Raw genomic sequence first — 144,179 nt, forward strand, 5'->3', positions numbered from 1 at the left:
ATGCAAAAAACATGGAAATCAATTTTGCAAGAGTATGTCTTTATTAACCGCATGCGTGCGGTCGGAATTCCGCTCGTACGCGGAGTTTTGCGAAAGCGCATTTTACGTGACGAGCTGGGCTCGTCATCAGCGTAGCAGGAGGCTACCTCACGACGAGCCCAGCTCGTCATCAGCGTGGAAGGGGTTAAAGCAAAAGAAGGAAAATATAGAAGGTGCAGAGTAGACTTTCAGCACTAATATTTACCTAGTATAGTGTGAAGACCAACCCTGGCCACGGGTCAGTTAAGGACGGGAAGGAACCCAAGGAAGGACAGTCGCCAGAAGGACAGCAAGGATGGAAAGGACACCCCAGGACAGGACAGGAAACCCAGATTAGGATCAGGACAGGACCACCAAGGCACGACCAGCACCCGCAGTTTGGAAGCAACGCCTGCGCTCCCCCCTCTCTGCAGCTATCAGTCAGAACCCCGATTGGGTTATCGAATTCCCCAGCAAAGTGCTCCGCCAGCACTTAAGGTTTTTCAACAAAACCCTTGAGTCTATGGAAATTTCGGACAGAGTGCTCCGCAGCCCTCTGTATCAAGTCACCTATTGAGTGCGTTGGGTCAGTGACAGGTCAGCTATTCGGACAAGTCGGACAATTTCTCTAGCTTAACCTAGGCTACTTATACTGTTTTCAGGTCAGTGTACCACCCTCCAAATGTTGCAAGTGTAAGAATCCCCAGTTTTGATTGGTCCCCAAGTAGGATAGGTCAACACACCAGTCATATTTCATTTCTACAAGCCTGCATTTACATGATCTGGGACCGCCTATTGAATTTGGGGTTCCCATGACCTAACATTCTTATTACAATAGTACATCTATGAATTATGATACATTGAAAGCAATTCAGCCTCTTCTGCTAGGCGAAGGTGCATCTTCCCAGGCACATCTTGGCTGGGACTTCGGGTTGGCAAGTTTTCAATGTCACCGGCAGAACACTGTCATGCGCAGAAAGGCTGTTCAATATGGAATCTTGAGTGTTCCTCGGGCCCCAAATCATACGATACATGAAAAGTAAGCGAAAACAATTTAGAAATACAGAAAAAAATGAATACACTCTATACCATGAATAGCTACTCTATACCCCTTACTTTATAATAACTATAGCATTAGTGTTAGGGGCACACAAATAGTAGCGCAAAAGCAGCAGCGCAAGCTTCGGCATGTGAGTACACAAAGCGGCCATCTTAATGCTAGTGCGCAAGTGCAAAAGATTCCCACCAGAACTGCGAGTACGTCACGTCACGTGATTGTGACCAACGCATGCGCAGAAGAAAACCCCGCTAAGCAGCGGCCATTTTAATGACAAGCGTTGTTAAGGTTAATACACACATAAGCAAGCGTCTCTGGGACACCCCAAAATGTCAGAATAAAGGGAAAATTAGTAAGACGAACAGGTGGCTGATGGCTGGGGAGGAGTGCACCTGGCTCCTAAATAGGGCTGGGCTTTCCCCACACAATGCTCGCTCCGCCCCCTGTGGTGCGTCCAATGACCCTAACCCTGCCAGTGAATAGAGTGAGGGGCTGAGCACATCAAGGGTGCTCCCAGACCAGCTGCAACTGGTTCTTCCCCCACCCTACCCACAGACAAAGGAATTTACAGTATAAGAAGGGGCTGTGTCCCCTTACAATTTGGTCTCTTCCAGGATCCTTTTGCTGAGGGGGGCTGTTGCTGTTGGGCGCCAGGAGGACCGCCACTTGGACTGCCTCCCTGCCTGGAGGCCCAGTGAGCTGGCTCTGGGCCCAGCCTTGCCCTCCTGCCTGCCTCCAAAACTTTGCTGGACTTGTGGGCCTCTAAGCGCCTGTGAGCGCTTTATTTGTACCCTAGCGCTTGGGAGCGCTTTATCCTTGCTGCTAGCACTTGGGAGCGCTTTAATTGCCTTCTGAGCGCCTGGGGGCGCTTTAATCACTTTGGCCGGTGCCATTAGACCCGTTTTTGCAGATTTCGTACCCCTGGCAGGTGCCCACCCCACCAGGGACCTGGTGCCGTTTTTGGGGCCCCGATCGAGTACCCACCTCTATTTAATATTTATGTAAACGGAGCCGGTGCCCACCCGACATTTGCCCCAGATCGTGCCACCAGCTGCTGTCCTCCCCGCTGGGCCGCCGCGCTGCCTGCGACGACCCGGAAGCCGAAGGGGCGACCCGGAAGTCCCGCCCCCGCAGCACGAGCAAAGGAGCAGGGCGGTGGGGAGAGCAGGCGGGGCTCCGGTGTCGCAGGAGAGCCCCGCGCCACCACAAAGAAGCTACCGGTGTTTTCCCCCCATTAGGGCTCCCGTGAAAGGAGAGAGAGCCCCGCAGCCCAGGAGCCGAGAGGAGACACCGCCGCAGGGAGACGCCGCCTACTACCGATGAGTGCGGGCGTCCCCGCGGGTCCCTCCTCAGCCCCGTGAAAGGCTCTTGGGCCTTATGGTATACAGAGCCCTTGTCAGAGTCCCCAGGAGGGGGACTCCAACGACGGCGCATTGGTGCTGAGAGCCACGAGAGGCTCACGGCGCCAAATTTGTATTTACGAGCCTGCGAGGCTCGATGCGGCATTTCTGTTGCCAACGACGGCCCATTTGTTTAGTTAGATCTTGAAGGGCTCTGGGGGCATTTGTTCAGAAGCCCACGAGGGCTCCGGGGGCCATTGTCGTTTTTGAGTCCCCAGGAGGGGGACTCCAGCCAAACAGGCAGCAGTTGTATTCAGAGCCCAGAGAGGCTCGGGGGCATTGCTTGTTTTTGAGCCCAGCAAGACTCCAACAACGGCCGCAGTTTGTGTTCGAGCCTGAAAGGCTCTTGGCGGCATTTCTTTACTTGGAGCCGAGAGAGGCTCCAGGCATTCCTTAAGTTGCAAGCCCAGAGAGGCTCGTGGGGGCATTTCGTTCTTCAGAGCCTGAGAGGCTCAGGGGGCATTGTATTTGTTTAGGGCCACAAGGCTCCAGCGTTGGCCCCAGTGTTTCCACAGATGCCCAGCACTTCGTGGGCAGCTGCTACGTTTAGACTCCCCCTGACTTTGGGACACAAGGTGTCCTAGCCCCCACAAGGGCAGTTGGCCTATGGACAGTCACAGGTGGTGACTTATGTGAGGTTGGCGCAATTGTTCTTTCCCTACACCTCTGAATGTGTTTTAATGCGTCATGTGCCATGTTCTTACACCGCTGAATGTATGTTATGTATCATGTGTTTTCCTTCCCTACACCTCTGAATGTGTTGTGATGCATCATGCGTAATGTGCCTATGCCCCTACAGGTATTGTGATACTTAGGTGGTTGATTTTCTCCTAGTGCAGGTGTTGCTAGTGAGGTCCTGGTTCCCTGCGCAATATTCTCCTAAGGTGGTTAGGGTTGCGTACGTGGTACTTACGTGTTACCAGTAGTTACTGGTTGTGTGCTACATTTTCTAATTTGTGCTACAGTGATTTTACATTCTATGTGCTATGTTCTAAGTGATATTCTAAGTGCTAGTTCTAAAAGTGCTGATTCCTGACAGTGGTCCAGGTGGCCCTGTCTTGTACATATCCCTGTAAATTCTGCCCGTGCCTGTTGGAACACTGTAAAGCGTGTGTTTTTATCTAATGTGTTTTGGTGTAATACAAAGGCTATTTTTACATATAACCTTGTGTGGAGTTTCCTTTGTGGTGGGCCTTGGGTGTTGTTGCTGGGGTGCGTGCGCAAACACTTAACTCACATTGCCTCCAAGTTTAGCCTTACTGCTCGTGCTACATTACCAAGGGGGTGAGCAGGGTTTATCTTGGCGTACAACATTGATGGAGCAAGAGTTCGCACATAAAGCGTCTTGCTTGTATTCAAGAACCTCGCATAACCCTAATAGAATTTAACGAACATGTTTGTCTTACTAATTTCCCCTTTTATTCTGACATTTTGGGTATCCTAGTGATGCTTGCCTATGTGTTTATTAACCGTAATACGCTTGCCACTAAAATGGCCGCTGCTTGGCGGGGTTTTCTTCTGCGCATGCTTTGGTCACAATCACGTGACGTGACGTTCTCGCAGTTCTGGTGGGAATCTTTGCGCTTGCGCATTTGACTTAAGATGGCCGCTATGTGTTCTCACATGCCGAAGCTTGCACCATCTCTTTCTGCAATCTTGTTCGTTTGCACTAATATTAATGCTATAAATTAGTATAAAGTAAGGGGAGTCCTATAGGGATTCCTGGTATAAAGTGTATTCATTTATTTTCTGTGTTGTAATTTGTTTTCGCTTACTTTTCATGTATCGAAATCCGTGGGCATGAGGGATGGGAATACTCCATATTTAACAGCCTTTCTGCGCGTGACAGTCTTCTGCCAGTGGATGAACTCTATGGCATTGAACACTTGCCAACCCGAGGTCCCAGCCAAGATGTGCCTGGGAAGATGCACCTTCGCCTAGCAGAAGAAGCTGACATGTACTAAATGTATCATAATTCATAGATGCGCTATTGTAATATTGAGACCCAAGTCATGGGAACCCCAAAGTCAATAGGCGGTCCCAAAAGATGTAAACTAGGACTTGTGAAAATGAATTCTGGTTGGTGTGTTGACCTGTCCTACTTGAGGACCAATCGAAATTGGGGATTCTTACACTTGCAACATTGGGGGGGTGTTACACTGACCCGAAAACAGTATAACTAGCCTAGGTTTAGCTAGAGAATTTGTCTGACTTGTCCGAATAGCTGACCTGTCACTGACCCAACGCACTCAATAGGTGACTGATACAGAGAGCTGCGGAGCACTCTGTCCGTAATTTCCACAGACCCAAGCGGGGGTTTTAAAACCTTAAGTGCTGGCGGAGCACTTTGCTGGAGAATTCGATAACCCAATCGGGGTTCTGACTGATAGCTGCAGAGAGGGTGTAGCGCAGGCGTTGCTATCCTAATCTGGTTTTCCTGTCCTGTCCTGGGGCGTCCATTCTGCACCTGCTGGCCTACTGGCGATTGTCCTTCCTTGGGGTTTCTCCTGTCCTTAACTGACCCGTGGCCAGGGTTGGTCTTCACACCGTTCTAGGTAAATATAGTGCTGTGAATCTATTCTGCATCCTTCATTCTTTTCTTTGCTTTAATAAAAATGTACTCTTGCATATTGATTTTCCATGCTTTCTTTGCACCGACAAATGAAAAGGTCATACATTATAGTTGTTATACTAGCCTGTTCCTATTTTTTCCTATTCCTTTAAGTACATTCCTACAGTTAATGATATATAGATATTCCTTTTTCTTTACCCTCCTTTAGCAAAATTAAGTAATCTGCTCTGAAATATTAGCGTGTTCCATTTTTACCCTCCCTACAGTCACATGTTGCTTTTTGAGTCTTTATAGACTAACTAAATTCTCGTATTTTTGCTCTCTTTTGCTATAGTATACGTTTTAGTATGTTCCTTATTTTTCCCCTGTCCCTTAGTCACTCCATGTCTAGTCTAAGTTCTTGAGAAGTCTTACTAGCATGTTCCCTGTTTTTACCTTCCGTTAGAATTCTAAATGGTTGGCCTAATTTAGTTTTCTATATGGATACGTGCTCGTTATAATCTTAGTCATTGACAGCTTATTGGTTGTAAATCTAATGCTAAATGAAACTGCTGAATTTTAGATAAAGGTTTTTTGAAACTTTCTGAGTTTGTGGTTATTATACGAGTGCAAATAGAGTAAATAGAGTATTTTGGTGACTGCCTTTCTTTTACAGCTAGCTCCCTGATCCATCGTGGTCATTAGGTACCCGTAACAGTGGAATGGTAAGTCGGGTACACTGGAAATAAAATAGGAAGGGACAAGGGTTACTGGTAGTAGAGTGCAAGGTTACCCGATTAATAAATATGGTGTATTGAAAATTTATGGACCCAATGTGCATATGGTAAAATTATAGTCGGGTGACCTGCGCGCTCTATCAGTAATTTTCTGGTAGCAGAGGTATGGTTAGGGACTAGTTAAAGTTAGGTAGGACTAGTTAGGTAGGTAGGTTATTTGCTGCTAATTGTGAAAATAATATTTTACTTTTAAGATCGATCGAATTTACAACTGATGTTTTATCGTTTTAAGAAATTATGAAATGTTTTAAACTGTTTTTCTTGCTGCTATATTGATATATGTACTAATCCACTCCTTAGTGATTGTTATATGTTTGTTTGGAACCCCCGGGGAAAGAATAGCGGGTGGTGAGGAGAATCCATCACGCAGTGAGGTCAGTGGCTTGAGGAAAATTGGTGCAGGTTAGGCAGAACTGGAAGCACTAATTAGGGTTTTTCTGTATAAATGTATGAATAAATGGTAGCGAACAGTTCGCTGGCAAAACTTCTATTGTGATATAACCTAGTAAGGGTCACACGGAAGGAGTAGCACGTTCGCTAAGCTTGATTGCTAGCAAAGGAGTTCACTAGTGAAACTTTTGGCTTAGTATATATCCCAAAGTGGATGAGTCGAAGGAGTAGCAGGTTCACTAATGCTTGTGTGAAGGGTAGGCAGAAGGGATCTACTCGTAATATTTGAAAAGTAAATAGAAGAAGTTTACTTGCAGTGAAACAAATCTTTTCTTTCTAGACACTCGAGTACAGTGGCGAATGTGTTTACGTTGTGAATTAAACAGAGCACTTGCACTTTAAAAGGTAGAAATCAAAGCCTTTTCTTACCTTGTGAAGGAGGGAGTCAGTTGCGGAGCTGCGCTGACATCACTCAGTGCGGCGCTGGTATTGGTTGAGACAGCGGGCGTGTAGCTGAGGCGGAATTGTAAGGGAGGGGTGAGCAGAGGAGCGTGAGAACTCGTTTACGAGAAACGCCGCGCACCCATTGGTTGAATTATTTTGAAATCGCGCAATTGATTGGTTTGTGAAAAATTGAAAGACGTGTTAACATTGGGAGAAAAATAGTAAACAGAAGAACGTATTCGCGCACGATCTAGGGTTGCAAAGTATATGTGGTATCCAGAATTTTTACCTGATCCGAAATACTTAGGGTTCGCTAAAGAACAGATGCTAAAAGGCAGACCTTATAATATGTACGGAAGCAAGAGAAAAATAACTTTAGTAGACAAAGTTAAAAATTGTTTCAAGAAGGATAAGCCCATCAAAACTAGAGAAGGAATAGTTATTCCACCTCCTAATACTCCCGCATCATTCATGTTATTTGACAAAGAGTATCACACCTGTGTATGGTTGGAAAATTGGGTGGAATATACTAAAATTGACGGAATTTTGGCATTTCCATTAGATGGTACTTTTAATAGCCGGATTCTGTTTAATTTGAGAACCCGAATGAATGATTTACATCCCCGACCCAGACTAACGCAATATGAGGCTTTAGAAGAAAGGGAGATAGAGGCTTTTGAACGAGATAGACCTAGAATTGACAAAGGAATAAGTGATTGGTACCCGAAAATGCATGGAGAAGCCAAAGAGAAAAAGATGAAGCAGTGGAGACAGAACATGATAACAGAAGGATTGTATCCTATGATGGCACTAGAAGAACCCATGGGAGGGAAAAAGACAGAAAAGACAAAGCATCTGATGACTGGTGGGGATTCAGATGATGATTATTTGGAGGAATTGTTAATGAAAAATCCGCCTCCTTATAATGTAGGACCCAGATCCTCAAGTGTAGGGGATGCTTGCCTAAGACCCCCTTACCAGGAGGGATCAAGATCAGTAAGTGCAAGAGACGGCTGTCTAATACCTCCTTATTCGGAGGAGCCAAGATCTTTAAGCACAGGGAATCCATTCCTGAAACCTAATTATGGTGCGGGACGAAGTATGACACATCCAACTGCCCCGACGTATGCCCCAACCCTAACTCCGCGAATAGTGCATGAAACAAGCCTGGAAAGAGTACTCCAGGAGAGAGAGCGAGAGGCTATAGCTAAACAGAGAACAGAATTAATTCAGAAAATCTCCCAACTTAATACAAGTCCTGAAGCCTTGACAATCCCAGTGACTATTGGACCAGTTGTTCCTTTGTACGGGGATCAACAGGGGTGTCCAAAGACTCCGAATATTACCCCAGATGTAGTGCAGCCGAGAAAAGAACCCCTAATTGTAGATGACCAGGCAAGTGAATGCGAGTCTGTAGTTTCTTTGATGGATTTACCAATAAGGGAACCAGAAAGGGGTTCACGAGGAAGAACACTCCTTTCAATTCAGGAGAGGTGCAGATTGAGTCAGCTTCTGGTACTAGAAGTGCCACAGTAGTGACTCCTGAAGAAATTGAAAGATGGAGTCGAGAATTAGAGAAACAGAATCCTCCGACAAAACCATTAGATATTAACAAATTGAGAATAGAATTGGAAGAACTGATGGCTGGAAATGTGGGGTTAGACAGACTAAATACTTATTCCGAGGAAGAATTGCTCTTTTTCTGTAAGAGTATCACCCGTAATACCAGAGTGTTCCATGAGAAATTAATGGACACTGCGGCTAGTATGGGAATAGATATTGGGAAATCTAAAGTGTTGCAAAAACCCTACAGAGCAGAGTTTTCAGACAATGATTTGGAAAACATGAATGTGTCGGGGAAAAAGGTACAGATCAGAGAATTGTTGAACTTGTTGCAAAAATGGGGAGAATTAGAAAAATGGAAAGCCAGGTGGGCTAAGAAAAAGGAGGAGATTAGATCAAAACTGATGGCTTCCGAGTATGTTTTAAAAGAAGCCGACAAGTCAGAAAAATGATATCCTATGCGAAAAGTGCCAGGTGGAAAGTATGTGCATGTTCCATGGTCCCGACAGGATATTGTGTCCTTTACCAATGACTTCCCGAAATTACGAGAAAAACCTGTAGATTGGTACAGACAGGTAGAAAGGTTTGTGAAGGTACAAAAATGTCTTTGGAAAGGTCTGGATGGTTTCTTCGATATTGTAGTTCCCGTAGATTTGTGGACAGAATGCAAAATTGCTATTGATTGGCCTAGTGAAGAATTCCCGAGAGACCCTAACACAGGGGCTCCTTCACCCGAGGTAATGAAAAAGTACAACCAGGTGATGTTGCATCTGAAGGGAAAAGTGCCTGCAAAGGAAACTGATTGGACCAGAATAGATAGAACTACCCAGAATAGAGACGAAACTGTGCATTCCTATTATGAATGACTGTTACAGGTGTTCAAAACGTACAGTGGTCTGGATAACATAGAAATGAAGTACATGACCCACTTCATCTATAGATTTGTGCTAGGGTTAAGGCCTGAGATTTCACAATGGATCAAACACAATAAAATCTGTTGGCAGTCTAAACCAATTGATGAGGTCCTGAAGTATGCCAAGTATTGTGAGGATGAGATGGCAGACAAACAAAAGGCATTGAAAGAAAAGGTCATGTAGGCACAGGTAAAATTGGCAGAACAGCAGGAACAACAGCTAAGTAAATTAACCAGTAATCAGAACAAAGGCCCCGGGGTTGGGGGAAAGCCCAGAGTAAAAATGAGCAGAGAAGAGGCTAAAAAGAAGTTCCCCTGTCACGGGTGCGGACAGATAGGGCACTGGAGAGACGAGTGTCCACATGTACAGAATGGTAATGTCCAAATCACTGATTTAAATCCACAGACGCAGAATGAGAAACCACGAAAGACCCAGCAACAGGTAAAACAAAATCAGTTGCCTCGTGCACCTAGACAACATTTTAGGAGCAAAGCACAGCAGGGTGAAGACACCGAAGTGTGGGAAGTAAGGGAAAATAAGAATGCGGCAACTTCACAATTTCTGTTAAATTACAAATTTCTCTGTGATGACACCTACTGACGGTGCCTGAGGGGGGAGGACGAGGAGTGCGTGCTTGGCGCCTCCTTGCCGGTGGACCAGTCAGGGCCATACATTGAAGGAAAGGTTGAAGGAAATGACGTCACCTTCCTGTTGGACACTGGTGCTACCCGTTCTACTGTGAGAACAGCGGACGTTCCTAACCTACCCCTCTCGGGAGAAGCGATCCAAGTAGTGAGCGTTTCTAATCAGCTAATTAGTACCCCAGTTACAAAACCCATGGAAATTTAAATTGGTAATTTTAAAGAGATGCATAGATTTGTGGTCTGTGACTCCAGTCCTGTAAACCTTTTGGGATGAGATTTGCTGTGCAAAATGAATTGCACTATCTTTTGCACACCAAATGGCGTCGAAATTCAAACCCCTGACGAAGATGGAATTTACAAATTAATGTTAGCAAGACCCGACTCTGAAATTAAAAGACTGACAATGCAAGACTTGCCTGAAGAGCTCCAAGGAACAGTGAAACCAGAAGTATGGGATTTTACTGGAAATAAAATAGGAAGGAACAAGGGTTACTGGTAGTAGAGTGCAAGGTTACCCGATTAATAAATATGGTGTATTGAAAATTTATGGGCCCAATGTGCATATGGTAAAATTATAGTCGGGTGACCTGCGCGCTTTATCACTCCCTTGCCCTGATGTGGAAGTGGTGTTCTCTGACTGACTTTGGCGCAAGCCCTGGCCATCTAGGGATCCCATTTCTAACATTGGCGGCAGCGGAAAGGATAAGGATTTGTGTTTGCGTTGTACCTCAGTGGCAACTGGCCGCACTACAAAACTCTGCATTTTAGATAAATCACATTTTGGGGATTATTGTTTCTAATTTGTTCTTAATGCATTTTTTTTGGAAATGTGTTTCTTGTGCACTGTGAGTTAGGTGTCACTAGCTCTGGGTGGTTTTCTATCCCCTAAGTGAAGTTTGTATTTTCTGGATTCACCAGAGGGTGGGATCCAGTGGTAGCAGCGTAATAGTGTCCAGTACATTTGTCCCCCGCCCTGCGCCCAGAGTCTGGGACCTGTGTCACATGTGGTCAGGTTGAGAAATCAGGGGTGGTAGAAACTGCCTTACTAGTCCGAGGGGGGTGTTGTGTGTGGATGAATGGTGTGTGGCACTGGACAAGTGAGTGTGAGTTCTCTGGGATAGGGAGCTCACTGAATTTTTTTGTAAATGTTGTACTCTTGCTTCAGCTCTGACAGTTAAGTCCCCTGTGTTGCACGTGTCTGTGAGCATCCTGCCAAGATGGAGTCTGCTTTTAATGTCTGGGGTCTGTTGATGCATGAGTTGAGAGAATTTTGCGAAGAGAGAGACATTGCAGTGAATGAGTCAGACACCCAGTCCCAACTTAGGGGTAACCTAATCCAATGGCAGAAGGATGACTGGGAGCGTGAGCACAGTGAAGAGATGGCCCGGGTCTCACACCATGAGGGTGGTGGGTCTGAGGGAAGCCCTGAAGAGTCTGAAGAGGAGGAAGAAAACGAGAGTGCAGGGACACCAGCAGATAGTGAGGACCCCATAGATAGGGAGTCCCTTGCTGGGTCCAGTGTAGGAGGCAGTGCCTCATCCCTTTCCCTATCCCCAGAGGAGTTGGAAGATAGGAGGAAAGAAAGGGAGCACCAGCTGGCTTTAGAAAAGCTCAGGTCAGAGCATGCCCAGGCTATGGCACAGCTGGGCATTAGAAAGCAACAGCTAGAGACTCAGAGGGTCTTAGCGCAGGAGAGGATAGAGGAGGCTGAGAGGGCCTTCACCAGAGAGAACTTACCTCTGGAGGGTAGACTATCCCCTGCGCGCAGTTTTAATTTTCTGGACTCCCCAGGGCGGGTTGAGTCCAGTGGTGGCAGCTATATAGAGCCCAGTGCGAGCAGTCCCATTCCCAGTTCCCAAAGTATTGTACCTGTTTCACAAGAGGAGGAGTTAAGGTTGAAGTTCAGGGACAGTAAGAAACTGTCTCACCAGTCTTGGGAAGATTTTGAGGATGAATTTTGTGGGACACTGTTTGATTGGGTACAGGTTCACACTGACTCTGATTTTGACAAACTGTTTGATGTGATTGTCAAAGAGCACCTGCTCAGTTGTTGTTCACCAGGGTTGCACCAACACCTGTTGGGGTGTGGATTGTCTGATGCCTGTGAGCTTGCAGATGAAGCAGACCGCTGGGAAAGTGCAAGAGGTTCTTTAGAGTCATTAGTGAGTGATTCCAAAAGTAGTGGTTCAGGTATTTTCCAGCCCAGCGTGGTGGAAGAGGCTCAGTGTAGCCCGCTAGGGCCCAGTATAGTGAGAGGGGTGGAGAGGCTTACTACCTGGCTCAGTGGAGCAGGAGTCAGTGGGTGGCTGAGAGTCCCCAGATGCCTGAAGCCCTATCTCAGAACCTGGGTGGTTTCATGAGGGAACACCAGGTTGGGGACCTAGGCTGTCCTGTTAGTCCACTTGAGGAGGATCTCCTAGTGTCTAGGGAACCTGGAGCATCTGTAACTAGAGCTCCAGGGGTTCCAGTGTGCGGCAGTGTCACTCCAGTTGGGAGGGCACAGAAGTCCGAAGTGAGGAGTGATTGGGGGATGAGTTTCCCAGTGGATGCACCAGTGGACCAGGGACTAGCCAGTTGGGCTAGATCTTCTTGGGGACACCCGGGTGGCGCCACCTCTGTTCTGGGGGATCTTCACGCACTGTCAGGCGGACAGGGGACGGGAGATCTGCGCCAGACAGACAGTCACACGACACATGGGTCATGTGTCATCCTCAGGGAAATGGCGTGTGAATACCCAGAAGTCCTGGAGTGCCAGGCAGTTATTCCTCCAAAGTTCTAGACCAGAGGTTGGAAGGCCAGGTTCAGGATCCGCCTGACCTGGAGGTAAGGACGACTGTAATCAGTGTCCTGACCGGTTCTTCTTCCAGAGGTACCGCCCCAGTTGGTAGGGAGCAGGACTCTGGAAGGGGGTGCAGAGGGTGGGAGAGCCCACCTCTGACCCCGGTGTAACCTGAGGGGTTAAACCCTGGGTTGGAATGGCGTTCTAGGTGTACCCCTCGTCGGAGGTGGAGGAACCCTAGAAGAAGAGGTAGGGGGAGGAGAGCCTTCCCTGAGACTCCTGGTCCGCCTAAGGGTGTAGACCCTAGGCTGGAGAACCAGTGGCAGTCTAGTCCTGTCTTGCAGACAGGAAGAGTGGAGAATGGCTACTATGTGCCAGGGGTTACTACCCCCCGCTCTGCGAATAGGCAAGGACCAGTGGCACCTGGGTGGCCCAGGGCCTGGTCCTGGCCACGGACAGCTTGGGAGTACCAGTGGGGTAGCCCAGTTGTTCCAGACAGTGGTTTTGGAAGGAATCCCATGGGTTCACCCTGGCGTAGAACAGGAGGGTGTCCCTGCAGTTGCGGGCCCACGTCCGTGTTCTATTGATAGAGCGCGCAGGTCACCGACCAACAATTTTACCACATATGTATCGGGCCCATAAACTTCAATTCACCATATTCATTAATCGGGCGACCATACACTCTACTACCAGTAACCCTTGTTTCTTCCTATTTTATTTCCAGTGTACCCGACTTACCATTCCACCGTTACGGGTACCTAAGATCACAATGGATCAGGGAGCTAGCTGTAAAAGAAAGGCAGACCTCAAAATACGTATACTTTATATATTCTATTTGTACTATAATAACCACGAACTCAAGAAGTTTTGAAAACCTTTATCTAAAATTCTTCGATCTCAGAAAGCATAAGGTTCACAATGAACAAACAGTCGATAACCAAGATCATAAAGAGCACATATCCATAAAGGAAATAAATGAAACCAACCATTTGTGAGTCTAAAGGAAGGTAAGAACAAGGAACATGCTAGGCAGCAGTTTCAGAATTTAGACTTAATATGGAGAGACTAAAGGACGGGGAAGAATGAAGAGCATACTAGAATTTCACAGGGAAATATTTCCCCATAAAGAGGAACTATAGGTAAAATGCAAATAGACCATACTAATAAACCGGTGCAATTACTTGAATTGGCTAAATAATGGGTAAAGACAAGGAACATCTATGTATCATGAACTGAAAAGGAATGAACTTAAAGGATGGGTAAGAAAATGGAACATGCTAGAATAACGACAATTTTATGTATGACTTGTTCATTCAGAGATGCAAAAAACATGGAAATCAATTTTGCAAGAGTATGTCTTTATTAACCGCATGCGTGCGGTCGGAATTCCGCTCGTACGCGGAGTTTTGCGAAAGCGCATTTTACGTGACGAGCTGGGCTCGTCATCAGCGTAGCAGGAGGCTACCTCACGACGAGCCCAGCTCGTCATCAGCGTGGAAGGGGTTAAAGCAAAAGAAGGAAAATATAGAAGGTGCAGAGTAGACTTTCAGCACTAATATTTACCTAGTATAGTGTGAAGACCAACCCTGGCCACGGGTCAGTTAAGGACGGGAAGGAACCCAAGGAAGGACAGTCGCCAGAAGGACAGCAAGGATGGAAAGGACACCCCAGGACAGGACAGGAAACCCAGATTAGGATCAGGACAGGACCACCAAGGCACGACCAGCACCCGCAGTTTGGAAGCAACGCCTGCGCTCCCCCCTCTCTGCAGCTATCAGTCAGAACCCCGATTGGGTTATCGAATTCCCCAGCAAAGTGCTCCGCCAGCACTTAAGGTTTTTCAACAAAACCCTTGAGTCTATGGAAATTTCGGACAGAGTGCTCCGCAGCCCTCTGTATCAAGTCACCTATTGAGTGCGTTGGGTCAGTGACAGGTCAGCTATTCGGACAAGTCGGACAATTTCTCTAGCTTAACCTAGGCTACTTATACTGTTTTCAGGTCAGTGTACCACCCTCCAAATGTTGCAAGTGTAAGAATCCCCAGTTTTGATTGGTCCCCAAGTAGGATAGGTCAACACACCAGTCATATTTCATTTCTACAAGCCTGCATTTACATGATCTGGGACCGCCTATTGAATTTGGGGTTCCCATGACCTAACATTCTTATTACAATAGTACATCTATGAATTATGATACATTGAAAGCAATTCAGCCTCTTCTGCTAGGCGAAGGTGCATCTTCCCAGGCACATCTTGGCTGGGACTTCGGGTTGGCAAGTTTTCAATGTCACCGGCAGAACACTGTCATGCGCAGAAAGGCTGTTCAATATGGAATCTTGAGTGTTCCTCGGGCCCCAAATCATACGATACATGAAAAGTAAGCGAAAACAATTTAGAAATACAGAAAAAAATGAATACACTCTATACCATGAATAGCTACTCTATACCCCTTACTTTATAATAACTATAGCATTAGTGTTAGGGGCACACAAATAGTAGCGCAAAAGCAGCAGCGCAAGCTTCGGCATGTGAGTACACAAAGCGGCCATCTTAATGCTAGTGCGCAAGTGCAAAAGATTCCCACCAGAACTGCGAGTACGTCACGTCACGTGATTGTGACCAACGCATGCGCAGAAGAAAACCCCGCTAAGCAGCGGCCATTTTAATGACAAGCGTTGTTAAGGTTAATACACACATAAGCAAGCGTCTCTGGGACACCCCAAAATGTCAGAATAAAGGGAAAATTAGTAAGACGAACAGGTTGAGTTAATTTATTATAGTTATTTGAGGTTCATGAGTACGAGCAAGTCGCGTAGCGTGCAAATCCTTGCTCCATCAATCCCCTCTTTGATGATATTTACTATCATCACAAAACAATAGAACCAGATGCCAACTTTCACAATTTGCCCAATTCAATCTCTTCCAACATTCGATTCAATTTTTCTTTCGTTTCTTTGTTAGGGTGAGAATTTTTCACCCTTTTATAAATCTGATTATTCAGTTCCTCTAATTCAAGTTCATCCACATTCCGTTTCACGCCTCTCTTATTCACAGTATATTTCTTTTGGTGTTTGCGACATTTGCAACAGACAAATATGAGGAATATGACAAAACCTATTCCTGCAATTGGCATCAGTACCTTAAATAATAAACCTTTACCTAAATTGGAAAACCAATGACCTACAGCGGAGAGACCATCAGTAAGTCTCTTCCAGGCACTATCAACCTCCAGTGGTTTGAGTTCTTTTTCCAAATTTGTAATGTTCCTTACATACCTTTTGAGTTCAACACTTTTGTCAGGTATGTAAGTGCAACAATGTTGCGCTTTCAACATTCTACAGACTCCGCCCTCTTTTGCTAATAATGTGTCCAGGGCAAGTCGGTTCTGCAAAACCATAGATCTGATCGCAACCATCTCGGTATTGATCATCAGAAATCCACTAGCAGTGTCAGTAGATAACCGATCCACTACTGTTGACAATTTACAAATTCTGTTTGTGTTCAGAACCACTCCCACTGCAGGTATCAATGCACTAAATATACTACCCATTATTTCCCCTATACTTTCTCTTTTACTACGTGCTAAACCGATAGTGCTTTCACTGCTTCCTGCAATTTCATTCACGTGGTATACTTTCGAGACGACAATTCCAAAATAGCAGCTTCCATACCAGTGATCCGGCAATTTGAAATAGGCCTTGTTTCCACATATGTAATAAATTCCGGAAAACACAGGTTCTGACCCATTTTTGAAACCCCAACCTCCAATTACCTTATAATTGTGTTCGCATTGACTGGAACCAATGAAAATGTTATTATAATAACTAGTCTTTTCTCGGTGAAGACAAAGTTTCCCTTTCCTTTCGAAATCCAGCAACAAAGCAGGATTAGCCCCACCTTTTGAGGTGCTTCCCATGTTTTCAGCCCATTTAGGAATTCTCTGCCTTTTATCATTCGCCTTTCTTTGGAAACTTTCCCTTCTTTTCTCTGCCATGTTCAGAAACATATTCTCTTGTTCATGTAATGAACAGGTCAAGTTATCTCTATGTGCTTCACCTAAATCTATGGTACCTATAGTCAGAAAATATTCTCCCATATAACGTGTGACATCACTTTTCGTATGTACAGGGTTCAGATTTCCACGAATAGGAAGTTCAGAAAATATCACGTCTGAGTTAGAGTAATAGTACTGTAACGGTCCTCTTTTATAGAATAAGCTAGCTAAAATACTACAAGAAATTCCATATGTTAATGGCAGGTGATGGTATGTCACTCCCTCAGCTACAGAAGTAGGTAGCTTCATGCAAACATAACAGTCTTCTATTTCCATAGCTTCTACATAATGCACTAAAAGGTTTGCGAATACGTTTAAATGAGTCCTGTTCTTGATTCCATGATAATGTAGTCCTTCCTCATCTGGTGCTTCTAAGTCCATTTTAGTTTGTCTAACGCAAAGTGCTTTCTCATGTCCATCTACACTTTGTGGTGTCAGTTCGTCAGTGTCTTTTGCCATACTCTTTGTAGAGTCAGATTTAGTGTCTTTACTCATCATATAAGGAATAATAATTGTTAATCCTATCCATAGTATTAGTACTAAAGCTACACTACATCCACATACTTTGCAGCATGTTTTACAACAATTGCGTCTAGGTCTTCCATTCACACTTGAATCAGACATTTTTGCTCAAAAGAAGCTTTCCAACCCCTCTTTGTAACTTTACAAAGGTTGCTTACACAGGGCGACTTCAGGTTGGTTCTTCTTCTTTGGCAGACTGGTCAGCAGTCAATTCTTCATCACTTTCGTCACTTATATCAAGATCCTCGAATTCCTCTAACACTAGGTAAGTCCATTCCGGATCCTGATACTTTTCGTTCAGTCTTTTTATTCGGGCACTTCTTCGCTTAATGCTTTCTCCAGGTGGCTCTGTTTTATAGGAAGCTTGTTTCCTTTGCTCAAGCTTCTCCTCTACTGTTTTCAGTCTCAGTCTCAGTCTTTTGATGTACCTTGGTTCTCTATTCTTTTTCTTGAATCTTTTAACTGGCACTGTTGTTGGGCTTTCTTCTAATGCTCTTTTGTTTTCGTTCTGATGTGGCACTTCTACTTCTTCTTCCCTTTCTGTCGGACTAGGTCCAGGTCTTATTTCAGTTTCTTCTGCCTGGTCGCTAAGCTGGCCTTGTTCAGGTGTATGCTGAATTTGAGGTTTGGACGTTTCAGTTTCTGTTTCCTGAACACATTCGTCTATTTCTATCTGATCCTGTTCAAGCACTTCGAACCTTTGATTTTCTTCCGCTTGAACTTCCGTCCTAATTTCTATCTGTTCCTTTTCAAGCTCAGGAGTTCTTGGAGGTGTGTCGATAACTTGTTCTGTCCCTATGTGACTTTCTTCCTAATCAGATTTGACATGAATTTCGATAATCTGATTGTCTCCTTCTATTCCTGTCTCTTCCTCACTATCCCACTCTCTGTCTGCATATGTCTGGCTTCTGGGATGCAAATCATTCATTCGGGTTCTCAAATTAAATAGAATTCTGCCATTAAATGTACCTTCTAACGGAAAAGCCAAAATCCCGTCATTTTTGGTGTATTCCACCCAATTTTCCAACCATACACACGAATGGTACCCTTTATCAAACATCATGAAAGATGCGGGAGTATTAGGTGGTGGAATGACAACTCCTTCTCTAGTTTTGATGGGCTTGTCTCTTTTGAAATAATTTTTCACTTTGCTTATTAAGGTAATTTTCCTCTTGTTTCCGTACATAATGTCGTATCTATTACTTTTCCACTTATCTTTTCCAAACCCTAGATATCTTGGATCAGGTCTAGTTCCGGAGTATACCTATGCCACATATACCTTTCCGCAAGCGACTCTGTTTACAAAATCACTTCCAATCCAAATGCGTCTTTTATTTTCGTGCAACCAATGCGCGATTTCAAATAACCTCGACCAATGGGTGCGTGGCCTTTTCACGAGACAGGTTCTCACGCTTCGGCACTCCTCCTTTACAATACTAGCTCCGCTACACACCCGCTGTCTCTACCAATCCCAGCGCGGTACAGAGTGACGTCAGAGCAGCTCCGCAACTGACTCCCTCCTTCACAAGGTAACGGAACTTTATTTCTTTCTTAAAGTGCAAGTGCTGTATTTAATTAACAACGTAAACACATTCGCCACTGTACTCGAGTGTCTAGAAAGGAAAGATTCTTTCACTGCAAGTAAACCTCTTTTTTGTCTACTTTTCATACACTACGGATAGATCTCTTCTGCCTACCCTTCACTCGAGCATTAGAGAAGCTGTTACTTTTTGACTCATCCACTTCTTTTCGGGATATATACTAAGTCTAAAGTTTCACTAGCGAACTCTTTTGCTAACAATCAAGCTTAGACGAACCTGCTACTCCTTCCGTGTGACCCTTACTAGGTTATATCACAATAGAAGTTTTGCCAGCGAACTCTTTGCTACCATTTATTCAATCATATATTCAGAAAACCCTAATTAGTGCTTCCAGTTCTGGCTAACCTGCACCAATTTTCCTTGAGCCAATGACCTCACCACGGCGTGGATTCTCCTCACCACCCATTATTCAATTCCCCGGGGATTCCAGACAACATATAACAATCACTAACGAGTTTTGTTAAAACATATATCAATATAGCAGCAAGAAAAACAATTTAAAATATTTCATAATTTTTAAAGCAAAAAAAATCACGTGATTGATCAATCTAGCAGCAAAAAAAATGTTCACAGTTTAGCAGCAAATAATCTTTTTAGCAGCATCCAACCTACCTATCTTAACTAGTCCTACCTAACTTTAACTAGTCCCTAACCATAGCTCTGCTACCAGAAAATTACTGATAGAGCGCGCAGGTCACCCGACCAACAATTTTACCACATATGTATCGGGCCCATAAACTTCAATTCACCATATTCATTAATCGGGCGACCATACACTCTACTACCAGTAACCCTTGTTTCTTCCTATTTTATTTCCAGTGTACCCGACTTACCATTCCACCGTTACGGGTACCTAAGATCACAATGGATCAGGGAGCTAGCTGTAAAAGAAAGGCAGACCTCAAAATACTTATACTTTATATATTCTATTTGTACTATAATAACCACAAACTCAAGAAGTTTTGAAAACCTTTATCTAAAATTCTTCGATCTCAGAAAGCATAAGGTTCACAATGAACAAACAGTCGATAACCAAGATCATAAAGAGCACATATCCATAAAGGAAATAAATGAAACCAACCATTTGTGAGTCTAAAGGAAGGTAAGAACAAGGAACATGCTAGGCAGCAGTTTCAGAATTTAGACTTAATATGGAGAGACTAAAGGACGGGGAAGAATAAAGAGCATACTAGAATTTCGCGGGGAAATATTTCCCCATAAAGAGGAACTATAGGTAAAATGCAAATAGACCATACTAATAAACCGGTGCAATTAATTGAATCGGCTAAATAATGGGTAAAGACAAGGAACATCTATGTATCATGAACTGAAAAGGAATGAACTTAAAGGATGGGTAAGAAAATGGAACATGCTAGAATAACGACAATTTTATGTATGACTTGTTCATTCAGAGATGCGAAAAGCATGGAAATCAATTTTGCAAGAGTATGACTTTATTAAAGCAAAAGAAGGAAAATATAGAAGGTGCAGAGTAGACTTTCAGCACTAATATTTACCTAGTATGGTGTGAAGACCAACCCTGGCCATGGGTCTGTTAAGGACGGGAAGGAACCCAAGGAAGGACAGTCGCCAGAAGGACAGCAAGGACGGAAAGGACACCCCAGGACAGGACAGGAAACCCAGATTAGGATCAGGACAGGACCACCAAGGCACGACCAGTACCCGCAGTTTGGAAGCAACGCCTGCGCTCCCCCCTCTCTGCAGCTATCAGTCAGAACCCCGATTGGGTTATCGAATTCCCCAGCAAAGTGCTCCGCCAGCACTTAAGGTTTTTCAACAAAACCCTTGAGTCTATGGAAATTTCGGACAGAGTGCTCCGCAGCCCTCTGTATCAAGTCACCTATTGAGTGCGTTGGGTCAGTGACAGGTCAGCTATTCGGACAAGTCGGACAATTTCTCTAGCTAAACCTAGGCTAGTTATACTGTTTTCAGGTCAGTGTACCACCCTCCAAATGTTGCAAGTGTAAGAATCCCCAGTTTCGATTGGTCCCCAAGTAGGATAGGTCAACACACCAATCATATTTCATTTCTACAAGCCTGCATTTACATGATCTGGGACCGCCTATTGAATTTGGGATTCCCATGACCTAACATTCTTATTACAATAGTACATCTATGAATTATGATACATTGAAAGCAATTCAGCTTCTTCTGCTAGGCGAAGGTGCATCTTCCCAGGCACATCTTGGCTGGGACTTCGGGTTGGCAAGTTTTCAATGTCACCGGCAGAAGACTGTCATGCGCAGAAAGGCTGTTCAATATGGAATCGCTAGTGTTCCTCGGGCCCCAAATAATACGATACATGAAAAGTAAGCGAAAACAATTTAGAAATGCAGAAAAAAATGAATACACTGTATACCATGAATAGCTACTCTATACCCCTTACTTTATAATAACTATAGCATTAGTGTTAGGGGCACGCGAACAGTAGCGCAAAAGCAGCAGCGCAAGCTTTGGCATGTGAGTACACAAAGCGGCCATCTTAATGCTAGTGCCCAAGTGCAAAAGATTCCCACCAGAACTGCGAGTACGTCACGTCACGTGATTGTGACCAACGCATGCGCAGAAGAAAACCCCGCTAAGCAGCGGCCATTTTAATGACAAGCGTTGTTAAGGTTAATACATACATAAGCAAGCGTCTCTGGGACACCCCAAAATGTCAGAATAAAGGGAAAATTAGTAAGACGAACAGGTTGAGTTAATTTATTATAGTTATTCGAGGTTCATGAGTACGAGCAAGTCGCGTAGTGTGCGAATCCTTGCTCCATCACTATCGCCCCAAGCAGGGAAGTCCATCACGGTGGTGATTGGTCTCCCCTGCGTTTTGGCTGGAAGGGGGTTGTGTCGGACTTGGCCCTTCTGGCAGGTTCACCCCTAAACTTTTTGCTTTTAATGGTGACCTGGTGATGGTGATTTTTGGGTTCTGCGCACTTTCACTGTGTCCCAGTGGAAAGTGCGTGCGCACTCTGAGTGTGTGGAGTAAGGTTGGCCTGCCCTCCCATAGGAATGCATGGGGAATGTCTGTGTCCCTGGTAGTTCCTGATGCATGGGCTGTACAGGCTCGAGTCTGGTATGTGTGGACTCATGTGATTGAATGCTGCGAAATGATGTATGTGGCGTGTATGTGTCTAGTGTGGAAGTGCCAATTCTAGACATAGTTGTGCGTGTGCTGTAAAGGTGCTGGCGTGTGATTGGCTGGGGCTGGCTGGTGAGCCTGGCTCCAGGAGTCTGGATGGGTCTGCCCGGTGGTGAGTGTGGAGATTAGCATGCTGATGGCTGGGGAGGAGTGCACCTGAGTCCTGAATAGGGCTGGGCTTTCCCCACACAATGCTGGCTCCGCTCCCTGTGGTGCGTCTAATGACCCTAACCCTGCCAGTGAATAGAGTGAGGGGCTGAGCACATCAAGGGTGCTCCCAGACCAGCTGCAACTGGTTCTTCCCCCACCCTACCCACAGACAAAAGAATTTACAGTATAAGAAGGGGCTGTGTCCCCTTACAATTTGTTCTCTTCCAGGATCCTTTTGCTGAGGGGGGCTGTTGCTGTTGGGTGCCAGGAGGACCGCCACTTGGACTGCCTCCCTGCCTGGAGGCCCAGTGAGCTGGCTCTGGGCCCAGCCTTGCCCCCCTGCCTGCCTCCAAAACTTTGCTGGACTTGTGGGCCTCTAAGCGCCTGTGAGCGCTTTATTTGTACCCTAGCGCTGGGGAGCGCTTTATCCTTGCTGCTAGCGCTTGGGAGCGCTTTAACCACTTGGATGCTATGTCAAGTCCAACGATTGCATGTAATTTCCATTGAAATGAATGGGAACTCCATGACGAGTTACCCTTGTCATTAGCATCCAAGTGGTTTGCCTTCTGAACGCCTGGGGCGCTTTATTCACTTTGGCCGGTGCCCACCCGGCATTGGACCCGTTTTTGCAGATTTCGTACCCCTGGCAAGTGCCCACCCCGCCAGGGACCTGGTGCCGTTTTTGGGGCCCCGATCAAGTGCCCACCTCGATTTATTATTTATGTAAAAGGAGCCGGTGCCCACCCGGCATTTGCCCCGGATCGTGAAACCAGCTGCTGTCCTCCCCGCCGGGCCGCCGCGCTGCCTGCAACGACCCGGAAGCCGAAGGGGCGACCCGGAAGTCCCGCCCCCGCTGCACAAGGAGAGGAGCAGGGCGGTGGAGAGAGCAGGCGGGGCTCCGGTGTCGCAGGAGAGCCCCGCGCCGCCACAAAGAAGCAACCCGTGTTTTCCCCCCATTGGGGCTCCCGTAAAAGGAGGGAGAGCCCCGCAGCCCAGGAACCGAGAGGAGACACCGCCGAGGGGAGACGCCGCCTACTACTGGTGAGTGCGGGCGTCCCCGCAGGTCCCTCCTCAGCCCCGTGAAAGGCTCTTGGGCCTTATGGTTTTCAGAGCCCTCGTCCAACGACGGCGCATTGGTGCTGAGAGCCACGAGAGGCTCACGGCTAAGCATGGGCGGATCTAGCGGATCTCGCGTACGCGAAATTGCGGATTTACGGATTCGCAATCCGCGAAGATACGCGAACTCTAGCGGATTTGCGGATTTTCCAGTTTTTTGTGTTGGCGCGCGTTCGCGCCGATTTTGGGACAAGTTCGCAATTGCGAACTTACTTTTCGGCTCGCAACGGCCGCGACTATGTTGTTTCTACGTCTGGTTTATCATCACAGGTTCACAGCACCCTCTGTTTCACCACTGCCACCCTCTGGGACACCCATGCCACCCTCTGGTACATCCTCACTGCCACCCATTAGGTTTATTTATCACTGTAGATTATGGTGGTTGAAAAAAGCAAGCACACCTGCCCTTCTTCAACTGCCATCAATTAATTTGTGGGTCATTAATGTGTCAGTAATTTTGAAACTTCCAGTCTGGCTGGCACCTGCTTCCTTCCTTATCTGTAATTTGCTTTTTGTTGCAGTGAAATTTTTTTTCACAGAACCTTTATGGTCTACTTGTATCTATTCTATGAGCCTGCTGTTTGGGTCATAGCAGGGTCATAGAATAGTTGCAAACTCTGGAGGGGCCCCTCAGGAAGCACTACCTTGAATGTTACTAATGTTAAGTTTGAACTTTTGCACCTGCTCATTGCTTTCAGTTTAGCTAAAATCGTTTTTTCTGCAATTTCGCGCGTTTTTTGGGGCTCGAATCCGTGCGAGATCGATTTCGGAAGCCGCGAATACGTGCGAATACAAAATTGTTTTTTGTGCGACGTGTATGTTCGCGTGATCTTGCGCGTGTTCGCGAGGCGCTTCTAGCTATACGTTTGCCAAGTTACCCTATCGGTCGTACACGGGCGCGGCCATCTTGTTTGCGTGACGTAATTCCGTTTCCGGCCGCTATGTGTAATCTCGCAAAGTGTGCTGCTCGCTAGTACAATTTTGCGCGTACTCGCAAGGAAAATCTCGCGCGAACTTACCCACGCGGTCGTGAACGGGCGCGGCCATCTTGTTTCTCATTCATTGCTATGGTTCTGGGCATGCTTCTCTATCCTCTCTCAATCTCTGCCATCCTTTGCTTGTTTGAAGTTTATTTGATCTAATTTTACTTATTATCTATCCCTCTATTTTTCTATCTCTATATTTTTGTGTTTTCTGCTGCTTTTAGTTACTTTTAAACTACTTTTTTAAACTCTTTTATTTTCTTCTTCACTATTCTATTTCTTGTTTATCATTTAACTGTATTTCTGCCCAGACCATGGTAAAGGGAGCCGGGAAGCACCCTGAGAAGGGGAAGGGTCCCGCACCCCGTGCCCGGCTCCCGTGTGGGCGTTTGAGGGGGGAGCAAGTGGTCCCGCGGGAGATCTTCAGCGCGGAGGAAGTGGCGGCACTCATCTTCCACGTCCAGCGCCGCCTCCCCAAGACGATCCTGGGAGGCGGCAAGATCGCGACTGGCTATGGCATCCGGGAGCGCTGCCAGCGGTGGGAGAAGGTGTGCCGGGCCATGTATAAGCTCTCTGGGGTCCGGCGCACATATAACCAGGCCACCCACCGCTGGACCAATGTCATGGACCGGGAGCGGGACTTGCTGGACGCGCTCGGCGTAGAGGTCCCCGGGCTTGGTGAGTAGTAGTAGCTATTCATTTACTACTCTGTTTTATCCGGCTCTGTTATTTGCAAATCTTTGTTCTTTACCAAGAGCAATAATGCTGCCGATTACATTGAGGTAAATTATATTTCAAAATCTTCTATGCATTTCAGGTGCACTGCTCTCCTTCTCAGTAGCCTTGCTTGCTACTATGCTTCTTTGTTTTGTATGTTGTGTTCAGAAGCATTTCATTGGCCTGAGAAATTATGTATGAGTGTAGTGTAAAGATAAGAACTGCGTAATGCTAGACACTAAGGGTCATATTTTCAATTACCGGCGCATCCCTGCAAAGTAGCAGGGATGCGGCAGTAATTGTGTGCCATGCCACCACCACCCATTGGCCCAAAATGTCACAGAAGCCTTACGCATCTGTGCCGTAAAGGCAGCGCATTGCTGGAGTTGCGTGCCAACGATGGCGCAGCTCCAGCAATGCTCTGGGGTACCCTATCTCCCCAATGCTGCATCAAGCCGTACGTCGGCTTCAAGCGCGCAGGGTTTGAGTCATGCATCATTGTCCTAAAAGTGACTGATTGACATCTTGTAGATTTCCCTCAGCCACTTTTAGGATTCGTTCCTGCGCAGGTACGCCCTCCCTTGCGCCGGAACGCCCCCTGATGGCGCAGGGCTTTACAACGTGATGCATCGCCCATATGTCCATATGTGTTTTTTTTTTAATATATACGCCGCACCAACACCATGGCGAGTCTTTTGTTCTGCCGCTGCGTCACAAAAGGCACGCAACAATGGAGGAAAATGAGCCGCAAGGGACTTCTAAATCAGCCCCAACAGACTGAAGTCCAGTCCTTCCTTTAGACACATGGCTATAAGAAGAAATAGTGGCGGTGGTGGGTGGATTGATAGTTTGAGTATTCACTGATCTGCAAGCAGGATGGACTTTGTCTGTCATGTCACTTCGCGTGCTGCGGACTGCTGCCTGCAGTGCCAGGCCTAGGCAAACCTCTTTAGTAGTCTGTTTATTGAGTTACATAGGAACTTTCTAAGTCAACGTTCCGCAAATCAGGCAATACGAATAACGTAGTATACCACATGAGATAGATCCCGTGGAATAGTTGTCTATCTATTTGCTATTTCTCCAAAATATTTTGTTATTGTTCTTTTGAAATGTTTGATTTGGTTGAAAAATCTCATCCATGTTTTCTGGTTTTTCTTTCTTTCATGTTGTACATCAGCTCCCCCCAAGGGCAAGAGGACACAGGAGGAGGGTGCTGAGGATGCAGGCCAGGATCGGGCAGGCGAGGGCTCCTTTGCTGGCCCCAGTAAGTTTACATTTTAATAAAGAGTACCTATTTTTTCCTAGCGTTCCTCATTCGATTTTTTCTAAATCGTCTTTGATCTTCTTGTAGACTGGATATAAATTCTTATCCTGCCTCGAATATGACTCCCTGTGGTATTACTAGACTATTCTTATTAGTCTGTCTGTGTAGCTCACTAAGATTGGACATTTGGCAATTCCATTGGACTCCCATTCTATTCAGCAATAGCTCTATGCACTGTCTCCTTACTGACTAGATAGTGTGGCAGAGTCATTCAGCTCCCGAAGTCACCGATTATTGATCCCCAATGATCTCTAGATCATCGTACGCAGGACAAGAGAGTACGAAGTCACAGCACAGTCAAGAAGTGTCAGAGGCACTCATGCTTGCAAAAATTCCAAAACCTTTAGCTCATCCACTCTAGTCTGGAGGAACAAACACCACAGAGTCTATTTAAGTTTAAAAGCTTTATTAAAACTAAACACATTTATTAAAATTTACTTTGTCATAAAACTATTTAACTGAAAACGGAAAAGTGGTTAGTGCTGACGATTAATTGGACACATTTCTTGTGGTCGAGCCGAGCTCTCACCTGGTTTGAACTTGATCCTGGTCGTGTTCTTAGGAGTCAAGCTTCTGTCTGTTAGGAGAAAAAGTGGTGCGTGTTAAAAATCAAAAGCAAGCATTCATCAGTTGTGCATACAAGTGCAGCAAGACAACAGCCTTCCCTGGAAAATGGGACATTTTTACTTTGGAGTAGACAGTCACAAATTATTACATTGTATTCAGTTTTTTTAACATTTCTCCTAGACCAAATATTATATAGTAGTGAGTGGTGTATTCTAACATTCTTAAATGTACTTTGTAGGTGTAACATCTGGTGACGGGGCCAGCGCGGAGGTGGCTGTGTTGGGCGAGGACTCGGCGGACTCTGGGGAGGAGGCGGTGCAAGAGCCGGCGGACGGTCCTGTGGGGGTTCAAACGGTGGTGGCGGAAACAGGTAAGCTATATATTCCTTACTTATTGAGATTGAAGACTGCATAGTGTGCTTTCTGCACGGGTGTATTACAAATCAACCAGGTAGTAGCCTCCTCGAAATGTACTTCGACTTAGCTGTGAAGTTTTTGGTGAGAAGAATCCCAATAAGTTCTTAGACGAACGTGATGGATGGGATGAACGAAAAGCGAAAGAAGGGTGTAAGTAAGTGGGACGCGAACTTGTATGATGGCTGCCAAAGAAGAACGATATGTGTTTGCTTGGCCCCCGAGGTGGCTGGGAAGGAAAGAATATGGTATGGTGCATGGCTGGGTCAATGATGAAGCAAGGATGGGTGGAAGGACAGCAGCCTGGGTGGGTGAAACAGAAACTGTATGTGTGCGTATACTTTGACTGAATGGATGCCTGGAGCATGGTATTCTCTGACTCTTAGATAGCACATGTGTATCTAGAGAGAGTAGATGGTCGCCAGATGAAGTAAGTGTTACCTTGAAGAGCATGTACCACCGCACCCGCACGTCCGTTCCAGTTCAGGGAAGGCAAGGAAAAGAAATTGTAAATGTGTCCAATACTACCATGAATAGTAGCATTACTTTGTATTGCGTCTGCAATCACAGCATATATCTGGTTATTACGGTGGACACTCCGTACCTCTCTTAATAACTTTAGTTTACTTGTAGTACGTCATTCATGTGTGGGTGTATCACTGTTCACTCAATATTAAGCAAAGCACCTAAAGTCATCCCATATGTCATCAAATACGTCCCATGTGAAGTGATAGATAATCAAATTAGTTAGCTTCTTCATTTTCCTTTTCTAGTACTCATTTGCACTGTAGGGTGAAAGGTAAATTAATTAAGCAGTAGCCCTTGTAACAGAGTATTCTCAGTGCCACCCGTAATAGAAAAGTAATAGCTTCACCACCTGCATGTACTGGACCGGTACAGTAACGCAAGTCTGTCTCACTCATCATGGTGTGCAACTTTTTTTCTCGGGTGCAAGTTCACTGTGCTGTCCATGTCATTCTGCCGGCTTGCATAAGATAACGTACCAATTTCCCTAAACAAGAGAGAAGAAGAAGAATAAGACTGGTGTACTGTCATAGTCGACTGTAATGGAAGTCCATAGTGGTCGTAGAATTTGTTCATTAAACTACCACTAATGTTAGAGCAAGGATGCAGAAGTAGGAGGTTACATAGATACTGTCCTCAATAGTTATGTACTGTGCTTTCAATTTGCTACTTGTACTGTGACCCAACTTTCGGCTCAATCACTTTGTGTTATTAATGCTAAGGAGCATTGGTTACAGACTATGTCTTTCTTTCTTCATATAGTTGCTCCTTCCAAATCAACAACACGGAGGGAGCAGGCTAGACTGGCCCGGCAACGGAGGCTGGAGGCCACTGTCGCCGAATATCGGCGGCTGGTGGCCCTGGAGGAGGAGGAGGACACGCAGTCGAGCGGGGCAACAACAACATCCTCGACTGTGACCACTGCATCCTCCTCCGTGACTAAGCCAGCGGGACCGAGCCGGGCTAAGAAAGACAACCGCCAAGCAACAGAAATACCAGCTGCCCCCCACAGGAGCTGCAAGGAACGCCAACGCCGCCTACGAGTCCGAATGTCCAACCTGGAGCAGGAGGTCCTGAAGTATAAGAACTTGGTTAAGGGCCTCCGCTCCGAGCTTGCCACCCTCCGCAAGGAGTATGATGCCCATGCCGCAAAATGCCCCAGCACCAGCACCCTCCAGTAGTGGAGTGTCCCTTGCCCTTTTTTTATAGACTTTTGGGGGGTGGGATTTGGGAGTTGGGATCGTTTTGGGACGTTTCAAAGACAATCGTTGGGGTTAGGGTGGGTGAGGGAGATTATTTTGTTAGGGCTACATAAATATATTTTTTAACTTTATCTGACCATACCTGTTTTTTACTGCTTTTCAGTCTGGTGGGTGGGGGGCGGGGGTGTAACAGTAACTTTGTTTTCCTGAACAGTCGTAGGACTTTAGTAGTACAACCGTCAATCTCTTGTCTACTCCGAAATAATACTCCATTATACTACCTCCCACCAAACGCTTATCTTACCTGTAATTTGTGTTAGAAATTAGGGCTAGGCCCAGGGCTGGCTCCACGTGAAATGGGGATTAACGTTGTCAATCCTGGGCGGGTGACATTTCCTCATTGCGGTGGTACTAGTGGTGTGACACAGTGGCAGTTGCATGCCTATGGAAAAAAAGAAAACGAAACCTTGTTTGTCCTTACTGTAGCATTACAACGGTTACGGTACGATCGAGAATATAGCAGGTGACAGACAGAACAGTGCCATAATGTAGCCTAACAAATGGTAAAGTATTTGCTTGCAAGTATAACTAGTACTTGCGTTGAATTTATTTGACATTGGCTACTACTACTAGAAGATATAGTACTGAAGCTGAGTAAGTCTAGAAGATATCCTCGTATTCCTTCACCAGCCTGTTGCTATGACCTTATCCTCCCCAGCAAGTGTGTGGAATTACTGATGTCATTTTAGTCAGACATCAAGCAAAACAACACAGCCCGGGGGAAGAGGGTTAGGGTTTGTAAAATGGATGGGAATGGGGGTTTCGTTTTGGGTAGGTTTTGTTGAGAGAAGAAAAAAAAAGCAGAGCATGGACAAACAATAATTGAAGATAAAGACAATCTTTGGTTACAAAGTAAAGCTAAGCACATGCAGTCACACTCATAGAATAATACAATGGATACTGTATCTGTATTGCGTATGTTTTTGGTGTTGTCCTTGAATTTGGTAAGTAAGTTGCATGCAGCAAACAATTCCTCTTATTGGCGGCACTCCTCCATTCCAGCTGACGCTTCGTCCATCAATGTTGGTGACCACTGACAGAAGACACCCTGTCCACTGCCTGCCTGGCGGATGTTGACTGAAACCCGGCCTGTAATTATTGAACGGAAAACAGGAAGTGCTATTACAATACCACTGATAAATAAATAAAAGGTATGTACGCTGTGTGGTTCAAAATGTGACACTTTGATTTCCCTAATAGACAGTACAATATTTTTGAAATTGCGTGCTCTGTCGGACTCACCTTTTTAAAGATAAATAAGTATGGCCAAAATATTATAGCGGATCTTTCCCCTCAATTAGGTGTACTATAAACTGTGTTTTAGAACAAAATTTGACCTTCCCAGCAATGCTCCCACCAAGACCCTTACTAAAGCCAGTCGCAAAAATGTAGAAGAACCCCAATCAGATCTCCAAAAACGATGCCTAGCAGAAAAATGGTTACAAAACGTACTTTGAAAGTAACAGTAGGCCCAAATACAGACCGTGGATTGTATTCCAACCACTTGCAAGCAAGCAAAAGTATCCATAGCCAGTGTTAGACCTGGCACCTTGGCGTGAGTTTCCCTTCCACTTTTTGCTGTTGTGCCTCAAATGTTTTGCTGGTGTCTGCTACTCAGGGCACTGCGCCACGGCCAACCCGTGCCGCAGTGCAAGTGCTCCCTACTGTAAAGTGTACCTGTGATTGATGTCCATGATTGGTTCATTGGATTTACTGTTAGTCCCTAGTAAAGTGCACCAGGAGTGCCAGGGCTTGTGAATGCCAACACTGCTAGTGGGCCTGCAGCGCTGGTTGCGCCACCCACAGAAGCAGCCTTAAAATGTGTCTAGGGTCTGCCATTGCAGAACCTACGTGCAGTCTGGTACTGTCACACTGGCTGGGCAAGTGCACACACTTGCCAGCCCCTAAAACCTTCCCTTAACTTCATATTAGTCACCCCTATGGTAGGCCTGAGGGCAGGGTGCATTGTAAGCATAAGGTAGAACATGCCCTGATGTGTGTGGCATGTTCTAATAGTGAATTACTGCCAAATTCGTTTTTCACTATTGTAAGGCTACCAGTTCCCTTCTAGGCCAGTTGGGCTGCTGGAATTATTACACTCTATAATCCCAGCCGGCTCAGGGAACATGGTAGAAATTAATGTTTAGTATGCCTGAACTCAGAATAATAAAATACTTCTTTTAGTAAAGTTTATTTTAATATCCTGTGTTTGCAAATGCTACTTTTAGAAAGTTAGCATTTGCTGGCCTAACCATTTCAGCCCGCCTCTGCTTGGATGTGGACCTGACTGTCTGGTGTGTGTGAGTGACAGGGCTGGGAGTTGACAGGTAGTGATTAGCAGGATGACCCCTTAGTGGGTGGTGGGAGCTTCCCCTGAATGATGTATCAGGCTGTGCCCCTGCCTCCACAATGCTGGCTCCGCCCTCCTGGGGAGCGACTGATGACTCAGCCTGCACCTGGCCCAGGAAGGACCGAAGCCTGTCGACAAGGTGCTCAGGCTGCCCCTGCCTTCACAATGCCGGCTCCGCCCCCCTGGGGAGCGGCTGATGTGCCTGCCCTCACACTGAATACAGAAGCCAGAAGTACCCACAACAAGTGCTCAGAGACTGGAGCAGTTATGCAGAGGCCCCCCTGGCTTGCTAGAACAAAAGAAACTGGGTATAAAAGAAGGAGCCCTGCTCCTTGTAAATTAGATCCTGTTTGTGCTACAAGAGAAACTCTGCCCGAAGAGAAGGACCTGGAAGGACTACAAGGAGGAGTGCTGACTCTGGCCTGTGTCTGGTGCCTTGCTGCCAAAGGAGAGGAAGAGAAAAGACTACAAAAGACTTTTGCTTTTATTTTGAACTTTGTGCCAAACTCTGCTGAAAGATCTCCAAGGGCTTGCTGTTGAACTTGCCCCCTGACCAGCGCTCCAGGAACAGTGAGCGCTACCCCCTGACAGAGGAACCGCTGTGGGGAGTTGCTTTCCCTCTGCCCGCCTCACCAGGAAAAGCGGAGCGCGCTGTGACCATCGCGCTCTTCAGCAACGCTCTGGGTGTTGCTATCTCTCCAAGCACCGCGACTGCTGCCTGCCTGGCCCAGAAGCACCGTGAAGGTCAGCCCAGCTGACCCAAACATCGTGACTGACCCCGAGCCGCAGCTCGCAACGCAAAGAGGAGGTGGTGCCCGTTGCCTGCTTGCACCCGCCGTGTCTGGTGCCCCTGAACGCGCCGCCGCTGTCCGAGAAACAGCTGTTGCGTGGGGTGCCTGAATGTCGCCTGGATCGAGAGAGGCGTGCTTTGCCGATCGCTACCCCTTTTTCGTGTGCCCCCCTGTGCCAGGAAACCTTGAGGCGCTTCCTCAGCCCGGCCCGCGCCGCAACGCCAACCCCCGAGCCAGAGCAGAGCCGCCGCTCGCTCCAACGTCGGAAGGAAGACACCGCGACGCGGATCACCGCGCTGAACTGTGCCCAGGCTGCTTCCACAAGAAAAGGTACTGTGTCCTGCCCCGCGGTGCGAGCATCTGTCTTGCTTCGCTCGCACCGCCCGCTGCCTCGCCTCGCCCCAGGAGCCGCGTGCTGAGCGCTCCCAGGGCCCCCGCCCTCTCCCCCGCCAGCCGCGCACAGCCGTGCAGCGCGCAGAGAGAGGCGGACTTTGATTCCCCGGCCGCCGGCCCCGCCAGAAGCGTGAGGGTGGGTAGACCGGGCCCGCTTTTCCAGCGCGGAGGAAACGAAGGGGCACAGAGAGGCCACGGACAGCTGGGGGAATCCTGGTTAACAATCAGAAAGGAGAAAAGTATCGTGAGGAGCCTGGAGTCCCCGTTTTTGGGGAAATAAGCTGAATAAGAACTGTGTGTAAGAAACCCTAAACAAAGATTGCTTATTGCTGAGAAAGAACTGTGGCAACTGAATCTAAAGTACACTGGAACCGTTTTTAAAGTGAACCAAGACTGTATTTACAAGCCTGCTTGAAATTTATATAAAGAACCTATATTTTTACAAATACAGTTTGGTGTCATTGTGTGGTGGGTTGGTTGTGATGGTGTAATATTGCAAATGTTTAACCCTATATGCCCCAGAGATTAGCCTAAGACTGCTTAAGCCACACTACCTAGAGGGTAAGCAGAGGTTGTCTTGAAGGTAACCCTCAGCCCTGACGGGGAAGAGAGAGTCCCTGCTTGTCGCCAGTGCTGCACTGCGCCAACTAGAGACTCCCCCTTCCTACATTGGTGGCAGCGGTGGGATTTCGCGAATTTACATTTGCAGTGTTTTACCTTAGCTACTGACCATTGCATAGTGATTACAGTCCAGTATCTTAGCCACAGACTTTTTGATTTTTAATTTTGCTAAAGAAGAAGATCCCTAGTGTTGCAAGCATGCCTGGCACAAACAGCATTGATGGAGGAGAGTCCATAGCCTCTGGTGCGCAGGAGCTAGAATGGGATGCATCAAAGCTGGATGACTACACAAAGAAGCAACTGAGTTTTTTTTGCAGGAAACTCAAAGTTCCACACACAGGGTGCAAAAACAAACCTGAGTTCTACAAAGCCCTGAAGGCCTGGATGGAATCTAGGAAGGCACCTGAGGATCAGGGTGCACCTGTGGATCCTGTGGGTCTGGAAAAACCAGACAGCGTCATTAGCTTTGGCAGAGGCCTGTCGCCAGAGGAGCTGGCAGACAGACAGGCAACCAGGGATCATGAGATAAAGCTGGCAGAATTGAATTTAAAGGGCCAAATGGAGCTTGAAAGCAAAAGGATGGCTCTGGAAGAGCGAAAACTCCAGTTGGAGTATGATGTGAAGATGAGGGAGATGAGTCTAAAAGAGAAAACCTTGGATCATCCTCCCTCTGGTGGCAGCGCAATGCCGGTGCAGGTAGAGTCAAGAGTGCACATCCCCAAAGATGTAGTTAAAGAGTTCTTTAAGGGGGATAACATAGGACAGTGGTTTAGGGCATATGAGGTAGCCATGCTTTCCCACCGGGTCCCTGAGAAGGATTGGGGAGCGGGGTTATGGGGAAGGTTCCTTAGCGAAGGGCGGGACACCCTGCTAGATTTGCCCACTGAAGACCAGAGATCCTATCCCCATATGAAAGAAGCTTTAATGACCAGGTATGGGCTTACCCCTGAAATGTATAGGCAGAAGTTTAGGGGGTGTAATAAGCGGCCTGGGAATACATATGTGGAGTTTGTGACTTTTTTTTGCAGAGCACTGGATGGTTGGGTGAAGGGTAACAAAGTGAATGATTTTCAGGGTCTCTTTGATTTAATTGCATGGGAGCACTTGTCTGAACAATGTTTTCCTGAGTTACGCCAGCACCTGATTGATAGCAAGTTGTCCAACCCGAGGAAGCTTGCTGAGGAGGCGGACCGCTGGCTCAGCACCAGGGTCCACAAGGGTCCAGTGGGAGACTCCGCCAAGGGTGGGCAGGGTCCCCAGCAGAAGAGTGGGGGGGACAAGGGAAAGCAGAAAGGGTTCCAAAAAGGCCCCCAAAGTAATCCCCAAGGGGACCAGCAGAAAGGTTCTCAGCCTCCCCCACCCCCAAAGCAGAATGGGGCCCCGACAGGTAGACCTGTTCCAAAGGGGCCCTTCAATTGTTACAAATGTGGTGACCCGGGGCACATAGCCAGTGACCCCAAGTGTCGCCTGTTTGGAAAACCAGCACCCACTGGTGCTCCGCCCCGACAAGTGACCAGTGTTCACTTAGGAGAAGAAGTGATGGTCCCGGGGGGTGGAGATCCTGTTCAGATGACCCTAGTCTCCCTAGGAGACAGTGAGATGGTCCCTACAAGCTACCTGCCCTCTAACACTAAAAAATACGGGCAGGTGGTTACCATCAATGGTAAGAAAGCTGAGGCTCTTAGAGACACAGGAGCCAGTGTGACTGCAGTAAGGCATCACCTGGTGTCTCAAGAGCAGGTTGTACCCCATGCCTACTGTAGGGTTGTCAACGCTGACAATTCAGAGAGTCAGTGTCCGATGGCTCAAGTTCCCTTCGAGTGGGGGGGGGTCTCTGGTACTCTGCAGGTCTGTGTGAGGAAAGCCATGCCTGTTGACTGTTTGCTAGGGAACGACTTGGAGGACTCCCCTTGGGAAAAGGTGGAGAAGACGACTCACCTGAAGATGGTGGGTCTACCTGACTGGGCGTGCGTGACCACCCGGTCAATGGCAGCCAGTAGGGGTGATCAAGAGGTCCTGGGGCCTGACGGAGAGGCCCAGGAACCGGCCTTAGGGAGAAGGCGCAGGGTGCGCGGGAAACCGGCCCCTGAAGTTCCCACGGTCCAGGAGGAAGCAGACCTTGAGGGGGATGCCCTGGAGCCTACTGGGGAACAGATTGCCGAACTGGGGGACCTGCCTGAGCTGACCCATTGGCAGCAAGAAGGAGGCCCCTCCAGGGAGGAATTCTGCAGGGAGCAGAAAGAATGCCCTTCTCTCGTGGGTATGCGGCAGCAGGCTGCAGACCAGGCCAATGGTGTTCAGGCCAAAACACATTATGTGTACTGGGAGAATGACCTCCTGTACTCAGAGCCTAAGGCTGCTGAACCTGGGTCAGCCCGTGTGCTGGTGGTACCCCAGAAGTTCAGAGCCTTCCTACTGGGACTGGCTCATGATGTGCCTTTAGCAGGACATTTGGGGATGGACAAGACCTATGACAGGCTTGTCACCCACTTCTACTGGCCCCAAATGCACAAGAGCTCAGATGCTCATTGTAGGACCTGTCCAACTTGCCAGGCAAGTGGGAAGAGCGGAGGGAAGATCAAGGCTCCCCTCCAACCCTTCCCTGTGGTCAGTACTCCATTCCAACGAGTGGGTATTGACATTGTTGGGCCTCTGGACCCCAAGACAGCCATGGGCAACAGGTTCATCCTGGTCTTGGTGGATCATGCCACCCGGTACCCTGAAGCCATCCCTCTGAGGACAGTGACGGCCCCCGTGGTGGGGCGTGCACTGATGGGAATTTTCTCCAGAGTGGGATTCCCTCTAGAGGTGGTGAGCGACAGGGGGACCAACTTCATATCCAAGTATATGAAGTCCCTTTGGCAAGAGTGTGGTGTAACCTACAAGTTCACCACACCTTACCATCCCCAAGGAAATGGGTTGGTTGAAAGATTTAACCGAACCCTGAAGGGCATGATCATGGGCCTGGAAGGTCCAATGAGGCGTAAGTGGGACGTCCTCTTGCCATGCCTGCTCTTTGCATACCGCGAGGTGCCACAGAAGTCTCTAGGGTTCAGCCCCTTTGAGCTGCTGTATGGTCACCCCATGAGAGGACCACTGAGTTTGGTAAAGGAAGGCTGGGAGCAATCTCCCAGGAAACCTCCCCAGAATGTATATAGCTACATGCTGGCCTTCAGAAACCAAACCAGGCGCTTCAGACAACTTGCCGAGGCAAATCTGGAAGCTAGCCAGGAGGAGATGAAGCGGTGGTACGACCAGAATGCCACTCTGGTAGAGCTTCAGCCTGGACAGGAGGTGTATGTCTTGGCCCCAGTGGAACCCTGTGCACTTCAGGATAAGTGGACAGGCCCATTTGAGGTTGTGGAGCGCAAGAGCTCAGTGACATACTTGGTGGACATGAAGACGCCCCGGAATCCTTTAAGGGTCTTACATGTCAACCGCCTCAAGCCCCACTTGAAAAGGTCCGAAGTGGGCATGCTGTTGGCCACTGATGATGGAATGGAAGAGGAGTCTGAGCCTCTTCCTGACCTCTTAGTGGCCTGTGAGAAAGATGGGTCAGTGGATGGAGTTAACCTCTCACCCACCCTGACCCCTGAGCAACAGGAAGACTGCCGCCAATTGCTGGGGCAGTTTCCAGATCTGTTCTCCCTGGTTCCTAGTGTCACAGATTGGTGCGTCCATGATGTGGACACAGGAGACAGCTTACCTGTAAGGCATAAGGCTTACAGGGTAACTGACAGGGTCAGGGCCTGCATCAAGGAGGAGGTCTCCAAGATGCTTGCTCTTAGGGTGGTTGAGTCTTCCAGCAGTCCTTGGTCCAGCCCCGTGGTCTTGGTCCCAAAGGCTGCTGCGCCGGGAGCCACGCCTGAACTCCGGTTCTGTGTGGACTACAGAGGACTCAATTCAGTCACCAAGACTGACGCGCACCCTATCCCCAGAGCTGATGAGCTCATTGATCGGCTAGGGGCTGCCCGGTTCCTCAGCACGTTTGATTTAACGTCTGGGTACTGGCAGATCGCCTTGACCGATGGGGCAAAAGAGAGGTCAGCCTTCTCCACACCAGATGGGCATTTCCAGTTCCGGGTTATGCCATTTGGGATGAAGAATGCCCCTGCCACCTTTCAGAGGTTGGTCAACCAGGTGTTGGTTGGGCTGGATGAGTTCAGTGCCGCCTACCTGGATGACATCGCAGTGTTCAGTGGCACCTGGCCAGAACACCTGCGACACCTCTGGGAAGTGTTGATGGCGCTGCGCAAGGCAGGCCTCACAATCAAGGCAAGCAAGTGCCAGATTGGGCAGGGTTCAGTGGTGTACTTAGGACACCAAGTGGGGAGTGGCAAGGTGGCACCCTTGCAACCCAAAATTGAGACCATCCTGGCTTGGGAACCCCCCAAGACCCAGACTGCAGTGAGAGCCTTCCTGGGGCTCACTGGGTATTACAGGAGGTTTGTCAAGGGCTATGGCACTATTGTGACCCCCTTGACAGAGCTGACTTCTAAGAAGCAGCCCAGGAATGTGATTTGGACTGACACCTGTCAGAAGGCTTTTGACACCCTGAAGACTGCCATGTGCACGGCGCCCGTGCTCCTGGCTCCTGATTTCTCCAAGGAATTCATAGTGCAAACAGACGCTTCAGAGCATGGTGTAGGGGCTGTTCTCTCACAGATGACTGAGGAGGGCTGGGACCAACCCGTAGCCTTCATCAGTAGGAGGTTACTTCCACGGGAAAGTAGGTGGAGTGCAATAGAGCGAGAAGCATTTGCTGTGGTCTGGGCACTGAAGAAGCTAAGACCCTACTTGTTTGGGTCTCACTTCCGGGTTCAGACAGACCACAGGCCCCTCAGATGGTTGATGCAAATGAGGGGTGAGAACCCAAAACTGTTGAGGTGGTCCATCTCCCTACAGGGTATGGACTTCACGGTGGAACACCGCCCTGGCACAGATCACGCCAACGCTGATGGTCTGTCCAGATTTTTCTGCCTTAGTGATGAGGAACTCCCTGGGGAAGGGTAGTTCCCCCCACATTTCAGCTGGAGGGGACACGTGTTAGACCTGGCACCTTGGCGTGAGTTTCCCTTCCACTTTTTGCTGTTGTGCCTCAAATGTTTTGCTGGTGTCTGCTACTCAGGGCACTGCGCCACGGCCAACCCGTGCCGCAGTGCAAGTGCTCCCTACTGTAAAGTGTACCTGTGATTGATGTCCATGATTGGTTCATTGGATTTACTGTTAGTCCCTAGTAAAGTGCACCAGGAGTGCCAGGGCTTGTGAATGCCAACACTGCTAGTGGGCCTGCAGCGCTGGTTGCGCCACCCACAGAAGCAGCCTTAAAATGTGTCTAGGGTCTGCCATTGCAGAACCTACGTGCAGTCTGGTACTGTCACACTGGCTGGGCAAGTGCACACACTTGCCAGCCCCTAAAACCTTCCCTTAACTTCATATTAGTCACCCCTATGGTAGGCCTGAGGGCAGGGTGCATTGTAAGCATAAGGTAGAACATGCCCTGATGTGTGTGGCATGTTCTAATAGTGAATTACTGCCAAATTCGTTTTTCACTATTGTAAGGCTACCAGTTCCCTTCTAGGCCAGTTGGGCTGCTGGAATTATTACACTCTATAATCCCAGCCGGCTCAGGGAACATGGTAGAAATTAATGTTTAGTATGCCTGAACTCAGAATAATAAAATACTTCTTTTAGTAAAGTTTATTTTAATATCCTGTGTTTGCAAATGCTACTTTTAGAAAGTTAGCATTTGCTGGCCTAACCATTTCAGCCCGCCTCTGCTTGGATGTGGACCTGACTGTCTGGTGTGTGTGAGTGACAGGGCTGGGAGTTGACAGGTAGTGATTAGCAGGATGACCCCTTAGTGGGTGGTGGGAGCTTCCCCTGAATGATGTATCAGGCTGTGCCCCTGCCTCCACAATGCTGGCTCCGCCCTCCTGGGGAGCGACTGATGACTCAGCCTGCACCTGGCCCAGGAAGGACCGAAGCCTGTCGACAAGGTGCTCAGGCTGCCCCTGCCTTCACAATGCCGGCTCCGCCCCCCTGGGGAGCGGCTGATGTGCCTGCCCTCACACTGAATACAGAAGCCAGAAGTACCCACAACAAGTGCTCAGAGACTGGAGCAGTTATGCAGAGGCCCCCCTGGCTTGCTAGAACAAAAGAAACTGGGTATAAAAGAAGGAGCCCTGCTCCTTGTAAATTAGATCCTGTTTGTGCTACAAGAGAAACTCTGCCCGAAGAGAAGGACCTGGAAGGACTACAAGGAGGAGTGCTGACTCTGGCCTGTGTCTGGTGCCTTGCTGCCAAAGGAGAGGAAGAGAAAAGACTACAAAAGACTTTTGCTTTTATTTTGAACTTTGTGCCAAACTCTGCTGAAAGATCTCCAAGGGCTTGCTGTTGAACTTGCCCCCTGACCAGCGCTCCAGGAACAGTGAGCGCTACCCCCTGACAGAGGAACCGCTGTGGGGAGTTGCTTTCCCTCTGCCCGCCTCACCAGGAAAAGCGGAGCGCGCTGTGACCATCGCGCTCTTCAGCAACGCTCTGGGTGTTGCTATCTCTCCAAGCACCGCGACTGCTGCCTGCCTGGCCCAGAAGCACCGTGAAGGTCAGCCCAGCTGACCCAAACATCGTGACTGACCCCGAGCCGCAGCTCGCAACGCAAAGAGGAGGTGGTGCCCGTTGCCTGCTTGCACCCGCCGTGTCTGGTGCCCCTGAACGCGCCGCCGCTGTCCGAGAAACAGCTGTTGCGTGGGGTGCCTGAACGTCGCCTGGATCGAGAGAGGCGTGCTTTGCCGATCGCTACCCCTTTTTCGTGTGCCCCCCTGTGCCAGGAAACCTTGAGGCGCTTCCTCAGCCCGGCCCGCGCCGCAACGCCAACCCCCGAGCCAGAGCCGAGCCGCCGCTCGCTCCAACGTCGGAAGGAAGACACCGCGACGCGGATCACCGCGCTGAACTGTGCCCAGGCTGCTTCCACAAGAAAAGGTACTGTGTCCTGCCCCGCGGTGCGAGCATCTGTCTTGCTTCGCTCGCACCGCCCGCTGCCTCGCCTCGTCCCAGGAGCCGCGTGCTGAGCGCTCCCAGGGCCCCCGCCCTCTCCCCCGCCAGCCGCGCACAGCCGTGCAGCGCGCAGAGAGAGGCGGACTTTGATTCCCCGGCCGCCGGCCCCGCCAGAAGCGTGAGGGTGGGTAGACCGGGCCCGCTTTTCCAGCGCGGAGGAAACGAAGGGGCACAGAGAGGCCACGGACAGCTGGGGGAATCCTGGTTAACAATCAGAAAGGAGAAAAGTATCGTGAGGAGCCTGGAGTCCCCGTTTTTGGGGAAATAAGCTGAATAAGAACTGTGTGTAAGAAACCCTAAACAAAGATTGCTTATTGCTGAGAAAGAACTGTGGCAACTGAATCTAAAGTACACTGGAACCGTTTTTAAAGTGAACCAAGACTGTATTTACAAGCCTGCTTGAAATTTATATAAAGAACCTATATTTTTACAAATACAGTTTGGTGTCATTGTGTGGTGGGTTGGTTGTGATGGTGTAATATTGCAAATGTTTAACCCTATATGCCCCAGAGATTAGCCTAAGACTGCTTAAGCCACACTACCTAGAGGGTAAGCAGAGGTTGTCTTGAAGGTAACCCTCAGCCCTGACGGGGAAGAGAGAGTCCCTGCTTGTCGCCAGTGCTGCACTGCGCCAACTAGAGACTCCCCCTTCCTACAGCCAGCATCGCTCCAACAGTGCTCTACAACACCAGAACTGCGTTGCAATAGAACCCCCCGAAACACATGCAATCGTGCTGGTAGGGCTAACCCTAACGAACCCTAACTTACAAAAAGTGCCAAAACTGGTGTTTCCTTCAGGATTTTGTCCAAAACACTTCTATCCGGTATTGGACCTTCCCAGGAATGCCCCAGGCAAGACCCGCCAACCCACCCGGAAAAAAACACCCGACAACACCCCCAAACAGCGAAAAAGCTAAATCTCATACTTACAATATCTCTCGGCCTTCGGTCCAAACGCGGCGCTGTGCAGCTAGGTCATCATCATCATCAATCATCATAACTCCTGTTTTCCACCACGGATTTCCTGAAAAGCAAATGCAATCAAGATTAGATTGTCGCAGCAGCGCTTCGACAGAGACCCCGGCCGCAACCCACCCACGAACAGCAGGAAGCCCCCCAAAACGCTACATTGAGCAAGATGACAGAAGAAATAGCAAAAAAAAGGCTGTTCCTTCAGGATTTTGTCCAAAACACTTCCATCCGGTATTAGACCTTCCCAGGAATGCCCCAGGCAAGACCCGCCAACCCACCCGGAAAAAACCACCCGACAACACCCCCAAACAGCGAAAAAGCTAAATCTCATACTTACAATATCTCTCGGCCTTCGGTCCAAACGCGGCGCTGTGCAGCTAGGTCATCATCATCATCAATCATCATAACTCCTGTTTTCCACCACGGATTTCCTGAAAAGCAAATGCAATCAAGATTAGACTGTCGCAACAGTGCTCCCAGACACCAAAAATTACCCACAAACACCCGGAACCCCGCCAAAGAGCACCTCAAAGGCAAGCAAGTCAGCAAAAACGGCAAGAAATTTCCACCTCATATTTGGTCCAAAACACTTTTGTCCATTATTAGAGCTTCACAGCAATGGGCCCAAATCCGTCAACTCACCCGCAAAGAAGTACAACACCCCCACAAGTGCTGAGTCTTTCTTCATTGGGCGTAATCCAGCACTCTGCTTTGAGGGAAATCGCAGTCTGGAGGAGGAGGATAGAGGAGCATGTTCTTCAGAACTTGTGAACCTGAGGAATGTAGACTGCGGCACCTTCAAATCAATAAGCAAACAAGTGAAGACAGTTCTGATGATGGTCTTGTTTTTGGGATTAGGTGATTAAAGTTTGAATTAAATTAACTGTGCAAAACAAAGAAAGAGAGACACAAAGCACACAGGAATAAAAGTGAATAAGGACGAAAAATAAAGTTCTTGATTGATTGTCTCATTTTCAGGGCTCGGTGTCAGGGAATAAGAACAAGATTTCGTCATCATACTCTGCGAATTCAGGCTGGATGAGGTCAGTGCCACCGAACAGAGAACAAATCCCCTCATCTACGTTGCCGTCCTCCTCGTCTTCATGCGGCGTGCTTTCTCGTACTTTGTAATCTGGTGGTATGAGGTGCTGATTCATCTTGATCATTGTCAGCCGCTCCACATTTTTGGGCGAGAGGCGGCTCCGTTTGGGAGTTACAATGCCACCAGCAGCACTGAAAACACGTTCAGAAGACACACTTGCGAGTGGGCAAGACAAATAGTTTATAGCCAGGTTGAAGAGCTGTGGCCACAATTGTTTTTTGCCATGCCAATACTGCAATGGCTCATCATTAAGAAAGACCTCTGTTGAGTCATTCAGATAGTCCTGCACCATCGACTCAAGGTCATCAACGGTTCCTCCACTTTGCTTACTTTTTGCTGTGGCTGTGACATTTTTTCGAGAACCATACCCAAGCAAACTTAGCCAATCCTCTACAACAGCCACTGTTTTTGTTGTGTGTGGTGCAGATGATCCAGTTGCCGGTGTCTTTAACGGCTGAGAGGTCACTTGTGCCCCAGCCACAGGTGCAGAAGTGGATTCTTGTGACTGGGGATGGCCTGCTGATGCTAATGCTGATGTACTGGCTTCTCCTTCAATAACCTGCCGTTCTTTTTCAAACCTCTTGGCTGACCAGGCTAACCAATGTTTGTACTTTTGAACATCTGCATCAGCAAAAGGAAAGAATGCTTCGCCTGCCAGCGCCTTTTTGTAGCGTGGATCCAGAATAGTAGCACAAATGTAATGCTGATCTGACTTGATCTTTTGAAGACGTTCATCACCACGTAGGCGCTCTAATAATTTCTCAGACAAAATAAAATGGTCTTTTTTTGGAACATCTTTTTCAAACTCAGAAGACACCGCCATCAGTTGGTGCTCCAGCATGCACAACAATGGGATAGCTTTTCCCAAATTACAGTCCTCCTGGCTGACTGCACGCGTGAAGAACTCAAAAGGACGAAGCATGTCTGTCAGGCTTTTAACTATGTCCCATTGCGCCGCACTCATCCGCAGGTCCTCCTTCTGAGATGTACCCTCTGTGAAGAAATAGTGATCGAGTACCGTATACTGCTCATACAGACGCTCAAGCATGTAGAAGGTTGAGTTCCAACGTGTTGCCACCTCCTGGATGAGTGCTTTCACTGGCATTCCACGTTGAAGTAGCAGTCTCCGCAGATGCTTCCGGGCCTTAAAAGAATGGCTGAAATGGTTGCACATTTTGCGGCAGGTGGCCATTACCTCGAACGCTGGACTCTGTTTATCAATCAAGAATTTTTGAACTACCAGGTTGATACAGTGCGCCAAACACGGCACTCTAACATGGTCACCCATCAACATGGCCTTAACTACATTGGCGCCATTATCCGTGGAAACATAACCAATCTTGCGTTTTAGGGGGGATAGCATTTTCAAGACCTTTTTGTCAAACTCTTCCAAAAGGTTTTCTGCTGTGTGACTTTTCTCCAAGCCAAACATGGCTAGTGTTGCATGTTTCCGAGCAGCTTTGAAAACTTTGTCCGGGTCAACACCTGCGTTTAGCTTTTCTTTAACACCTGAAAAAGAGACCCAGTGTGCAGTGATGCACATGTAATCAGCGCCTGCGCCACTGGTCCACATGTCTGTTGTCAGATGTATTGTGTGAACAGCACTCTTCTGCAAAGCTGCCCCAATCGCCTCCAGCACATCTTCATGTAGTGCTGGAACCGCAACTCTGGCAAAATAGAACCGGCTCGGAACCTTCCATTTAGGGCAGAGCGTTGCCACTAATTCAAGAAAACCTACCGCTTCTACAAAAGAAAAAGGTAGAAGGTCCACAGCTAGCATTTTAGCCAGCTTAGTGTTATACAGACGCGTCAGTGGGTGGTTGCGTTCATATGGCACGTCTGTAGTAAGCATTGTTCTAATGTTGCCCTGGACCAAGCATTTACGGGCTGATAATGACTTCGTTGACCCAATTTTGCTCGCTGGTGAACTTTTGTGCGTTGGTGTCTCACTCGCTCCAACACTCTTAGTGTGCCTCACATTGGGTGTGCTGCTGACAGGGGTACTGGGTGTAAGGGAAGTGTTTGACACGTCTTCTTCCTGCTCGTCATCATCAGATGAAACATCAACGTTTCCTTGAATTTGGCCTTTCTTGATCGCATCTAGGTGCGCAAACCATTTGACAGTGTGCTGTCTCCTAAGATGACCTCTCTGGCCTCCGGTACCATAGTTGGTACCTGGCTTACCACGACTAACTGCTTGCTTACAAATGGTACAAATGGCAAACTTTGGATTTTTTGGACAAACAGTAAAGAAGTCCCAAACTGGGGACTTGAAGTGTCTGTGGGACATGGAGGAGGCGGCGATACTGGTGGTGGTGGTCATGAAGCTAATGCCAGATGAAGTGGAGGATCTGGATTGCCCAACTTTTGTACGTTTTGCACTTTCACCGCCACTAATTAAGGTCGAGGTTGACGGAGGTCTCTTCTTGCCAGAAAGAAATATGGAAGCGGGACGAGTTGGTGTACTACTTAACTCCAATGATTGTGGTGTTTCCACTGCCTCCTCATCGACAACATCATCATCATCATCACACTCAGCAGCTCTTCGGGCTAGGGTCAAAATGTCTGTTTGCTGCATGCCCGCTGGGGCTGCAGTGACCTTTATGATGACTGGGTCGTCGTTGGCAGAGTCTTCATCAGCAGCAGTATCCGCCACTTCTTGTTGAGACTCATCACACTCCATAACTCTGAGACTTTGGACGAGCTTCCTTTTACGCTTAACTACCTTTGTCGGATCATGGTGTGCCTCACTCTCAGACGGCTGTGGTGCTGGTTCCCAAGTTTGATCCGTATCATCAGAAGGAGGTGTGCTTGAAGAAGATGTAGACACCACCCTTGATCTCTTCCTTGCTAGGGGTGTGGAAGACAATGAAGGATCATCAGGAGGAGTGGCTTCCTCAAATGATACCTCGCCTTGATTGTCGATTTCCTGATGTGCCCCTACTTCGGGAGGAACAACTATTGTGGGCACTTGTGACCCTCCATGCACCTCTGCTTGCGCATCTCCTTGCGCTGCCTCTCCTTCCACATGTACTTGGGCTTGTACTTGCACATGTGATTGTTGTTGCGGCTGTGGTTGTGCAACACTCGTCAGATGAGCTACAACAACCTGTGTTGATTGAGGGACATTGCTGCTGCTTTCTTGCGATAAGCCAACATCACTGGTCGATGGTGATTGAAGAACTATACTGGCTGCCTCTGCAGCACTCAAGGGCTTGGACTTAAGTTGGCGTGGTGGTGGTGGTGGCACTGAGCCCAATGGAGCGGGGGTGCTGCTGCCAGCTTGGTCCCCAGCAGATCCCGCTGCTGCTGCTGCAGGCATACTTTTTTTTTTACTCCCAAAAAAAGGGGCGGGCAGCACACCAGTGTCCTTGGTAACTTGCTTCTTCTGCTCCTTACTGGCACCTTTCTTGCTAGAGGAGCTACGGGTTACTTTTTTTGGGGCCATCTTCTTCAGAGCAGGTCAGCACGGCAGCAGTTGCACGAGTTGCAGAGGGTTCTGTGTCCAGACGTGACGTCGCGTGACGTTATGCTGCACACACACACACACCGCTGCAGGACGTCTTCCTGGCACTGGTGGTTCTCTTGAGTCTTTTTGTGCACCTAAAAGCAATGGAAGACAGAGGAACATCAGTTCAGTTATACACCCCAAAAAATCGACAAAGCACAGAAAAATGAGCACAATCCCATGCCATCCATGATGTTTACTTTGAAGACACCCCACAGAAAGACTAGGGAGTGGGACATGCAAGTATGCAACACTCAGTCACTACCCCTGTGCATAATGGATGAAAAGTAGGCAAAATAAGTGCAGGCCTCAGACACTGCCTCTCCTCAAAATGGCCCCTTACACCCCAAGCACATGTTGCCTGTACCAGCCAGCACTCAAGATGGCCACCACCACCACCCACATGGCCAGTCCACATCAACAGTACACCCCCCAAAAACAGAAAAACAGCCAGAAATCACCACAATCCAATGCCATCCATGATGTTTACATTAAAGAGAGTGAGACCACACCACAGGCACACTCAGTCCATGCACCACCACCCCTGGGCAAAAGGCCACACCAGCAGCCCCCCAAAAACGACAAAAAACAATAAAATAAGCACAATCCCAGCCCATCCATGGCCTCAATTATGTTTAAATTCAAGAAGACACCCCACAGAAAGACTAGGCCCATGCAACACTCACCACCCCTGGGCAAAGGGCCCCACCAGCAGGCCCAAAAAAACAACAAAAAACAATAAAATCAGCACAATCCCAGCCCATCCATGGCCTCAATGGTGTTTAAATTCAAGAAGACACCCCTCAGAAACACTAGGCCCATGCAACACTCACTACCCCTGGGCATAATGGATGAAAAGTAGGCAAAATAAGTGCAGGCCTCAGACACTGCCTCTCCTCAAAATGGCCCCTTACACCCCAAGCACATGTTGCCTTAAATTCAAGAAGACACCCCACAGAAAGACTAGGCCCATGCAACACTCACCACCCCTGGGCAAAGGGCCACACCAGCAGGCCCAAAAAAAGGACAAAAAACAGCACAATCCCAGCCCATCCATGGCCTCAATGGTGTTTAAATTCAACAAAACAGTTGTATCATGCACCCCTAACCAACCCTGGTCCTACTGGATACTGTGGCTACCCACAATATAATTTATTTAATGTTCTGAAAAAGTTCCAAAATTTTACTTGCAGCAACTGTAATGCCCCAAACAAACTTACTTGTGAAAGTTGATTTCTAATCCAAAAGTGATCCAAAGACAGTCAAAAAGGCCTCAAATCCAAATATCCAGCAGCACCCACAAAAAGTAATCCTTCCAGCTCCAGATCCAAATGAAAGTGACCAGGAGATGGACAAAGCACTGGGAGGAGCCTGCTGGACAGGAACAGGAAGTTGGAGACTGTGGGGCACTTCCTTCCTCCCCCCCCCCAAAATGGACTCCTTGCAAAAAAAAGGCCATGCAAATGTCAACCTGAGGAGTGATTCTGATAAAAATCATAATTTTCTGAAGGTTTATCCTGTTTGCTGGTGATTTTCTTGTGCGAAATTGCAAAATCTCTATTTCGCAAGTGCGAGATTGTTCCTTTCCGCCGCAACTACGTGTTCGCAATTGCGAACTCTCGCGAGGTGTGCTGTGCAAGGTGGCAAGTCGCGAGTACGTATTCGCGGGTGCCAAACTCCCGCGGGAACACGCAGCAAGATCTAAAATGGCGCGTCACTCGCAAAGAAAAACAACTCGGCAAACGCTAAATGACGGAAAGTGAACGCCGTGCACCACGCCGCGCGCCGCAACCAAGCAAAAAATCCGCCGCAAGCGGATTCACGGATTTTTGACAAATTCGCGAGAGTTCGCGGATTGCGAATTTGCCGAAAATCCGAAAAATCCGCGAGCGGAGCGGATTTTACGCCCATGCTTACTCACGGCGCCACATTTGTATTTACGAGACTGCGAGGCTCGAGGCGGCATTTCTCTTGTCTTAGAGTCCCCAGGAGGGGGACTCCAACGACGGCCTATTTGTTGAGTTAGAGCTTGAAGGGCTGTGGGGGCATTTGTCCAGAAGCCCACGAGGGCTCCGGGGGCCATTGTCGCTTTTGAGTCCCCAGAAGGGGGACTCCAGACAAACAGGCAGCAGTTGTTTTCAGAGCCCAGAGAGGCTCGGGGGCATTGCTTGTTTTTGAGCCGAGCAAGACTCCAACAACGGCCGCAGTTTATGTTCAAGCCTGAAAGGCTCTTGGCGGCATTTCTTTACTTGGAGCCCAGAGAGGCTCCAGGCATTCCTTAAGTTGCGAGCCCAGAGAGGCTCGTGGGGGCATTTCGTTCTTCAGAGCCTGAGAGGCTCAGGGGGCATTGTATTTGTTTAGGGCCACAAGGCTTCAGCGTTGGCCCCAGTGTCTCCACAGCTGCCCAGCATTTGTGGGCAGCTGCTACGTTTAGGCTCCCCCTGACTTTGGGACACAGGGTGTCCTAGCCCCCACAAGGCCAGTTGGCCTATGGACAGTCACAGGTGGTGACTTATGTGAGTTTGGAGCAATTTTTCTTTCCCTGCACCTCTGAATGTGTTTTAATGCATCATGTGCCATGTTCTTACATCGCTGAATGTATGTTATGCATCATGTGTTTTCCTTCCCTACACCTCTGAATGTGTTGTGATGCATCATGCGTAATGTGCCTATGCCCCTACAGGTATTGTGATACTTAGGTGGTTGTTTTTCTCCCAGTGCAGGTGTTGCTAGTGAGGTCCTGGTCCCTGCACAATATTCTCCTAAGGTGGTTAGGGTTGCGTAGGTGGTACTTACCTGTTACCAGTAGTTTCTGGTTGTGTGCTACATTTTCTAATTTGTGCTACAGTGATTTTACATTCTATGTGCTATGTTCTAAGTGATATTCTAAGTGCTAGTTCTAAAAGTGCTGATTCCTGACAGTGGTCCAGGTGGCCCTGTCTTGTACATATCCCCTGTAAATTCTGCCCGTGCCTGTTGGCACATTGTAAAGCGTGTGTTTTTATCTAATGTGTTTTGGTGTAATACAAAGGCTATTTTTATATATAACCTTGTGTGGAGTTTCCTTTGTGGTGGGCCTTGGGTGTTGTTGCTGGGGTGCGTGCGCAAACACTTAACTCACATTGCCTCCAAGTTTAGCCGTACTGCTCGTGCTACGTTACTAAGGGGGTGAGCAGGGGTTATCTTGGCGTGTAACTCTCTTGCCCTGATGTAGAAGTGGTGGTCTCTGACTGACTTTGGCGCAAGCCCTGGCCAGCCAGGGATCCCATTTCTAACATATATGAAGGCCAACAAGGCTCAAGTTCACTAGCAACTAGTACATCTGCAACCTGTGCCCACCCTCATCATATCTTAGCCTGCTACTCCCACTCAGCTCTCACACCAGCCCACAGCCTCAGATGCAGTGCTTCACCCTTAGCCTGTGCTGCTTGCTCCCCATCCAGCAGCTTTCGCCTGCTTTTCCCTGCCAGACTACATGACCACTCCCTGCTGGCTCACCCCCTCAGACTAAGACTGATCTCGCCTCACACCAGCCCCCACAGCCTCAGCCCAATCACTCTTCCCATTCCACCCCACAGTCTCTGTACACTCTTCTCTCTGGCACCACCCTGTGGTTACAGATGGAACTGAAAGGCAACGAGTACTATGGGAAGAGCAGATACTCTGTGGGTGCATTTGTAGATATATGTGCATGTTTACAAGTGTTGAGTAATTTAATGTGTGCTGTGTGCCCATGGGGTGACAGTGAGTGATGTGAATGCATGGTTAGCATTGTGAGTGCGTTGTGGAAGGTGTGCCTAAATGAGTGCAAGGTAAGTGGGGTGCCCATGTGGCAGCAGGGAGTCCAATATGTTCATGGAAAGGGAGGGTGAGCTGTGTGAGTGATGGGTGAACGGAGTGCCCTGTGAGTTAGATGAGTGGTGAACCTGTGTAAGGTGGGAAGTGGGATTTGTGTGAATTCAGGACAGTGTATCCCTGGACGCTCGAAATAACTCACCATGTCATTGACGATTGGCAAGTGAAGTGTCAGGTGTAATTTAAACTAGGATTATTGTGACATCAATAAGTAACTTGAGTGGAAAAAATAAATCATCAGTTGATAATGCAACAAAATGCCACCAAACATGAGACACCACCCCAACAAGCATAGGGTATCATCCCACTAAACATGGGGCATCATCCCACCAAAGATGAGGCACCATTCAACCAAAGAAGAGACGTCATCCCACCAAACATGGGACATCATCCCACCACATCTTGAAGTAGCTGTGGAAAGATAGATGGTGGCTGTGTGCCCCTCTACTCCAAAAGTATAGCCCAGATCACTTGGAAGCATCCAAAAGAGAAAAAAAATCAATCGAGTTTCAGATTGGAAAAGTGGTTGGATGTCAGAATATCAAAAATATTGTTTGCCATATTGTTGCTTAAACATCTTTAACAAAAATATATTGCTGCACTGGGTGGTGATTTTTTATTATTAACTCTAAAGGGGCAATAGTATTTAAACAATATTTAGAGCATAATATTTTTATCAGTCGATATTTAGGCCATGTTATCCTGGCACTATACATTATAAGGACAGAAGAAAAAAAACGAACATAAATTGACAACCTTGAAGCATTTGAGTGTAGATGGTTTCCCTGATAGAACAGGGAAACTAGTTTATGCCATAGCATTACTAGCGCACAGACAAAATAAAACAATATATGTTTCTTTTCTTGGCTTCTTGATGGATTGAATAAGGAATTACAGATGCCAACAGTGTGGACCAAAACCTTTTGTTTTAACAAGTTCATGTTTCCGTGTCAGAACAAAGGGTGCAATTGTGCTATAAACAGGATCTCTGGAATAATGCGATTGTGCTACTGCAGTGAATTTCGCATGATTTTAGATTTGCCGCATTTGCCACACAATCCATCATCTGCTGCATAATTTGCAGATTTTAACAACAACAAAAAAATATGTTCCAGCTCAAACCATTTGCGGCCCATGCAGATAAGCACGTTGCAGCGGTAATTGGTTTTATTTATTTATTTATTTTATTTTCCCTACTCCGTCATTTGTCACTTTCACTTCCGCCCACCCTGCACCACCCCACCATGCGTACCTGCATGGGCCGCGACTGGCTCAAATGGTTTAGAAGTTCATAAAAACGCAGCGACATGTGTTGCAGTGTAGTCGAAGGCTCATTTGAAATGTTGACTCGTCACGTTTCTGTAGCTTCTTTTTTTTGGGGGGTAGAGTGTTCAACTGGGGATGTACGTTGTTACAACGCATGCTTTTACCACGCATGCTTTTACAACGCAGGTTTTTCAACGCAAGTCGTTACAACGACTTGCGTTGGGGGGTGCTGGATAGTGAATAGTTTAATTTACTATTCCAACTCCAGTCCTCGTGGATAGTAGGGAAGTTGTTGGATAGTAAATTAAACTATTACCTATCCTAGAGCGCCCCCAGCGCAATTCGTTGTAATGACTTGCGTTGAAAAACCTGCGTTGTAAAGGCACTGCGTGGTAAAAGTTGCGTCGTAAAGGATGTTTCCCTTAAACTGGTACTAATGACTTGCAATTAATGCACAGAGAGTGATAATAAGTTTAAAAATGACAAAATAATGAAGTATTACTCTCCCAAAAGTTGCCGCATAATGCCTCATAATTTGTCTTTTCTCACCCAATTTACTCATCCCTGCTGCATAATTCGGCCCTCCCCTGCCTCATAATTCCAGTGGTTCTGGCTATAAGGGGACGCTTCTTCATTGGGTTGAATCTGATACTGACATGCTCTGTAGTTAAAATGCACCGTACATCACTAGCATGTTGAGACCACAAAGAGTAAGGGACTTGTACTAATACGCCAGGAGTATTTAGTAGTGATATTTATACATCATTATTGATAAATTCGCAGACTGATCGTTTTCGCCCAGGGTAGTCACTTTAATTTTCAATTGGCACATCTAGACAGGCACTGTTACTACTACATTATACATGATAGTTCAGTTTATGCCAAAGGTCTCTCCCCAGAAGATTTGTGGAGAAAGCGGGATTCAAAAGGAAAGCCGCAGGTGTGTAATTGAAACCAGGGAAAGATACATGGGATAAGTAAGAGGGTGAGGAACAAGTGCATTTGAAATGCCTACTCTATCACTAACTTTGCCTGAGAGTGGAGTAGAGGAAGACTCGGGAGTTTCTGTGTGTGTATATATATATATATATATATATATATATATATATATATTACCTACTGGCGGTCGCCAGTAGGTATATATAGTTAGGATTTTTTCTCTATGGGATTTTTGAAAATTCTATGTCAAATAACTTTGGCGTTTGTGGACGGAATTGGCTGAAATTTTCAGGAAAATGGCACATTTTGTTTCTGAGCAGCCCCTGAAAATTGGGGGGGGGGGTTCGTCCAGGGGGGGTCGAGAAAAAAGGGGGGTCCCAAAACGTGTTTTTAACATTGAGTTTTCCATAGGGCGGTTGGCCTCACTTTTAGCCCGAACGGCTGAATGGATTTGCACGAAACTTGGCAAAATTGTAGGGACTGGTAGCCCGATGTGCCTTTTGTAGGTCCCAATATATGTGCTACAGTGGATTTTGAAAAATTAACGTTTAAAAAAAGATATATATCTGTAACAGCGGACCGGGCAGCGCTCCAGTACGCGTACTTTTCGCGCAACGGAGCTTTGTGAAGCGAAGCTGATTGGTTCTCCGGCGTCTGTAAACATTCCAAACAGTCCGTAGCGGCCGCCATCTTGTCTCTCGGTAGGATCGAGAGACAAGAGGAGGCCAAAGCGAAGGGGCAAATGACCATAAGGGGGCATAGTAGATCCTCGCTGACCCCCTAGGTTTGATGTGGAGGTTTTAAAAGGGCCCCGCGGGGCAAAAAAAAATAATAATAATAATAATCGAACGGCTGAATGGATTTGCACGAAACTTGGTAAAATATTAGGGACTGGTAGCCCGATGTGCCTTTGCTAGGTCTCAATATGTGTGCTCCAGTGGATTTTGAGAAATTAACGTTCAAAAAAAGATATATATCTGTAACAGCGCTCCGCTTCGCGTACTTTTCGCGTTACGGAGCTTTGCGAAGCTGATTGGTTCTCCGGCGTCTGTCAACATTCCAAACAGTCCGTAGCGGCCGCCATCTTGTCTCTCGGTAGGATTGAGAGACAAGAGGAGGCCAAAGCGAAGGGGGAAATGACCATAAGGGGGCATAGTAGATCCTTCCTGACCTCTTAGGTTTGATGTACCATTTTGCCAAGTTTGGTGTAATTCCGTTCAGCCATTCAGGCTGTAGACGTATGTAAATGTCCTATGGAAAATTGCATGGGGAAAACACATTTGAAAGTGTTGAAATTTAGAACCAATTAAAATGTTACTTTGGTTTTGTATTTGTGTGTGATGAAAGTTAATTGGTTATGTATATATGTCAAATGAGAGGAAACCACAGCCATTTTGTGATACTACTGTCTGAGGTACATTTGTGAGGAATTTTTGGTGGTGAATTTCTGGTGTTTGATTTACACAGTACTAACACTTCTCCTACTTTTAAAAAGGTGAGTTGTTAATTTGTAAGGGGAACTATGTTGTACACTTGAAGATAATTTGAAAAATGTTTTCTGTTATTTATTTGCAGTCCTTCTGTTATACTAAATACTTGATAAAGTTAGTTTTATATTATGTATTACTAAAAACGATAAATGAAAGTGATTATTTTTTTCTGCAATTTACAGCAAGCAATTTCAAAATAAAATGGCTCACAATGAAGAGACCGTGGCAATTTCTTTTGAATTGTCCACTACATTGATTGAAATTGAGAGCACCAATAATGAAATATTGTCACAAGGAGGAGATGACTTGTATGATTCCATTAGATTGATTGAAATGGACAGCACCAATAATGAAATATTGTCACAAGGAGATGACTTGAATGATTCCACTACATTGATTGAAATTGAGAGCACCAATAATGAAATATTGTCACAAGGAGGAGATGGCTTGTATGATTCCATTAGATTGATTGAAATGGACAGCACCAATAATGAAATATTGTCACAAGGAGGAGATGACTTGAATGATTCCACTACATTGATTGAAATTGAGAGCACCAATAATGAAATATTGTCACGAGGAGATGACTTGAATGATTCCACTACATTGATTGAAATTGACAGCACCAATAATGAAATATTGTCACAAGGAGGAGATGACTTGAATGATTTTTTTGATCAATCTGTTGATGGCGAATTTATCGAATGTTTGGAGACCATAGAGTTACAAGAATCATCATTGCAGACTTTTCATGAGGAAATTGCTGATGAGGACATGTTACTAGTTCTTTCAAATTTAGAAAATTCTGAAGAATAAATTTATATTTAGAAATCAAAAATTGTTTGAGACATTATTCATTTTTATTTTTAATTTATGAGGTTGTAGCGAAGTGATTGTAGTATAAAATGAGACTTATAGTATAGAGTGCAACATTTTTATGTTACATGGTAAGTTTACTCATATTTACTTCCCTTCTGCCACTATATTATCTCCAATGTGTATTTGACATCTCTTCTTCATCTCCGGCCTCCTTTCTCTCACTGTGTGTCTCCGATGCATCTTATCGCTGCTATTTTGTGTAATTACAGAAGAGAGTAAAATAAAATAGTTCGGAACGTGAAAAGGGGGCAAAGTAGAGTACCCCTCACCCCCTAGGCCTTTTTAGGCGGTCCCAAAAGGATCAGTTTCTGCTTTCCTGAGAGATTATGGTATGAGTTCCATATACCACAATAATTTGCATTACAACATGCAAGATATCTATCTCCTATTACCAACTTTGAGATATTCGCGCTAAGCGCGAATATCTCCAAAAAGTAACACCTGCCCTGAGCAGTTCTTAGCCATGTTATCCAATGGGAGGTGGATAACATGGCTAAGAGCATTAGCTCGGTAATGCATGAATATCGCTGACTTTTTAGCGATATTCATGCATTGCGGCCGTTTATTATCGCATTTGCGATAAACCTTGATAATAGCAAGGTTTATCTTCGATAATTTCTGACGATGCTTAGCGGTAAAAAATTCGTTGGTAAGCATCGTTAGCGATAAATATCGCTTAACTTTGGTAATATGCACCAACGTCTGTTAACGTTCGATTCGAAGGAAATGAGGAAGTGTTGAAAAACATTGTCTGCGCCATCTTGCCTTTTTTGAAATGCCACACTTTTGTCGTGCACGGCAGCCATTTTAGATGCCTTGACCAGACCCACTCTCTGCACGCTGTCGATTCGTAGCATGGCTCCCCACCCTCGCAAGCATCTTCCCCAGGCACTGGTCACCCCCGCTCTCTGTCTTATGCATCGGCAATAAACCTCCCCCCATCTGCGCTGCACTTCCCTGAAAATCACACTCTGTGCCCGCCCGACACCTCCCTTTCGCCCTATTCACTACCGCACCCTCTGACACTCCTCTTCCTCTGTGTCCGATTGTCCAGGCTATCACCTAGCCCTGCAGATGTAGTTTATGGCCCCAGCTGTAAAGAATCACCCCTCTTCAAAGGAGTTATAGTAGATCAAGGCCCACACCCGATGAGATCCGTCACACCACACGTGTTCCTACTATCTGAAAACCATCCTGTATTGTGATTGGGGAGGGGACCGAGCCTGAAGCGGAAGATTCCAGGAATGACTCTTTGTACATCAAAGTTTTTACAATTATGTGTCACATTAAAAATATATAGCACTCCAACAAAGTAGTAGGAATATAAAACTTTAATAACATATAAATATATACAACAAAACAAAAACAGTAAAAACATTTAAACAACGAAGAGACCGTGGCAATTTCTTTTGAATTCCTGATGAGGACATGTTACTAGTTCTTTCAAATTATGAAAATTCAGAAGATGTTGCCTGGGGGTGGGTCGTCAGTAGCAGTCTGTTGTGCGAATAGTTCCAAGGCAGCAGAACGCGCTGAAATCTAGATGGCACGAAAGTGATGTCTAGTAAGTTGCCGCCCAGCAAATAATGGCGTGGGGCGCCGCGGGGGTGAGTGAGTCCAGTAGGCACCACAGCTATTCTTACCGGCATTGCAGAATTACTGCTGGGGACAATGCCTGTGCTGTAGCAGGGTCACAGCAGAAACAAAAAGGATTCTGTTGAAGATGTTGTTGGTTTTCAATTTGAATACAGTTCTGGTGTCAACTGCTATGCTAATGTAGTGGTTAATGTTTTGTTTTCTCTAGAAAATGTAAAAGAGGCGGAGGCAGTCCAAAGTTCCGTTAAAAGGGCAAAGGAAAGGATCGGTGGTTTGAACTATCAGTCAAAAAGGGGAGGGGGTGCAACAATTTTTCCTACCGGGTCACACTGTGCTTTCACCGGAACTGAGGTCTGCAGGATTCTAGTAATTCAAAGTGAGGCTGGCGCCAGCATGGGAGCGCCGACGTCCCGCGGATACAGTTTCGTCACTCCACGGGCGATCATGGCAGTCATTCCCCATCGGGGGTCGGAGACTCCCGCGGCTCCTCTAGAATCTTCAAGGTCGTGGAGGACTACGGTGGTGGAGTCAACCAGTGACCGGACCATTTCTTTATGCTGGGCCCGCTCTTGCCAGGTCGACCGCCATTTTGAGAGTTCGGTAGCTACTGGCGATCGCGGGGTCAAATGAGCGGACGGGCTCCACCCTGCCGGGCGAGACGTTGCAGCATGGCCACAGTGGAAGAACCCTTTTCCGGGCGCCTGGAGCGCTGAGGGTGCAGCTGGGAAGCCTCCACCTGGGGAGGCGGGAGAGGCCTGTTCGCACCGTCTCTCCCTCCCAGTGCACCCCACGGCGTCTCGCTTGAGATTTGTTATGGCCGGACCAGGCGATGAGGACGAGGGGGGGGGTCGGAGGCATGTGCAAGACATCCCCCCCCAGTGTTGTCGCAGCCATTATTCAAAAAAGAAGAAGTGTCCCGTCCGTCTTCGGGCTGGGCTTCCGGTAGATGTCGGCCGGACGCCCCTGGCTCTGGCCCCATGAACGGGTTTCTTGGTTTATCGGCTGCAGCCGGATCCCGTCGGCCTCGGCCCCCCGACCGTTGGTGGCCGGACCGGAAGAGCATGTGGCGGGACTACCTGAAACTGTCAAGGGCCACCGCGGCCGGACTGGGAGAGAGAGGGGAGGGTCGAGGAGACATTCCCCCCCCTGCAACTGTTCAGCGTTGTAAAGGCAATCCCCTGGCCGGGTCCCGCTGGCCTCGGCCTCTCCTCCGGCTACACCCTACGTTAGGATCTCCTGGCCGAGGCGTGGCAGCAGGACCCGCCTTATATGGGCTGCTCCCGGCTGGGCGTAGCCGCAACCCTGCCCCACCTTGGAAGTTTCCAGAGTGGGGGCGGATGTTCTACTGACTTGCATTTTCCCATGTCTATCGATTTTTTGGGCGTGGCAGGCGGTGGGACAGCGAGGGGTGATTTGGTTTCTCTTACTGTTTTTCTGGTCTCTCACCACTGGCATATTTTAACGTTTTCTTGTTTCTAGGACATTAATAGGTTTTATCATTACGTTATGTTATCGTTTCTTTGTTCGTTGTTTAAGAAAAGTTCATGTTCATCAGTGGCCTACTGATTTTCGTTTTCCTATTCTTTTCTTTCCAGGTTGTTTCATGCTAAAGTTTCTGTTAACAGGATACAGTGATCACTTCGTTATTATTGCATATGTCCTTTTCACTAGGGGTGCTCTCTGGTCGGGCCAGATGACGTATCTCTAGTAAATGGTCCGGGTGAAACAGGTGCATCAATCAGTGGGGAGTAGATAGGCATGACAGATTACAACGGGGGAGAAAGGTCCGCATTACGTACCCTTTCACTATTTGCAAAGATTTTCCTACGTATATTTGCAAACAGGGAATACCTCCAAAAAGAACCAATTCCCAAACAGTCAATGTTTGGGGAAACAATCAATCAATGAGGAACGAAATAGGCACGACGTGTTAAAGGTTTGCGTTACCTACCCTTCACTATCTGCAAAGGGAGAGAGAATATTCCTATTCTTCCTCGTTTGCAGGCAGAGAAGATTCTTAAGAGAATCAACTTCGAACAATTCAATGCTCGATTCAAACAATCAACAAGGGGTACTGTGAACACAAATGAACGCCGCTTATGTACATACACATTGGTATTATCAACAGGTTGTTCCTAATGTTTCTATTTTAGGGAGGTCAAAAAGAGATCCCATTAGTGGCCTACTGATTTTGCTCGATTCCTTTTGTTTTTTTACACGATTTTTCGCTATCTGCAAAGACTAAACAGAGTATTGCGACTCTGTGCTTGTTTGTAAATAGAGAATGAACCAAAGAGAACAATCAATCAAATGGAGAGAGAAGCAGGCACGACGGATTACAACGGGGGCAACGGGGGCAAAGGCCTGCGTTAACTACCCTTCACTATCTGCAAAGAGAGAGTACTCCTAATAGAAATGAGGGGTGGGGGGCAGCATTCAAAGCAGATCAGTGTGCATAAACACGAAAATGTTTTTACTTACCACGTACTTGACATTCGACAGCTTATGATATTTGCTATTAAAAAACCATTGAAATTCACTGAAAAAACCATAGGTTATAGACCATATATAGTTAGGAATTAGCATTTAAAAAACCTTATTTTACTCACACAAAACCATTGAAATTCCATATATAGTTAGTTGCACTAACTATATATCGCGCACCCGCAATCCACTGCTGATCATGTCACATATTACATTATTCATGACATGGTCAGTGACATCACTGATGACATCACTGATGACATCTCAAATGACATCACTGATGACATCACTGATGACATCTCATTTGACATCATTCTTGTGCTAATACGATAAACCTCTTCAGACTCTAATATAACCTTAGATACACTCAGTGTATACAGACACTCACACACTGCCACTCATCCATGGAGTTACTCACACACCCAGTCAGTCATGCAAAGAAACAATCTCACCTCCATTTCTTCAACTATACAGTTAAACACACCTTACTTATTGAAACATATACTAACACATATTTACTCTCTTATACAATCCCTGATACAAGTTCACAATGATCGATACAACCACTCACTCATTCAGTGGCTCTCATGCACAGTTATTTATATATGCCAACTCTCACATGTACTGTGTTTAACATATGTACTTACTATGACATGTAGCATTGAGATATCCATTCACTCATCAATACACTCATGCACACAGTCAACTGCCCATGTAGCTGTTTCCACATGCAGTCTTGAACTCATACACCTAGTGAATAAACTGCTCACACATCTATGCATAGAGTCACACACCTTCCAGCCACCCCCACACAAACTCAATCTCCCATAGAAATACTTGGGCAACCAATTAATAACACATATAGCCTCTCGTATAGCTAATGCTCAACACATGCAGCAGTTTACATCACAACAGACATAATGATGCACAAATTAAGACAGTTTAGTCACTAACCCATGCATTCAGTGAGACACATTTAATCACTCACTCATACAGTCAGTCACGCACCTACTAAATCCTTCATCCAGACACTTATACATCCACTCATTCTTCAATATGTAAGACATATTTTAACTTTACAGAAACATACAGTCACTGGATGTTGTCATCAGTGATGTCATCAGTGATGTCATTTGAGATGTCATCAGTGATGTCATCAGTGATGTCACTGACCATGTCATGAATGATGTAATATGTGACATGATCAGCAGTGGATTGCGGGTGCGCGATATATAGTTAGTGCAACTAACTATATATGGAATTTCAATGGTTTTGTGTGAGTAAAATAAGGTTTTTTAAATGCTAATTCCTAACTATATATGGTCTATAACCTATGGTTTTTTCAGTGAATATATATATATATATATATATATATATATATATTCCCCAAAAAAGCATCAGATGCGTTCCCCTGTTACCGGAGCTTCTGGCCCTTCAGGGTGGCCTCATAAACATGGGCACAGGGCAGTCCACCATCCCCTTCCTGGCAAAACAAACAAGGTGAGGCCCAATACAGTAGATACTGGCTTTATTTCCAAAGTCTCAAAAGTGCCTGCTTCCGTTCGTCTAACGTTTCGGCGTCATGCATTGCTCACAGACTGAATCACAAGGACCCAGGTGCGCTCGAGCCTGATTTAACATGGTGCACCACATGACTGTAATAATGAACTACTGCTCCCAAAGTGCATTGTGCATGATATATGTATTCGGAGCAGTGTAGGCAAGAAGTGACGCTGCACTCGCAGCGTGATTATAAACGTTCTGCCAAAGTGGGCGTGTCATGTAGTGCATTCTGGTATTTAAAGTTCCGTTATTTCAGTACCCTTCGTGGGTTACCTCCCATTGTGCTTCTGATACTTTCATCCTTTAGTAGGGTCACATAAATACTGGGTAAGGAAACTGCCTTCTGTTTCGCAACCAATAGTCCCACGTTGCTCTCCTGGCACTTACTTGGCTTGTCAGTGCCTGAGACTCACAGTTATCGGCGAGGGGGCTTTCCGTGACCCAGGCAGCCCACTGGGCCAGAGGATATTTCATGCGCTGCGAGTGCGGCGTAAGACTATTGCAGCTGTGCCTCATTTGATGCCAGAGATCAAGGGCATGATGGCCGAACATGTTTGGTGAACCTGGGGTGTGGAGGCAACGTCTGGTTCCCTGCTACTTACCGAATAAAGAAAGTGACAAACACGGCTGTGTGCGGCTTCTCAATTCAGGGTTCTTTGCGTTTGGATATTGTTGCGGCCCGGCCCGGGTCGCGTGAAGCCCCGCTACGGAAGAACGGCTCCATTAGTGCAATGAACTTTGAAGTGCTTAACGGAACAGCGTGAACCGGTTTTGGTGAGCGACACAAGCAGGGACCCAGCTGTGCTTTCTACATGCACAAACTACTTGAGTTTTCACACAATGAGAGACATTGCTGCATTTCATTATGGCTGATGAAGTTTTAGAACTACAGAGACCAGAATGCAAATGTGACACGCCCACTGGGCCGGAGGATATTTCATGTGCTGCGAGTGAGGGTAAGACTATTGCAGCGGTGACCCATTTGATGCCAGAGATCAAGGGCATGATGGCCCGAAACATGTTTGGTGAATCTGGGGTGTGGAGGCAACGTCTGGTTCCCTGCAACTTACCAAATAAAGAAGGTGACAAACACGGCTGTGTACGGCTTCTCAATTCAGGGTTCTTTGCGTTTGGATATATATATATATATATATATATATATATATATATATATATATATATATATATATATATATATATATATATATATATACATACATACATATATAACACAGTGACGGTAGCCACTCTGCAGTTATAGTTAGGATTCCCAGAGGTAGGAATTCGTCAGATTTTTGCTTGCTAATAACTGTCACGGTTTGATGAATCTCCACGAAACTTAGCAGACCTATTCTTTTTTCTACATTGGCAGCCAACACAACATTTTGTGATGATTAGTTAAGACGGTGCAAATAGAAAACGATGGGTCCCAAAACAGGTTTATCCACCTATGTTTTTTCCATAGACTTTTTAGACAGGGGTAGCGACAAAATGACTGAACAGTTGTACATGAAATCTGGCATGAATATAGATTATGGGGTGGGAAGGGTCTTTTTTGTTATGTGATCTGAATTTTTTCATTTGTTTTTCAGTAATAAGGCACAATAACTTAGTGAAATATTGGGCCGCGGTATACTGTGGTACCGTGGCGGTATACCACGGTACATGTGAATGAAGACACCCAGTTTTATTGGTTAATCTAACCCCTTGAAAAATAAAAAGGCAACTATATTGGTTAGACCACACTGTGTTTTTACTGTGTTTTAATGGGAAATCTACTTCATTATTCATTTCAAAAATGCTTTATTCGGTATGTATGAATACAACCATATAGCAACATGACAAAATAAAATAGCATATACATCATTAAATTACATCAAGCTCTAATTTCAGATACTAGCAAAACCATATAAAATAGTCATTCTACAGCACATGTGCAAATAAGCATGTTAAAGTGCATATTGGTACATTCACCTAATAATACATGTACAAACTGGCAATAATAAAGTGCATTTAGTATTTACTATTATATAGTGCAGTATGAAGTTCTCATTTTTCAGCACATGTGCAAATTGGCAGAGGTAAAGTGCATGATGATACAACATCTAATAATGCATGTGAAAACTAGCAATAATAAAGTGCATATAAGTCTAGGCCATATGTTGAGTTCATACAGTTATTGATTTCCATGCAAAGATACATTTTAAAATATATGTAGCCACATAAAAACATATATCTGGGCTCTCTAAGTTAAACATCAATTGCATCGCTGTTTTAGTGCTGCGCGTATTGTATTTTAAAAAGATGGGTTTCAGATAAATCTTTCTATAAAAGATATAAAATTTACAAAACAGCATAAAATGACAGCTACTCTGCTTGGATATACCGTCACAGGGGGGATGTATGACGTTACAACGCATACTTTTACAACGCCTACCTTTACAACGCAATTTTTACAACGCAGGATCCCTTACAACGAACTACCTTTACAACGCATGTTTTTACATCGCAGATGCCTTTACAACGCATGCCATTACAACGTAAGTATTGGTAAGTATATAATATTTTTTAAAATGTAATTAATTAAAATTAATATAATTTAATTTAATTTAAATTTTATTTTACTTTAATTTTCTTTTTTTATAAATATATATATATTTTATTTAATAATTTAGGTGTTTTAAATAAATGGGTGTAATAGTAGGGTAAGTGCAGGATAGTGTAGGGGTAAAAATTACTATTCTAACTCCAGGGGGGTGAAATATTAGGGTAAGTGCTGGATAGTGTAGGGGTAAAATTTACTATTCTATCTCCAGGGGGGTGAAATAGTAGGGTAAGTGCTGGTTTGTGTAGGGGTAAAACATACTATTCTAACTCCAGGGGGGTGAAATAGTAGGGTAAGTGCTGGATAGTGTAGGGGTAGCAATTACTATTCTAACTCTAGGGGGGTGAAATAGAAGGGTAAGTGCTGGATAGTGTAGGGGTAAAAATTACTATTCTAACTCCAGGGGGTGAAATAATAGGGTAAGTGTTGGATAGTGTAGGGGTAAAAATTACTATTCTAACTCCAGGGGGGTGAAATAGTAGGGTAAGTGATGGATAGTGTAGGGGTAAAAATTACTATTCTAAGTCCAGGGGGGTGAAATAGTAGGGTAAGTGCTGGATAGTGTAGGGGTAAAAATTACTATTCTAACTCCAGGGGGGTGAAATAGTAGGGTAAGTGTTGGATAGTGTAGGGGTAAAAATTACTATTCTAACTCCAGGGGGGTGAAATAGTAGGGTAAGTGCTGGATAGTGTAGGGGTAAAAATTACTATTCTAACTCCAGGGGGGTGAAATAGTAGGGTAAGTGCTGGATAGTGTAGGGGTAAAAATATTAATTAATAATAGAATTATTTAAATTATTTTTTTACATAAATAATATTTTATTTCTAAATATATTAATTATTTAATATTTATTTATTTTTATAAAAATTATTAAATAACATTTTTAATATAATTACATACTTACCAATACTTACGTTGTAATGGCATGCATTGTAAAGGCATCTGCGATGTAAAAACATGCGTTGTAAAGGTAGTTCGTTGTAATGGATCCTGCGTTGTAATAGTTGTGTTGTAAAAGTAGTCCGTTGTAATAGTTGCGTTGTAACGGTTGTTTCCCCACAGGGGCATAAGCATGTTCCTGGTTTCCTAATTAATGGGAATGCCACTAAGTGGTGCACAATTCCTAATCGTAAACGTGACAATACAAAAAGGTGAGAACTTCTAGTAACAGTAGTGAGGTATGATTGAAAACCTTCATTGGTGCTATGTTCTAGATAGGAAGTAAACGTGCTTTGTTTTGCATATTCGATCATTCTGGTACTTCTTGTATGTCTCAGGAAAGTGACTTTAAGTTCCTTTTTTGATGGTCCAAACCCCACTATAGGTTCACCAAAAATATCACATTCATAAAGTGTCTTATACCAAGATTGGATGTGACGTAACCATGGTATATTTGAGCGGTAGACAAGCTTTAGACAGTCAATAATCACATCCTGAGTAAATTTTGTTTCTTCTTTAGACCAGATTGATCGCCATAATGCCAGTGGGCGTAGGGCAATTAAGTCCTTAGTGTAATTTAAGCCCACTTCCCTGTGTATTAACTCATTTGAGGCCGCAGCCGGAGCACAAAGCAATCGTTTCAAGAAGGCATTCTCATCATGCTGAATTTGGTTGCCACTCTGGTTATGATATCCCCATATCCCTGCCCCATACAGGGCTGATGTTATGCACCTTGAGTTGTATATGGACACCATCTCTCGAATTCTTCGACCCCCTAATTTGGCTGCGAATCTAAAAACACCATTAATATTCCTTACCATTTTAAAACGGACACTCTCTTGTTCGTTAGGCCACCGTCCATCTCCTGAGAATGTGATACCCAGGTAACAAAATTTACTTATGGTTTCTAATTTCTCCCCGTCTAGGTAGGAGGTCCTGCTCTTTCTTGTCTTCCTACCACAAGACATAGTAAAGGTTGTTCCTTTATTGATAATTAACTTTCTGCTTTCAATGAAAGTATGAAACTTGTCAATTAGGCATTGCAGGCCATTTTGGGTCCGGGATAGGAGGACCGCGTCATCCGCATATAATAGGATTGGAATAGGGTTACCATTTATAGTAGGGGCATCTGCTTGGATTGTTCTTAGGGTTTGGTCTATCTGATTTATAAATAGAAAAAATAAAAGAGGGGCAAGAACACATCCTTGCCGAATGCCTCTGTTAACAATAAATAAGGGTGTACATTCTCCGGCAGGTCCAAATCTAACTTTGCTTGACAGGCTTTCATATAATCTGGCAAGGAAGTGGATTTTTTTCAGTCGGGGCACCCATTTCTAGCAGGACTGGCCATAGGAGCGAGTGTTCCACCAGATCAAATGCCGAACTTAAGTCAGCAAAACACAAGAACAAATTACCCTCTTTGGCTCTTGTGTATTTGCTGATAATAAGTTCCAGGTTCACGCACTGCTCCATTGTGCCAATCCCCTTTCTAAACCCGTACTGCACTGGGGATAAGATGTTCTTTTCCTCGACCCAGGCTTCCAATCTCTCTAAAAGGACTCGACTGAGGATTTTGATTGACGAGTCCAGAAGAGAGATGGGACGGTAGTTGCGTGCCTCTGACCTAGAACCTTTCTTGTAAAGGGGTACGATAATGGACTGACCCCATGTTTGTGGAAGCCTGTCTTCTATAGCAGCATTAAAGTATCGTGTCAATATTGGTGCCCATAGAGTCATTTCATATTTATAAAAATCCATAGTCACCCCTTCTGGACCTGGGGCTTTACCCCCTTTACTATTTTTTATTGCATCGGTAACCTCAGTTAAGGTCACAGATAGCTACATTTTTTGCCATTTAGAACTGGGCGCTATATCTACGATTAAAATTGACCCATCTAAATTTGATTCAGAGTTAAAAATCCCAGTAAAATGGGTAATCCAAGCCCGACTACTCACATGGGAGGTAATGTCGGGGATATTATCATTCTTTAGGAGTGGGCTATTTAGAGTTTCCCAGAATAACTTGTGATTTTTTTGTTTCCGCAGCCATATCCAAATTATACCAGGCCTCATTTTGGAGTTCTTTTTTTCTGATTGTGAGAGCAGTCTTATAGTTGTGACGCTCCTCTTTAATTTTGGCTATGTCTCTGGGCTTGGTCTCAAGAGCTAATTTTAGTTTATTTAGTGACTGGGCACAGTGTTTGTCAAACCACACCACTTGAATTTTCCTCAGGTTTCGACTCCTAACTGTAAGAGAGTCATCAATCGCTTAGGTTATTTTTATAAAGTTAACGAGGAAGTTACCTGGAGCCACTTTGGGTGCCAGACAGTAGTTTATTTCCCCTCTACATTTTGAGAGTACGTCCGTCATGAATTGGGCAGGGTTGATTCAAATCCACTTTATTCTCATGCCGTTTGATCTTTCGGCTGTGATCCCTTGGACCGGTCTCCCATATGCATTAGTTATTGGCCCCCAGCCAGACAATACCAGCAATATGCTGTTATGATCGCTCACTGGTTGCTCAACTACCCATACATTGGAGTAGGCAGTTCCATTGGACACCAGGATGTGGTCGATGTTAGAGTGGGCATCCCTCCCTCTAAATGACGGGCACTCTTCGTTGTCTTTGTTCTTTGTGCAGTCTAGCAGCTCGAGGTCTAATTTGGCTACCAGATTATTCAGGGTACTTCCATAATTAGTGTGCGGGAAATGATTGTAAACAGTGCTACCTCCGCTATGGTACTCCCCTCGATGACCACAAATCCCCTTCGGTGCATGACAGCACGCTTGGATGTTAAAGTCTCCTGCCCAAATTATTACTGGGGGATCACTTGATAATTCTAATACTCCCTCTATTGCCCGCTCTATATCTAGTACAATCATGCCCCGGTTGGCTCCAATGATGTTGTTATAGAAATTTACTATAACTAAGTCCCTACCCTTACCATGTACTAAACGCAGGATACATGCATACGGGGCCACCTCCACATAGCCACCAGGACTAAACTCAGTAAGAGTAGTTGATACCAGGGTCAGTAGTCCGCCTTTTGCTCTTCCTGCTAATGATGCCATTGCATCTACACTATATGTTGTGTATCCCTCAACTTGTAATTGGGCTCTATGCCACGTCTCCTGGAGACAAATTATATCATATCCAAGTGTAATAAAACTGTTCCAGAAGGGCGTGGTTATTTTAGCAGCAATTCCCGCTATGTTCCAAGTAATGACCATGAGGCCTTCAACAGTGTTATCAGATGTGATATCATAAGGTACAACCGGTTCAGGTCTCAGTAGGTTATCATCCAGAATTAAGTCTGGAACAGAGATTACATCCCGCTGGACTATTTTGTCAATTTTGTGCTGGTCATTAGTTACTGGTCTTGCTGTGGTCTCCCCTACTACCCTGTTTATACCCTGCAACCTTGATTAATTTCAAGCATTCCCTTAGATACAGTTACTTCGGGGTGAGGTGAAGTAGTTTGTTCCCTCAGCCAGTCATTCTCGTCTAATGAACCAAACGCTTGGAATCTGTTATAGGTCGGGATTGCAAAATCGGCCCATGGATTGTAAAGTGGGGTGGGGTCATGAACTGCGTTATAATGGTTAGGATGGGAAACTCTATGTTGGTCAACAACCCGAGCTGTGGCATATTTTCCTGACTGGCTCCTGTAGAAATAATGTAAAGGGAGCAGAGTTGTATTGTATTCCTGGTTAGACGGTACGGGTGCATTTAGAATGGAATCTCTGGCCCAGTCAGGGGTCCTAAACTTTATGACTATACAGTCCCCGTCTATCTCCTTTTTACTGGGTCCCAACCATCCTACTCTCTGTGTTGAGATGATCTGATTTGCTTCACGCATTGGAAACCCACAGTTTTGAGCTAGCCAATGCAGTGTTTTATTCTTGAGGGTTTGTTTGTTTTCGAACTGGGTGTGCTTAAGCTTTGGAACATTAGTGAGTATAGCTACGTACGCACTGCTTTCCGGTGGTAAATTTATCACAGCAGGTATTATGTTGTTGATGTTCCGGGCAGGTACTGCCCTGTCCATGCTATTGGATACTAAGCTCCCTTTGCCCCTTTGCCCTGCTACAGATTTCTGTCCCACTGTTATATTGGGAGTATTTATAGGTAATTTTGTCGGGGCAGTGGTTGTATTTGCAATGGTCGGGAGACTGGCTACTCTCAGTTCACTCCTGGTCAAGATGTTGGTGGGTTTATCCTTAGGGGCATTAGTTGTGGGCTGCTTAATCTGTGTGCTAAGTTTTTCTAGCAGATCTAAGTGTGCTATTCCCAGCTTTTCTAAATTGTCTACCTTATCCGTTAATGTCCTCAGTCTTTCTGCCAGTGGTGAAGTGTGGGATTTTACCAAGTGCTCTAGCTGTAATATGAGGTCCTCAAAGCTAATAGGGAGTGAGGCTTGTTGAGTAGTGGCATGAATTTCATTTGGTTGTAAATTTCTGCTCTGCTGTAATATGTTTTCCCTCCCCGCTTGTGTCAGGGTAGTTTGAACTAGTCTCTTCTTTTTTCTTCTATATATCCTCCCATGTTTGTTTACAGTTACCAATCTCCTGCCGGGTGCTAGTTTATATTTGGACCGACCAGATCCATGATCGCTCGCACTATGTGATGGACTCGTATTGACTATCTCATCTGTTAGGTTGGTGTCATTATTATCACATCCAACTCCACTCTAACATTTGACTCATTGATCACTGTAGGGGGAGAGGTCTCAATAGGCTGTAATTTAGGTGTTACTGACAGCCTACTTTCCCGGGCAGTAAACACAGTAGGTGGTGACTGTTGTAATACATCATCAAAATTCTGACCACTACCCGGTAAGTCCACATAGGAGTGCAGTAAGATAGAATCCTGTGACATAGCTGTTATTATAGATGTATTGTCAGGTGCATTAACTCCCTTTGTAGGATGAGATATCAAACACATACTAGGTGGTAATGATAGGCGTCTTTCGGTGTTTTCTATGGCAGTGACAATGACCCCAATAGTTTGTTGTAGCATCTTATCAATAGCAGTTAAGGTTGGAATTGGGGTTGTTGCCTGGGCTAATTTCCTTGTCGTGGAACGGGTAGACATTGGTGGCTTTTTGACCATGATTCCACCTGTGTACCTTAGTGGGGTATATATTGGGCTGTCAACAACTCACACACAGTTCAACAGGATTGTTGTATAGCTTTACCTTGCACAATGTCCTGCTATGGAATCAAGGAACGTGGCCCAGACCAGACTCCTCAGGCCTCTGAGGGCCTAAGAGGGCCCGCCCTTTGCCCGGCGCGTCCCACGCGCGTCCTCGCGGGACGAGGAAGCAAACGCTGATTTATGCGCCTCCTAGCGCTGGCTGATGACGGGGCGGCGGCGTCCCAGGTTCGAGGCTGCTGGGAGTTGGGAGTTGGAGTCCTGACCGGCGGAGCAAAGCCCGGCCAGTCAGGAAGTAGTTCGTTGTCACCGCTCGACGGAGCAAAGCCCGGCCGCCACCCACAAACAAGAGGTTGCTGGTACGCCTCAGCGGAGCACAAGTAAGCTCGGCCGGCGTAAATTTCCCTTTGGAGCTGTCACAGGGTCCTCGGATGCAAACGCTGATTTATGCGCCTCCTAGCGCTGGCTGATGACGGGGGGGCGGCGTCCCAGGTGCGACGCTGCTGGGAGTTGGGAGTTGGAGTCCTGACCGGCGGAGCAAAGCCCGGCCAGTCAGGAAGTAGTTCGTTGTCACCGCTCGGCAGAGCAAATCCCGGCCGCCACCCACAAACAAGAGGTTGCTGGTACGCCTCAGCGGAGCACAAGTAAGCTCGGCCGGCGTAAATTTCCCTTTGGAGCTGTAAGAAATACTTCATTATTCTTTTTGGAATGTATAGGAAAAAAAGATGAGTCAGTTTCAGGGGTGTGGACGTCTTGTAAAAATCTACTTGCCTAAAGGGCAAAATTATTCAGAAATCTGCTCGCCCCTCTAGAGAAATCCACTTGTCCTACTTAATAACTAAATCTTACATGAACCACAACAGACAAGTTCAAAACTTTTTATAGTAGCAAAAACATGTCAGTTCGGACAGATTGAGGTGATCTTGGGCGTGAAATGGTGCAATTTAGTATGTTTTAATATATTTGTTCAAGTTCTCTCATTTTAATCCCTATACCCTGATACAAAGCTCCTACTGCCAGTAAACTGCTGGAATGGAGCTACGTTTTCAGAATTGGAATTTTTGATACAAATGTAACACAGATATGTGCAGAATCTGAATGTACCCACTTTCATAAAGGAGGAGGATCAGAACCTGGGACAAATAAATTACAAAAAATCTCTGCATATGGTGCATTTACCCCCCCCCCCCTAAAAATCGCCACTCAACAGCAAGTTACACCTATAACTCTTGAAAGGTCACAATCACGAGACACCTAAACCACATTTTTAACACACACTTTTTGCAATTGATAAATAATGTTCCTTCTTTTCCCTTTCCTGCCCATATTCTCGAGTTCTGGCTCCCTCGCTTACATACTAATTTTTTTCATATTTTTGCTGATATCTTCTGTCTACTTTATCTACCTTTTCATTTTTATCTCAGTTTTTCGCTCCTCTGGTCTCTTCTTGCTTTTCCGGCTCTCTCAGCTTGTTCTCTCCTTCCCAAAGAAGTGAGCAGAATTTCTTCAAGAGATGCTACTTTTGAGCTACTGATCCTAACTATCTCTCCAGAGAGGAGAGTCCCAGAAGAGAGCATCTGACAACCCCTGGAACATCTGCAAAGACAGGCACTCTGCAAAGCGGTAGCCCCAAAAAACACTGCAAACACGCCTCATACAGACACACACACTGGATTCATTTTGGTCACTCCCTCTCTCCTGCTTTGCTTCTCTGATCCTACCTCCCATCACACAAGAACTTGATTTTTTGCAACTATACCCACTACACTACACCTTGCCAACTAGAGTAATTATCTTTATTTTCTCAAACACAAAAGATAGCTTCACTGACTGCACATGAGAACACCAAATGCATATCCATCAATCAATCAGACGGTATTTGTATAGCGCTGCTTATCACCCTGGGGGTAGCCTGGCGCTGTATACAGTTGGCAAAGTGCTGCCAGCTCTACAGCTCTACCCAAGTAACACATCAACATACGCCTTGTAGGCATTCAGATAATCTTAACCTAAATCTACTACACACATTGCATCAGTAACTTTTACCAGACTAGTGAAGCTGCCAGAAAACAATCTCCCTTGGCCGGGCCAATGGACAACTGACCACCCAGCTGAATAAAAAGCACAAAAGTGCTTCAGCACACCACAAACTCCGACCACTAAAAAGGCCTTTACTAGAATCAGCTCATGCTAGTTTCATGTTAAGTAACAATAAACTACTAAACAAGACCTTTAAGGAATTACTACTAACCATCCCAATCAAACACAACCACAAAATTAACAATTGATTGAAGGAAATCTGCCAATGTATGAAAGGGCACAAATGTGAAAGCACTACAATACCACAGCGGCGGCTCCTTTGCTATGGCTGAGAAGTGTCGACCCCCCCTAGCCCTCCACAGACCCCCTCACCATGCCGGCTGTCTCAAAATGACAGGAAAAGAATAGTGAAACGATAAAAAATACTTTTTATTATTGTTTTATTTTTCCTTTACTGACCAGTCTTTGGGGGCGGGCAGGGTGGGTTACAGGCACTGAGGGGTAGTGGTGGGCCCTGCCTTCAGTGAGCAAGACGGTTTGGCCGGCCAAACCCACATGCGCACTGAAGCAGTCTCTATCCCGATCTGCATTGCCGGGTTGGAGAAAGCAGGCACAGGCTCCCAGTCTCACTGGGAGCGTAAGTTCATGGCGCTCAGGACAATCCTGACACTTCTTTCATGCTGCAACCAGCAGCATGAGAGCAGTGTCCGGATTGGCCGCAGTGGAGTCTGGGAGCCTGTGCTTGGAGGAGAGGAGAGGAGAGGAGCAAAAGAGTGTGAAGCGGCAGGTTGAAGGTAAAAAAATGTTTCCATCTCCCCACCCGCCATTCTTGGTCAACACCAACCGCTATTGCAGTACCATACTAATGGTACAAGCCTAGCAGAACAGATAACATGACAACATAACATTAGAAAACAAGATACCTACACATTACACACATTAACCCTTTGCTGCCAAGTCTAATGCCCCTTGACATACACTACTAACTCAGCATGGCACATATTCGCCCATTTTCAGAACCCAATAGAAATGTACTCACTTGCCCCATTTCCACAATGTCACAACAATGCACATATTACCATAACATAGCACAATTCATTGACACACGGGCGGAGGAATGCACCCCATACCGAGAGGCTGGGGAATCAGCAGAAGGGTAGATAGATGTGGTGGACAGGCAGAGGTTGGCAGGAAAAAGTTTGAGAAAATCAGCTTTCTGCTATGCAACACACATTGGGAAAGGGCATGCCCACTCCACCTGGACGCTCCGAGTGTCAGGTACCCAGGACTGAATAATTTTTAAAGCTTTTGTTAGTTTCCATATTATTTGAATCCATTTTAGAAGCACTCCGTGCAGATTTACTTGCACTTTTATTTCATTGTAACGCTACCTGGAAGCACTTTGTGCAGATTACTTGCACTCATTTCTTCACTACCGATCTAATTATCTTTAAGACACTTACCCCACGCCGCCTTCCAAGATATCCTCTTCGTTCCACCGCGGGCTTGCTCGTTGCGTGGAGAGAGACAGATCTGACGGATTGCGATATGGGGCAGCTCCGGGCAGATAACACACTTCCGGTTTCACCGGAAACTAGGTTGGCGCTCTAGCTGGCCGAGCAGACGGGGCTACTTAAAATGGAGCTTGCCACGAGGCGCAGCGGGGGCGCCGATGGCACGCCGAAGGTGCGCCAAAGGTAAGCCCGTCTGCGCCCATCCGCGCCAGTCCATCGCCTCTCGCCAGGAACGCTGCCCCCACTAACCTGTATGGACTCATCTATACTAAAGATGCCCTGCTGAAGGTACGCCAGCAAGTCCATCAGTGTAACTGCTCCCCCCTCCATCCGCTGTGCGGCCCGTTCAAATGCCCTTGTGGGGATTTCTCACTTGGCCAATCCTCCCCTATCAATGCTCTTCTCGAGCCTCCAGTTGTACAACATCTTAAGATCCTACAACTTAACGTCAGATCACTCGTTAAACATCAGGCCGAGGTTCATGACCTCATTTCAGAGGTAAAACCTGATATCTTCTACATGACAGAAACCTGGCTTTATGATGAGGCGGCGGCTGAGCTCAATTTAGCTCTCCCACCAGAATACTCCATCTATACGAGTAACCGAAACACCAGGGGTGGCGGGATTGCAGCAGTTGTTAAATCCTGCTATCCGTGCACGTGGAAGAATATTGTGATAGAAGGCTGTGAAAATGCGCACTTTCGCATCTCAATCAATCACCATCTCACCCTCTCGGGCCTCCTGATTTACAGGCCCCCAGGGAATGATGCATCATTTAGGAAAGCCCTTCCAGAGACCATCAGTTCTCTCGCTTTGGGAGTGGCCAATTTTAATATTTTTTGTGACCTTAATCTGCATTTTGATCTAGTCCAGACTCCCATCATCAGCGGCCTGCTCGCCGACCTTGCGGCATTCCAGCTCCATCAGTTGGTCACTAATCCTACTCATGTGGGTGGGTATATTCTGGATCCTATATTTACCAACTTAACTATGGTGAATGTCCAGCTGCCTACTCCGGTGGCATGGTCTGATCATTTTCTTGTGGAGCTTTCCCTCCCAGTTTCGGACCCAGCATTCTTAAATACTGACAGAATCATTTTTAAACGCCCCTGGAGTAAGCTGAAATTGGCGGACTTCCACCGTCTCCTCACGGAATACCCCCTTGGCCCATTCCGCGAAGTAGAATCTGGCTATGACCTCTTCTGTGACTGGATCACTAGGGCCCTTGACGCCTTGATTCCAGTCACCCGGAGCAAATGCCGCACCCTAGAACCTAGTCCTTGGTATGACGATGCCTTGTTGTTTCTCAAAAAATCCTGTAAAAAGGCAGAAAGAGACTGGCGGAAAGATTATGACCCCGAGAAGAAAACATTATACCTAGCTACAGTAAAAACTTACCACAGAGCCATCTGCAGGGCCCGTGCGGCATATTATTCCAGTGAGATCAAACGCAGCTCCAATCCGACCAAGTTGGTTTTTAAAATTCTTAAAGATCTAACCACCAAAAGAGTCCCAGTGTCTGAGGTCTCGTCAGAGTCGCATTGCGAAGACCTCGCCTCCTTCTTTTTAGAAAAGGTCCACAACATCTACCGTTAATTCCCGAACACTGATCCCTCAAATGCTTGGCTGATGCCCAGCCCCTGTACCAACTCCGAACTTACCATTCTCCCCGAGGTATCAGAAGCCGAATTTGACAAACTAGCGGCTAAGGTCAAATCCGGCTCCCCCGCTGATCCGCTTAGGCCTGCACAGTTTAGAGACTCTGCCACGCTGTGCTTGCCTTCTCTGCGGCAGCTTATCAATGCCTCATTTGCCTCAGGTACAGTGGCCATTAGATGGAAGCAAGCCTCCATCACCCCGATTCTCAAGAAACCCACGCTGGATCCAAGTAACCCCGAGAACTACCGCCCAATCTCCCTTCTCCCTTGGGCGGCTAAAGTGGCCGAAGCTCATGCTAACAACGTACTTACCAAACATCTCCAGACTAACAACATCCTGGATATTTCCCAGAATGGGTTTCGGGCAGGCCATAGTACAGAGACCGACCTCCTTGCGATGACAGAACATCTGCGTTCCGTGCTCGACTCCGGTTAAACGGCGGCACTGGTTCTCCTTGATCTCAGTGCCGCGTTCGACACGGTCTCGCACACGGTTCTGCTTCATCGCTTGGAAGAGGCAGGGATCACCGGCCTGTCCCTGGATTGGTTTAGATCATTCCTCTCTGGTCGATCATTCCGGGTAGCCACCCCTCCGTTTCAATCCCAAGTCCATCCTATTGAGCAGGGAGTGCCTCAGGGGTCCTCACTGAGCCCCACGCTATTCAATCTGTACGTGCAGCCGCTAGCTGCTATCGCTAAGCAGTGGGGCATGGCTATGATATCATATGCCGACGATACGCAGCTGGCGGTGGCACTCTCTAGGGACTCAGTTTTTGAGGCCTCCAGGTTCAGGGAGGGATTGGCCGCAGTGGCCGGCTGGATGACAGCGAACTGCCTTCAGATGAACGCCAGTAAAACGGAGGTCCTGATCGTCGGTAAGAATGACGAGCTGTGGGGAGATCAGTGGTGGCCTACGGTTCTGGGTAAGACTCCCATACCGGTGACAGAGGTAAAGAATCTAGGGGTATGGCTAGACTCCACCCTCAGCTTCTCTAGCCACACCAAAAAAGTGGCAACCACGTGTTTTGGCATTTTACGTGCCATCAGACCTATTCTGAAATTCTTCGATGCACCTATCAGGCAACTCATAATTCAGGCTTCCATTGGGTCCCGGCTGGATTATGCCAGCTCCCTCCTATTGGGGGCAAATCAGGCGGAAATCACCCGGATGCAGCGCATACAGAATGCTGCAGCCAGAGCCTTGGTTGGCCTACCTAGGTTTTGTTCAGTGAAGGAAACCATACGGAAGATTCACTGGCTCCCAGTGGCCCAAAGGATACAGTTCAAGACATTATGTCTATCCTTCAAAATCCTTAAACAGTCCACCCCCAAAATCCTGGAGAATCTACTGACCCCTTATGTCCCTTCACGCTCCTTGAGGTCCAAAGGTCAAGGTCTGGTCACGGTCTGTTGGACTTTGGCCCTTAGGGCAGGTTCACCCCTAGACTTTTTGCTTGAAATGGTGACCTGGAGATGGTGATTTTTGGATTCTGCGCACTTTCACTGTGTCCCAGTGGAAAGTGCGTGCGCACTCTGAGTGCATGTGCTGAGCTAGGCCTGCCCGCCCATAGGAATGCATGGGGAATGTATGTGTCCCTGGTAGTTCCTGATGCGTGGGGTGTACAGGCTTGAGTCTGGTATGTGTGAACTCGTGAGAGTGAATGCTGCGAGATGGTGTATGCAGCATGTATGTGTCTAGTAGCGAAGCGCCATTTCTAGACATGGCTGTACGTGTGCTGTGAGGGTGCTGGCGTGTGATTGGCTGGAGCTGGCTGGCATGCCAGGCTCCAGGAAGTCTGGATGGGTCTGCCCGGTGGTGAGTGGGAGATTAGCATGAGTGATGTGTGGGAGGAGTGTACCTGTGTCCTGGATGGGCTGGGTTTTCCCCACACAATGCTGGCTCCGCCCCCCTGTGGTGTGTCTAATGACCCAAGCCCTGCCAGTGAATAGAGAGGGTGGTTGAGGTAAACAGAGTACTCACGAACCAGCTGCGACTGGTTCCGCCCCCACTCTGCACCCTTGAACAAAGGCATGCACTGTATAAAAATGGGGCTGTGTCCCCACTGAAGTTGTTCTCTTCCAGGATCCTGAGGGGGCTGTTGCTGCTGCTGGGCCAGAGGACCGCCACTTGGGCTGTCTCCCTGCCTGGAGACCCAGTGTGCTGGCTCTGGGCCCAGCCCTGCCCCCCTGCCTTGCTGAAGGACTCTGCTGGACCTTTATTTTACTTATAGCGCCTGGGAGCGCTCTATTTTGGTCCTCTAGCGCTTGAGAGCGCTGTATTTGGCATTTAGCGCAGGGAGCGCTGTAAATTGCCTTTTAGCGCTGAGGAGCGCTTTGCCTGCCTAGCGAGTGCCCACCTCGCTTATTTTGGTTAATTTGCCCCCTGGCAGGTGCCCACCCTGCCAGGGACCTTGCCGCTATATTTTAAGTTTACCTCGAGGGAGCCCACTCCTCGGTAAACTCATCCCCCGCCTTCGAGTGCCTGGAACGGGCCGCCGCGCTGCCCGCGACGACCCGGAAGTGGCTGGCCGGCCGGCCAATCCGAGTGCGGCCCGGACGGAAAAGCCCGCCCCCGCGACCCGGAAGTCAGGCGGGCCGGGGACAGGACATAGAGGCAAACCGGAAGCTGACGGGAGCCCACCCCGTGCTCCGGTGCAAGAAGGGAGAAGTGCCCAGACGCCAGCGCTGGTTCCAGCAGGGCTCTCCTGAGAAGGGGGAGAGCCCGCCTAAGCGTCTGGTGAGCGGAGCGGCGAGTGAGGAGAGCCCCGCGCTGCACACAGAGGAGTGCAGGAGAGAGAGGAGAGCTGCAGCGCCAGAACCCGGTGAGTGCAGCTCAGAGGGGAGAGGAGGGCTGTCGGGGCACATTGCCGGTGCCCGCGCCCCCCCTCCGGTGTGTAGAGCCTGCTGAGGCTCAGGGGGCGTATCTCTTGGTTTAAGTCCCGAGTGGGGCTCCGACGTTGCCGGCAGTTCCTGGGATCAGTGGGAGATAGAGTCCCCCGTGAAGGACTCCACTGACCGGCTGCATTTTCTTGCGAGCCCTGAGAGGCTCAAAGATGGCACAATTGTTTTATGAGCCCTGAGAGGCTCAGGGGGCACCAGTTGTTACAGAGCCCCGAGAGGTTCGAGCTGCCCCTTTGGTTTGTGTGGAGCCCAAGAGGCTCCTGGCCCACATCTGTTGCAAAGAGCCCAGAGAGGCTCAGGGGGACATTTTGTTTCTACAGAGCCTGTGAGGCTCCCCCATTGGCCCCATTGTTGTTCTTGAGCCCTGGCAGGCTCAAACATTGTTGCGCCAGTTGCCCAGCACTTTGTGGGCAACTGCTACGTTTAGGCCCCCCCTGACATTGGACACAGGGCGTCCTAGCCCCAGAGAGGCCAGTTGGCCTAGGGACAGTCACAAGTGGTGACTTACGTGGGTTTGGCGCAATTGTACTTTCTGCACCTCTGAATGTGTTTTTATGCGTCATGTGCCTTACACCTCTGAATGTATTGTGATGCATCATGTGTTTTCCTCTTTACACCTCTGAATGAATGTTATGCATTGCATCATGTGTTTTCCTCTTACACCCCTACAGGTATTGTAATACATAGGTGGTTGTTTTCTCCCTAGTACAGGTGGTGCTAGTGAGGTCCTGGTTACCAGTGATTACTGGTTGTGTGCTATTTTGTGCTATATTCTATGTACTAAGTGCTATTTCTGAAAGTGCTACTTCTGATTCCTGACAGTGGTCCAGGTGGCCCTGTCTTGTACATATCCCCTGTAAATTCTGCCCGTGCCTCTGGCACATTGTAAAGTGTGTGTTTTATCTAATGTGTTTTGGTGTAATACAAAGGCTATTTTTATATAACCTTGTGTGGAGTTTCCTTTGTGGTGGGCCTTTGGTTGTTGTTGCTGGGGTGCGTGCGCAAATACTTAGCCTACATCGCCTCCAAGTTTAGCCTTGCTGCTCGCGCCACGTTACCTAGAGGGTGAGTAAGGGTTATCTTGGCGTGTAACTCCCTTGCCCTGACTTGGGTGTGGTGGTCTCTGACTGACTTTGGCGAAAGCCCTGGCCAGCCAGGGATCCCATTTCCAACATTGGCGGCAAGCGGTGGGATAAGGATTTGTGTTTGCGTTGTACCTTAGTAGTAACTGGCCATACCACAAAACTCTGCATTTAGATGACCACATTTTAGGGGATTGTTTTTGAAATTCCATTATTTTCCTCTCCTGAAGAGTGTCATTTGATTGTGTTCAGTACATTTGTCCCCCGCCCTGCTTCCAGAGTTTGGTACCTGTGTCGCTTTTGGTCAGGTTGAGAAGTCAGGGGTGGTAGAAACTGCCTTACCGATCCGAGGGGAGGGTGTGTGTGGATGAATGGTGTGTTTTCCTGGACGCATGAGTATGAGTTCTCTTTGATAAGGAGATTGTTGAAGTTTTGGAATTGTGTCCTCTTACTTCAGATTGTTCAGTCCCCTGTGTTGCACGTGTCTGTGATCATCTTGCCAGGATGGAGTCTGCTTTTAATGTCTGGGGTCTGTTTTTGCATGAACTGAGAGAGTTTTGCGAAGAGAGAGACATTACAGTGAATGAGTCAGACACCCAGTCCCAACTTAGGGGTAACCTAATCCAATGGCAGAAGGAGGACTGGGAGCGTGAGCACAGTGAGGAGAGGGCCCTGGTCTCACACCATGAGGGTGGTGGGGCAGAGGGGAGCCCTGAAGAGTCTGAGGAGGAGGAAGAAGATGACAGCACAGGGACGCCAGCAGAGAGTGAGGACCCCATAGATAGGGAGTCCCTTGCTGGGTCCAGTTTAGGAGGCAGCGCCTCATCCCTTTCCCTGTCCCCAGAGGAGCTGGAAGATAGGAGGAGAGAAAGGGAGCACCAGCTGGCTTTAGAGAGGCTCAGGTTGGAGCATGCCCAGGCTATGGCACAGCTGGGCATTAGAAGGCAACAGCTGGAGGTTAAGAAGCAACAGCTGGAGACCGAGAGGGTCTTAGCGCAGGACAGGATAGAGGAGGCTGAGAGGGCCGCCACCAGAGGCAAAGTAGCTCTGGAGGGTAGACTATCCCCTGCGCGCAGTGTTGAGTTTCTGGATCCCCCAGGGAGGGTTGGGTCCAGTGGTGGCAGCTATTTAAATCTCAGTCTAGAAAGTCCCAGTTCCCAGAGTATGGTTCCTGTTTCCCCAGAGGAGGAGAATAGGTTGAGGTTTAGGAACCTTAGGAAACCGTCTCATCAGTCTTGGGAAGACTTTGAGGATGACTGTTGTAGAGCCCTGTGTGATTGGGTACGGGAGCCCACGAAATGTGATTGGGACCTATTGCTCGATATGTTTCTCAGAGAGCAGTTGCTCAGTTGTTGTTCACCAGGGTTGCGCCAACACCTGTTAGGGTGTGGATTGTCTGAACCATGTGAGCTGGCAGAGGAAGCAGACCGCTGGGAAGGGACCAGAGGTTCTGTAGAGTCATTGGTGAGTGACTCCAAAAGTAGTGGGTCAGGGATCTTCCAGCCCAGCGTGGTGGAAGAGGCTCAGTGTAGCCCAGCTAGGTCCCTGGTTAGTGAGAAGGGTGTAGGGGCTGACTGCCTGGCTCAGTGGAGCAGGAGTCAGTGGGTGGCTGAGAGCCCCCAGAGGCCCGAAGCCCTGTCTCAGAACCTGGGTGGTTTCTTGAGGGAACACCAGGTTGGGGACCTAGGCTGTCCTGTTAGTCCACTTGAGGAGGATCTCCTAGTGAGTAGAGGACCTGGAGTGTCTGTAACCAGAGCTCCTGTGGTTCTAGAGTCTGGCAGTACCGCTCCGGTAGGGAGGGTACAGGAGTCCAGAGTGAGGAGTGATTGGGGGAGTTCCCCAGTGGAAGGACCAGTGGGTCAGGGACTACCCAGTTGGGCTAGGTTCCCATGTAGTGACCATGGTAACAACACTTCTGGTCTGGGGGATCTTCACGCACTGTCAGGTGGACAGAGGGCGGGAGATCTGCGCCAGACAGACAGTCACACAACAGATGTGACATTTGTTAGCCTCAGGGGGATGGAGTGTAAGTCCCCAGAAGTCCGGGAGTGCCAGGCAATTGTTCCACCGAAGGTTTTAGACCAGAGGTTGGAAGGCCAGGTTCAGGATCAGCCTGACCTGAAGGGTAGGACGACTGTAACCAGTGTCCTGACCGGTTCTTCTTCCAGAGGAACTTCTCCAGGTGGGAGAGGGCAGACCTCTGGAAGGGGGTGCAGAGGGTGGGAGAGCCCACCTCTGACCCCGGTGCAACCTGAGTGGATAAGTCCTGGGTTGGAATGGCGTTCTAGGTGTACCCCTCGCCGGAGGAGGAGGAACCCTAGAAGAAGAGGTAAGGGGAGGAGAGCCTTCCCTGAGACTCCTGGTCCGCCTGAGGTTGTAGGCCTTAGGCTGGAGAACCAGTGGCAGTCTAGTCCTGCCTTGCAGACAGGAAGAGTGGAGAATGGCTCCTATTTGCCAGGGGTTACTACCCCCCGCTCTGCGAATTGGCATGGACCAGTGGCACCTGGGTGGCCCAGGGCCTGGTCCTGGCCGCGGACAACTTGGGAGTACCAGTGGGGTAGCCCAGTTGGTCCAGACAGTGTGTTTAGAGGGAATCCCATGGGTTCACCGTGGCGTAGAACAGGAGGGTGTCCCTGCAGTTGCGGGCCTGCGTCCGTGTTCTATCGCCCCAAGCAGGGAAGTCCATCACGGTGGTGATTGGTCTCCCCTGCGTTTTGGCTGGAAGGGGGTTATGTTGGACTTTGGCCCTTAGGGCAGGTTCACCCCTAGACTTTTTGCTTGAAATGGTGACCTGGAGATGGTGATTTTTGGATTCTGCGCACTTTCACTGTGTCCCAGTGGAAAGTGCGTGCGCACTCTGAGTGCATGTGCTGAGCTAGGCCTGCCCGCCCATAGGAATGCATGGGGAATGTATGTGTCCCTGGTAGTTCCTGATGCGTGGGGTGTACAGGCTTGAGTCTGGTATGTGTGAACTCGTGAGAGTGAATGCTGCGAGATGGTGTATGCAGCATGTATGTGTCTAGTAGCGAAGCGCCATTTCTAGACATGGCTGTACGTGTGCTGTGAGGGTGCTGGCGTGTGATTGGCTGGAGCTGGCTGGCATGCCAGGCTCCAGGAAGTCTGGATGGGTCTGCCCGGTGGTGAGTGGGAGATTAGCATGAGTGATGTGTGGGAGGAGTGTACCTGTGTCCTGGATGGGCTGGGTTTTCCCCACACAATGCTGGCTCCGCCCCCCTGTGGTGTGTCTAATGACCCAAGCCCTGCCAGTGAATAGAGAGGGTGGTTGAGGTAAACAGAGTACTCACGAACCAGCTGCGACTGGTTCCGCCCCCACTCTGCACCCTTGAACAAAGGCATGCACTGTATAAAAATGGGGCTGTGTCCCCACTGAAGTTGTTCTCTTCCAGGATCCTGAGGGGGCTGTTGCTGCTGCTGGGCCAGAGGACCGCCACTTGGGCTGTCTCCCTGCCTGGAGACCCAGTGTGCTGGCTCTGGGCCCAGCCCTGCCCCCCTGCCTTGCTGAAGGACTCTGCTGGACCTTTATTTTACTTATAGCGCCTGGGAGCGCTCTATTTTGGTCCTCTAGCGCTTGAGAGCGCTGTATTTGGCATTTAGCGCAGGGAGCGCTGTAAATTGCCTTTTAGCGCTGAGGAGCGCTTTGCCTGCCTAGCGAGTGCCCACCTCGCTTATTTTGGTTAATTTGCCCCCTGGCAGGTGCCCACCCTGCCAGGGACCTTGCCGCTATATTTTAAGTTTACCTCGAGGGAGCCCACTCCTCGGTAAACTCATCCCCCGCCTTCGAGTGCCTGGAACGGGCCGCCGCGCTGCCCGCGACGACCCGGAAGTGGCTGGCCGGCCGGCCAATCCGAGTGCGGCCCGGACGGAAAAGCCCGCCCCCGCGACCCGGAAGTCAGGCGGGCCGGGGACAGGACATAGAGGCAAACCGGAAGCTGACGGGAGCCCACCCCGTGCTCCGGTGCAAGAAGGGAGAAGTGCCCAGACGCCAGCGCTGGTTCCAGCAGGGCTCTCCTGAGAAGGGGGAGAGCCCGCCTAAGCGTCTGGTGAGCGGAGCGGCGAGTGAGGAGAGCCCCGCGCTGCACACAGAGGAGTGCAGGAGAGAGAGGAGAGCTGCAGCGCCAGAACCCGGTGAGTGCAGCTCAGAGGGGAGAGGAGGGCTGTCGGGGCACATTGCCGGTGCCCGCGCCCCCCCCTCCGGTGTGTAGAGCCTGCTGAGGCTCAGGGGGCGTATCTCTTGGTTTAAGTCCCGAGTGGGGCTCCGACGTTGCCGGCAGTTCCTGGGATCAGTGGGAGTTAGAGTCCCCCGTGAAGGACTCCACTGACCGGCTGCATTTTCTTGCGAGCCCTGAGAGGCTCAAAGATGGCACAATTGTTTTATGAGCCCTGAGAGGCTCAGGGGGCACCAGTTGTTACAGAGCCCCGAGAGGTTCGAGCTGCCCCTTTGGTTTGTGTGGAGCCCAAGAGGCTCCTGGCCCACATCTGTTGCAAAGAGCCCAGAGAGGCTCAGGGGGACATTTTGTTTCTACAGAGCCTGTGAGGCTCCCCCATTGGCCCCATTGTTGTTCTTGAGCCCTGGCAGGCTCAAACATTGTTGCGCCAGTTGCCCAGCACTTTGTGGGCAACTGCTACGTTTAGGCCCCCCCTGACATTGGACACAGGGCGTCCTAGCCCCAGAGAGGCCAGTTGGCCTAGGGACAGTCACAAGTGGTGACTTACGTGGGTTTGGCGCAATTGTACTTTCTGCACCTCTGAATGTGTTTTTATGCGTCATGTGCCTTACACCTCTGAATGTATTGTGATGCATCATGTGTTTTCCTCTTTACACCTCTGAATGAATGTTATGCATTGCATCATGTGTTTTCCTCTTACACCCCTACAGGTATTGTAATACATAGGTGGTTGTTTTCTCCCTAGTACAGGTGGTGCTAGTGAGGTCCTGGTTACCAGTGATTACTGGTTGTGTGCTATTTTGTGCTATATTCTATGTACTAAGTGCTATTTCTGAAAGTGCTACTTCTGATTCCTGACAGTGGTCCAGGTGGCCCTGTCTTGTACATATCCCCTGTAAATTCTGCCCGTGCCTCTGGCACATTGTAAAGTGTGTGTTTTATCTAATGTGTTTTGGTGTAATACAAAGGCTATTTTTATATAACCTTGTGTGGAGTTTCCTTTGTGGTGGGCCTTTGGTTGTTGTTGCTGGGGTGCGTGCGCAAATACTTAGCCTACATCGCCTCCAAGTTTAGCCTTGCTGCTCGCGCCACGTTACCTAGAGGGTGAGTAAGGGTTATCTTGGCGTGTAACTCCCTTGCCCTGACTTGGGTGTGGTGGTCTCTGACTGACTTTGGCGAAAGCCCTGGCCAGCCAGGGATCCCATTTCCAACATTGGCGGCAAGCGGTGGGATAAGGATTTGTGTTTGCGTTGTACCTTAGTAGTAACTGGCCATACCACAAAACTCTGCATTTAGATGACCACATTTTAGGGGATTGTTTTTGAAATTCCATTATTTTCCTCTCCTGAAGAGTGTCATTTGATTGTGTTCAGTACATTTGTCCCCCGCCCTGCTTCCAGAGTTTGGTACCTGTGTCGCTTTTGGTCAGGTTGAGAAGTCAGGGGTGGTAGAAACTGCCTTACCGATCCGAGGAGAGGGTGTGTGTGGATGAATGGTGTGTTTTCCTGGACGCATGAGTATGAGTTCTCTTTGATAAGGAGATTGTTGAAGTTTTGGAATTGTGTCCTCTTACTTCAGATTGTTCAGTCCCCTGTGTTGCACGTGTCTGTGATCATCTTGCCAGGATGGAGTCTGCTTTTAATGTCTGGGGTCTGTTTTTGCATGAACTGAGAGAGTTTTGCGAAGAGAGAGACATTACAGTGAATGAGTCAGACACCCAGTCCCAACTTAGGGGTAACCTAATCCAATGGCAGAAGGAGGACTGGGAGCGTGAGCACAGTGAGGAGAGGGCCCTGGTCTCACACCATGAGGGTGGTGGGGCAGAGGGGAGCCCTGAAGAGTCTGAGGAGGAGGAAGAAGATGACAGCACAGGGACGCCAGCAGAGAGTGAGGACCCCATAGATAGGGAGTCCCTTGCTGGGTCCAGTTTAGGAGGCAGCGCCTCATCCCTTTCCCTGTCCCCAGAGGAGCTGGAAGATAGGAGGAGAGAAAGGGAGCACCAGCTGGCTTTAGAGAGGCTCAGGTTGGAGCATGCCCAGGCTATGGCACAGCTGGGCATTAGAAGGCAACAGCTGGAGGTTAAGAAGCAACAGCTGGAGACCGAGAGGGTCTTAGCGCAGGACAGGATAGAGGAGGCTGAGAGGGCCGCCACCAGAGGCAAAGTAGCTCTGGAGGGTAGACTATCCCCTGCGCGCAGTGTTGAGTTTCTGGATCCCCCAGGGAGGGTTGGGTCCAGTGGTGGCAGCTATTTAAATCTCAGTCTAGAAAGTCCCAGTTCCCAGAGTATGGTTCCTGTTTCCCCAGAGGAGGAGAATAGGTTGAGGTTTAGGAACCTTAGGAAACCGTCTCATCAGTCTTGGGAAGACTTTGAGGATGACTGTTGTAGAGCCCTGTGTGATTGGGTACGGGAGCCCACGAAATGTGATTGGGACCTATTGCTCGATATGTTTCTCAGAGAGCAGTTGCTCAGTTGTTGTTCACCAGGGTTGCGCCAACACCTGTTAGGGTGTGGATTGTCTGAACCATGTGAGCTGGCAGAGGAAGCAGACCGCTGGGAAGGGACCAGAGGTTCTGTAGAGTCATTGGTGAGTGACTCCAAAAGTAGTGGGTCAGGGATCTTCCAGCCCAGCGTGGTGGAAGAGGCTCAGTGTAGCCCAGCTAGGTCCCTGGTTAGTGAGAAGGGTGTAGGGGCTGACTGCCTGGCTCAGTGGAGCAGGAGTCAGTGGGTGGCTGAGAGCCCCCAGAGGCCCGAAGCCCTGTCTCAGAACCTGGGTGGTTTCTTGAGGGAACACCAGGTTGGGGACCTAGGCTGTCCTGTTAGTCCACTTGAGGAGGATCTCCTAGTGAGTAGAGGACCTGGAGTGTCTGTAACCAGAGCTCCTGTGGTTCTAGAGTCTGGCAGTACCGCTCCGGTAGGGAGGGTACAGGAGTCCAGAGTGAGGAGTGATTGGGGGAGTTCCCCAGTGGAAGGACCAGTGGGTCAGGGACTACCCAGTTGGGCTAGGTTCCCATGTAGTGACCATGGTAACAACACTTCTGGTCTGGGGGATCTTCACGCACTGTCAGGTGGACAGAGGGCGGGAGATCTGCGCCAGACAGACAGTCACACAACAGATGTGACATTTGTTAGCCTCAGGGGGATGGAGTGTAAGTCCCCAGAAGTCCGGGAGTGCCAGGCAATTGTTCCACCGAAGGTTTTAGACCAGAGGTTGGAAGGCCAGGTTCAGGATCAGCCTGACCTGAAGGGTAGGACGACTGTAACCAGTGTCCTGACCGGTTCTTCTTCCAGAGGAACTTCTCCAGGTGGGAGAGGGCAGACCTCTGGAAGGGGGTGCAGAGGGTGGGAGAGCCCACCTCTGACCCCGGTGCAACCTGAGTGGATAAGTCCTGGGTTGGAATGGCGTTCTAGGTGTACCCCTCGCCGGAGGAGGAGGAACCCTAGAAGAAGAGGTAAGGGGAGGAGAGCCTTCCCTGAGACTCCTGGTCCGCCTGAGGTTGTAGGCCTTAGGCTGGAGAACCAGTGGCAGTCTAGTCCTGCCTTGCAGACAGGAAGAGTGGAGAATGGCTCCTATTTGCCAGGGGTTACTACCCCCCGCTCTGCGAATTGGCATGGACCAGTGGCACCTGGGTGGCCCAGGGCCTGGTCCTGGCCGCGGACAACTTGGGAGTACCAGTGGGGTAGCCCAGTTGGTCCAGACAGTGTGTTTAGAGGGAATCCCATGGGTTCACCGTGGCGTAGAACAGGAGGGTGTCCCTGCAGTTGCGGGCCTGCGTCCGTGTTCTATCGCCCCAAGCAGGGAAGTCCATCACGGTGGTGATTGGTCTCCCCTGCGTTTTGGCTGGAAGGGGGTTATGTTGGACTTTGGCCCTTAGGGCAGGTTCACCCCTAGACTTTTTGCTTGAAATGGTGACCTGGAGATGGTGATTTTTGGATTCTGCGCACTTTCACTGTGTCCCAGTGGAAAGTGCGTGCGCACTCTGAGTGCATGTGCTGAGCTAGGCCTGCCCGCCCATAGGAATGCATGGGGAATGTATGTGTCCCTGGTAGTTCCTGATGCGTGGGGTGTACAGGCTTGAGTCTGGTATGTGTGAACTCGTGAGAGTGAATGCTGCGAGATGGTGTATGCAGCATGTATGTGTCTAGTAGCGAAGCGCCATTTCTAGACATGGCTGTACGTGTGCTGTGAGGGTGCTGGCGTGTGATTGGCTGGAGCTGGCTGGCATGCCAGGCTCCAGGAAGTCTGGATGGGTCTGCCCGGTGGTGAGTGGGAGATTAGCATGAGTGATGTGTGGGAGGAGTGTACCTGTGTCCTGGATGGGCTGGGTTTTCCCCACACAATGCTGGCTCCGCCCCCCTGTGGTGTGTCTAATGACCCAAGCCCTGCCAGTGAATAGAGAGGGTGGTTGAGGTAAACAGAGTACTCACGAACCAGCTGCGACTGGTTCCGCCCCCACTCTGCACCCTTGAACAAAGGAATGCACTGTATAAAAATGGGGCTGTGTCCCCACTGAAGTTGTTCTCTTCCAGGATCCTGAGGGGGCTGTTGCTGCTGCTGGGCCAGAGGACCGCCACTTGGGCTGTCTCCCTGCCTGGAGACCCAGTGTGCTGGCTCTGGGCCCAGCCCTGCCCCCCTGCCTTGCTGAAGGACTCTGCTGGACCTTTATTTTACTTATAGCGCCTGGGAGCGCTCTATTTTGGTCCTCTAGCGCTTGAGAGCGCTGTATTTGGCATTTAGCGCAGGGAGCGCTGTAAATTGCCTTTTAGCGCTGAGGAGCGCTTTGCCTGCCTAGCGAGTGCCCACCTCGCTTATTTTGGTTAATTTGCCCCCTGGCAGGTGCCCACCCTGCCAGGGACCTTGCCGCTATATTTTAAGTTTACCTCGAGGGAGCCCACTCCTCGGTAAACTCATCCCCCGCCTTCGAGTGCCTGGAACGGGCCGCCGCGCTGCCCGCGACGACCCGGAAGTGGCTGGCCGGCCGGCCAATCCGAGTGCGGCCCGGACGGAAAAGCCCGCCCCCGCGACCCGGAAGTCAGGCGGGCCGGGGACAGGACATAGAGGCAAAACGGAAGCTGACGGGAGCCCACCCCGTGCTCCGGTGCAAGAAGGGAGAAGTGCCCAGACGCCAGCGCTGGTTCCAGCAGGGCTCTCCTGAGAAGGGGGAGAGCCCGCCTAAGCGTCTGGTGAGCGGAGCGGCGAGTGAGGAGAGCCCCGCGCTGCACACAGAGGAGTGCAGGAGAGAGAGGAGAGCTGCAGCGCCAGAACCCGGTGAGTGCAGCTCAGAGGGGAGAGGAGGGCTGTCGGGGCACATTGCCGGTGCCCGCGCCCCCCCCTCCGGTGTGTAGAGCCTGCTGAGGCTCAGGGGGCGTATCTCTTGGTTTAAGTCCCGAGTGGGGCTCCGACGTTGCCGGCAGTTCCTGGGATCAGTGGGAGATAGAGTCCCCCGTGAAGGACTCCACTGACCGGCTGCATTTTCTTGCGAGCCCTGAGAGGCTCAAAGATGGCACAATTGTTTTATGAGCCCTGAGAGGCTCAGGGGGCACCAGTTGTTACAGAGCCCCGAGAGGTTCGAGCTGCCCCTTTGGTTTGTGTGGAGCCCAAGAGGCTCCTGGCCCACATCTGTTGCAAAGAGCCCAGAGAGGCTCAGGGGGACATTTTGTTTCTACAGAGCCTGTGAGGCTCCCCCATTGGCCCCATTGTTGTTCTTGAGCCCTGGCAGGCTCAAACATTGTTGCGCCAGTTGCCCAGCACTTTGTGGGCAACTGCTACGTTTAGCCCCCCCCTGACATTGGACACAGGGCGTCCTAGCCCCAGAGAGGCCAGTTGGCCTAGGGACAGTCACAAGTGGTGACTTACGTGGGTTTGGCGCAATTGTACTTTCTGCACCTCTGAATGTGTTTTTATGCGTCATGTGCCTTACACCTCTGAATGTATTGTGATGCATCATGTGTTTTCCTCTTTACACCTCTGAATGAATGTTATGCATTGCATCATGTGTTTTCCTCTTACACCCCTACAGGTATTGTAATACATAGGTGGTTGTTTTCTCCCTAGTACAGGTGGTGCTAGTGAGGTCCTGGTTACCAGTGATTACTGGTTGTGTGCTATTTTGTGCTATATTCTATGTACTAAGTGCTATTTCTGAAAGTGCTACTTCTGATTCCTGACAGTGGTCCAGGTGGCCCTGTCTTGTACATATCCCCTGTAAATTCTGCCCGTGCCTCTGGCACATTGTAAAGTGTGTGTTTTATCTAATGTGTTTTGGTGTAATACAAAGGCTATTTTTATATAACCTTGTGTGGAGTTTCCTTTGTGGTGGGCCTTTGGTTGTTGTTGCTGGGGTGCGTGCGCAAATACTTAGCCTACATCGCCTCCAAGTTTAGCCTTGCTGCTCGCGCCACGTTACCTAGAGGGTGAGTAAGGGTTATCTTGGCGTGTAACTCCCTTGCCCTGACTTGGGTGTGGTGGTCTCTGACTGACTTTGGCGAAAGCCCTGGCCAGCCAGGGATCCCATTTCCAACACGGTCCCACGCTTTAAATGCTGCAGAGCCGGAGGGCGCTCCTTCTGCTACTTAGCGGCGAAGCTCTGGAATTCTTTACCAGTCCATATCCGGGCTATCGATGACCTTCTTTTGTTCAGAAGGACGCTCAAGACGTACCTTTTTCCACCTAGGATCTAACACGCCCTAATTTTCTGCCCTGTACCTGCTACTGCTACCCTCCACTCCATCTGGTAGCTGGCTTATTGGCTATCTTAGCGCCGGGACGCCCCTTTGCTGGGGCAGCTGTGCGCAGTATAAATTATATTAACATAACATAACATGTGCTGGTACTTGTATGTGGGGGGGCTTGAACCCGGTTCATCCCCGTGCTACTCCTTCATTTAGCACCAGACCCAACGACGACAACCAACAGTGGATAATGCAGTCAGTTAGAACTGGCCCACACTGGCTGTCAGTCTAGCACTGAGGGACAGCACTGACCCTCTACTCCAGCCTCCAATTATTCTGCCCTTGCACCACAGCCTCCATTTATTTTCACACTCGTCAAACTGATGACATCTTCTGACTTCACTACCTCTCTAATCCCCCCAAAGCTAATCCTCAACCCCAGTTAAACCCATGACCACATCGTCATCGTAGCAGCTCATCCTTTGCTTGATAAACATGCCACAACTCCCTCTCCCTAAACCCACAACTCCTTCCTCTGACTCACCAAGCCCTACCCATCCCTTAACTCTCCCCCGAGGTCTCCCTTTATCAGATTCCCCAGCCTCTACGCGCTCCTTGACTCTCCCCGAGGTCTCCCTTCATCTCACTCCCCAGCCTCTATCCACCCTTTGACTCTCCCCGAGGTCTCCCTTCATCTCACTCCCCAGCCTCTACCCATCCTTTGACTTTCCCCGAGGTCTCCCTTCATCTCATTCCCCAGCCTCTACCCATCCCTTGAGTCTCCCCGAGGTCTCCCTTCATCTCACTCCTCAGCCTCTACCCATTCCTCGACTCTCCCCGTGGTCTCCCTTCATCTCACTCCCCAGCCTCTACCATCCTTTGACTCTCCCCCGAGGTCTCCCTTCATCTCACTCCCCCGCCTCTACCCATCCCTTGACTCTCCCCCAAGGTCTCCCTTCATCGCACTCCCCAGCCTCTACCCACCCCTTGACTCTCCCTGAGGCCTCCCTTCATCTCACTCCCCAGCCTCTACCCATCCCTTGACTCTCCCCCAAGGTCTCCCTTCATCGCACTCCCCAGCCTCTACCCACCCCTTGACTCTCCCTGAGGCCTCCCTTCATCTCACTCCCCAGACTCTACCCATCCCTTGACACTCCTCTGAGGTCTCCCTTCCTCTCACTCCCCAGCCTCTACCCACCCCTTGACTCTCCCTGAGGCCTCCCTTCATCTCACTCCCCAGCATCTACCCATCCCTTGACTCTCCTCTGAGGTCTCCCTTCATCTCACTCCCCCGCCTCTACCCACCCCTTGACTCTCCCAGAGGCCTCCCTTCATCTCACTCCCCAGCCTCTACCCATCCCTTGACTCTCCCCGAGGTCTCACTTCATCTCACTCCCCAGCCTCTACCCATCCATTGATTCTCCCCGAGGTCTCCCTTCATCTCACTCCTCAGACTCTACCCATCCCTTGACTCTCCCCCGAGGTCTCCCTTCTTCTCACTCCTCAGCCTCCACCCATCCCTTGACGCTCCCCGAGGTCTCCCTTCATCTCACTCCCCAGCCTCTACCCCTCCCTTGACTCTCACCGAGGTCTCCCTTCATCACACTCCCCAGCCTCCACCCATCCATTGAGTCTCCCTGAGGTCTACCTTCATCTCACTCCCCCGCCTCTACCCATCCCTTGACTCTCCCATAGGTCTCGCTTCATCTCACTCCCCAGCCTCTACCCATCCATTGACTCTCCCCGAGGTCTCCTTCATCTCACTCCCCAGCCTCTACCCATCCCTTGACTCTCCCATAGGTCTCGCTTCATCTCACTCCCCAGCCTCTACCCATCCATTGACTCTCCCCGAGGTCTCCTTCATCTCACTCTCCAGCCTCTACCCATCCTTTGACTCTCCCCGAGGTCTCCCTTAATCTCACTCCCCAGCATCTACCCACCCCCTGACTCTCCCCGAGGTCTCCCTTCATCTCATTATTCTCATTATTCAGCCTCTACCCATCCCTTGACTCTCCCCAAGGTCTCCCTTCATCTCATTCGTTAGCCTCTACCCATCCCTTGACTCTCCCCAAGGTCTCCCTTCATCTCACTCCCCAGCATCTACCCATCCCTTGACTCTCCTCTGAGGTCTCCCTTCATCTTACTCCTCAGCCTCTACCCATCCCTTGACTCTCCCCGAGGTCTCCCTTCATCTCACTCCTCAGCCTCTACCCATCCCTTGACTCTCCTCTGAGGCCTCCCTTCATCTCACTCCCCAGCCTCTACCCATCCCTTGACTCTCCCCGAGGAATTCCTTCATCTCACTCCCCAGCCTCTTCCCATCCCTTGACTCTCCCCGAGGTCTCACTTCATCTCACTCCCCAGCCTCTACCCATCCATTGATTCTCCCCGAGGTCTCCCTTCATCTCAATCCTCAGCCCCTACCCATCCCTTGACTCTCCCCGAGGTCTCCCTTCATCTCACTCCCCAGCCTCAACCCGTCCCTTGACTCTCCCCCAAGGTCCCCCTTCATCTCACTCCCCCGCCTCTACCCATCCCTTGACTCTCCCCCGAGGTCTCCCTTCATCTCACTGCTCAGCCTCTACCCATCCCTTGACACTCCCAGAGGTCTCCCTTCATCTCACTCCCCAGCCTCTACCCCTCCCTTGACTCTCCCCGATGTCCCCCTTCATCACACTCCCCAGCCTCCACCCATCCCTTGACTCTCCCTGGGTTCTCCCTTCATCTCACTCCCCCGCCTCTACCCATCCCTTGACTCTCCCCGAGGTCTCCCTACATCTCACTCCCCAGCCTCTACCCATCCATTGACTCTCCCCGAGGTCTCCTTCATCTCACTCCCCAGCCTCTACCCATCCCTTGACTCTCCCAGAGGTCTCCCTTCATCTCACTCTCCAGCCTCTACCCATCCCTTGACTCTCCCCGAGGTCTCCCTTCATCTCACTCCCCAGCATCTTCCCACCCCCTGACTCTCCCCGAGGTCTCCCTTCATCTCATTATTCAGCCTCTACCCATCCCTTGACTCTCCCCAAGGTCTCCCTTCATCTCACTCCCCAGCCTCTACCCACCCCTTGACTCTCCCCGAGGTCTCCTTAATGTCACTCCCCAGCCTGTACCCACCCCCTGACTCTTCCAGGGGTCTCCCTTCATCTCATTCCTCAGCCTCTACCCACCCCTTGACTCTCCCTGAGGTCTCCCTTCATCTCACTCCCCAGCATCTACCCAAACCCTTGACTCTCCCAGAGGTCTCCTTAATCTCACTCCCCAGCCTCTACCCACCCCCTGACTCTCCCCGAGGTCTCCCTTCATCTCATTATTCAGCCTCTACCCACCCCTTGACTCTCCCTGAGGTCTCCTTCATCTCACTCCCCACCCACTACCCAACCCCTGACTCTCCCTGAGGTCTCCCTTCATCTCATTCCTCAGTCTCTACCCATCCCTTGACTCTCCCCGAGGTCTCCCTTCATCTCACTCCCGAGCCTCTACCCATCCCTTGACTCTCCCCCGAGGTCTCCCTTCATCTTACTCCCCAGCCTCTATCCATCCCTTGACTCTCCCGAGGTCTCCATCTCACTCCCCAGCCTCTACCCATCCTTTGACTTTCCCCGAGATCTCCCTTCATCTCACTCCCCAGCCTCTACCCATCCCTCGACTCTCCTCTGAGGTTTCCCTTCATGTCACTCCTCAGGCTCTACCCATCCCTTGACTCTCCCCGAGGTCTCCCTTCATCTCACTCCCCAGCCTCTACCCACCCCTTGACTCTCCCAGTGGTCTCCCTTCATCTCACTCCCCAGCCTCTACCCATCCCTTGACTCTCCCCCGATGTCTCCCTTCATCTCACTCCTCAGCCTCTACCCATCCCTTGACTCTCCCCCGAGGTCTCCCTTCATCTCACTCCTCAGCCTCCACCCATCCCTTGAGTCTCCCCGAGGCCTCCCTTCATCTCACTCCCCAGCATCTACCCATCCCTTGACTCTCCTCTGAGGTCTCCCTTCATCTCACTCCCCCGCCTCTACCCACCCCTTGACTCTCCCTGAGGCCTCCCTTCATCTCACTCCCCAGCATCTACCCACCCCTTGACTCTCCCAGAGGTCTCCTTAATCTCACTCCCCAGCCTCTACCCACCCCCTGACTCTTCCTGAGGTCTCCCTTCATATCATTCCTTAGCCTCTACCCATCCCTTGACTCTCCCCAAGGTCTCCCTTCATCTGACTCCCCAGCCTCTACCCACCCCTTGACTCTCCCTGAGGTCTCCTTCATCTCACTCCCCAGCCTCTACCCACCCCCTGACTCTCCCCAAGGTCTCCCTTCATCTCATTCCTCAGTCTCTACCCATCCCTTGACTCTCCCCCAGGTCTCCCTTCATCTTACTCCCCAGCCTCTATCCATCCCTTGACTCTCCCGAGGTCTCCATCTCACTCCCCAGCCTCTACCCATCCCTTGACTTTCCCCGAGGTCTCCCTTCATATCACTCCCCAGCCTCTACCCATCCCTCGACTCTACTCTGAGGTTTCCCTTCATGTCACTCCTCAGGCTCTACCCATCCCTTGACTCTCCCCGATGTCTCCCTTCATCTCACTCCCCAGCCTCTACCCACCCCTTGACTCTCCCCGTGGTCTCCCTTCATCTCATTCCCCAGCCTCTACCCATCCCTTGACTCTCCCCCGATGTCTTCCTTCATCTCACTCCTCAGCCTCTACCCATCCCTTGACTCTCCCCCGAGGTCTCCCTCCATCTCACTCCTCAGCCTCCACCCATCCCTTGAGTCTCCCCGAGGTCTCCCTTCATCTCCCTCCTCAGCCCCTACCCATTCCTCGACTCTCCCCGTGGTCTCCCTTCATCTCACTCCCCAGCCTCTACCATCCTTTGACTCTCCCCTGAGGTCTACCTTCATCTCACTCCTCAGCCTCTACCCACCCCTTGACTCTCCCTGAGGTCTCCCTTCATCTCACTCCTTAGCCTCTACCCACCCCTTGACTCTCCCTCGAGGTCTCCTCTCATCTCACTCCCCCGCCTCTACCCATCCCTTGACTCTCCCCAAGGTCTCCCTTCATCTCACTCCCGAGCCTCTACCCATCCCTTGACTCTCCCCCGAGGTCTCCCTTCATCTTACTCCCCAGCCTCTATCCATCCCTTGACTCTCCCGAGGTCTCCATCTCACTCCCCAGCCTCTACCCATCCTTTGACTTTCCCCGAGATCTCCCTTCAACTCACTCCCCAGCCTCTACCCATCCCTCGACTCTCCTCTGAGGTTTCCCTTCATGTCACTCCTCAGGCTCTACCCATCCCTTGACTCTCCCCGAGGTCTCCCTTCATCTCACTCCCCAGCCTCTACCCACCCCTTGACTCTCCCAGTGGTCTCCCTTCATCTCACTCCCCCGCCTCTACCCACCCCTTGACTCTCCCTGAGGCCTCCCTTCATCTCACTCCCCAGCATCTACCCACCCCTTGACTCTCCCAGAGGTCTCCTTAATCTCACTCCCCAGCCTCTACCCACCCCCTGACTCTTCCTGAGGTCTCCCTTCATATCATTCCTTAGCCTCTACCCATCCCTTGACTCTCCCCAAGGTCTCCCTTCATCTGACTCCCCAGCCTCTACCCACCCCTTGACTCTCCCTGAGGTCTCCTTCATCTCACTCCCCAGCCTCTACCCACCCCCTGACTCTCCCCAAGGTCTCCCTTCATCTCATTCCTCAGTCTCTACCCATCCCTTGACTCTCCCCCAGGTCTCCCTTCATCTTACTCCCCAGCCTCTATCCATCCCTTGACTCTCCCGAGGTCTCCATCTCACTCCCCAGCCTCTACCCATCCCTTGACTTTCCCCGAGGTCTCCCTTCATATCACTCCCCAGCCTCTACCCATCCCTCGACTCTACTCTGAGGTTTCCCTTCATGTCACTCCTCAGGCTCTACCCATCCCTTGACTCTCCCAGAGGTCTCCCTTCATCTCACTCCCCAGCCTCTACCCACCCCTTGACTCTCCCCGTGGTCTCCCTTCATCTCACTCCCCAGCCTCTACCCATCCCTTGACTCTCCACCGATGTCTTCCTTCATCTCACTCCTCAGCCTCTACCCATCCCTTGACTCTCCCCCGAGGTCTCCCTCCATCTCACTCCTCAGCCTCCACCCATCCCTTGAGTCTCCCCGAGGTCTCCCTTCATCTCCCTCCTCAGCCCCTACCCATTCCTCGACTCTCCCCGTGGTCTCCCTTCATCTCACTCCCCAGCCTCTACCATCCTTTGACTCTCCCCTGAGGTCTACCTTCATCTCACTCCTCAGCCTCTACCCACCCCTTGACTCTCCCTGAGGTCTCCCTTCATCTCACTCCTTAGCCTCTACCCATCCCTTGACTCTCCCTCGAGGTCTCCTCTCATCTCACTCCCCCGCCTCTACCCATCCCTTGACTCTCCCCAAGGTCTCCCTTCATCTCACTCCCGAGCCTCTACCCATCCCTTGACTCTCCCCCGAGGTCTCCCTTCATCTTACTCCCCAGCCTCTATCCATCCCTTGACTCTCCCGAGGTCTCCATCTCACTCCCCTGCCTCTACCCATCCTTTGACTTTCCCCGAGATCTCCCTTCATCTCACTCCCCAGCCTCTACCCATCCCTCGACTCTCCTCTGAGGTTTCCCTTCATGTCACTCCTCAGGCTCTACCCATCCCTTGACTCTCCCCGAGGTCTCCCTTCATCTCACTCCCCAGCCTCTACCCACCCCTTGACTCTCCCAGTGGTCTCCCTTCATCTCACTCCCCAGCCTCTACCCATCCCTTGACTCTCCCCCGATGTCTCCCTTCATCTCACTCCTCAGCCTCTACCCATCCCTTGACTCTCCCCCGAGGTCTCCCTTCATCTCACTCCTCAGCCTCCACCCATCCCTTGAGTCTCCCCGAGGCCTCCCTTCATCTCACTCCCCAGCATCTACCCATCCCTTGACTCTCCTCTGAGGTCTCCCTTCATCTCACTCCCCCGCCTCTACCCACCCCTTGACTCTCCCTGAGGCCTCCCTTCATCTCACTCCCCAGCATCTACCCACCCCTTGACTCTCCCAGAGGTCTCCTTAATCTCACTCCCCAGCCTCTACCCACCCCCTGACTCTTCCTGAGGTCTCCCTTCATGTCATTCCTTAGCCTCTACCCATCCCTTGACTCTCCCCAAGGTCTCCCTTCATCTCACTCCCCAGCCTCTACCCACCCCTTGACTCTCCCTGAGGTCTCCTTCATCTCACTCCCCAGCCTCTACCCACCCCCTGACTCTCCCCAAGGTCTCCCTTCATCTCATTCCTCAGTCTCTACCCATCCCTTGACTCTCCCCCAGGTCTCCCTTCATCTCACTCCCGAGCCTCTACCCATCCCTTGACTCTCCCCCGAGGTCTCCCTTCATCTTACTCCCCAGCCTCTATCCATCCCTTGACTCTCCCGAGGTCTCCATCTCACTCCCCAGCCTCTACCCATCCCTTGACTTTCCCCGAGGTCTCCCTTCATATCACTCCCCAGCCTCTACCCATCCCTCGACTCTCCTCTGAGGTTTCCCTTCATGTCACTCCTCAGGTTCTACCCATCCCTTGACTCTCCCCGAGGTCTCCCTTCATCTCACTCCCCAGCCTCTACCCACCCCTTGACTCTCCCCGTGGTCTCCCTTCATCTCACTCCCCAGCCTCTACCCATCCCTTGACTCTCCCCCGATGTCTTCCTTCATCTCACTCCTCAGCCTCTACCCATCCCTTGACTCTCCCCCGAGGTCTCCCTTCATCTCACTCCTCAGCCTCCACCCATCCCTTGAGTCTCCCCGAGGTCTCCCTTCATCTCACTCTCCAGCCTCTACCCATCCTTTGACTCTCCCCGAGGTCTCCCTTAATCTCACTCCCCAGCATCTACCCACCCCCTGACTCTCCCCGAGGTCTCCCTTCATCTCATTATTCTCATTATTCAGCCTCTACCCATCCCTTGACTCTCCCCAAGGTCTCCCTTCATCTCACTCCCCAGCATCTACCCATCCCTTGACTCTCCTCTGAGGTCTCCCTTCATCTCACTCCTCAGCCTCTACCCATCCCTTGACTCTCCCCGAGGTCTCCCTTCATCTCACTCCTCAGCCTCTACCCATCCCTTGACTCTCCTCTGAGGCCTCCCTTCATCTCACTCCCCAGTCTCTTCCCATCCCTTGACTCTCCCCGAGGTCTCACTTCATCTCACTCCCCAGCCTCTACCCATCCATTGATTCTCGCCGAGGTCTCCCCTCATCTCACTCCTCAGCCCCTACCCATCCCTTGACTCTCCCCGAGGTCTCCCTTCATCTCACTCCCCAGCCTCAACCCGTCCCTTGACTCTCCCCCGAGGTCCCCCTTCATCTCACTCCCCCGCCTCTACCCATCCCTTGACTCTCCCCCGAGGTCTCCCTTCATCTCACTCCTCAGCCTCTACCCATCCATTGACGCTCCCCGAGGTCTCCCTTCATCTCACTCCCCAGCCTCTACCCCTCCCTTGACTCTCCCCGATGTCCCCCTTCATCACACGCCCCAGCCTCCACCCATCCCTTGACTCTCCCTGGGTTCTCCCTTCATCTCACTCCCCCGCCTCTACCCATCCCTTGACTCTCCCCGAGGTCTCCCTACATCTCACTCCCCAGCCTCTACCCATCCATTGACTCTCCCCGAGGTCTCCTTCATCTCACTCCCCAGCCTCTACCCATCCCTTGACTCTCCCAGAGGTCTCCCTTCATCTCACTCTCCAGCCTCTACCCATCCCTTGACTCTCCCCGAGGTCTCCCTTCATCTCACTCCCCAGCATCTTCCCACCCCCTGACTCTCCCCGAGGTCTCCCTTCATCTCATTATTCAGCCTCTACCCATCCCTTGACTCTCCCCGAGGTCTCCCTTCATCTCATTCCTTAGCCTCTACCCATCCCTTGACTCTCCCCAAGGTCTCCCTTCATCTCACTCCCCAGCCTCTACCCACCCCTTGACTCTCCCCGAGGTCTCCTTAATGTCACTCCCCAGCCTGTACCCACCCCCTGACTCTTCCAGAGGTCTCCCTTCATCTCATTCCTCAGCCTCTACCCATCCCTTGACTCTCCCTGAGGTCTCCCTTCATCTCACTCCCCAGCATCTACCCACCCCTTGACTCTCCCAGAGGTCTCCTTAATCTCACTCCCCAGCCTCTACCCACCCCCTGACTCTCCCCGATGTCTCCCTTCATCTCATTATTCAGCCTCTACCCATCCCTTGACTCTCCTCTGAGGTCTCCCTTCATCTCACTCCCCAGCCTCTACCCACCCCTTGACTCTCCCTGAGGTCTCCTTCATCTCACTCCCCACCCACTACCCAACCCCTGACTCTCCCCGAGGTCTCCCTTCATCTCATTCCTCAGTCTCTACCCATCCCTTGACTCTCCCCGAGGTCTCCCTTCATCTCACTCCCGAGCCTCTACCCATCCCTTGACTCTCCCCCGAGGTCTCCCTTCATCTTACTCCCCAGCCTCTATCCACCCCTTGACTCTCCCGAGGTCTCCATCTCACTCCCCAGCCTCTACCCATCCTTTGACTTTCCCCGAGATCTCCCTTCATCTCACTCCCCAGCCTCTACCCATCCCTCGACTCTCCTCTGAGGTTTCCCTTCATGTCACTCCTCAGGCTCTACCCATCCCTTGACTCTCCCCGAGGTCTCCCTTCATCTCACTCCCCAGCCTCTACCCACCCCTTGATTCTCCCAGTGGTCTCCCTTCATCTCACTCCCCAGCCTCTACCCATCCCTTGACTCTCCCCCGATGTCTCCCTTCATCTCACTCCTCAGCCTCTACCCATCCCTTGACTCTCCCCGAGGTCTCCCTTCATCTCACTCCTCAGCCTCCACCCATCCCTTGAGTCTCCCCGAGGCCTCCCTTCATCTCACTCCCCAGCATCTACCCATCCCTTGACTCTCCTCTGAGGTCTCCCTTCATCTCACTCCCCCGCCTCTACCCACCCCTTGACTCTCCCTGAGGCCTCCCTTCATCTCACTCCTCAGCATCTACCCACCCCTTGACTCTCCCAGAGGTCTCCTTAATCTCACTCCCCAGCCTCTACCCACCCCCTGACTCTTCCTGAGGTCTCCCTTCATATAATTCCTTAGCCTCTACCCATCCCTTGCCTCTCCCCAAGGTCTCCCTTCATCTCACTCCCCAGCCTCTACCCACCCCTTGACTCTCCCTGAGGTCTCTTTCATCTCACTCCCCAGCCTCTACCCCAGCCCCTGACTCTCCCCAAGGTCTCCCTTCATCTCATTCCTCAGTCTCTACCCATCCCTTGACTCTCCCCCAGGTCTCCCTTCATCTCACTCCCGAGCCTCTACCCATCCCTTGACTCTCCCCCGAGGTCTCCCTTCATCTTACTCCCCAGCCTCTATCCATCCCTTGACTCTCCCGAGGTCTCCATCTCACTCCCCAGCCTCTACCCATCCCTTGACTTTCCCCGAGGTCTCCCTTCATATCACTCCCCAGCCTCTACCCATCCCTCGACTCTCCTCTGAGGTTTCCCTTCATGTCACTCCTCAGGCTCTACCCATCCCTTGACTCTCCCCGAGGTCTCCCTTCATCTCACTCCCCAGCCTCTACCCACCCCTTGACTCTCCCCGTGGTCTCCCTTCATCTCACTCCCCAGCCTCTACCCATCCCTTGACTCTCCCCCGATGTCTTCCTTCATCTCACTCCTCAGCCTCTACCCATCCCTTGACTCTCCCCCGAGGTCTCCCTTCATCTCACTCCTCAGCCTCCACCCATCCCTTGAGTCTCCCCGAGGTCTCCCTTTGTTGGAAATGGGATCCCCGGCTGGCCAGGGCTTTCGCCAAAGTCAGTCAGAGACCACCACTCCCAAGTCAGGGCAAGGGAGTTACACGCCAAGATAACCCCTGCTCACCCTCTAGGTAACGTGGCGCGAGCAGCAAGGCTAAACTTGGAGGCGATGTAAGTTAAGTATTTGCGCACGCACCCCAGCAACAACACCCAAAGGCCCACCACAAAGGAAACTCCACACAAGGTTATATAAAAAATAGCCTTTGTATTATAATAAATAAACATCAGATAAAACACACATCTTGTTACACTGTGCCAACAGGCACGGGCGGAATTTACAATGGATATTGTACAGGACAGGGCCACTTGGACCACTGTCAGGGGTATCAGCACTTTTAGAACTTTGTAGAAATAAAAATCACTGTAGCACACAATATAAAAATAGAGCACACAACCAGTAATCACTGGTAACAGGACCTCACTAGCACCACCTGTACTAGGGAGAAAACAACCACCTACATATCACAATACCTGTAGGGGTGTAAGAACAGAACACACGATGCAATGCATAACATTCATTCAGAGGTGTAGCAATAAACACAGTTGCGCAAAACTCAGATCAGTCACCACCTGTGACAGTCCCTGTGTCCCAATGTCAGGGCCTAAACGTAGCAGTTGCCCACAAAGTGCTGGGCAACTGGTGCAGGGAAAGTTTAGAACAACGTGGGAGCCTCTCCGGCTCAAGAACCACCACTGTGGCACTGCGGGGCCTCTCTGGGCTCCTGGACAAGAAATGGTGCCCTGAGCCTTTCTCCGGTTCCTCCTTCCAGAACCACTGGGCCCCAGAGCCTCTCTGGCTCTCAAACAAGGGGGGCGCTCGAGCCTCTCTCAGGGCTCGCAAAGCAAAAGGGCTGGAGCCTCACTGGGCTCCAGAACGAGGGAATGGCACCCTCAGAGCCTCTCTGGGCTCGCAGACAACCGACTCTGCCTCACTGGGCAGGGGGGTTCCCCCACGGGGGACCCAGGCACAACTGGAGAGCCTCTCGGGGCTCAACGAACAAATGGCCCCCAGGAGCCTCTCTGGGCTCGCAGACAACAGACTCTGCCTCACTGGGACCCTCGAACACGTGGGGGCGCTTCGGTATGGAGTCCCCCCCTCTGGGGGACTCGGGGGGCAAAGGTACGCCCTGGTGGAGCGGCCCGCTGTCAAGTGGGGCCGCTCGAGTAGAGGCAAGGGGGGGGGAAGGTGCGCGACCTCGCACCTCTCCCCTAGCCGGCTTTCACTCACCGGCTGCTCCTGCTCTCCTCACCGGCTGCTGGGCTTCTCTCTCCCGGGCGGCGGCTCCTGCACGAGAGCTCCCGCTCCTTGGGGGCTCTCTCCACACTTCTCCTGCTCCTCGCTGGGCTCCGGGGCTCTCCCTCGTCCTCGGGAGCCCCGGGGGCGGGACGCTGGCAGCAAGGCGGGACTTCCGGTCGGCCTCTCCCGGGCCGCGCTGTGATTGGTCGGGCTGATAACCACTTCCGGGTCGCCGCGGACAGCGCGGTGGCTCGTTTCTTAGGCAGGCAGGCGGGCTCCCATGATCCGAGGAGTGGGCTCCCTCGTAAATCACAAAAACGGGCAAAACAAAGCGGCAATGAGCGGGGTGGCACCTGCGCCGCCAAACCGCCACACGGGGCGATTAGATGCCGGGTGGGCACCGGCTGTGCACACCAAGCGCTAGCAGCGCTAGTATCCAAGAAAAGGTGCTCCTAAGCGCCACCGGGCCAAATAAAGCGCTCTCAAGCGCTAAGCAAGGGATTCCAGCGCTCCCCAGCGCTGAAGGGCAGAGAGCAGCGCTCTCAGGCTGCAGGCAAGGAATCCTCAGTGCTCCCCAGCACTGGAGGACAGGACAAGGCTCCAGCAAGGGCTGGAGGCAGGCAGGGGGGGCAAGGCTGGGCCAGAGCCAGCACACTGGGTCTCCAGGCAGGGAGACACCCCAAGTGGTGGTCCTCCTGGCCCCAGCAGCAGCAACAGCCCCCTCCGGCAGGATCCAAAAGCAGAACACATTCATGGGGACACAGCCCCTTCTTTATACTGTAAAATCCCTTTGTCTAAGGGTGCAGGGTGGGGGAAAACCAGTTGCAGCTGGCTCTGGAGCACTCTTGATGGCCCAACCACCCATTTCTTTCACTGGGTAGGCTGGGGTCGTTAGACACACCACAGGGGGGCGGAGCCAGCATTGTGTGGGGAAAACCCAGCCCATCCAGGACACAGGTACACTCCTCCCACACATCACTCATGCTAATCTCCCACTCACCACCGGGCAGACCCATCCAGACTTCCTGGAGCCTGGCATGCCAGCCAGCTCCAGCCAATCACTCTCCAGCACCCTCACAGCACACGCACATCAATGTCCAGAAGTAGCACTTCCCTTCTAGACACATACATGCCGCAGACACCATCTCGCAGCATTCACTCTCACGAGTTTACACATACTAAACTCGAGCCTGCACTCCCCACGCATCAGTAACTACCAGGGACACACACATTCCCCATGCATTCCTATGGGAGGGCAGGCCAGCCATGCTACACGCACGCACTTTCACTCTGGGACCCAGGGAAAAGTGCGCAGAGACCCAAAAATCACTGACACAGGGTTACAAATAACGGCAAAAAGTTTAGGGGTGAACCTGCCCTGCGGGCCAAGTCCAACACCCTTCATCTCACTCCTCAGCCCCTACCCATTCCTCGACTCTCCCCGTGGTCTCCCTTCATCTCACTCCCCAGCCTCTACCATCCTTTGACTCTCCCCTGAGGTCTACCTTCATCTCACTCCTCAGCCTCTACCCACCCCTTGACTCTCCCTGAGGTCTCCCTTCATCTCACTCCTCAGCCTCTACCCACCCCTTGACTCTCCCTCGAGGTCTCCTCTCATCTCACTCCCCCGCCTCTACCCATCCCTTGACTCTCCCCGAGGTCTCCCTTCATCTCACTCCCGAGCCTCTACCCATCCCTTGACTCTCCCCCGAGGTCTCCCTTCATCTTACTCCCCAGCCTCTATCCATCCCTTGACTCTCCCGAGGTCTCCATCTCACTCCCCAGCCTCTACCCATCCTTTGACTTTCCCCAAGATCTCCCTTCATCTCACTCCCCAGCCTCTACCCATCCCTCGACTCTCCTCTGAGGTTTCCCTTCATGTCACTCCTCAGGCTCTACCCATCCCTTGACTCTCCCCGAGGTCTCCCTTCATCTCACTCCCCAGCCTCTACCCACCCCTTGACTCTCCCAGTGGTCTCCCTTCATCTCACTCCCCAGCCTCTACCCATCCCTTGACTCTCCCCCGATGTCTCCCTTCATCTCACTCCTCAGCCTCTACCCATCCCTTGACTCTCCCCCGAGGTCTCCCTTCATCTCACTCCTCAGCCTCCACCCATCCCTTGAGTCTCCCCGAGGCCTCCCTTCATCTCACTCCCCCGCCTCTACCCACCCCTTGACTCTCCCTGAGGCCTCCCTTCATCTCACTCCCCAGCATCTACCCACCCCTTGACTCTCCCAGAGGTCTCCTTAATCTCACTCCCCAGCCTCTACCCACCCCCTGACTCTTCCTGAGGTCTCCCTTCATATCATTCCTTAGCCTCTACCCATCCCTTGACTCTCCCCAAGGTCTCCCTTCATCTCACTCCCCAGCCTCTACCCACCCCTTGACTCTCCCTGAGGTCTCCTTCATCTCACTCCCCAGCCTCTACCCACCTGTGGAAAAGTAAATTTTGCCATGTTCTGTGTCCCTACGTGTCATCCATCATATGTTATGTGTGCATGATTAAATATGCATATGTATTCCCCATGTTCGATTCAAGACGCAATTATAGTTGTGTCTACCCCTAGTATGCCAGTTTCCAGTCCTCGTGAATACTACGAATATCAGGCCTATGTAAAGCTACGTTGCCACGTTTCTCAGTGTGCACGTTATTCCATTATAAAGTCCCCGTTTCTAGGCCTCAAAAGGGCCTGGACACCAGATTCAGCTCCTGTCTCATGAAACCTCGCTGAGGAGCGATACAGCCCCCACCTGTATCCTCGACCCTTCACTTACATCCTGCCTTGCAGTGCCCGGTTCAGCTGGCTCTGCCTCTGAGTCTGCCAAAAGTATGTTATGATTCCAGTTATCAGTTCAGTCCTCCTTCTCTGCATTCCTAAAGCTACTGAATCGCATCGATAGTTTCCGTCATTGTCTAGCCTTCACGTCTCCACGTTAGAGAAATACTGTATTAATGGTCATTTAATATTCTTCATCACGCACTACATGTAGAATAATGCATGGTCCAGTCTTAGTGTCTGTTAGCCTTTTCCCCTCCTGACTTCTAGTTTATATCAACATGTTCTCTAAACATCAGATACTAGATACTGTTTAGGTACATGTCGCCCTGACTCTCCAGACTTCAGTCTCTGCTCCTAGCACAGAGTTCATAGCCCCCAGCTTCTCCTAGTGATACGTCATTGCCAGTTTGTGCGCACCACCAGGTTAGAGGTCCCGGCTCCTTAGGTAGCCCCCTCCATGGTTTCCGCCCCATTCATGACATATTCCGTTACGTTTGCATCACATGTCTATGTATACGCCCCGTTACACCTCTTTTCACCCTTATCTTTCGCGACTGCTACGCCTATTGCAATGTAATACTATGTGTTTGCGTTATGTATATATGCTCATGCACTGTTATTAAAAAAGTCATCCTTTTCCTTGTCCCGATCCTGTCCCCAGCAGCGCTGCTGGGCCTTACCATCCTGTTCCTGCCCTTTATGCTGTAATAAACCTGCAAACTCCTACTACCTCGAATCTTGACTCTTATTTATTGAGCTATCTGTTATTCATTTATACATTAAAAAATAGGGTATTATTTATTTATTTACCACATAATGGCGCCCGAATAGGGACTTGCCCTTTCCCCACGCGTCGGTGAAGCCACGCCGACCCCCTGACCCTCTGCAGTCGTGACGGAACTCTTCTGCGCACCGGCAGATATTTCTGCCTCAAGTATCCCTCAGGCCCAGGGAGGAGACGGAGGAGGCGGTCCAGCATCCAAACGAGACGGTGGAGGAACGCGGCGAGTCCCGACCAGAGCCCAAGCCGAGAGTCCAAGGTCCGAGGTATCCGGAGGCCCACCCGTAACAGAAGTCCGAAGTTCGTCCGTCCGACGTCGAGGCAGTCCAGTCCAGTCTGAGGCCTTCCGTTCTTGCTGCCCGGTGAGTACCATTACTGGGGTAGTATCTAGACAGGGTCAATCTAATTGACTCTGGTCCGTGGGTTGGTGGTACACAGACCCACAAACGAAGTGTCCACTTCGGTGGATGCGGGTCCTGACGTGTCTCTTTATGAGACCGGTAAGTTTCGTACTGTTTCAGCAGTGCATCTAGTTCCTGTTCTAGTCAGTTCTGTTCTCGAGAAAATTCATGTATTCTGTGTTCCGTATTCCAGGTAGTATTCTGTTCGAACTGTTATTTTTAAATGTTCTTCATGTATTTTAATGTCGTGGTATGAATGGGGAATAAGTATCGTGTTTATTGTGTATTGTATTGTGTCTAGATTATAGTTCAGTCATGCCGCTCTTTTCGAAATTACGTCAGTTAAAAACCAGAAAGGGTCTGCTGGAAGCAGCAGTTCCTGTCCCACCTAGGGACAGTCCAGGTCACTTTATGTATCAGAAGCATGGCATAAGTGCCATACTATATCTAGATTTATGGGTAGAGTATACCAAACAGTTAGAAGAAAAGTATAGATGGCCCGTATCGGGTACATGGGATGCCGAGTGCATCATGCGAGTAGAAGAGGCATTATGGAAAAAGAAAGCCAGACAGTCACAGAAAGATGCCATCGAGTTATGGCGCAAAGAAGCTCATAAAAGAACTGAAAAGGAAATCAGAAAGTCAGAATTAAGTAGAGAATCCTTAGAACGAGCACAAGAAAAAGAACTAATCGAGATAGGTGAACAAGTCAAAGCCGAACAGTCAGACAGACAGAGGCATGCCCTTATTAGGGGTATGTATCCTCTCCTTGCCGAGGGCTTGCCAAAAGCGACCCCAGAGGCATCCAGTAATTTCCCGCTACCATTAGTTCCGACCAAACTACGTCACAAACAGACCGCAGCTGATATTTTTATTTCGTCCTATTTGGACGACACAGTCCCAGAATATGCAAATCCTGTTCGCGCTCCGCCAGTCCCTGTAAATCAGGCACTTCCCGCTCCTCCAGACACCGGAGTACCTGTTACGGTACCCCCGGTCCAGCCCACCATACAAGTCCAGCCTACATTTCCATTTCCCACTCTGCCAGGACGAAGAGCCTCAGTAGACGACTCTAGTTTAGGGGCCGCAGGGGGAGGTACTCCTCAAACCCCGCCGCCACACAAGCGTTTAACGACAGCCGAATTACATGCACAAGCGTCACAGCGTACGCCCAGACATCAGACTGTAGCAGAAATAAGAAAATCCCTTGCCGAATGCGGCTATGATCCAGTCCCAGGCGAGGATAATATGGTTTTATATTCATTCCGCGTAAGAAAGGTGGCCGAGTATCTAGTCACCTTACCGAATATGAAAGAAGATCTAGACAGAATATATCGTTTCATCCGTACAGGGGATGATCCAGAAAGCATTAGCGAGGCCATGTCTCAAAGGAAAGCCGAGATCCAGCTCATGATATTAAAGTTTCTGATTAACTGTCTAATAAGAGAACAAGATTACCCGTCTAAAGATCAAGCCGAAATGAAAACCCTGACAAGGTGGAGTGATAATATAGCCGAGGGTAAGCACAAGACCGTCGGTGCTATGGAGAGTATGTACAAGAAAATCCGTAAAGAAATAATAAAGTTACACGAACAGCGTAAAGCAGCACAAGTAAGCGAGAAAGAAAGTAACTCTGATCCGGAAGAGGTTGAGGACGAGAATCCCGACAGAATAGCGTATGTAGGAAAATCTAGATTTCCAGATCGCCATTTACGCCTAGAACACAAGTCTATTTTTCATTCTCCAGCACCAGAACAAGGTTCACTAGAACAAGTGTTTCAAGCTACCGATCACATTCTGAAATCACGAATCGGTTACAGTGAGTTAAGTACCATGCATGAACAAGAGCTAGCCCGATCAGCAGTCCGATGGATTACAGATTCTACCACTTTTCCAGACGAAATAGTGGCACAAATGTTTCTGAAACTGCCCCCAGCCGAGCAACGACTGGTGGGTATGTATATGATTCAGCACCTCATTACTTTGTATGAGGGTCAACACTCTGATCCAGGTCCGTTACATGATATCCTGAACGAGTTACTCCAGTATAGATGGAGAGGTCTAGGTACCGATTTAATTAGTGTCATTCTAGAACAGCGCCACAAATATAGAACGTTTCTGAACCCGCATTTTGTTCATGTCTCACCCCCAGAAAGTAAACCATTTTACATGGAGAGACAGAATCCGTTACGAGAAGTCCACCCAGTTAGAGGAACGGGTGGCGAAATGCAGCGCGTGTTTGTTTACACTCCGATCACAAAGATGGAGCTCCTCGAGATGAAGAAATTAATTCCCTGTCATGATAAAGATCCAGCAGGGTTCCATAGAGAATTAAAAGACATGCTCTGTATGGGAGAATACACGTATCCAGATATAATTAAAATGTTAAAAGTTCTGTTGCCCGCAGGGGTGTATGAGAAGCTCAAGGAAAAAGATTGGGAGGTGGGAGAGAAAAAGATCGATTGGGCAGTTCTAGAAGCTGAAGATAAGGCACGAGTACCAGGTACCGGTCTTGGAGATAAATGTAAAGAATTACCAGAATTATTAATACAAGTTTTACCCAGATTATTGACAACTAGAAAAGAAGACTGGGATGCAATCTCAGCCTGTAAACAGAAGCAAGACGAAGATATTAGTGATTTTTATTCTAGATTTGAAAAATGTTTTAGCATCAACAGTGGCCTCAAGACGAGTAGTGAGTCATACCCTCACCTTTTTGTTACTAAATTAGTCGAGAATTCAAGTCCACAAATTAAAAATCGAGTTTTGAAAGTCGAAAGTACCTGGCAAGCTAATACCCCGTCCCAGATGTTGCAGATGCTTCAATACCACCAGAATAGAATCAGAGAAGAACAAGAACACGAGAGAAAACGTATGAAAGACACGAAAATGAAAGTACTAGTTGCACTGTTCCTCAAGACAGTCAGAAGAGGGGTCCAAATCAAGCCAGTCATCCTGCAGCTCCCGTTAAAGGGAACTGCAATTATTGTAAACAGCCAGGTCATTTTATAAATGAGTGTGCAGTTCTGAAACACAACATAGCTACTGGTAAGACTAAAGAAAGATCACGTCCGCCTAGACAAGAACAAGTTTCACAGATTCCTCAGCCACAGAATGCACAACAGACAGTTACCGCACCGCAGCCTATTGCTGCAACACAGCATGTTACATCGCAGATGTACCAGTATGCACAGTCTGAGTATCCAGAGTACCAACAGTATTCATGAAACAGCCTAGAGAGGGAGGTAGGCTTGCCTCTCATCGAGATACCTGTAGATCAAGAAGGTCCCTATGTTCATAGTCAAGTATTAGGGAAAGACAGAAAGTTTTTGATTGATACAGGGGCAAGTAGGACCACAATTAGTCACGCCGAAGTTCCAGGGGCTCCGCTCTCAGGCTCAAGAAATGTTTCCCTTGGATTTTCAGGAAAACCTATCGTAAATGAGATTTCAAAGCCAGTTTCTCTAGAAGTAGGTCCATTGTCCCGCACTACTGATCTGTTACTTACTAAGTCATGTCCAGAAAATCTATTAGGCATTAAAACACTGAAAGAGTTAGGTGCAGTTATATGCTGTTCCCCAGAGGGAATACGATTGTTCCTACGTGACTTTAAGGGTCACTATGTATTACGAGATTTTGATTCAAGACTGTCTAATGTTCCACAGCATCTATGGGCGCAAGGTCCAACTGATGTAGGTTACATGCAAATCACACCCTATCGTGTGACTCTCAAGCCAGGTGTGGTGTTACCACGAATCAGACAGTACAGATTGCCACTTGAGGCTGTAGCAGCCTTATCCAAAATTATTGACGAGCTCATGGCTCAAGGAGTAGTTGTAGAAACTGACTCAAATGTATGTAATTCTCCGATCATTCCAGTCATGAAACGTACTGATCCAAATGCACCCCCAGTATATCGATTCGTGATTGACCTACGAGAGCTTAATAAATGTATTATTCCTCAGTACCCAGTTGTCCCAGATATCTCTTCCCTATTAACAGCCATTGATTCCGAAGCCACGTTCTTTACTGTAATCGACCTCAAGAACGCGTTTTTCAGTGTCCCTATTCATCCAGACAGCCAGTTCCTTTTCGGATTTTGTTTAAATGGAAGGAGCTATATGTTTACACGAGCTCCTCAAGGTTTCACAGAAAGTCCTAGTATTTACAGTCAAGCACTCAAGAGACAACTAGACAACATTCACATGCCAACTGACACTGCCCTACTCCAGTATGTCGATGATCTACTGATCACAGCCCGTTCTGAATGTGCTTGCGAGCAAGCATCCCTTACAGTCTTGTATTTCCTAGCCGAGATGGGGCACAAGGTGTCCCCTTCTAAGCTTCAATTCTGTGTCCAGCAAGTGGTCTACTTAGGACACTTACTGTCCAAGAGGGGTAGGCAGTTGACACCAGACCGTATCCAGTTAATAGCGAGTCTTCCTCAGCCCAAGACCCAGAAGGAGGTACGTGCTTTTATTGGCCTTACTTCTTACTGCAGACAATGGATTCCTCAGTATGCATTTCTAGCCAAGCCACTGATACAGTTAACGACACAGGAGGCAGCCGTACCGACTGTCCTCCCTTGGACATCTGAACATACACTTAGTTTCAATGAGTTAAAGAAAGCCCTATGCCAAGCTCCAGTTCTAGCGACACCGAACTACAGTAAGCCTTTTACACTTTTCGTCACTGAACGCGAAGGTACAGCATTATCTGTTCTCACACAAGATCAAGCAGGACAATACAAGCCCTGTGCTTATTTTTCGAGCACATTAGATCCTGTAGCCCAGGCTCTGCCTGCGTGCCTCAAGTCAGTTGCAGCCACAGCCCTAGCTATCAGACAAAGTGATTCCATAGTCTTAGGACATACCTTGACAGTACAAGTTCCACACTCTGTGGAAGTTCTTTTAAACCGAACACAGACTCAGCACTTGACAATTGCACGTTTAACAGGTTATGAATTGACACTGTTCCAGCCACACATAGAAATCAGACGCTGCAACATCCTGAATCCTGCTACACTGTTACCATCAGTTAATTCGAATTCTGCCACGCATGACTGCGTGGAAATAGTTAACATTACGACTAAGCCAAGACAAGATCTGACAGATATTCCGTTATTAGATCCCGACCTGACACTTTATGTGGATGGTTCATGCATGAGAACTAGTACAGGAGAACTAGTCGCCGCGTATGCAGTGACTACTGACACTGAAGTTATTGAAACACACCGTATTGACACCCTGTCCGCTCAAGCAGCAGAGCTAGTTGCTCTGACACAAGCCTGCATACACGCCAAGAACTTGAAAGTTAATGTTTACACAGATTCACGCTACGCATTTGGAGTTGTACACGACTTCGGAGTGCTCTGGCAGGAGAGAGGTTTCATGACTTCTCATGGAACCAAGATTCAGCATGGTCTCCTTATTCAAGCTCTGTTAGATGCCATACATTTACCGACATCTATCGCTATCATGAAGTGCAAAGCACATACGAAAGTTACTGACACCATTTCTCAAGGTAACGATCTAGCAGATCGCACAGCCAAGCTCACAGCACAGACTCCAGACATTCCAGTTAATCAGACACATACTCCAGATCCGACCACATGTATGACAGTTAAGGACCCTACACAAGATGTCATAGATATCCAGTTACATGCTACTCCCGAAGAAATCAAGAAATGGTCCGAACAAGGAGGGGTCCAGACAGATCAAGGATGGTTAACGAAGAGTAGAGCCACATGGTTTCTCCCCGACTCTATGGTTCAAGTCATTATTAATACCGCACATAGTCCAGCACATTTAGGAGAAAAAGCTATGTTAGACAGTATCCAGAACATTTGGTTCAACAAGCATTTACGAGCTGCAGCCAAGCAGAAAGTCCGTACCTGTATGATATGTTGTCAGTTTAATCCAGGTAAAAGTGTCCCGGTAGAACAAGGTGGATTCCAGCCCCCTGACCACCCTTTTGAAGTCCTCCAGATGGATTATATTCAGATGGAGCGATGTCGAGGTTTCAAGTATGCCCTTGTAGTTGTATGCGCTTTGTCCAGGTGGACAGAAGCATATCCAGTCCCAGATTACACAGCCGCGACCACTGCCAAGCAGTTGGTTCGTGAGTTCTTCCCCCGTTATGGACTCCCTAGAGTCGTATATTCTGACAACGGCCAGCCATTCTCATCTGAACTCATGAAGCATGTTTCCCTGTTGTTAGGGTACCAGTGGAAGTTTCATTGTGTACGCCATCCTGAAGCAGCCGGTCTTGTAGAGAGACATAATCAGACTCTGAAAATCCGTATCGCCAAAGTATGCAAAGAGAAAGGTGTGGACTGGCTAGTAGCTCTGCCAGTCGCTTTATTTTATATGCGCATGGTCGCACATTCCAGATCAGGTCTGTCCCCGTATGAGGTCGTTTTCGGCCGCCCCCCTAACATGTGGGGTACTCCTAGACCCCGAAGTATTACCGATGTTTCAAGTAATATGCTGACAGATTACCTAGCTTCCTTGATGTCTGCCCTCAACTCATGTCGTTCACAGGTTGCCGCCGCATTTCCAGACAATACCGAGGTGGCACCGCATGAAATCGTTCCAGGATCCATGGTGTTGGTGGGGAATTTTGACAGATCAAGTCCGCTGGAGCCTCGCTGGAAAGAGCCCCGACAGGTCCTCCTCACCACCCGTACAGCCGTGAAGTTGGAAGGTCGCAAAGGCTGGGTGCACCTTTCTCATGTAAAACAGTTTAATGGACTGAAACCCGTCTTAAAGAACATTTCCCAGGATTTGAAGGATTGCCAAAATATTGTTCTCAAGGACTGTCCCGCAAAAGACATTGCTACAACCCCTCCCCTGTTAGAGAAAACTCCGCAACAGGAGTACAAGCTAAAACTCCGGTCTAGTAAAATAAGTCAGTCAGTTTGATTGTCTAAGTCCTCCCCTAGGTGAAACGGTTAGACTGTTTCTGACATGTATAAAATAGACCCCCATAGTGAGAGAGTTAGTCAAAACTCAATCCGATGTATCGTTTTTCTGAGTTTCATATTATTTCTCAGCATTATGATTTCCTGCACGAGTTATGCATTTTACTTGTATCTTCCAGTTCCTCATGTAAACAGGTCTTCTAACGCTACAGTAGAGCACACGTTTAGTGATCTACCTCCTCATGAACTCTCTTACCGCCTCGCTATGCAAAATAATTCCTTTATCCGCATGTTACATTATTCACACCAGACCAGCAATGCCACTAATTGTTGGGTGTGTGGTCGACTCCCCCCTTTCCAGATGCCGAAGGGAGTTCTGCCACTCTTTCCTTATCCTTTTTCACATAATGGTTCGTGTGGAGCATGGTCCACGTTAACGTCATCCTCAACAGATATGTCTTTTCTTAACAGTACATGTTTCCCAGACAAGCAAGGTCTCCCCCACAGAACAGGTTTAGATCTAGAAAATGAAGTGTATAATTTAGGTAATTATTCTTCGAATTTCATGGTCCTGAATGTTCAGTCTGATACTACTCCAGACTTACCTGCTATTTCAGTATTACCAGTCAAAGGCGAATTATGTGTCCGAAATTATGGTTCCGTACATGTAGGACATAGTGATTGTACTACTATTGTCAAGTATAGTGACAGTGGGAAATCTATTTTCAAAGCTTCACGTCATTCTTATTTTATTTGTGGTCAAACTGCATATGTTCGTCTGCCCCTCGATTGGGAGGGAACCTGTTACATTGCCTTCCTACTGCCACCAGTTTTCCTAGCCCCATCTGATTATCATAGAAACACACATCTAGTACACATTAGACATAGAAGGGAGTCCCCAATTGTCGATTATACTGAAACTGCTCTAGAACAGTATACAGATTTCAACAGAGGTTTCTTTTTCTTTATAGGACCTATCCAGAATAGTAAGCTAATCCGTAGGTTAACCAGAACCCTTGAAGCAGTAGTCAATGAGACCTCTTCTGCTCTAGGTAATTTAACTGAAGAGCAATCTGCTATGAGATTTGTCGTTTTACAGAACCGTCTCGTCCTTGACGTCATACTGGCCGATAGGGGCGGGGCCTGTAGAGTCATCGGATCCAGTTGCTGCATTTTCATTCCAAATAACGCACCGTCTGTTTATTCAGCTATAACCAGACTCCATAAAATTGCCCATCTGATACACCAAGATCCAGGCACCTGGACATGGTCCGGTTGGTTCTGGAATATAATTTCCGCCTGGGGATGGAAAGTCTTGTCCTTTCTAGGTATTGCAGTAGCGATCATATTCAGCTGCTGTCTCTGTATACAATGTGGCCCTGCGATTTGCGGCATTTGTGCTACCTCTTGTATTCCTAGTCCCAAGCCCCGTTCTAAATCCCGTTCCAGGATAATTCGAGACGAGCAAATGATACTGTATGAAATGATAGATGGTATCATGAATATTGATGTTTCCTGATGGAAACGTAGTGACAAGGAGGGAATGTGGAAAAGTAAATTTTGCCATGTTCTGTGTCCCTACGTGTCATCCATCATATGTTATGTGTGCATGATTAAATATGCATATGTATTCCCCATGTTCGATTCAAGACGCAATTATAGTTGTGTCTACCCCTAGTATGCCAGTTTCCAGTCCTCGTGAATACTACGAATATCAGGCCTATGTAAAGCTACGTTGCCACGTTTCTCAGTGTGCACGTTATTCCATTATAAAGTCCCCGTTTCTAGGCCTCAAAAGGGCCTGGACACCAGATTCAGCTCCTGTCTCCTGAAACCTCGCTGAGGAGCGATACAGCCCCCACCTGTATCCTCGACCCTTCACTTACATCCTGCCTTGCAGTGCCCGGTTCAGCTGGCTCTGCCTCTGAGTCTGCCAAAAGTATGTTATGATTCCAGTTATCAGTTCAGTCCTCCTTCTCTGCATTCCTAAAGCTACTGAATCGCATCGATAGTTTCCGTCATTGTCTAGCCTTCACGTCTCCACGTTAGAGAAATACTGTATTAATGGTCATTTAATATTCTTCATCACGCACTACATGTAGAATAATGCATGGTCCAGTCTTAGTGTCTGTTAGCCTTTTCCCCTCCTGACTTCTAGTTTATATCAACATGTTCTCTAAACATCAGATACTAGATACTGTTTAGGTACATGTCGCCCTGACTCTCCAGACTTCAGTCTCTGCTCCTAGCACAGAGTTCATAGCCCCCAGCTTCTCCTAGTGATACGTCATTGCCAGTTTGTGCGCACCACCACGTTAGAGGTCCCGGCTCCTTAGGTAGCCCCCTCCATGGTTTCCGCCCCATTCATGACATATTCCGTTACGTTTGCATCACATGTCTATGTATACGCCCCGTTACACCTCTTTTCACCCTTATCTTTCGCGACTGCTACGCCTATTGCAATGTAATACTATGTGTTTGCGTTATGTATATATGCTCATGCACTGTTATTAAAAAAGTCATCCTTTTCCTTGTCCCGATCCTGTCCCCAGCAGCGCTGCTGGGCCTTACCATCCTGTTCCTGCCCTTTATGCTGTAATAAACCTGCAAACTCCTACTACCTCGAATCTTGACTCTTATTTATTGAGCTATCTGTTATTCATTTATACATTCAAAAATAGGGTATTATTTATTTATTTACCACACACCCCCTGACTCTCCCCAAGGTCTCCCTTCATCTCATTCCTCAGTCTCTACCCATCCCTTGACTCTCCCCCAGGTCTCCCTTCATCTCACTCCCGAGCCTCTACCCATCCCTTGACTCTCCCCCGAGGTCTCCCTTCATCTTACTCCCCAGCCTCTATCCATCCCTTGACTCTCCCGAGGTCTCCATCTCACTCCCCAGCCTCTACCCATCCCTTTACTTTCCCCGAGGTCTCCCTTCATATCACTCCCCAGCCTCTACCCATCCCTCGACTCTCCTCTGAGGTTTCCCTTCATGTCACTCCTCAGGCTCTACCCATCCCTTGACTCTCCCCGAGGTCTCCCTTCATCTCACTCCCCAGCCTCTACCCACCCCTTGACTCTCCCCGTGGTCTCCCTTCATCTCACTCCCCAGCCTCTACCCATCCCTTGACTCTCCCCCGATGTCTTCCTTCATCTCACTCCTCAGCCTCTACCCATCCCTTGACTCTCCCTCGAGGTCTCCCTTCATCTCACTCCTCAGCCTCCACCCATCCCTTGAGTCTCCCCGAGGTCTCCCTTCATCTCACTCCTCAGCTCCTACCCATTCCTCGACTCTCCCCGTGGTCTCCCTTCATCTGACTCCCCAGCCTCTACCATCCTTTGACTCTCCCCCGAGGTCTACCTTCATCTCACTCCTCAGCCTCTACCCACCCTGTTGGAAATGGGATCCCCGGCTGGCCAGGGCTTTCGCCAAAGTCAGTCAGAGACCACCACCCCCAAGTCAGGGCAAGGGAGTTACACGCCAAGATAACCCCTACTCACCCTCTAGGTAACGTGGCGCGAGCAGCAAGGCTAAACTTGGAGGCGATGTAGGCTAAGTATTTGCACACGCACCCCAGCAACAACAACCAAAGGCCCACCACAAAGGAAACTCCACACAAGGTTATATAAAAATAGCCTTTGTATTACACCAAAACACATTAGATAAAACACACACTTTACAATGTGCCAGAGGCACGGGCAGAATTTACAGGGGATATGTACAAGACAGGGCCACCTGGACCACTGTCAGGAATCAGAAGTAGCACTTTCAGAAATAGCACTTAGTACATAGAATATAGCACAAAATAGCACACAACCAGTAATCCCTGGTAACAGGACCTCACTAGCACCACCTGTACTAGGGAGAAAACAACCACCTATGTATTACAATACCTGTAGGGGTGTAAGAGGAAAACACATGATGCAATGCATAACATTCATTCAGAGGTGTAAAGGCACATGACGCATAACAATACATTCAGAGGTGCATAGAAAGTACAATTGCGCCAAACTCACAAGTCACCACCTGTGACTGTCCATGTGTCCCAATGTCAGGGCCTAAACGTGGCAGTTGCCCACAAAGTGCTGGGCAACTGGGTAGCACAATGATGGGGCCAATGTTGGAGCCTCTCTAGGCTCTGCCCAACTGACTGTCTCCTGAGCCTCTCAGGGCTCGCAAGAAGGTGGGGGCAAGGTGGGGCCTTCTGGGGCCACTCCACCACAGACACCAAATGCCCCCTGAGCCTCGCAGGCTCTTCGAACCAACAATGCCTACACGAGCCTCTCTGGGCCCGTCACTAGCGTTGGAGTCCCTCCCGGGGGACTCGAAATGGCATTTGGGCCCCTGAGCCTCTCTGGGCTCTTAAAACAATTGTGGCGCTTTTGAGCCTCCCTGGGCTCACAAAACGAACGGCACCCTCAGAGCCTCTCTGGGCTCAAAACACCAGGCTATGCCCCTGAGCCTCGCAGGCTCTAAACACAAGGGCGCGCTCTCGAGCCTCTCTGGGCTCATCAAGCAAAGGTGCAGCCGGTCGTTGGAGTCCTCAGTGGACTCGGGAATCACTTGAGGCCCCACAGGCCTCTCGGCACAAGTGACTCGCTCTGGAGGGGAAGGGCGGGCACTCACCGGTCTTGCGCCGTCTCCTCTGGCCGGCGGCTCTTCACAGGAGCTCCCGCTCCTCGGGGGCTCCCTTCTCACACTTCTCCCTCTCTCCGGGGCTCTCCCTCGTCTTCGGGAGCCCCGGCAGGCAGCAGCTTCCGCCTGCCTCTCTCCTGCCCCCGGCCTGCCTGACTTCCAGGTCGCGGCTGCGGGGCGGGACTTCCGGTCGCTACCCCCGGGGCCGCGCTGTGATTGGCCGACGGGCCCTTGCACTTCCGGGTCGTCGCGGGCAGCGCGGCGGCCCGTTTCAGGCACTTCTAGGCGGGGGATGAATTTACCGAGGGGTGGCCTCCCTCGAGGTAAATTATAAATCCGAAACAGCGGCAATGTCCCGGGCATGGTGGGCACCTGCCAGGGGACTCCAAAATCAGCAAAAGCGGCGTGGGCAGCCGCGGAGGGGCAGTGACAGCGCTCCCAGCGCTCAGCTGATAAATAAAGCGCTTCTAAGCGCTAGGGCCGCAAATGAAGCGCTTCCAACGCTTCAGGGATAAAAGAAAGCGCTCTCAAGCGCTAAGGGCCACAAGGAGCGCTACCAAGCGCTAGAGGCAAAGTTCAGGCCCCAAAGTCCTTGTAGGCAGGCAGGGGGGCCCAGAGCCAGCACACTTGGTCTCCAGGCAGGGAGACACCCCAAGTGGCGGTCCTCTGGCCCAGCAGCAGCAGCAGCCCCCTCAGGATCCTGGAAGAGAACAACTTCAGTGGGGACACAGCCTCATTTTTATACAGCATTTCCCTTTGTCTGAAGGTGCAGAGTCGGGGCGGAACCAGTCGCAGCTGGTTCTTGAGTACTCTGTTTACCTCAGCCACCCTCTCTATTCACTGGCAGGGCTTGGGTCATTAGACACACCACAGGGGGGCGGAGCCAGCATTGTGTGGGGAAAACCCAGCCCATCCAGGACACAGGTACACTCCTCCCACACATCACTCATGCTAATCTCCCACTCACCACCGGGCAGACCCATCCAGACTTCCTGGAGCCTGGCATGCCAGCCAGCTCCAGCCAATCACACTCCAGCACCCTCACTGCACACGTACAGCCATGTCTAGGAATGATACTTCCCCACTAGACACATACATGCTGCATACACCATCTCGCAGCATTCACTCTCACGAGTTCACACATACCAGACTCAAGCCTGTACACCCCACGCATAAGGAACTACCAGGGACACATACATTCCCCATGCATTCCTATGGGCGGGCAGGCCTAGCTCAGCACATGCACTCAGAGTGCGCACACGCTTTCCACTGGGACACAGTGAAAGTGCGCAGAACCCCAAAATCACCATCACCAGGTCACCATTTCACGCAAAAAGTCTAGGGGTGAACCTGCCCTAAGGGCCAAAGTCCAACACAACCCCCTTCCAGCCAAAACGCAGGGTAGAACAATCACCACCGTGATGGACTTCCCTGCTTGGGGCGATAGAACACGGACGCGGGCCCGCAACTGCAGGGACACCCTCCTGTTCTACGCCACGGTGAACCCATGGGATTCCTTCTAAACACACTGTCTGGACCAACTGGGCTACCCCACTGGTACTCCCAAGTTGGCCGCGGCCAGGACCAGGCCCTGGGCCACCCAGGTGCCACTGGTCCATGCCAATTCGCAGAGCGGGGGGTAGTAACCCCTGGCACATAGGAGCCATTCTCCACTCTTCCTGTCTGCCAGACAGGACTAGACTGCCACTGGTACTCCAGCCTAGGGCCTACAACCTCAGGCGGACCAGGAGTCTCAGGGAAGGCTCTCCTCCCCTTACCTCTTCTTCTAGGGTTCCTCCTCCTCCGGCGAGGGGTACACCTAGAACGCCATTCCAACCCAGGGCTTATCCACTCAGGTTGCACCGGGGTCAGAGGTGGGCTCTCCCACCCTCTGCACCCCCTTCCAGAGGTCTGCCCTCTCCCACCTGGAGAAGTTCCTCTGGAAGAAGAACCGGTCAGGACACTGGTTACAGTCGTCCTACCCTTCAGGTCAGGCTGATCCTGAACCTGGCCTTCCAACCTCTGGTCTAAAACCTTCAGTGGAACAATTGCCTGGCACTCCAGGACTTCTGGGGACTCACACACCATCCCCCTGAGGCTAACAAATGACACATCTGTTGTGTGACTGTCTGTCTGGCGCAGATCTCCCGCCCTCTGTCCACCTGACAGTGCGTGACGATCCCCCAGACCAGAAGTGGTGTTACCATGGTCACTACACGGGAACCTAGCCCAACTGGGTAGTCCCTGACCCACTGGTCCTTCCACTGGGGAATTCCCCCAATCACTCCTCACTCTGGACTCCTGTACCCTCCCTACCGGAGCGGTACTGCCAGACTCTAGAACCACAGGAGCTCTGGTTACAGACGCTCCAGGTCCTCTACTCACTGGGAGATCCTCCTCAAATGGACTAACAGGACAGCCTAGGTCCCCAACCTGGTGTTCCCTACAGAAACCATCCAAGTCCTGAGGCAGGGCTTCGGGCGTCTGGGGAACCTCGGTCTCCCCCTCACTCCTGCTCCACTGAGCCAGGCAGTGAGCCCCTACACCCTCCTCGCTATCCTGGGACCTAGCTGGGCTACACTGAGCCTCTTCCACCACGCTGGGCTGGAAGATCCCTGAACCACTACTTTCGGAATCCCTCACCAATGATTCTGCAGAACCTCTGGCCCTTTCCCAGCAGTCTGCTTCCTCCGCCAGCTCATCAGGATCAGCGCATTCCAAACTCAAAAGGTGCTGGCGCAACTCTAGACAACAAACACCAAGGAACTGCTCTCTGAGAACCATGTCGAACAATATGTCCCAATCACATTTCGTGGGCTCCCGTACCCAATCACACAGGGCTACACAACAGTCATCCACAAAATCTTCCCAAGACTGATGAGACGGTTTCCTAAGGTTCCTAAACCTCAACCTATTCTCCTCCTCTGGGGAAACAGGAACCATACTCTGGGAACTGGGACTTTCTACACTGTGATTTAAATATCTGCCACCACTGGACCCAACCCTCCCTGGGAGATCCAGACACTCAACACTGCGCGCAGGGGATAGTCTACCCTCCAGAGCTACTTTGCCTCTGGTGGAGGCCCTCTCAGCCTCCTCTATCCTTTCCTGCGCTAAGACCCTCTCGGTCTCTAGCTGTTGCTTCTTAACCTCCAGCTGTTGCTTTCTAATGCCCAGCTGTGCCATAGCCTGGGCATGCTCCAACCTGAGCTTCTCTAAAGCCAGCTGGTGCTCCCTTTCTCTCCTCCTATCTTCCAGCTCCTCTGGGGACAGGGAAAGGGATGAGGCGCTGCCTCCTATGCTGGACTCAGCAAGGGACTCCCTATCTATGGGGTCCTCACTATCTGCTGGCGTCCCTGTGCTATCATCTTCTTCCTCCTCCTCAGACTCTTCAGGGCTCCCCTCTGACCCACCACCCTCATGGTGTGAGACCCGGGCCCTCTCGGCACTGTGCTCACGCTCCCAGTCCTCCTTCTGCCATTGGATTAGGTTACCCCTAAGTTGGGACTGGGTGTCTGACTCATTCACTGCAATGTCTCTCTCTTCGCAAAACTCTCTCAGTTCATGCAAAAACAGACCCCAGACATTAAAAGCAGACTCCATCTTGGCAAGATGCTCACAGACACGTGCAACACAAGGGACCTAGCAATCTGAAGTAAGAGTACACAATTCCAAAACTTCCACACTCTCCTTATCAAAGAGAACTCACTCATGCGTCCAGGAAAACACACCATTCATCCACACACACCCTCCCCTCGGATCGGTAAGGCAGTTTCTACCACCCCTGACTTCTCAACCTGACCAAAAGTGACACAGGTACCAAACTCTGGAAGCAGGGCGGGGGACAAATGTACAGGACACAATTATAAAATGACACTCTTCAGGAGAAGAAACAATGGAATTTTACCAAAAACAATAATCCCCAAAATGTGGTTATCTAAAATGCAGTGTTTTGTGGTGCAGCCAGCCGCTACTAAGGTACAAGGCAAACACAAATCCTTATCCCACCGCTTGCCGCCAATGTTGGAAATGGGATCCCCGGCTGGCAGGGCTTTCGCCAAAGTCAGTCAGAGACCACCACCCCCAAGTCAGGGCAAGGGAGTTACACGCCAAGATAACCCCTACTCACCCTCTAGGTAACGTGGCGCGAGCAGCAAGGCTAAACTTGGAGGCGATGTAGGCTAAGTATTTGCGCACGCACCCCAGCAACAACAACCAAAGGCCCACCACAAAGGAAACTCCACACAAGGTTATATAAAAATAGCCTTTGTATTACACCAAAACACATTAGATAAAACACACACTTTACAATGTGCCAGAGGCACGGGCAGAATTTACAGGGGATATGTACAAGACAGGGCCACCTGGACCACTGTCAGGAATCAGAAGTAGCACTTTCAGAAATAGCACTTAGTACATAGAATATAGCACAAAATAGCACACAACCAGTAATCCCTGGTAACAGGACCTCACTAGCACCACCTGTACTAGGGAGAAAACAACCACCTATGTATTACAATACCTTTAGGGGTGTAAGAGGAAAACACATGATGCAATGCATAACATTCATTCAGAGGTGTAAAGGCACATGACGCATAACAATACATTCAGAGGTGCATAGAAAGTACAATTGCGCCAAACTCACAAGTCACGACCTGTGACTGTCCATGTGTCCCAATGTCAGGGCCTAAACGTGGCAGTTGCCCACAAAGTGCTGGGCAACTGGGTAGCATAATGATGGGGCCAATGTTGGAGCCTCTCTAGGCTCTGCCCAACTGACTGTCTCCTGAGACTCTCAGGGCTCGCAAGAAGGTGGGGGCAAGGTGGGGGCAAGGTGGGGCCTTCTGGGGCCACTCCACCACAGACACCAAATGCCCCCTGAGCCTCGCAGGCTCTTCGAACCAACAATGCCTACACGAGCCTCTCTGGGCCCGTCACTAGCGTTGGAGTCCCTCCCGGGGGACTCGAAATGGCATTTGGGCCCCTGAGCCTCTCTGGGCTCTTAAAACAATTGTGGCGCTTTTGAGCCTCCCTGGGCTCACAAAACGAACGGCACCCTCAGAGCCTCTCTGGGCTCAAAACACCAGGCTATGCCCCTGAGCCTCGCAGGCTCTAAACACAAGGGTGCGCTCTCGAGCCTCTCTGGGCTCATCAAGCAAAGGTGCAGCCGGTCGTTGGAGTCCTCAGTGGACTCGGGAATCACTTGAGGCCCCACAGGCCTCTCGGCACAAGTGACTCGCTCTGGAGGGGAGGGGCGGGCACTCACCGGTCTCGCGCCGTCTCCTCTGGCCGGCGGCTCTTCACAGGAGCTCCCGCTCCTCGGGGGCTCCCTTCTCACACTTCTCCCTCTCTCCGGGGCTCTCCCTCGTCCTCGGGAGCCCCGGCAGGCAGCAGCTTCCGCCTGCCTCTCTCCTGCCCCCGGCCTGCCTGACTTCCAGGTCGCGGCTGCGGGGCGGGACTTCCAGTCGCTTCCCCCGGGGCCGCGCTGTGATTGGCTGACGGGCCCTTGCACTTCCGGGTCGTCGCGGGCAGCGCGGCGGCCCGTTTCAGGCACTTCTAGGCGGGGGATGAATTTACCGAGGGGTGGCCTCCCTCGAGGTAAATTATAAATCCGAAACAGCGGCAATGTCCCGGGCAGGGTGGGCACCTGCCAGGGGACTCCAAAATCAGCAAAAGCGGCGTGGGCAGCCGCGGAGGGGCAGTGACAGCGCTCCCAGCGCTCAGCTGATAAATAAAGCGCTTTTAAGCGCTAGGGCCGCAAATGAAGCGCTTCCAATGCTTCAGGGATAAAAGAAAGCGCTCTCAAGCGCTAAGGGCCACAAGGAGCGCTACCAAGCGCTAGAGGCAAAGTTCAGGCCCCAAAGTCCTTGTAGGCAGGCAGGGGGGCAGGTCTGGGCCCAGAGCCAGCACACTGGGTCTCCAGGCAGGGAGACACCCCAAGTGGCGGCCCTCTGGCCCAGCAGCAGCAGCAGCCCCCTCAGGATCCTGGAAGAGAACAACTTCAGTGGGGACACAGCCCCATTTTTATACAGCATTTCCCTTTGTCTGAAGGTGCAGAGTGGGGGCGGAACCAGGCGCAGCTGGTTCTTGAGTACTCTGTTTACCTCAGCCACCCTCTCTATTCACTGGCAGGGCTTGGGTCATTAGACACACCACAGGGGGGCGGAGCCAGCATTGTGTGGGGAAAACCCAGCCCATCCAGGACACAGGAACACTCCTCCCACACATCACTCATGCTAATCTCCCACTCACCACCGGGCAGACCCATCCAGACTTCCTGGAGCCTGGCATGCCAGCCAGCTCCAGCCAATCACACTCCAGCACCCTCACTGCACACGTACAGCCATGTCTAGGAATGATACTTCCCCACTAGACACATACATGCTGCATACACCATCTCGCAGCATTCACTCTCACGAGTTCACACATACCAGACTCAAGCCTGTACACCCCACGCATAAGGAACTACCAGGGACACATACATTCCCCATGCATTCCTATGGGCGGGCAGGCCTAGCTCAGCACATGCACTCAGAGTGCGCACGCGCTTTCCACTGGGACACAGTGAAAGTGCGCAGAACCCCAAAATCACCATCACCAGGTCACCATTTCACGCAAAAAGTCTAGGGGTGAACCTGCCCTAAGGGCCAAAGTCCAACACACCCCTTAACTCTCCCTGAGGTCTCCCTTCATCTCACTCCTCAGCCTCTACCAACCCCTTGACTCTCCCTCGAGGTCTCCTCTAATCTCACTCCCCCGCCTCTACCCATCCCTTGACTCTCCCCCAAGGTCTCCCTTCATTGCACTCCCCAGCCTCTACCCACCCCTTGACTCTCCCTGAGGCCTCCCTTCATCTCACTCCCCAGCCTCTACCCATCCCTTGACTCTCCCCCAAGGTCTCCCTTCATCGCACTCCCCAGCCTCTACCCACCCCTTGACTCTCCCTGAGGCCTCCCTTCATCTCACTCCCCAGCCTCTACCCATCCCTTGACACTCCTCTGAGGTCTCCCTTCCTCTCACTCCCCAGCCTCTACCCACCCCTTGACTCTCCCTGAGGCCTCCCTTCATCTCACTTCCCAGCATCTACCCATCCCTTGACTCTCCTCTGAGGTCTCCCTTCATCTCACTCACCCGCCTCTACCCACCCCTTGACTCTCCCTGAGGCCTCCCTTCATCTCACTCCCCAGCCTCTACCCATCCCTTGACTCTCCCCGAGGTCTCACTTCATCTCACTCCCCAGCCTCTACCCATCCATTGATTCTCCCCGAGGTCTCCCTTCATCTCACTCCTCAGACTCTACCCATCCCTTGACTCTCCCCCGAGGTCTCCCTTCATCTCACTCCTCAGCCTCTACCCATCCCTTGACACTCCCTGAGGTCTCCCTTCATCTCACTCCCCAGCCTCTACCCCTCCCTTGACTCTCCCCGAGGTCTCCCTTCATCACACTCCCCAGCCTCCACCCATCCCTTGACTCTCCCTGAGGTCTACCTTCATCTCACTCCCCCGCCTCTACCCATCCCTTGACTCTCCCCCGATGTCTCCCTTCATCTCACTCCTCAGCCTCTACCCATCCCTTGACTCTCCCCCGAGGTCTCCCTTCATCTCACTCCTCAGCCTCCACCCATCCCTTGAGTCTCCCCGAGGCCTCCCTTCATCTCACTCCCCAGCATCTACCCATCCCTTGACTCTCCTCTGAGGTCTCCCTTCATCTCACTCCCCCGCCTCTACCCACCCCTTGACTCTCCGTGAGGCCTCCCTTCATCTCACTCCCCAGCATCTACCCACCCCTTGACTCTCCCAGAGGTCTCCTTAATCTCACTCCCCAGCCTCTACCCACCCCCTGACTCTTCCTGAGGTCTCCCTTCATATCATTCCTTAGCCTCTACCCATCCCTTGACTCTCTCCAAGGTCTCCCTTCATCTCACTCCCCAGCCTCTACCCACCCCTTGACTCTCCCTGAGGTCTCCTTCATCTCACTCCCCAGCCTCTACCCACCCCCTGACTCTCCCTAAGGTCTCCCTTCATCTCATTCCTCAGTCTCTACCCATCCCTTGACTCTCCCCCAGGTCTCCCTTCATCTCACTCCCGAGCCTCTACCCATCCCTTGACTCTCCCCCGAGTTCTCCCTTCATCTTACTCCCCAGCCTCTATCCATCCCTTGACTCTCCCGAGGTCTCCATCTCACTCCCCAGCCTCTACCCATCCCTTGACTTTTCCCAAGGTCTCCCTTCATATCACTCCCCAGCCTCTACCCATCCCTCGACTCTCCTCTGAGGTTTCCCTTCATGTCACTCCTCAGGCTCTACCCATCCCTTGACTCTCCCCGAGGTCTCCCTTCATCTCACTCCCCAGCCTCTACCCACCGCTTGACTCTCCCCGTGGTCTCCCTTCATCTCACTCCCCAGCCTCTACCCATCCCTTGACTCTCCCCCGATGTCTTCCTTCATCTCACTCCTCAGCCTCTACCCATCCCTTGACTCTCCCCCCAGGTCTCCCTTCATCTCACTCCTCAGCCTCCACCCATCCCTTGAGTCTCCCTGAGGTCTCCCTTCATCTCACTCCTCAGCCCCTACCCATTCCTCGACTCTCCCCGTGGTCTCCCTTCATCTCACTCCCCAGCCTCTACCATCCTTTGACTCTCCCCCGAGGTCTACCTTCATCTCACTCCTCAGCCTCTACCCACCCCTTGACTCTCCCTGAGGTCTCCCTTCATCTCACTCCTCAGCCTCTACCCACCCCTTGACTCTCCCTCGAGGTCTCCTCTCATCTCACTCCCCCGCCTCTACCCATCCCTTGACTCTCCCCCAAGGTCTCCCTTCATCGCACTCCCCAGCCTCTACCCACCCCTTGACTCTCCCTGAGGCCTCCCTTCATCTCACTCCCCAGCCTCTACCCATCCCTTGACTCTCCCCCAAGGTCTCCCTTCATCGCACTCCCCAGCCTCTACCCACCCCTTGACTCTCCCTGAGGCCTCCCTTCATCTCACTCCCCAGCGTCTACCCATCCCTTGACACTCCTCTGAGGTCTCCCTTCCTCTCACTCCCCAGCCTCTACCCACCCCTTGACTCTCCCTGAGGCCTCCCTTCATCTCGCTTCCCAGCATCTACCCATCCCTTGACTCTCCTCTGAGGTCTCCCTTCATCTCACTCCCCCGCCTCTACCCACCCCTTGACTCTCCCTGAGGCCTCCCTTCATCTCACTCCCCAGCCTCTACCCATCCCTTGACTCTCCCCGAGGTCTCACTTCATCTCACTCCCCAGCCTCTACCCATCCATTGATTCTCCCCGAGGTCTCCCTTCATCTCACTCCTCAGACTCTACCCATCCCTTGACTCTCTCCCGAGGTCTCCCTTCATCTCACTCCTCAGCCTCTACCCATCCCTTGACGCTCCCCGAGGTCTCCCTTCATCTCACTCCCCAGCCTCTACCCCTCCCTTGACTCTCCCCGAGGTCTCCCTTCATCACACTCCCCAGCCTCCACCCATCCCTTGACTCTCCCTGAGGTCTACCTTTATCTCACTCCCCCGCCTCTACCCATCCCTTGACTATCCCATAGGTCTCGCTTCATCTCACTCCCCAGCCTCTACCCATCCATTGACTCTCCCCGAGGTCTCCTTCATCTCACTCCCCAGCCTCTACCCATCCCTTGACTCTCCCTGAGGTCTCCCTTAATCTCACTCCCCAGCATCTACCCACCCCCTGACTCACCCGAGGTCTCCCTTCATCTCATTATTCTCATTATTCAGCCTCTACCCATCCCTTGACTCTCCCCAAGGTCTCCCTTCATCTCATTCCTTAGCCTCTACCCATCCCTTGACTCTCCCCAAGGTCTCCCTTCATCTCACTCCCCAGCATCTACCCATCCCTTGATTCTCCTCTGAGGTCTCCCTTCATCTCACTCCCCCGCCTCTACCCACCCCTTGACTCTCCCTGAGGCCTCCCTTCATCTCACTCCACAGCCTCTACCCATCCCTTGACTCTCCTCTGAGGCCTCCCTTCATCTCACTCCCCAGCCTCTACCCATCCCTTGACGCTCCCCGAGGTATTCCTTCATCTCACTCTCCAGCCTCTTCCCATCCCTTGACTCTCCCCGAGGTCTCACTTCATCTCACTCCCCAGCCTCTACCCACCCCTTGACTCTCCCTGAGGCCTCCCTTCATCTCACTCCCCAGCCTCTACCCATCCCTTGACTCTCCCCCAAGGTCTCCCTTCATCGCACTCCCCAGCCTCTACCCACCCCTTGACTCTCCCTGAGGCCTCCCTTCATCTCACTCCCCAGCGTCTACCCATCCCTTGACACTCCTCTGAGGTCTCCCTTCCTCTCACTCCCCAGCCTCTACCCACCCCTTGACTCTCCCTGAGGCCTCCCTTCATCTCGCTTCCCAGCATCTACCCATCCCTTGACTCTCCTCTGAGGTCTCCCTTCATCTCACTCCCCCGCCTCTACCCACCCCTTGACTCTCCCTGAGGCCTCCCTTCATCTCACTCCCCAGCCTCTACCCATCCCTTGACTCTCCCCGAGGTCTCACTTCATCTCACTCCCCAGCCTCTACCCATCCATTGATTCTCCCCGAGGTCTCCCTTCATCTCACTCCTCAGACTCTACCCATCCCTTGACTCTCTCCCGAGGTCTCCCTTCATCTCACTCCTCAGCCTCTACCCATCCCTTGACGCTCCCCGAGGTCTCCCTTCATCTCACTCCCCAGCCTCTACCCCTCCCTTGACTCTCCCCGAGGTCTCCCTTCATCACACTCCCCAGCCTCCACCCATCCCTTGACTCTCCCTGAGGTCTACCTTTATCTCACTCCCCCGCCTCTACCCATCCCTTGACTATCCCATAGGTCTCGCTTCATCTCACTCCCCAGCCTCTACCCATCCATTGACTCTCCCCGAGGTCTCCTTCATCTCACTCCCCAGCCTCTACCCATCCCTTGACTCTCCCTGAGGTCTCCCTTAATCTCACTCCCCAGCATCTACCCACCCCCTGACTCACCCGAGGTCTCCCTTCATCTCATTATTCTCATTATTCAGCCTCTACCCATCCCTTGACTCTCCCCAAGGTCTCCCTTCATCTCATTCCTTAGCCTCTACCCATCCCTTGACTCTCCCCAAGGTCTCCCTTCATCTCACTCCCCAGCATCTACCCATCCCTTGATTCTCCTCTGAGGTCTCCCTTCATCTCACTCCCCCGCCTCTACCCACCCCTTGACTCTCCCTGAGGCCTCCCTTCATCTCACTCCACAGCCTCTACCCATCCCTTGACTCTCCTCTGAGGCCTCCCTTCATCTCACTCCCCAGCCTCTACCCATCCCTTGACGCTCCCCGAGGTATTCCTTCATCTCACTCTCCAGCCTCTTCCCATCCCTTGACTCTCCCCGAGGTCTCACTTCATCTCACTCCCCAGCATCTACCCATCCATTGATTCTCCCCGAGGTCTCCCTTCATCTCACTCCTCAGCCCCTACCCATCCCTTGACTCTCCCCGAGGTCTCCCTTCATCTCACTCCCCAGCCTCAACCCGTCCCTTGACTCTCCCCCGAGGTCCCCCTTCATCTCACTCCCCCGCCTCTACCCATCCCTTGACTCTCCCCCGAGGTCTCCCTTCATCTCACTCCTCAGCCTCTACCCATCCCTTGACGCTCCCCGAGGTCTCCCTTCATCTCACTCCCCAGCCTCTACCCCTCCCTTGACTCTCCCCGATGTCCTCCTTCATCACACTCCCCAGCCTCCACCCATCCCTTGACTCTCCCTGGGTTCTCCCTTCATCTCACTCCCCCGCCTCTACCCATCCCTTGACTCTCCCCGAGGTCTCCCTACATCTCACTCCCCAGCCTCTACCCATCCATTGACTCTCCCCGAGGTCTCCTTCATCTCACTCCCCAGCCTCTACCCATCCCTTGACTCTCCCAGAGGTCTCCCTTCATCTCACTCTCCAGCCTCTACCCATCCATTGACTCTCCCCGAGGTCTCCCTTCATCTCACTCCCTAGCATCTTCCCACCCCCTGACTCTCCCCGAGGTCTCCCTTCATCTCATTATGCAGCTCCTACCCATCCCTTGACTCTCCCCGAGGTCTCCCTTCATCTCATTCCTTAGCCTCTACCCATCCCTTGACTCTCCCCAAGGTCTCCCTTCATCTCACTCCCCAGCCTCTACCCACCCCTTGACTCTCCCTGAGGTCTCCTTCATCTCACTCCCCAGCCTCTACCCACCCCCTGACTCTCCCCAAGGTCTCCCTTCATCTCATTTCTCAGTCTCTACCCATCCCTTGACTCTCCCCCAGGTCTCCCTTCATCTCACTCCCCAGCCTCAACCCGTCCCTTGACTCTCCCCCGAGGTCCCCCTTCATCTCACTCCCCCGCCTCTACCCATCCCTTGACTCTCCCCCGAGGTCTCCCTTCATCTCACTCCTCAGCCTCTACCCATCCCTTGACGCTCCCCGAGGTCTCCCTTCATCTCACTCCCCAGCCTCTACCCCTCCCTTGACTCTCCCCGATGTCCTCCTTCATCACACTCCCCAGCCTCCACCCATCCCTTGACTCTCCCTGGGTTCTCCCTTCATCTCACTCCCCGCCTCTACCCATCCCTTGACTCTCCCCGAGGTCTCCCTACATCTCACTCCCCAGCCTCTACCCATCCATTGACTCTCCCCGAGGTCTCCTTCATCTCACTCCCCAGCCTCTACCCATCCCTTGACTCTCCCAGAGGTCTCCCTTCATCTCACTCTCCAGCCTCTACCCATCCATTGACTCTCCCCGAGGTCTCCCTTCATCTCACTCCCTAGCATCTTCCCACCCCCTGACTCTCCCCGAGGTCTCCCTTCATCTCATTATGCAGCTCCTACCCATCCCTTGACTCTCCCCGAGGTCTCCCTTCATCTCATTCCTTAGCCTCTACCCATCCCTTGACTCTCCCCAAGGTCTCCCTTCATCTCACTCCCCAGCCTCTACCCACCCCTTGACTCTCCCTGAGGTCTCCTTCATCTCACTCCCCAGCCTCTACCCACCCCCTGACTCTCCCCAAGGTCTCCCTTCATCTCATTTCTCAGTCTCTACCCATCCCTTGACTCTCCCCCAGGTCTGCCTTCATCTCACTCCCGAGCCTCTACCCATCCCTTGACTCTCCCCCGAGGTCTCCCTTCATCTTACTCCCCAGCCTCTATCCATCCCTTGACTCTCCCGAGGTCTCCATCTCACTCCCCAGCCTCGACCCATCCCTTGACTTTCCCCAAGGTCTCCCTTCATATCACTCCCCAGGCTCTACCCATCCCTTGACTCTCCCCGAGGTCTCCCTTCATCTCACTCCCCAGCCTCTACCCACCCCTTGACTCTCCCCGTGGTCTCCCTTCATCTCACTCCCCAGCCTCTACCCATCCCTTGACTCTCCCCCGATGTCTTCCTTCATCTCACTCCTCAGCCTCTACCCATCCCTTGACTCTCCCCCGAGGTCTCCCTTCATCTCACTCCTCAGCCTCCACCCATCCCTTGAGTCTCCCCGAGGTCTCCCTTCATCTCACTCCTCAGCCCCTACCCATTCCTCGACTCTCCCCGTGGTCTCCCATCATCTCACTCCCCAGCCTCTACCATCCTTTGACTCTCCCCCGAGGTCTACCTTCATCTCACTCCTCAGCCTCTACCCACCCCTTGACTCTCCCTGAGGTCTCCCTTCATCTCACTCCTCAGCCTCCACCCATCCCTTGAGTCTCCCCGAGGTCTCCCTTCATCTCACTCCTCAGCCCCTACCCATTCCTCGACTCTCCCCGTGGTCTCCCATCATCTCACTCCCCAGCCTCTACCATCCTTTGACTCTCCCCCGAGGTCTACCTTCATCTCACTCCTCAGCCTCTACCCACCCCTTAACTCTCCCTCGAGGTCTCCTCTCATCTCACTCCCCCGCCTCTACCCATCCCTTGACTCTCTCCCAAGGTCTCCCTTCATCGCACTCCCCAGCCTCTACCCACCCCTTGACTCTCCATGAGGCCTCCCTTCATCTCACTCCCCAGCCTCTACCCATCCCTTGACTCTCCCCCAAGGTCTCCCTTCATCGCACTCCCCAGCCTCTACCCACCCCTTGACTCTCCCTGAGGCCTCCCTTCATCTCACTCCCCAGCCTCTACCCATCCCTTGACACTCCTGTGAGGTCTCCCTTCCTCTCACTCCCCAGCCTCTACCCACCCCTTGACTCTCCCTGAGGCCTCCCTTCATCTCACTTCCCAGCATCTACCCATCCCTTGACTCTCCTCTGAGGTCTCCCTTCATCTCACTCCCCCGCCTCTACCCACCCCTTGACTCTCCCTGAGGCCTCCCTTCATCTCACTCCCCAGCCTCTACCCATCCCTTGACTCTCCCCGAGGTCTCACTTCATCTCACTCCCCAGCCTCTACCCATCCATTGATTCTCCCCGAGGTCTCCCTTCATCTCACTCCTCAGACTCTACCCATCCCTTGACTCTCCCCCGAGGTCTCCCTTCATCTCACTCCTCAGCCTCTACCCATCCCTTAACTCTCCCCCGAGGTCTCCCTTCATCTCACTCCTCTGCCTCTACCCATCCCTTGACTCTCCCTGAGGTCTCCCTTCATCTCACTCCTCAGCCTCTACCCATCCCTTGACTCTCCCTGAGGTCTCCCTTCATCTCACTCCTCAGCCTCTACCCATCCCTTGACCCTCCCCCGAGGTCTCCGTTCATCTCACTCCTCTGCCTCTACCCATCCCTTGACTCTCCCCGAGGTCTCCCTACATCTCACTCCCCAGCCTCTACCCACCCCCTGACTCTCCCCGAGGTCTCCCTTCATCTCATTATTCAGCCTCTACCCATCCCTTGACTCTCCTCTGAGGTCTCCCTTCATCTCACTCCCCAGCCTCTACCCATCCCTTGACTCTCCCCAAGGTCTCCCTTCATCTTACTCCCCAGCCTCTATCCATCCCTTGACTCTCCCGAGGTCTCCATCTCACTCCTCAGCCTCCACCCATCCCTTGACTTTCCCCGAGATCTCCCTTCATCTCACTCCTCAGCCTCTACCCATTCCTCGACTCTCCCCGTGGTCTCCCTTCATCTCACTCCCCAGCCTCTACCATCCTTTGACTCTCCCCCGAGGTCTCCCTTCATCTCATTCCCCAGCATCTACCCATCCCTTGACTCTCCTCTGAGGTCTCCCTTCATCTCACTCCCCAGCCTCTACCCATCCCTTGACTCTCCCCGAGGTCTCCCTTCATCTCACTCCTCAGCCTCTACCCATCCCTTGGGATGAAAGAGGTAGCCGAATGGATGAAGAGCAGCCGCCTGAAACTGAACTCGGACAAGACGGAAGTCCTCATCCTGGGATCCTCACCCTCCGCCTGGGATGACTCCTGGTGGCCCCCTGCCCTAGGCAGCGCACCCAAACCAACAGACCACGCACGCAACCTGGGCTTCATCCTGGACTCCTCCCTCTCCATGACCAGACAAGTCAACGCCGTCTCCTCGTCGTGCTTCAACATCCTACGCATGCTACGCAAGATCTTCCGGTGGATCCCCACCGAGACCAGGAAGACGGTCACCCAGGCCCTCGTCACCAGCCGACTGGACTACGGCAACTCCCTCTACGCCGGAACCACCGCCAAACTCCAGAAGAGACTCCAGCGGATCCAGAACGCCTCAGCAAGACTCATCCTGGACATCCCCCGTCGCAACCACATCTCCGGACACCTGAGAGACCTGCACTGGCTCCCGGTCAACAAGAGAATCACCTTCTGTCTCCTCACCCACGCGTACAAAGCCCTGCCCAACCAAGGCCCAGGATACCTCAACAGCCGCCTCAATTTCTACACTCCCAAACGCCAGCTTTGATCGACTGGCCACGCCCTCGCCGCCGTCCCCCGCATCCGAAGAGCCACCACAGGGGGAGGGTCCTTCTCCTACCTCGCCTCCAAGACCTGGAACTCCCTCCCGATCCACCTCCGCCGGACCCAGGACCTCCTCGCCTTCAGGAAGCAGCTCAAGACCTGGCTGTTCGAGCAGTAGCGGACCCCCCCTCCCCAAGCGCCTTGAGACCCTCCGGGTGAGTAGCGCCCTATACAAATGCTTTGATTTGATTTGATTTGATTACTCTCCCCGAGGTCTCCCTTCATCTCACTCCTCTGCCTCTACCCATCCCTTGACTCTCCCCAAGGTCTCCCTACATCTCACTCCACAGCCTCTACCCACCCCTTGACTCTCCCCGTGGTCTACCTTCATCTCACTCCCCAGCCTCTACCCATCCCTTGACTCTCCCCCGCGGTCTCCCTTCATCTTACTCCCCAGCCTCTACCCACCCCTTGACTCTCCCTGAGGCCTCCCTTCATCTCACTTCCCAGCATCTACCCATCCCTTGACTCTCCTCTGAGGTCTCCCTTCATCTCACTCCCCCGCCTCTACCCACCCCTTGACTCTCCCTGAGGCCTCCCTTCATCTCACTCCCCAGCCTCTACCCATCCCTTGACTCTCCCCGAGGTCTCACTTCATCTCACTCCCCAGCCTCTACCCATCCATTGATTCTCCCCGAAGTCTCCCTTCATCTCACTCCTCAGACTCTACCCATCCCTTGACTCTCCCCCGAGGTCTCCCTTCATCTCACTCCTCAGCCTCTACCCATCCCTTAACTCTCCCCCGAGGTCTCCCTTCATCTCACTCCTCTGCCTCTACCCATCCCTTGACTCTCCCTGAGGTCTCCCTTCATCTCACTCCTCAGCCTCTACCCATCCCTTGACTCTCCCTGAGGTCTCCCTTCATCTCACTCCTCAGCCTCTACCCATCCCTTGACCCTCCCCCGAGGTCTCCGTTCATCTCACTCCTCTGCCTCTACCCATCCCTTGACTCTCCCCGAGGTCTCCCTACATCTCACTCCCCAGCCTCTACCCACCCCCTGACTCTCCCCGAGGTCTCCCTTCATCTCATTATTCAGCCTCTACCCATCCCTTGACTCTCCTCTGAGGTCTCCCTTCATCTCACTCCCCAGCCTCTACCCATCCCTTGACTCTCCCCAAGGTCTCCCTTCATCTTACTCCCCAGCCTCTATCCATCCCTTGACTCTCCCGAGGTCTCCATCTCACTCCTCAGCCTCCACCCATCCCTTGACTTTCCCCGAGATCTCCCTTCATCTCACTCCTCAGCCTCTACCCATTCCTCGACTCTCCCCGTGGTCTCCCTTCATCTCACTCCCCAGCCTCTACCATCCTTTGACTCTCCCCCGAGGTCTCCCTTCATCTCATTCCCCAGCATCTACCCATCCCTTGACTCTCCTCTGAGGTCTCCCTTCATCTCACTCCCCAGCCTCTACCCATCCCTTGACTCTCCCCGAGGTCTCCCTTCATCTCACTCCTCAGCCTCTACCCATCCCTTGGGATGAAAGAGGTAGCCGAATGGATGAAGAGCAGCCGCCTGAAACTGAACTCGGACAAGACGGAAGTCCTCATCCTGGGATCCTCACCCTCCGCCTGGGATGACTCCTGGTGGCCCCCTGCCCTAGGCAGCGCACCCAAACCAACAGACCACGCACGCAACCTGGGCTTCATCCTGGACTCCTCCCTCTCCATGACCAGACAAGTCAACGCCGTCTCCTCGTCGTGCTTCAACATCCTACGCATGCTACGCAAGATCTTCCGGTGGATCCCCACCGAGACCAGGAAGACGGTCACCCAGGCCCTCGTCACCAGCCGACTGGACTACGGCAACTCCCTCTACGCCGGAACCACCGCCAAACTCCAGAAGAGACTCCAGCGGATCCAGAACGCCTCAGCAAGACTCATCCTGGACATCCCCCGTCGCAACCACATCTCCGGACACCTGAGAGACCTGCACTGGCTCCCGGTCAACAAGAGAATCACCTTCTGTCTCCTCACCCACGCGTACAAAGCCCTGCCCAACCAAGGCCCAGGATACCTCAACAGCCGCCTCAATTTCTACACTCCCAAACGCCAGCTTTGATCGACTGGCCACGCCCTCGCCGCCGTCCCCCGCATCCGAAGAGCCACCACAGGGGGAGGGTCCTTCTCCTACCTCGCCTCCAAGACCTGGAACTCCCTCCCGATCCACCTCCGCCGGACCCAGGACCTCCTCGCCTTCAGGAAGCAGCTCAAGACCTGGCTGTTCGAGCAGTAGCGGACCCCCCCTCCCCAAGCGCCTTGAGACCCTCCGGGTGAGTAGCGCCCTATACAAATGCTTTGATTTGATTTGATTTGATTACTCTCCCCGAGGTCTCCCTTCATCTCACTCCTCTGCCTCTACCCATCCCTTGACTCTCCCCAAGGTCTCCCTACATCTCACTCCACAGCCTCTACCCACCCCTTGACTCTCCCCGTGGTCTACCTTCATCTCACTCCCCAGCCTCTACCCATCCCTTGACTCTCCCCCGCGGTCTCCCTTCATCTTACTCCCCCGCCTCTACCCATCCCTTGACTCTCCCCGAGGCCTCCCTTCATCTCACTCCCCAACTCTATCCATCCCTTGACTCTCCCCCGAGGTCTCTCTTCATCTCACTCCTCAGCCTCTACCCATCCCTTGACTCTCCACCGAGGTCTCCCTTCATCTCACTCCCCAGCCTCTACCCATCCATTGACTCTCCCCAAGATCTCCCTTCATCTCACTCCCCAGCATCTACCCATCCCTTGACTCTCCTCTGAGGTCTCCCTTCATCTCACTCCCCCGCCTCTACCCACCCCTTGACTCTCCCTGAGGCCTCCCTTCATCTCACTCCACAGCCTCTACCCATCCCTTGACTCTCCTCTGAGGCCTCCCTTCATCTCACTCCCCAGCCTCTACCCATCCCTTGACTCTCCCCGAGGTATTCCTTCATCTCACTCCCCAGCCTCTTCCCATCCCTTGACTCTCCCCGAGGTCTCACTTCATCTCACTCCCCAGCCTCTACCCATCCATTGATTCTCCCCGAGGTCTCCCTTCATCTCACTCCTCAGCCCCTACCCATCCCTTGACTCTCCCCGAGGTCTCCCTTCATCTCACTCCCCAGCCTCAACCCGTCCCTTGACTCTCCCCCGAGGTCCCCCTTCATCTCACTCCCCCGCCTCTACCCATCCCTTGACTCTCCCCCGAGGTCTCCCTTCATCTCACTCCTCAGCCTCTACCCATCCCTTGACGCTCCCCGAGGTCTCCCTTCATCTCACTCCCCAGCCTCTACCCCTCCCTTGACTCTCCCCGATGTCCCCCTTCATCACACTCCCCAGCCTCCACCCATCCCTTGACTCTCCCTGGGTTCTCCCTTCATCTCACTCCCCCGCCTCTACCCATCCCTTGACTCTCGCCGAGGTCTCCCTACATCTCACTCCCCAGCCTCTACCCATCCATTGACTCTCCCCGAGGTCTCCTTCATCTCACTCCCCAGCCTCTACCCATCCCTTGACTCTCCCAGAGGTCTCCCTTCATCTCACTCTCCAGCCTCTACCCATCCCTGACTCTCCCCGAGGTCTCCCTTCATCTCACTCCCCAGCATCTTCCCACCCCCTGACTCTCCCCGAGGTCTCCCTTCATCTCATTATTCAGCCTCTACCCATCCCTTGACTCTCCCCGAGGTCTCCCTTCATCTCATTCCTTAGCCTCTACCCATCCCTTGACTCTCCCCAAGGTCTCCCTTCATCTCACTCCCCAGCCTCTACCCACCCCTTGACTCTCCCCGAGATCTCCTTAATGTCACTCCCCAGCCTGTACCCACCCCCTGACTCTTCCAGAGGTCTCCCTTCATCTCATTCCTCAGCCTCTACCCATCCCTTGACTCTCCCTGAGGTCTCCCTTCATCTCACTCCCCAGAATCTACCCACCCCCTGACTCTCCCCGAGGTCTCCCTTCATCTCATTATTCAGCCTCTACCCATCCCTTGACTCTCCTCTGAGGTCTCCCTTCATCTCACTCCCCAGCCTCTACCCACCCCTTGACTATCCCTGAGGTCTCCTTCATCTCACTCCCCAGCCTCTACCCAACCCCTGACTCTCCCCGAGGTCTCCCTTCATCTCATTCCTCAGTCTCTACCCATCCCTTGACTCTCCCCGAGGTCTCCCTTCATCTCACTCCTGAGCCTCTACCCATCCCTTGACTCTCCCCCGAGGTCTCCCTTCATCTTACTCCCCAGCCTCTACCCACCCCTTGACTCTCCCAGTGGTCTCCCTTCATCTCACTCCCCAGCCTCTACCCATCCCTTGACTCTCCCCCGATGTCTCCCTTCATCTCACTCCTCAGCCTCTACCCATCCCTTGACTCTCCCCCGAGGTGTCCATCTCACTCCCCAGCCTCTACCCATCCTTTGACTTTCCCCGAGATCTCCCTTCATCTCACTCCCCAGCCTCTACCCATCCCTCGACTCTCCTCTGAGGTTTCCCTTCATGTCACTCCTCAGGCTCTACCCATCCCTTGACTCTCCCCGAGGTCTCCCTTCATCTCACTCCCCAGCCTCTACCCACCCCTTGACTCTCCCAGTGGTCTCCCTTCATCTCACTCCCCAGCCTCTACCCATCCCTTGACTCTCCCCCGAGGTCTCCCTTCATCTCACTCCTCAGACTCTACCCATCCCTTGACGCTCCCTGAGGTCTCCCTTCATCTCACTCCCCAGCCTCTACCCCTCCCTTGACTCTCCCCGATGTCCCCCTTCATCACACTCCCCAGCCTCCACCCATCCCTTGACTCTCCCTGGGTTCTCCCTTCATCTCACTCCCCCGCCTCTACCCATCCCTTGACTCTCGCCGAGGTCTCCCTACATCTCACTCCCCAGCCTCTTGTGGTATATAAATAAATATTACCGGATCTATTTTTGTCTAGGCATAGCAATAACAGATAGCTCAATAAATAAGAGTCAAGATTCGAGGTAGTAGGAGTTTGCAGGTTTATTACAGCATAAAGGACAGGAACAGGACAACCTGCATAGGAATAGGATGGCAGGGCCTGACAGGGGGGTCCCGACAGCTGCCGGGCAGGATCTGGGATGAGCGCGCTAACATTTAATAACAATACACAATCATATATACTAAAACAGTTGCATTACAATACATACGATAGGCGGAGCAGTGGGTGTGGTCAATAGCAGTCGCGAAAGATAAGGGTGAAAGTAGGTGTAACAGAGGCGTATACATAGACATGTGATGCAAACGTAACAGAATATGTCATGAATGGGGCGGAAACATGGAGGGGGCTACCTAAGGAGCCGGGACCTCTGACCTAATGGTGCGCGCAAACTGGCAATGAAGTGTTACTAGAAGAAGCTGGGGGCTACGAACTCTGTGCTAGGAGCAGAGACTGAAGTCTGGAGAGTCAGGGCGACATGTACCTAAGCAGTATCTAGTATCTGATGTTTAGAGAACATGTTGATAGAATCCAAAAGTTATCGGGGTAAAGGCGAACAGACTCTAAGACTGGAGCATGCATTATTCTACATGTAGTGCGTGATGAAGAATATTAAATGATCATTAATACAGTATTTCTCTAACATGGAGACGTAGAGGCTAGACAATGACGGAAACTATTGATGCAGTTCAGTAGCTTAGGAATGCAGAGAAGGAGGACTGAACTGATAACTGGAATCATAACATACTCTTGGCAGACTCAGAGGCAGAGCCAGGCTGAGCCGGGCACTGCGAGGCAGGAAGTAAGTGAAGGGTCAGGAACACAGGTGGTGGCTGTATCGCTCCTCAGCGAGGCTCAGGAGACAGGAGCTGAATCTGGTGTCCAGGCCCTTTTGAGGCCTAGAAACGGGGACTTTACAATGGAATAACGTGCACACTGAGAAACGTGGCAACGTAGCTTTAAATAGGTCTGATATTCGTAGTATTCACGAGAACTGGAAACTGGCATACTAGAGGTGGACACAACTATAATTGCATCTTTAATCGAACATGGTGAATACATATGCATATTAATCATGCGCACATAACATATGATGGAGGACTCGTAGGGACACAGAACATGGCAAAATTTACTTTTCCACATTCCCTCCTTGTCACTACGTTTCCATCAGGAAACATCAACATTCATGATACCATCTATCATTTCATACAGTATCATTTGCTCGTCTCGAATTTTCTGGGAACGGGTTTTAGAACGGGACTTGGGACTAGGAATACAAGAGGTAGCACAAATGCCGCAAATCGCAGGGCCACATTGTATACAGAGGCAGCAGCTGAATATGATCGCTACTGCAATACCTAGAAAGGACAAGACTTTCCATCCCCAAGCGGAAATTATATTCCAGAACCAACCGGACCATGTCCAGGTGCCTGGGTCTTGGTGTAACAGATGGGCAATTTTATGGAGTCTGGTTATAGCTGAATAAACAGACGGCGCCTTATTAGGAATGAAAATGCAGCAACTAGATCCGATGACTCTACAGGCCCCGCCCCTATCGGCCAATATGACGTCAAGGACGAGACGATTCTGTAAAACGACAAATCTCATAGCAGATTGCTCTTCGGTTAAGTTACCTAGAGCAGAGGCAGTCTCATTTACTACAGCTTCAAGGGTTCTGGTTAACCTACGGATTAGCTTACTATTCTGGATAGGTCCTATAAAGAAGAAGAAACCTCTATTGAAATCTGTATACTGTTCTAGAGCAGTTTCAGTATAATCGACAATGGGGGACTCCCTTCTATGTCTAAGGTGCACTAGATGTGTGTTTCTATGATAATCAGATGGGGCTAGGAAAACTGGTGGCAGTAGGAAGGCAATGTAACAGGTTCCCTCCCAATCGAGGGGGAGACGAACATATGCGGTCTGACCACAAATAAAATAAGAATGACGTGAAGCTTTGAAAATAGATTTCCCACTGTCACTATATTTGACAATAGTAGTACAATCGCTATGTCCTACATGTACGGAACCATTATTTCTAACACATAATTCGCCTTTGACTGGTAGTACTGAAATAGCAGGTAAGTCTGGAGTGGAATCAGACTGAACATTCAGGACCATGAAATTCGAAGAATAATTACCTAAATTGTAAACTTCGTTTTCTAGATCTAACCCTGTTCTGTGGGGAAGACCTTGCTTGTCTGGAAAACATGTACTGTTAAGAAAAGACATATCTGTTGAGGATGACGTTAACGTGGACCATGCTCCACACGAACCATTATGTGAAAATGGATAAGGAAAGAGTGGCAGAACTCCCTTCGGGGTCTGGAAAGGGGGGAGTCGACCACACACCCAACAATTAGTGGCATTGCTGGTCTGGTGTGAATAATGTAACATGCGGATAAAAGAATTGTTACGCATAGCGAGGCGGTAAGAGAGTTCATGAGGAGGCAGATCACTAAACGTGTGCTCTACTGTAGCATTAGAGGACTTATTTACATGAGAAACTGGAAAATACAGATAAAACGCATAACTGGTGCAGGAAATCATAATACTGAGAAATAATATGAAACTTAGAAAAACGATACATCGGATTGAGTTTTGACTAACTCTCTCACTATGGGGGTCTATTTTATACATGTCAGAAACCGGTCTAACCGTTTCACCTAGGGGAGGACTTAGACAATCAAACTGGCTGACTTATTTTACTAGACCTTAGCTTTTTCTTATACTCCTGTTGCGGAGTTGTCTCTAACAGGGAGGGTGCAGTATCAGTGTCTTTTGCGGGACAGTCCTTAAGAATAGTACTTTGGCAGTCCTTTAAATCCTCGGAAATGTTCTTTGAAATTGGTTTCAATCCATAAAACCTTTTGATATGCGAAAGATGCACCCAGCCTTTGCGTCCCTCCAACTTCACGGCTGTACGGGTGGCCAGGAGGACCTGTCGGGGCTCCTTCCAGCGAGGCTCCAGCGGACTTGAACGATCGAAATTTCGCACTAGGACCATAGATCCGGGAACGATTTCATGCGGTGCCACCTCGGTATTGTCTGGAAATGCGGCGGCAACCTGTGAACGACAAGAGTTGAGGGCAGACATCAAGGAAGCTAGGTAATCTGTCAGCATATTACTTGAAACATCGGTAATACTTCGGGGTCTAGGAGTACCCCACATGTTAGGGGGGCGGCCGAAAACGACCTCATACGGGGACAGACCTGATCTGGAATGTGCGACCATGCGCATATAGAACAGGGCGACCGGCAGAGCTACTAGCCAGTCCACACCTTTCTCTTGACAAACTTTTGCAATTCGAATTTTCAGGGTCTGATTATGTCTCTCTACGAGACCGGCTGCTTCAGGATGGCGTACACAATGGAACTTCCACTGGTATCCTAACAATAGGGAAACATGTTTCATGAGTTCAGATGAGAATGGCTGGCCGTTGTCAGAATATACGACCCTAGGGAGTCCATAACGGGGGAAGAACTCACGAACCAACTGCTTGGCAGTGGTCGCGGCTGTGTAATCTGGGACTGGATATGCCTCCGTCCACCTGAACAAAGCGCATACAACTACGAGGACATACTTGAATCCTCGACATCGCTCCATCTGAATATAATCCATCTGGAGGACTTCAAAAGGGTGGTCAGGGGGCTGGAAACCACCTTGTTCCACCGGGACACTTTTACCTGGATTAAACTGGCAACATATCATACAGGTACGGACTTTCTGCTTGGCTGCAGCTCGTAAATGCTTGTTGAACCAAATATTCTGGATACTGTCTAACATAGCTTTTTCTCCTAAATGTGCTGGACTATGTGCGGTATTAATAATGACTTGAACCATAGAGTCGGGGAGAAACCATGTGGCTCTACCCTTCGTTAACCATCCTTGATCTGTCTGTACCCCTCCTTGTTCGGACCATTTCTTGATTTCATCGGGAGTAGCATGTAACTGGATATCTATGACATCTTGAGTAGGGTCTTTGACTGTCATACATGTAGTCGGATCTGGAGTGTGTGTCTGTGTCGGATTAACTGAAATGTCTGGAGTCTGAGCTGTAAGCTTGGCTGTGCGATCTGCTAGATCATTACCTTGAGAAATAGTGTCAGTAACTTTCGTATGTGCTTTGCACTTCATGATAGCAATGGATGTCGGTAAATGTATGGCATCTAACAGAGCCTGAATAAGGAGACCATGCTGAATCTTGGTTCCATGAGAAGTCATGAAACCTCTCTCTTGCCAGAGCACTCCGAAGTCGTGTACAACTCCAAATGCGTAACGTGAATCTGTGTAAACATTAACTTTCAGGTTCTTGGCGTGTATGCAGGCTTGAGTCAGAGCAACTAGCTCTGCTGCTTGAGCAGACAGGGTGTCAATGCGGCGTGTTTCAATAACTTCAGTGTCAGTAGTCACTGCATACGCGGCTACTAGTTCTCCTGTACTTGTTCTCATGCATGAACCATCCACATAAAGTGTCAGGTCGGGATCTGGTAATGGAATATCTGTCAGATCTTGTCTTGGCTTTGTCATGATGTTAACTACTTCCACACAGTCGTGTGTGGCAGAATTCGAAGTAACTGATGGTAACAATGTAGCAGGATTTAAAACATTGCAGCGTCTGATTTCTATGTGTGGCTGGAACAGTGTCAATTCATAACCTGTTAAACGTGCAATTGTCAAGTGCTGAGTTTGTGTTCGGTTTAAAAGAACTTCCACGGAGTGTGGAACTTGTACTGTCAGGGAGTGTCCTAATACTATGGAATCACTTTGTCTGATAGCAAGGGCTGTGGCTGCAACTGACTTAAGGCACGCAGGCAGAGCCTGGGCTACAGGATCTAATGTGCTCGAAAAATAAGCACAAGGCTTGTACTGTCCTGCTTGATCTTGTGTGAGAACAGATAATGCTGTACCTTCGCGTTCTGTGACGAAAAGTGTAAAAGACTTACTGTAGTTCGGTGTTGCTAGAACTGGGGCTTGACATAGGGCTTTCTTTAACTCATTGAAACTGAGTGTATGTTCAGATGTCCAAGGGAGGACAGTCGATACGGCTGCCTCCTGTGTCGTTAACTGTATCAGTGGCTTGGCTAGAAATGCATACTGAGGAATCCATTGTCTGCAATAAGAAGTAAGGCCAATAAAAGCACGTACCTCCTTCTGGGTCTTGGGCTGAGGAAGACTCGCTATTAACTGGATACGGTCTGGTGTCAACTGCCTACCCCTCTTGGACAGTAAGTGTCCTAAGTAGACCACTTGCTGGACACAGAATTGAAGCTTAGAAGGGGACACCTTGTGTCCCATCTCGGCTAGAAAATACAAGACTGTAAGGGATGCTCGCTCGCAAGCACATTCAGAACGGGCTGTGATCAGGAGATCATCGACATACTGGAGCAGGGCAGTGTCAGTTGGCATGTGAATGTTGTCTAGTTGTCTCTTGAGTGCTTGACTGTAAATACTAGGACTTTCTGTGAAACCTTGAGGAGCGCGTGTGAACATATAGCTCCTTCCATTTAAACAAAATCCGAAAAGAAACTGGCTGTCTGGATGAATGGGAACACTAAAAAATGCGTTCTTGAGGTCTATGACTGAAAAAAATGAGGCTTCAGAATCAATGGCTGTCAACAGGGAAGAGATATCTGGGACAACTGGATACTGGGGAATAATACATTTATTAAGCTCTCGGAGATCAATCACTAAACGATATACTGGAGGTGCATTTGGATCAGTACGTTTCATGACAGGAATGATCGGAGAATTGCATACATTGGAGTCAGTTTCTACAACTACTCCTTGAGCCATGAGCTCGTCAATAATTTTGGATAAGGCTGCTACAGCCTCAGGTGGCAGTCTGTACTGTCTTATTCGTGGCAGGACTACACCTGGCTTGAGAGTCACACGATGGGGTGTGATTTGCATAAAGCCAACATCAGTTGGACCTTGCGCCCATAGATGCTGCGGAACATTAGACAATCTGGGATCAAAATCTCGTAATACATAGTGACCCTTGAAGTCACGTAGGAACAATCGTATTCCCTCTGGGGAACAGCATATAACTGCACCTAACTCTTTCAGTGTCTTAATGCCTAATAGATTTTCTGGACATGACTTAGTAAGTAGCAGATCAGTAGTGCGGGACAATGGACCTACTTCTAGAGTGACTGGCTTTGATATTTCATTCACAATAGGTTTTCCTGAAAATCCAAGGGAAACATTTCTAGAGCCTGAGAGCGGAGCCCCTGGAACTTCGGCGTGACTTATAGTGGTCCTACTTGCCCCTGTATCAATCAGAAACTTTCTGTCTTTCCCTAATACTTGACTATGAACATAGGGACCTTCTTGATCTACAGGTATCTCGATGAGAGGCAAGCCTACCTCCCTCTCTAGGCTGTTTCATGAATATGGCTGATACTCTGGATACTCAGACTGTGCATACTGGTACATCTGCTGTGTAACATGCTGTGTTGCAGCGATAGGCTGCGGTACTGTAACTGTCTGTGGTGCATTCTGTGACTGAGGAGTCTGTGTAACTTGTTCTTGTCTCGGCGGACGTGGTCTTTCTTTAGTCTTACCGGTAGCTATGTTGTGTTTCAGAACTGCACACTCGTTTATAAAATGACCTGGCTGTTTACAATAATTGCAGTTTCCTTTAACGGGAGCTGCAGGATGACTGGCTTGATTTGGTCCCCTTTTCTGACTGTCTTGAGGAACGGATTGTGCAACTAGTACTTTCATTTTCGTGTCTTTCATACGTTTTCTCTCATGATCTTGCTCTTCTCTGATTCTATTCTGGTGATATTGAAGCATCTGTAACATTTGGGACGGGGTATTAGCTTGCCAGGTACTTTCGACTTTCAAAACTCGATTCTTAATTTGTGGACTTGAATTCTCGACTAATTTAGTAACAAAAAGATGAGGGTATGATTCGCTACTTGTCTTGAGGCCACTGTTTATGGTAAAACATTTCTCAAATCTGGAATAATAATCACTAATATCTTCATCTTGTTTCTGTTTACAGGCTGAGATTGCATCCCAGTCTTCTTTTCTAGTTGTCAATAACCTAGGCAAAACTTGTATTAATAATTCTGGTAATTCTTTACATTTATCTCCAAGACCGGTACCTGGTACTCGTGCCTTGTCTTCGGCTTCTAGAACTGCCCAATCGATCTTTTTCTCTCCCACCTCCCATTCTTTTTCTTTGAGTTTCTCATATACCCCTGCGGGCAACAAGACTTTTAACATTTTAA

Source organism: Lissotriton helveticus, chromosome 12, assembly GCF_964261635.1.
Source record: "Lissotriton helveticus chromosome 12, aLisHel1.1, whole genome shotgun sequence".
Classification (NCBI taxonomy): Eukaryota; Metazoa; Chordata; class Amphibia; order Caudata; family Salamandridae; genus Lissotriton; species Lissotriton helveticus.